Consider the following 144,179-nt stretch of genomic DNA (forward strand, 5'->3'; position numbering starts at 1 on the left):
ATTCCTGTAGTTTAAAACATTCACTTGTTCTTAAAAGATCTATTGAAATTCATGGAAGATGGCACATTTGTTCATACAGTATTTCAGCAACAATCTGATGTGTCAGGTGGAGAATTTGCCTATTTAATGAACTGCATTTTTAATATGTTTATAGTTTATACAGCTTAAGTATATTACTCTATTAAAAAATACATTCTAGTTTATAAATTTTAATAGTAATAATAAAATTAATACTTTTCCAACTCTTTTTGCAACAAAAATAAAGTATCACAGATCTCTATAGCAGCATGCTCATAATACACTTAAATTTCAGTTAATAAAATTATTAATGCCACACACCAGCATAAATAAGAAACAATTCTTTACTGCTTTTGTAAATAACTTTTAAGTCAAATGTTTTTGTTTTATTGTAGAAATAACTCTGAATAACATACTTTTTAATAATATCTAGAATAAAATATTTTCACAAATGAGAAATTATTAAACTGTTTTATAATTAAAATGGTAAAGATCTGTAGATTACATTAAAATGGAAGCCACCGTGGAGAGAATATAATTTTTTTTTTTTTTAACACATGCTTTTCTAACAACAGACTGGATTTTAATTGGTGATGTCCCCTAAGTATTTATATAATGCGGTTGATTTTTTGATGAATATACTATAAAAAGATTTAGCATGTGGAATCCTTTGCTAGGTTGATGCAGATGTCTTCAGCAACACATCTGAAGCAGCTGGTTTTTGGTTTCTTTCTGCAGACATTCGCTCCAGGCGCTCTGTGTAAAATCCATTGAAGTCAAGCCTACAGATAAGCACAAAAATGCTTCAGAAAATAGGAGACATGCTTCATACCTTTATAAATCATCAATTAAGAAAAAGGCTGTTGAAACTGTTTAAAATTTTAAGTAAACTTTTCAATGCAATACTTTTTATGCAGCATCGAATTAAAGCTGTATTGTTATTTATTAATTATTCATCAGTTGGTCTTACCTATAGATGATATTAATCATGCTGTGTTCACAGTCATTAGTACTATAAATACTAAGTTTGTCCAAAAGATCCAGAAGATGTGTTGAAAAATTAGTGTCAAACTTGTTAATGGTAGATTCAAAGCCACAAGATGACTGGAGTGCATCTACATGTTCAGCCAAATACTGAAACGAGACCAGGTAGGAAAATGTTGCTGTTAAATGTTGGATTGACATTTGCATTGACCTGATTTTTGTACTTTTTTATCTTTGTTTTTATTTACCTTTGAAGTAAGTCTTTTCTTTTCTGTCTCTTCTCTTCGTTCATCCTGAGTTGGTGGGCCACTCATTGTACCATGTTCCAATGTAAGGCGACTCATTTCACTGTCTAGTTTCATACTCTGAGTGAACCGCTGTGAATAAATGCCAACATAAAAATAATCCAAATGAAAAACTATTGCTGTTACATTTAATTTTACTATGCTTCAATAAATTTATCTGCAATATAAACAAATACTTAGAGATAAAATATTGTACAGTATTGTCTTTCATCATTTTAAAACAATATACTTTTAATTCTACAGCCGCAGTACATAATGTGCTTACAGCACACTGGCAAAAAGAGGTGTCAGTAACCCATCTGTTACAAACTAAAACTTACAAACCTGCATACAGTTGGTAAATGTGACACACACAGACATCAGCTTAGAGAAAATCTTTAACAGTTCTGGGTTGGTTAACATGCAGTCCTTCAGACAGTTGTCTAAGAAACTTGTGTGGTGGCACAGGACATCATCAATGTTTGATGCCTAAGGTATTAGAAAAGAGAAAATATATTGTTAGAATTTAATGAAAACCTCGACAAAACTATGCAGACTTATTCTGTAAGATTCACTAATCAGACATGTAGTAGTAGTAATTATTATAATAATAATATTTGATTTATATAGTACCTTTCCTTATTACCTACAGTGGGTACAGAAAGTATTCAGACCCCCTTCAATTTTTCACTCTTTGTTATATTGCAGCTATTTGCTAAAATCATTTAAATTAATTTTTTTCCCTCATTAATGTACACACAGCACCCCATATTGACCGACAAAAAAAAAGAATTTTTGAAATTGTTGCAGATTTATTAAAAAAGAAAAACTGAAATATCACATGGTCCTAAGTATTCAGACCCTTTGCTCAGGATTTAGTAGAAGCACCCTTTTGAGCTAATACAGCCATGAGTCTTCTTGGGAAAGATGCAACAAGTTTTTCACACCTGAATTTGGGGATCCTCTGCCATTCCTCCTTGCAGATCCTCTCCAGTTCTGTCAGGTTGGATGGTAAACGTTGGTGAACAGCCATTTTTAGGTCTCTCCAGAGATGCTCAATTGGGTTTATGTCAGTGCTCTGGCTGGGCCACTCAAGAACAGTCACAGAGTTGTTGTGAAGCCACTCCTTCGTTTTTTTAGCTGTGTGCTTAGGGTCATTGTCTTGTTGGAAGGTAAACCTTCGGCCCAGTCTGAGGTCCTTAGCACTCTGGAGAAGGTTTCTTGTCCAGGATATCCCTGTACTTGGCCGCATTCATCCTTCCCTCGATTGCAACCAATCGTCCTGTCTCTGCAGCTGAAAAACACCCCCACAGCATGGAGTTGGAGTTTGCTAAAAGACACCTGAAGGATTCTGAGATGGTGAGAAATAAGATTCTCTGGTCTGATGAGACCAAGATAGAACTTTTTGGCCTTAATTCTAAGCGTTATGTGTGGAGACAACGAGGCACTGCTCATCACTTGTCCAATACAGTCCCCACAGTGAAGCATGGCGGTGGCAGCATCATGCTGTGGGGGGGTTTTTCAGCTGCAGAGACAGGACGATTGGTTGCAATCGAGGGAAAGATGAATGCGGCCAAGTACAGGGATATCCTGGACAAAAACCTTCTCCAGAGTTCTAAGGACCTCAGACTGGGCCGAAGGTTTATGGCAGAGGATCCCCAAATCCAGGTGTGAAAAACTTGTTGCATCTTTCCCAAGAAGACTCATGGCTGTATTAGCTCAAAAGAGTGATTCTACTAAATATTGAGCAAAGGGTCTGAATACTTAGGACCATGTGATATTTCAGTTTTTCTTTTTTAATAAATCTGCAACAATTTCAAAAATTATTTTTTTTTATCTGTCAATATGGGGTGCTGTGTGTACATTAATGAGGGAAAAAATTAATTTAAATGATTTTAACAAATGGCTGCAATATAACAAAGAGTGAAAAATTGAAGGGGCTCTGAATACTTTCCGTACCCACTGTATTTCAGTGTACAAAAGGAACAGGAGAGCCACAATACAATGTTAGTAATTAAAACATAATACTAAGTAATTACATGCATTGTAAATATAGATAGGCACCTAATCTACAATGTCTATTAATGAACAGTAATTCTGATATTAACTGCATGGGGTTTATTAAGAACATACGGCCTTGTGTACTATACATATGTAGGGAACAAAATAGTCAAAAGTGATGCAAATACACTGTACTGTATTAGGCAAGAAATTGACAAGTCTCGGCACATACTTCTTAGAATTTAATGTAGCAAACTTCTATACTTATTAGACCCTCAACAGTGTTTTAAATGCACAATATAATGATTTCAATCTTTTTCTTTTTTAAGTTGTTGGAAAACAGACTGTTTGAACAACATGCTCAGGGACACATATCAAGTCTGAAGCAGACACTAAATAGATTGTCTTGGTATTCACAGTTAGTCTAATGCATGCACTGCTGGGTCATATTGTCTGTCCATATACTGTACAAGCTTTATACTTTCTGAGTACACTCCTAAAAAAACAATTAAAGAGGAATATGAAGAGCCAACTGACTAACACTGGTCCTTCTGTATTCCAAAATGTGCATATTATTTAGAATTTCAGATTTTCTATCTACACGAAACACAACTATACTCACTGTTTTTAAATTGTTCTCCATAATGTGCCAAGTTGGCTCCACAACTTCAAACATCATATAGTACTGGATATTTTGCACAAAATTTAACATTCGCTGTCTTAGGGTAAAAGCAGCAGCAAACCTATAATGAAAAAACGTATCACAATTAAACACAAAGAACTAGATTTTAAAAAGAATACAAAAGTATGATAAACATACAAAATAATAAAAAGTGTGTATTTTATTTTCATAAAGTAGCAATAAAATATTTAAAATGCCTAGTCAAGAATACTAAGTAAAAAAAGTGCCTGGTAATAATCACCCTGCTACATTACAGGCTCATTAAAGACACACAGAACTAAATATCACTATTTAGTATTTTAAGGTTTTAAAATGTTTTTCATTTTAAACAGTCTATGTTATTAATGCATAAGTTGACATAATGCACATTGTGAAGTCTAACAGAAATAGTGATAAATTCAGTTATAGTAAAAAAAAGGAAAACCATGAATTGTAAACATTCATACCATTTAGCAGAATGCAGCGAGTACTGCTTTGCAGTTTTGTTGCTGATCCACACATTGCAAAGTAGTCTTTCTACATGTTTGCAATAGAACATGTGCCTGAACAACATCTGATATCTGGTCAAAGCTTTCCTATGTTGAAAAGAGAAACACAGGATGCTTAATATGGATGTATTCTTTAAAGAAATGAAAGCAACTACTATTTTCTTGTAACAATGCTGTATTCATGGTGCTACAATGTCTATATTATTACAAAAATAGTTACTGACAGCAACACAAGCTCAGAAGAACATACAAAATTATTAGTTGCTATGTTACAAACCAAAGATTATAATTCACATGTAACCATAAATATTAGCCAAAAACATTAAATGTATATTCTCATACATACATAGTGAAAATGTTATAATCTTATTGATTTTCGTTGCATCTGAAGGAGTAGATGCTCTGAAATTTCATTATACATTGTCATGGTATAATGACAATAAAGGCTTCTAATCTAATCTCATCTAATCTAATGTAATCTAACACTTTTAGTTAAAACTCATCACATACCAAGCAGACATTTTTTTCTTGGCAAAAAAGTCTGAACTTTAAGAAGTAACATACGTTTATGTAAAAAAAAAATGTGTACACCTTGACTGCTTCACTATTTTTTACATTTTCATGGACTGGATTATCGAGTATTTATTTTAATGCACTGTGTCTGTGCTACACTGTGGAGCATACTGTAATTTAAACAAAAGCAACAGATACTCTCAAATTCTATTTTTTTTTTTTTTTTAAATAGAGGGAATTTGAAAACCTCCTAGCAGATGGGATTAAAAGGTGTACGAATTTAGATTTTATAGTCAATTCTTATCTCTCTTCCCCCACCCCCAACCAAACAGGAACACACACTAATTCAGAATCTGCTTCTCAATTTCAAATGCTATACTGTCTGCAAGTGCCAGATGGACAACTTAATTGATGACAACACTAAAATTCAGCATTTTAAGTATTTATTACAACACTGAAATATCTGTGCAGAACTAAAGAAACAAAATTGTTAATGTTATTTCTTCGTCCAGTGGTCTAGCCACTCTTACCAATGCAGGAATATCTTTCTAAAATTGGTTATACTGGATCAGGATTAATTATTCTTTACATTGACTTTTACAAAATTCCATGAATGCAGTAGTTAATTATTTTAGCCTACTTCATCTGATGTTTCCTCTTTCTGAATTTGCCTTCAGTGACGATCAGAAGCTTATTTTTTCTTTTTCAGATGGCAAAACAAATGTGTACTGCTTCTCTCAGGACGTCAAGGGAATTTTGCACTCAGATGCTTTATTTTGAATTTTGTAGCATTTGCTAACTTAGATTTTTTCCTTTAACACTGCTAATTGCATGGATCGTGAACTATCTTACAGACAGATCTCAGTATGTGCGTCTCGGGAACTGCAGGTCTGACATTGTGGTCAGCAGCACAGGAGCACCGTAAGGGGACTGTGCTTTCTCCAGTCCTATTCAGCCTATATACATTGGACTTCCAATACAACTCAGAGCCCTGCCACGTGCAAAAGTTCGCTGACGACACTGCTATCGTAGGCTGCATCAGGAGTGGGCAGAAGGAGGAGTATATGAACCTAATCAAGGACTTTGTTAAATAGTGTGACTTAAACTACCTACAACTTTACACCAACAAAACCAAGGAGCTGGTGGTGGAGTCAGAGGTGACTGTGTGCAGAGAGTGCAGACCTATAAATACCTGGGACTGCACCTGGATGATAAATTGGACTGGACTGCCAATACTGATGCTCTGTGCAAGAAAGGACAGAGCCGACTATACTTCCTTAGAAGGCTGGCATCCCTCAACATCTGCAATAAGATGCTGCAGATGTTCTATCAGACGGTTTGGCGGGTGCCCTCTTCTACGTGGTGGTGTGCTGGGGAGGCAGCATAAAGAAAAAGGATGCCTCACGCCTGGACAAACTGGTGAGGCTCTATTGTAGGCACAGAGCTGGACAGTTTGACATCTGTGGCGGAGCGACGGGCACTGAGCAGGCTCCTGTCAATCATGGAGAATCCTCTGCATCCACTGAAGAGTATCATCTCCAGACAGAGGAGCAGCTTCAGCGACAGATTGCTGTCACTGTTCTGCTCCACTGACAGACTTAGGAGATCGTTCCTCCCCCACACTATGTTACTCTTCAATTCCACCTGGTTAAACATTAACATCATTATACAATGTTATTGACTGTTATACCTGCTTTGCACTCTCCACCTTGCATTTTTTTAACTTGCACTGCATTTTTATTTAATTAATATTGTTTTTTATCACTATGCTGCTGCTGGAGTATGTGAATTTGCCCTTGGGGATTAATAACGTACCTATCTAATTTTGAAAGTATTCATTCCCTTTTCATATATACAAAGCCAAAAATGTAAACTTCCAAAGCTTTGTGATTAATACAATAAAAAATTATATGTAGAGCTTTTAATTTTCTCAATGCAGTATTGTATTGTATTTAATATGATGATGGACAAGATACAGATGCCCCACCACTTATATATATTTTTGCCATTTATATAAAAATCCCATTTTAATTAAAAACAAAATAAATTTTTTCCATCCTGTCATAGGATATGTTTTTGTATGTAAATTTGTGCATTTTTCTCCCACAAATTCATTAACTGTTAGCTTAACTTAAATGAAATAAAATAGAACACAATTCAAAATGACATATTAACTGTAATAACACAGAAACATGTTACGTTTTGTAAAATAATTCATGAATAGAAACATTTCAACTTACAAATCTGTAAGGCTTTATTAACCTAGTTGGTGGCTTTTGCAGTATTTTTTATTGTTTTCGATTTAAAACATTTTTGTGGGAATAAGGCATAAAAGAGTAAATGCAATAAAAATAACGTGGCTAGTACACCTGCCATCAAAATATAAATTGTCACTTTATACTATGTAAAAAATTAGTTATACTGGACTTTGGTTATTAACAATCAGCTACAGAAATACGTAAGCTGATTTTTGTGATGCAAAAATTCACTTAATTCCTATTCACTTAATGTTTGCCAGTGGGTCATGTATTTTTAAAGTCTGTTCTGCTGCCACAACGCTCTTGTGTCTCGCACTATTAAATAAACCTCAAAATAAACAGCACCCATGTCTATTCGACTTAAGCTTGTCAGAGTATACATTACTTAAAAGGTAAAATGAAACTACAAAAAATACACTATTTTTCTACAGAAATGTATCTTTAACAGGAATAGACATCAACATGGAAATAATCAGGAAGAACACTCGAGCACAGACAAAGTTCGATAAAGGTACTTTTCGTAACAGTATAAAATATTTTTTAATGTGGAAAATAATAGATACAAGGAATAAGTTACTTAGCACTTTAGTATATAGTAATACTTTAGGGATCTTAATTTGTTTCAAAAAATAATTTAGTTGCTATTTGAAAAGGGACTAATGAGCAATGGTTGTCTAATGGTCTGTTCTCATCAAAACGTTTCTTATGATTTAGTGCTCATGTAAATATGATGACTTTTGTGCAACTCAATGGTCTTAAACTATGAGATTACTGCTCTCTGCCAGAAAAGAGTAGGTTTGTACTCTGCAAGTGAAACAGGCAGCTGTCTTAGCACTTAGAACTTGAATTATCCTGGATCTAGTTGCAAAAGTGTAGAAGAAATTATGAAATTAGCCAATGAATAGTGCAACCTGGCTAAACTGTTTGTGTTGCCTGGGAGAGTGGGGACAAAACAGACTAAGATCTCAATATAATTGTGAATTCACCTACCCATTCATACCTATGGTGACTGTGACTACAGGAATGGAATTTTGAGGAGAAGTCCTTGAAATTTACAGCCAATGCACCTTTGATATTTCTATAGGAGATGTACAAAGCATAGACCTAAAGGAGATTTTCCAAAACAAGATGGAATTTTATCTCTTTTAGCTGGACTGGGTGAAGTCTTTTCAGCCTATTGTCACCACTACTTACACTCAGTGTGGACAATGAAATATAATCCCGGAGACATTAAATTAATACTGTTAGGTTACAATTTAGAGGTGTAAACAGCTATACTAAATGATTTAAAATTTCAAAATAAGGAAGTCTTCACATTTTATATTTGCAGTCCATTGTAATTTGGTGCCCTCTTCTGGCTAATTGTTAAAGCTTCCACTGAAACATAAACTGAAATGTGAAGAACCTATATAATATTTTAGCATTTTATGCACAGCTTATCATGTCATATCTGCAATTAATTCAAGTTATTTTCTTAAAATGTTTTTTATAGGTAGCTCTACAAAAAGTAATACTATTTATTTAATAATTTATTTATCATTGTGTTGTAAGGTGATAATAATCCAAAATAGGTGACATTGCTAGCCAGTGCCCTTCTTCTGCCCTTCTATCCAAATAATGTTAGGGTTGAAATATAGACAGATATACAGCAATAATGAACATATAGTAAGTATGTTAAAGAGTAAATGCAATCTTAAAATCGGAAAGTCACAAGAGCAACATGTACTTTATATTTGCGACATCTAACATTGCAGATCCATTATGAATTCACAAAATATAAAATTTGGATGTGGATCTGACTATGAGACTGCTTACACAAGGACCAATTTTGCATAATTGGTGTAAGTAATGTCATATATTTGTAGGTTAATGAGTAAGTATTATCATTATTGGTATTCATCGTGATTAATTGTACTGTACAGTTATACAAAACATCTGTCTTGTAAAAACATATTTTGAAACCACTTTTTTACTTATACAGTAGATTTGAATTAACTGCAAAACACTTTAAATGAGACTGAATATTCTAATAAAAAGTAATTAAAAAAATAATATTTTTGTAACAAATAATTGCAATTTACACTTAAACCACACACAACTTCCAAAGTAGCTAAGGCTCATTATTTGACAAAAGTGAGGCACCACAATATTTTATTATCTTGCATTATAAGTTTCATATTGAAATTAACTGAATATGATTCACTTAAACTACCTGTGTTAAGTTATAGTAAATGATGGTTTACCTGTTAATAATTAAAGAAAGAGGCCATTTTACAATATAATCAAAGGAAAAGGCTTCTAGTCCACTAAGAGCTAATTCGGTTGGGTCTGCATTGATGATTGCCTTTTCCTGTTTTGTTTCTATTGCCAGCACACGCAGTAATTGGGTAATAACATCATGAGGCATAAGATCAATCTGTAATCAAAAAAAAAAGTAAGTATTAAGAAAAATGCACAATGTGTGACTAAATCTTCACTATTTTACAATCTGTCCATCCAAAATTATTTCACAACAGTAACTTTGAGTTTATCATATAACTAGGGAAAAGGGTCTCCATTTTCTACTCAATAAACATATTAGTACTATATTATTCTGTAGTACTTTCAAATAATATTTGTGATGTTTATAAATCAGCATAGCTATTAATACAAATACTTAATGTTACATATTTTACAGTAAATGGTACCTTCAAGTCATCTTTAAAAGGATCAGTATTAGCAGTACTCATTCTTAAGGCAAGTTCCAGCAAAGCCTCCAATCTGGTAGGAATTATGTCATCAACTGGCTTTTTTAGCTCATCTTCTGTTAGGTCCATAAAATGAACAAAGAAATCCCCTTGGTCCATAAGAAAATAATGTTTTATTGATCTACAGTAAAGTAAAACACTTGAGTTAATCATGGTGTTCTTTCACATCAAGACTATGAAATGGAACGTTATTCTGATAATTAAACTTGCTCAAGTAATTTTTATTGTAAATCTAAATGTATTCTTTACTGCACCTTAAACGTGCCACCAACTCCTTCTCTTCCATTAGGAAATCCAGTAGAACTTTGCTGGCATAGTTGTAAGCTTTTTCGATCTGTTCAACATAGGCACGTTCTTTCAAGGTATACAGCACTTCTTTAGCATCTGGGCAGGTAACATCACAACCACATTCACGTACTACATTCAGGTATTTACCTTTATAAACGCACAAAAAAAAAAAAAAGAATTTTGAAAATACAAACAAGATGCAACTTCTTTCATTTTCATTAGAATTGAATGAATTCATACAGTCAAATCAAAAAGTTATGTCACTTTTCATGTAACAAAAATCTCTTTCAAATGTATTGCTTCATTGTTTGAAAGACATTAAAAAATTAACAATAATAGTAGTATCTCAAGATTTTTATTATAGTTAAGTGTAGAAAGCTGGATGCAAATATGTTTAGGGAGCCATGCAACTGGAAACATGGAAATGGAAAACAAGTAATTTTTCATCAGTATATTTCAAAAATGATGACAGAAATTACAAAAAAAAAGTTAATCTGAAATATTCCATTTAAAATGGTATAGTTTCTGATATTGTAATATACTTGGCATGGTAAATTAAAAAAATATATTGAACAAGGAAGTGTAAATAAGCTAAAGTGAATGTTTGATCACAGCTGTTAAATACATGCAATATTTACTTGTGCGCAGTGGATGATTGAATTAACAATATATTTCTGAAAACATTTATACCTGAAGCATGCTAAGCAGTCACAAAGGAAAAATTTTGGAATGGTATGAAGAGTTCTTACCCATGCAAGTTATTTTGTTACTGAGCCCAAATATCTTTTTAAATGACACTGAGAATTTTTTCAGGCATCCGTAGTGTGAATTGTTTTTAAAATAGCTCTATTTGCTTTTGTTTCCAACTTTTTTGACAACTGCTTGGTTGACATTACTATAGCAGAGGATATAACTTGTGAGTGTGTGTGTTTTTTTTTTGTTTTTGGTAAACTGAAGTAAATCTGACCAATTAAAATACATATACATTTGAATAATCTACAGATCAGAATTTCTGCATGGTTTATGAACAAGAAGGTTAAATATATCAAAATGATATACAGTAGGTATAACAATTTTTATATTATGGTTATCTTATTAAAAAAAAGAATAATGGAACCAAGCATCCAAAACATTAAGATAAAATGTTTTCAGATGTATTTAATGATAACGTAGAAGAAATAATTATGCAGTTGAAGTACTTTAAAAGCAACATTTTATTTCAGTTCAAACTAAGCTAGATCTTCACTAATCCATGGCAACAAGCTTCAATCAAGCAGACCCATTTCACATTAAAGTATAATTGAAATTAGAAAGCTTCAGTTTCTTTTTGTGCAAGTAATGTTAAGTATTGTAAAGTTATGTTATCAACTTCCTAGCTTTATCTGATATACTAGTTAAAAATATATACAGTACATTTTGCAAACCTACCTGTACTTAGTATTTTGTCTGCCATTTTCTGTAGAAATGCTGGGATCCGCAGCTGCACAATAGTGTACCGTTGATCCCAATATTTGTCATTGTAGTCCTCCTGTATTTTTTCTTTCTGAAGCTCATGTTCTTCTACCATAAATTCACTAGTATTAATACATAAATTAGTAAACAGTTATATTTTGAAATATGAGGTTTAAAAAGAGACATTCACTTCTATACATATTATCACAAAAGGCAAACCTACATGGAGGAATCTATTTGCATTATAAGTAATGTTTAAATGTTTTGTAGGCAGTCTGTCCTTTTTAAAATGTATCAATAATGCATACATAGCCGAGGATAATAAATATGTACTGCACTGACTGTGGTAACAAAATATGAAATTATACACATATTCATTTACATCATTTTCTTAAGCTACTTCAAACCCATAAACAGTGGCTTTGGTCCCCCACAATTTCCAAAGTAGGATAAATAAAAATCATAGTTAAAATACAAAAAATGGAAGCTTTCATATAAAATTATGTTATGTCAATATACTACAATTCTGTGTATACATAATGGAGATGGCATTCTTGCTGTGCTTCTGCACAAACAGAATAATGACAAGGGTACCAAAGACCAAAAAACAATGTGGTAATAATAAATAAAAAAGTAGAAATGGCAGAAATAAAAAGTTAAGTACAAACAAACTGACAAAAATCATTGGATTATACATCTCTTCAGACCCTTCCTATACATGTTTTCATCTTTTTTTTTATGCCTTCATCCCACTTACCAAGTACTACAAAAGCACCGCCATTTCTCTCTCGCTCACTAACACAACTTTGGCACCTGACAGTGAACTTTTCCAAAATGCAACTCAGATACTTTAGTAGCCCCTAAAAGGCTACCCTTTGTTTATGATCAGTCTACTTTGGTCAGTCAAGGCCAGAACTATGAGTTCTAATAAAAATATTCATCCACTAGTTTTGAGATGCACAAACTTAACATTGTGATATTAAGAGTCATCTGCAATGATCAGATGAATATGTCTAAATGTGTTTGTGTTAAACTGGTTGTTAATGGGTTAAAAATAAATGATGACTACTGGTGTCCTTATGCTGTAGGTTCGTATGGAAGTATTTTTTCAATGAGCTTCACCACATAAAGTACCTTGCAATTAATGTTATGGTAATAAATGTTTACTTACTTATAGGTTGTATACTATTCACTTACAGTACATACAATTAGTTATATAGTAATATAACCTGCTTTTAAAAAGTGCAGGGTCATAACTGCAGCAAAAACAAGCAAAGAAACAAATAAAAAAAAATAAAGAATAAGAAAATGTAGTGTACTTGAGATCTCTATAGCTAACCATAAACCACACAAAATAAAAAAATTCCTTGTTAGATTTTGTTCCTACCTATAAGGGTCCTTGATTATACCTCTGTAGATCCATTTCTCCAGAATTTCAAAATAAGGAACACTTGCTGCTTTGGTGAGGTAAAGACAAAGTTCTTGAGCCTGACTGTCACCTGTGTAGTTGAAGGTACGGTCATGTAAGAGGCTCAGTGTAGATCCACCCATGCAGTCTCCTTTATCTACTGAGGTGGCTAAAAACAAAAAATACACTGAAGAAAACGTATACCTAAAACTGATATGGTCTTAAGTTATTTAAATAAAAAATACCTATTGAAGCTAAGATTTCCATTGTCCTCATAGTTGGCTGGATATAAAACCAAAGTTTCTGAAGGGACAACATTCCTTGCCTTTGAAGATGCTCTAACTGAGTCACCAAGATCATATATTCTTTCATTAGAGCTCTCATTGCTGCGGCCAATGCGTGATTTACTTGACCATACTCAAAAGATGATTTCTCTTCAATAAACCTTCATTAGAGGAAAAAGCAACAATATACATTTAAGCACTTACACAATTAACTTTTTGTAGCATGCTATAATCTCAGTTATTAATAAAACTCTAAATGAACAATTCATGTAAAATTCACATTTAAGTATTCTTTTAAACTAATTATGGCATTATATTAATTTATGTTGAGTAAACTGTCAAAATATTTTTCTATAATATAAACATTTTAAAAACACTAAATTACAAAATAATAATAAATCCTGAGCAAAGCAATCAAAGAAATATACTACACAACTCAAAGACACAAATGTAGATATGAATTACTGGAAAAACTGTATATTCAAGGCATTTTTTGAAGTCCTGGCTTCCTAAAGGAAACATTCAGTCCAAGTGATTTCAGTTGATAAATTGTACTTTTAATAATAATAATATCTTTCAAACAAGTAGTTTATTGTACACTTTCAAACAACTGAAACAGTCTTTAAAAAAATCAAGTAGACCCTCTTTCAATTGCAAGGTTTTATATATCATGAAATAACTAATGCAAATTTAGTCTTCATCCACTTGTAAAATAATCTAAGATGTTTTATAGGAGTTAATCCATCTCGTATATTGTATTACATGAGTACTGGTCCACTGATTCTTACACCACTTACAGTGCATCCGGAAAGTATTCACAGCGCATCACTTTTTCCACATTTTGTTATGTTACAGCCTTATTCCAAAATGGATTAAATTCATTTTTTTCCTTAGAATTCTACACACAACACCTCATAATGACAACATGAAAAAAGTTTACTTGAGGTTTTTGCAAATTTATTAAAAATAAAAAAAAAACCTGAGAAATCACATGTACTTACACCTTTGGCAGCAATTACAGCCTCAAGTCTTTTTGAATATGATGCCACAAGCTTGGCAAACCTATCCTTGGCCACTTTCGCCCATTCCTCTTTGCAGCACCTCTCAAGCTCCATCAGGTTGGATGGGAAGCGTTGGTGCATAGCTATTTTAAAGATCTCTCCAAAGACGTTCAATCGGATTCAAGTCTGGGCTCTGGCTGGGCCACTCAAGGACATTCACAGAGTTGTCCTGAAGCCACTCCTTTGATATCTTGGCTCTGTGCTTAGGGTCGTTGTCCTGCTGAAAGATGAGCCGTCGCCTCAGTCCGAGGTCAAGAGTGCTCTGGAGCAGGTTTACATCCAGGATGTCTCTGTACATTGCTGCAGTCATCCTTCCCTTTATCCTGACTAGTCTCCCAGTTCCTGCCGTTCAAAAACATCCCCACAGCATGATGCTGCCACCACCATGCTTCACTGTAGGGATGGTATTGGCCTGGTGATGAGCGGTACCTGGTTTCCTCCAAACGTGATGCCTGGCATTCACATCAAAGAGTTCAATCTTTGTCTCATCAGACCAGAGAATTTTGTTTCTCATGGTCTGAGAGTCCTTCAGGTGCCTTTTGGCAAACTCCAGGCAGGCTGCCATGTGCCTTTTACTAAGGAGTGGCTTCCGTCTGGCCACTCTACCATACAGGCCTGATTGGTGGATTGCTGCAGAGATGGTTGTCCTTCTGGAAGGTTCTCCCCTCTCCACAGAAGACCTCTGACAGAGTGACCGTCGGGTTCTTGGTCACCTCCCTGACTAATGTCCTTCTCCCCTGATTGTTCAGTTTAGATGGCCGGCCAGCTCTAGGAAGAGTCCTGGTGGTTTCGAACTTCTTCCACTTATGGATGATGGAGGCCACTGTGCTCATTGGGGCCTTCAAAGCAACATACATTTTTCTGTAACCTTCCCCAGATTTGTGCCTCGAGACAATCCTGTCTCGGAGGTCTACAGACAATTCCTTTGACTTCATGCTTGGTTTGTGCTCTGAACTGTGGGACCTTATATAGACAGGTGTGTGCCTTTCCAAATCATGTCCAATGAAATGAGTTTCACCACAGGTGGACTCCAATTAAGCTGCAGAAACATCTCAAAGATGATCAGGGGAAACAGGATGCACCTGAGCTCAATTTTGAGCTTCATGGCAAAGGCTGTGAATACTTATGTACATGTGCTTTCTCAATTTTTTTATTTTTAATAAATTTTCAAAAACCTCAAGTAAACGTTTTTCACGTTGTCATTATAGGGTGTTGTGTGTAGAATTCTAAGGAAAATAATGAATTTAATCCATTTTGGAATAAGGCTGTAACATAACAAAATGTGGAAAAAGTGATGCGCTGTGAATACTTTCCGGATGCACTGTATTTAGCTCATTAATGTTTAAGGGCATTTGTTTATGCACAGCTTTCTTAATGTCCCACCCACAGTATTTCAATTGTGTTGAAGTCTTGACTAGCAATTGCAAAACCTTTCATTTATTCTTTCTCAGACAACTAGTTGCACATATGATATAGACTCCAATCCTACTGGAGAATTCAATATCAGCTAAGCTTAAACTATCAAGACATATAGTGTCATATTTTCTTTTACAATGCTCTTTTATAAAGATGTTAGGCTAATTGACTGTATTAGATTATCATCTTTCCACCTTTATACTTGATGGATAGCATGAGATTTTGTGGTGATATGTTTTGTTTGGTTTTTGCCAAAATTGACATTTTTCATAACGATCAAACAGCTTCCCTTTGGTTTCATCTTTCCTCAACACACTGCTCAGCAATATTTGGGTTCATCCAGATACAACATTGCAAATTCAACCCATGCAACAATTGATTCTCTGCCATCTTTGCCGATATCTTTTGTCTTTGGCATTGTGTTACCACTAACCAAAGTGCTACAGACTGAACTGCAAAAGGGTCTGCTTTTATATAGACATTGTAGCACTTCTTGGTTGAGTGTACTTGATCAGCAGAACTTTGCACTAATTCCTTTCTTAACTAATATGGAAGTAGTAGGAGTTACATATACACACATATACATACATATATACATACATACAGGCGGACGGGATGCCCCTTCGCTGTATATTCAGGGGGAGTAGCTCTGGGTGCCGCAGCTGGGACTCCTGAGCCCATATGGGCAGTGTATTTGCCACACCCGGAAGTGCAGCCGGAATTCGCCAGTCAACCATCTGGAGCACTTCTGGGTGGTCAATAAAAGGGGCCAGCACCCACCACTCAATGGTCAGAGTTGGGAGGCAGAGGATGAAGCTTGGAGGAGGAGTGATGGTGCCAGAAAAGAGTGTTTTTGTGATTGTGTGCTTACTTGTGGGACTGTGTTGTGCCTATGGGGGTCACGGGAAAGAAATGCACCACAGGTGAAGAAAAGAGATGCCGAGTATATTTGGAGAAGGGTGCTAAGGATACAGCTGCCAGGCAAGAGAAAAAGAGGAAGGCCTAAGAGAAGGTTTATGGATGTGGTGAGAGAAGACATGAAGGTGATGGGTGTAACAGAACAAGACGCAGAGGATAGAAAGATATAGAAGAAGATGATCTGCTGTGGCGACCCCTAACGGGAACAGCCGAAAGAAGAAGTAGATTTTTTATATATATATATATATATATATATATATATATATATATATATATACATATACATACATATACATATATACAACACACACACACATATACATAGTGCATCCGGAAAGTATTCACAGTGCATCACTTTTTCCACATTTTGTTATGTTACAGCCTTATTCCAAAATGGATTAAATTCATTTTTTTCCTCAGAATTCTACACACAACACCCCATAATGACAACGTGAAAAAAGTTTACTTGAGGTTTTTGTAAATTTATTAAAAATAAAAAAACTGAGAAATCACATGTACATAAGTATTCACAGCCTTTGCTCAATACTTTGTTGATAAACCTTTGGCAGCAATTACAGCCTCAAGTCTTTTTGAATATGATGCCACAAGCTTGGCACACCTATCCTTGGCCAGTTTTCCCCATTCCTCTTTGCAGCACCTCTCAAGCTCCATCAGGTTGGATGGGAAGCATCGGTGCACAGCCATTTTAAGATCTCTCCAGAGATGTTCAGTCAGATTCAAGTCTGGGCTCTGGCTGGGCCACTCAAGGACATTCACAGAGTTGTCCCGAAGCCACTCCTTTGATATCTGGGCTGTGTGCTTAGGGTCGTTGTCATGCTGAAAGATGAACCATCACCCCAGTCTGTGGTCAAGAGTGCTCTGGAGCAGGTTTTCATGCAGGATGTCTCTGTACATTGCTGCAGTCATCTTTCCCTTTATCCTGACTAGTCTCCCAGTTCCTGCCGCTGAAAAACATCCCCACAGCATGATGCTGCCACCACCATGCTTCACTGTAGGGATGGTATTGGCCTGGTGATAAGCGGTGCCTGGTTTCCTCTAAACGTGACGCCTGGCATTCACACCAACGAGTTCAATCTTTGTCTTATCAGACCAGAGAATTTTGTTTCTCGTGGTCTGAGAGTCCTTCAGGTGCCTTTTGGCAAACTCCAGGCGGGCTGCCATGTGCCTTTTACTAAGGAGTGGCTTCCGTCTGGCCACTCTACCATACAGGCCTGATTGGTGGATTGCTGCAGAGATGGTTGTCCTTCTGGAAGGTTCTACTCTATCCACAGAGGACCTCTGACAGAGTGACCATCATGTTCTTGGTCACCTCCCTGACTAAGGCCCTTCTCCCCCGATCACTCAGTTTAGATGGCCGGCCAGCTCTAGGAAGAGTCCTGGTGGTTTTGAACTTCTTCCACTTATGGATGATGGAGGCCACTGTGCTCATTGGGACCTTCAAAGCTGCAGAAACTTTTCTGTAACCTTCCCCAGATTTGTGCCTCGAGACAATCCTGTCTCGGTGGTCTACAGACAATTCCTTTGACTTCATGCTTGGTTTGTGCTCTGACATGAACTGTCAACTGTGGGACCTTATATAGACAGGTGTGTGCCTTTCCAAATCATGTCCAATCAACTGAATTTACCACAGGTGGACTCCAATTAAGTTGCAGAAACACCTCAAGGATGATCAGGGGAAACAGGATGCACCTGAGCTCAATTTGGAGCTCAATTTGGAGCTTCATGGCAAGGCTGTGAATACTTGTGTACATGTGCTTTCTCAATTTTTTTATTTTTAATAAATTTGCAAAAACCTCAAGTAAACTTTTTTTACATTGTCATTATGGGGTGTTGTGCGTAGAATTCTGAGGAAAAAAATGAATTTAATCCATTTTGGAATAAGGCTGTAACATAACAAAATGTGGAAAAAGTGATGCATTGTGAATACTTTCCGGATGCACTGTATATATGTATATGTATATGTATATATGTATATGTATGTGTATATATATATATATATATATGGAAGAGAAGGTCCGTGATACGGTTTGCATATTTGCAGCTGCAGATCCACAAAGGGGGAAAATGAATCACATATCAAAAGTAGTTTTTTATTCCTGAGTTTTCAACCCCTGCCAGGGGTCTTCATCAGAGGATTATGCTTAGACTTACAAGAATCAAAGGCAATATATAGCAAAAAATTATGTGGAGAAGAGGTGGCTAAGTCAGTGTGGTATTGGGTGTAAAGTCCTGTTTATCATGAATATGTTCTTCTTAAGTTTGCATATGCTGGATTTATGTCCAAGTGTCTGTTGATGCCGTTCTCATTTGGTAACCAGGATTTGGCCAGCTCTCTGGCACTTTTCGTACTGGCCTTGAATTTTACTTGTACGCTGTCCCAGTTAAATGTATGTCCTGTTGATTTAGTATGCGTATAGATCAATGATAGTGAGTTCTTTCTTCTGACGGCATTGCGGTGTTCCTGTATACGTGTTGCGATTCTTTTTGAAGTTTGTCCTATGTATACCGCTGAGCACGAACTGTATGGAATGCTGTACACTGCGTTTCGTATTTATACTGTTGATTTCTTGTTTTTAGATAGATAGATACTTTATTAATCCCAAGGGGAAATTCACATAATCCAGCAGCAGTATACTGATACAAAATACAATATTAAATTAAATAGTAATAAAAATGCATGTAAAAGCAGACAATAACTTTGAGTAATGTTAGCATTTACTCCCCCGGGTGGAATTGAAGAGTCGCATAGTGTGGGGGAGGAACGATCTCCTCAATCTGTCAGTGGAGCAAGACAGTGACAAAAGTCTGTCACTCAAGCTACTCCTTTGCCTGGAAATGACACTGTTCAGTGGATGCAGTGAATTCTTCATGATTGACAGGAGTTTGCTTAATGCCCGTCACTCTGCCACAGACGTTAAACTGTCCAACTTTCCTCCTACAATACAGCCTGCCTTCTTAACAAGTTTGTCCAGGCGTGAGGCGTCTTTGATCTTTATGCTGCCTCCCCAGCACACCACCGCATAGAAGAGGGCACTCGCCACAACCGTCTGGTAGAACATCTGCAGAATCTTATTGCAGATGTTGAAGGATGCCAACCTTCTAAGAAAGTATAGTCGGCTCTGACCTTTCTTACACAGAGCATCAGTATTGGCAGGCAGTCCAATTTGTCATCTTGCTGCACTCCCAAATATTTATAGGTCTGCACCATCTGCACACAGTCACCTCTGATGATCACAGGGTCCATGAGGGGCCTGGGCCATTAAAGAAGACCGTGCACAGATTGTTTAGATTGTTTAGAGTGTTTACCTTAAAGAATGCTACGCAGACAAGATATTATACTCCACCAGCAACCACCTGGTATCTCATAAACAGAGCTGTGTTAAAACTCTATTCAGAAGAGTCCACATCCATTGTAATATGAAGGAAACAAAAATGAATGAGAGCCGCTCTCTCTTCCATCTTTTCCCTTTTCAAACGGATACTCAAAAACATTCATTAATCGAAGCCTACACAGAAGACGCCAAAAAAACTCAGCAAACAATTGACATGAATCAGAACCCCACTCCACCTGGCACTTACTCCCTTAAGTCAGACATCAGAATAGTACACAAACCCACGAACAATCTGCACACGGTACCCTTTAATGCTAAAAACAAGAAATCAACAGCAGAAACACGAAACACAGTGTACAGCATTCGACGCAGTTCGTGCTCAGCGGTATACATAGGACAAACTTCAAAAAGAATCGCAACACATATACAGGAACACCGCAACGCCGTCAGAAGAAAGGACTCACTATCATTGATCTATACCAGGGGTGCCTAGTGCGTTGATCGCAATCGACCGGTAGATCGCAAAAGGTAGTGCAGGTAGATCGCGTTGCAGTCAAAAAAAAATTTTTTTAAACGTTAGTCTATCACATATCCTCCCCGTGTCATTTGTCACTTGATTGATATACAGAGCCGCCAGTCTGAGGTCTCTTATCTTCTAACATACTGGTCATCCCGCACGCACGATCAAACGCGCAAGCTTCTGCAAAACTCCGGCTAAGTGATCTAGTTAGCCTTCCAATTTATATCGACTAAAGAAGGGATTTAAAAAAAAAATGTTTGGGGAGGATGTGGAATTGAAAGGGGATTTTTTTTTCTCACAATGTCACAATCGAAGTGCGTTTGTCTTACCTGTCAATCTATCATTGCTATTCCAAAGAAGGAAAATCTGAAAAGGCACTTTCGAACTGTTCATAAAAACTACGAAACCGACTTCCTTCGGAAAAGCAATCTGAGAAAGGACAGGGAACTAAAATCGCAGTTAATCGGACAGGCGTCATTTTTCACTCGGCTGAATTCAAAAGCTCCTTCACTGCATTATTCGGCTCTACTTGTTTATGCGAGTCAGCCTTTTCCCACATGATGATTATTAAATCCAAATACTGTAGTGACCATAAATGTATTGAATTGTTATTGTGTCATAAAGGTTATTCAGTTATGCAAAGTACGACAACATATATTTTATGTATAAAGTATACTCAGAGTGTAAATCGCTTATATATATATACAGTATATATATATATATACACAGTATATATATATATATATATATATATATATATATATATATATATATAATTTTTAATGTAGGTAGATCATTTCAACCTAGTTATTTTAAAAGTAGCTCGCAAACCGAAAAAAGTGTGGGCACCCCTGATCTATATGCATACTAAATCAACAGGACATACATTTAAGTGGGACAATGTACAAGTAAAATTCAAGGCCAGTACGAAAAGTGCCAGAGAGCTGGCCGAATCCTGGTTATCAAATAAGAATGCCATCAACAGACACTTGGACATAAATGCAGCATATACAAACTTAAGAAGAACATATTCATAATAAACAAGACTTTACACCCAATAAACCACACTGACTTAGCCACCTCTTCTCCACGTAATTTTTTTGCTATATATTGCCTTTGATTCTTGTAAGTCTAAGCATTATCCTCTACACACACACACACACACACACACACACATATATATATATATATATATATACATATACATACATATACACAGTATATACAGTATACATACATACACACAATTTGGTGAGGAGCAGATGACTTTCAGTTATGTTCTGATATATATGTAATACTACAGCAGTAAGTGTGGTACATTCAACTATAAACTAGCATAGTGTTTCGGGGAGAAAATATTACATCCAGTACATACTGTGTAATTGTTGAGTAGCTTGCAGCAACTGGTAAAATCCTATTCACAAGTTCTTTGATAGACATATCTAAGGTAGGATCTACAATAAAAGACCGATTCTGTCTTCCTAGAACTGGTTGTGCTGTAACATAGCGACCATCCACACCAATCAGGAGGTACAAAAGATCTTCTACCAATGCTTGTTCCTGGCAGGATAATGGAAGTGATCCTGAAATGAGGGGATAAATTAATTTTTCATACTTATTTTTGGAGAAATTAATGGATGCATTGTAAGCAGGACTACATTCAGCAGTGTGAATCTTTTAAAATAACATTTAAAATGTTGTACAAAACTACATATTCTTTATTGTACAAAAAAAAGAAAAACTACCACAAAAGAACTAAAACTTGGTTCTCAGTCCCACAGAAGTACAGTATATTAGTATCCTACCAAAATACTAAAAGAGATCTTACAAGAGGGGAAAAAGTGTTGTTGGCCACTTCTTTGTAGGAAGTAGACCATCTTTTTGCAGTTCTGCAACAACAGTGCTTGAATGCAGTGACAAAGAATTTCAGGTTATGCTGACACATTTGCAGGTGGCAGCTTTTGAAGTGCTTTGAGCATGGGAAAGGAGCTATATAAATAAAATGTATTATTATTTTTAAAAGGGTGGTCTTAAATAACTGACATTTTTAGAAAATTACATGATATAGGAAAAGGAATATTGTTCCATCCTGGGCAAAATGTATTTTTACTCTTAGATATACAGTAGCTGTAGAAAACTACTATGTCTGTTTAAAACCAAATGAAGCCAGAGCAACAAATATGCAATAATAATAAAAGTATAATTTCAATAATTATGCATTTATTATTTAATAAAATAACACTTTAAAACTACTTTTTCAACACATCAATACTTACAAGCTTTAAAAAACTGATGTGAATAGGTCATCAATATTAAAAGTAGCTTGTTGTAATCAAACAACAAGACACAGAATCATCAAAAAAATATACATACCAATAGCTACGGTTGTATCGGTGGTTCCACTTGAGCCAATGAGGAAGTCCCCTATAAGTGCAGGTCTTTCATAAACCCAGTTTGGAAAAATAGGGATGGGTTGTGCTGGACTTTTCTTATTGTGCTTATCTCTAAGCATCTTTCTTGTTACTTCCAGGGGCTGAAAAAATACACTTCATATATTTATTTACAAATCTAGGAATGGTTGCGAAAATTAAAGTGCAGTAGTTTTTACGAATTAGAATTTTTTTAATTACTGCACTTGCGCTGATCTCATTTAACTAAATTAATGTAAAAAATTAGAGTACAACTGACAATTCATGATCAAGGCTCTTAGTTCAGCTTTACCTACCTTGTTCCTCATTATCAATCAGGTCAGAGTGTGGTGAAATTCTTTATGATTTCATTATTCATTTTATTCAACAGCCAAATCACATGCACTTCAGAAGAGGCCATCCATCTGAAGCTAAGCATTTTCAGAACAAGCCAGTACTGGAATGGGAGTCCAACCAGGAAACACTTGGGTTGCTGATGGAAGAGGTGATGGTGAGACCAGCAGGGGCCGCTTACCCTGTGGTCTGAATGTGAATTCCAGTGCAATAGTGCAGTGACAGGGACACTGTACTGTAAAAATGGTGCAGTCTTTTGGATGAGACATACTGTAAAACCAAGGTCCAGACTCTTTGTGGTCATAAAGATACCTGGGGTTCCTTAGTAAAAAGTAGGATATCCCGATGTCCTGGCTAAATTGCCCACCATGGCCTAGTCATTCTGGCCCCTTAATCATTCCGTCTCCAATTGGCTAACTATCTCTCATCCCTACACCCTCGAACAGCTAATGTATGGCGAGTGTACTGACTGCCGTTTCATCATTCAGGTGGACGCTGAACATTGCTGGTGGCTGAAATGGCACCCCCACTCACTATGCAAAGCGCTTTGAATAGTGAGAAAAGCACTATATAAATGTAAAGAATTAAAAAATTAACAAAAAATCAAGTACATTACAGCATGTTTTTCTTGATTACAAAGCACTTGAGAAGTCTTACGCAGTTCATGTAATCGCAATGTCTTTCAAATAATTAATTTGTACTCTTTTCCTTTCTAAATGCCAAATATTTCCATTAAAGAAGTGTTTTACTTACAAATTATACATGAAATGCACATTAGTGTGTTCTTATCACCAAATGCTACTTATGGAAAAAAGATAAGAGTAGCTTAAAATATATATATATATATATATATATATATATATATATATATACAGTAATCCCTCCTCGATCGCGGGGGTTGCGTTCCAGACCCCGCGATAGGTGAAAATCATGAAGTAGAAACCATATGTTTGTATGGTTATTTTTATATATTTTAAGCCCTTATAAACTCTCCCACCCTGTTAACATTATTAGAGCCCTCTAGACATGAAATAACACCCTTTAGTCAAACGTTTAAACTGTGCTCCATGACAAGACAGAGATGACAGTTCTTTCTCACAATTAAAAGAAAGCAAACATATCTTATCTTCAAAGGAGCGCCGTCATAAAGGAGCGAGTCAGGAGCAGAGAATGTCAGAGAGAGCGTCGCAAAGAAAAGCAAACAATCAAAAAATCAATACATGCTTTTAAGAATACAGAAGCACCGCGATAAAGCGGCATTTTGTAGAGGAGCGTCCGTGTCCTTTGTGCAAACAGCCCTCTGCTCACACCCTCCGTCAGGCAGAGAGAGCGAGAAAGATAGAGAGAAGCAAACAAGCACCGCGGAAGCATATCTTATAGCATTGAGGAGTTTTAGTTAATATGCAATACATGCTCTGATTGGGTAGCTTTTAAGCCATCCGCCAATAGCGTCCCTTTATGAAATCAACTGGGCAATCAAACTGAGGAAGCATGTAACCTAAATTAAAAGACCCATTGTCCGCAGAAAGCGCGAACCAGCAAAAATCTGTGATATATGTTTAGATGTGCTTACATTTAAAATCCGATAGAGTGAAACCGCGAAAGTCAAAGCGATATAGCGAGGATTACTGTATATATATATATATATATATATATATATATATATATATATATATATATATATATCTCCCATGACTGAAGAAACTTATTTTTATTATTTTAATCTAAAACTGCTTAAAAGCACAAATAGCAGTTAAGAAACAAAAAAGTACATGCTTCAGTATGAATTTGTCACAAATTCAGGAGATATAATCACCAAGTGAACCTATAGGAACTCATTTAAGAAATTATCCTTAGAAAAGTCTGGTGAAGCAAGCCTAAAGACAAAATTGATTATGAATGGACAAGTGTGCTTAACATTCAAAAATCTTAATATCAGAAGACTGAAGGTGACTATGTATTTTTTACTGCATAAATATTATTGCCTACACATTAAAAGTGAGTTGCTAGTATTCAAAAGTCAGATGCGCTCGTAGAAACTGTATTATCAGGATTGTTATTTTGTTTTCTCTTAGTTTCTCAAGATAATGTGCATATTTGTGCTTTAATTACCAGAAATAATCAAAGAATAAATGTCAGAGTATGGATTAAATATAAAGTTGAACTGACTGTTTTACAGTCCCATGACTTAATGACTAAGCTATATTACTAGTTGTTACAGAAGCCAATCTGAACACGAAAATGGAAAAGCAATTAAATTTTTGTTAGCCCAATGGAATGAATGATTCTTTATCAGCCAGTATGGTGCTCTAGTTTTGCTTGAAAGTATACTTAATATGTATTAACCTCTTTGGAATAGTATTACAATCTTCAAAAACATCTATCCAGCCATATTATTCTGATTGTGGGAAACAAAGGACTTACTATTGTTGACAGTTCCATATTTTTGCTCTGCTTGCCTGTTACCTAACTGACAAACATTTGTCTGAATGTTTGCAATCTAGATTCTGATCTTACAGCTTGTATGACAACTCCTTCTGTTTTGCAATTTTATGATCACTTCACTACTTTTAATAATGTTTACCATAATACCTACCTAAAACGTCTTAAAAATGCTTCACTTACTGGAATATGCACTTCTGAATATACTTGTGCCCACCCAAATGTACAGTGTCCCTCAAGATTCAGTGCATGCTACTACCTGTTTCTTATATTGCACCTTTCAATCCCAAGGCACCTAATATGAACATATCACTCCTTAAACTGGCTCAACTATATTGACTTCCTGTTTACTATTAGTTACTTACAAAATTCTGATACTGATACAAATCACAAGGCTTCTCAATATTATGTACAAAGCCACATTAAGCATATCAAAATGTTCTTTCGACCTTATGCGTTCTAATTTTACAAAACTATCCAACTACTTTTGTCTGAGAAGTTTTAACAGTGTTAATATTCTAATCGTAACTAAAAAATCAAATTTTTTTCCTTGACCATTTAAGATCAGCTGTATCTACACATATTTTATTTGTTACTTAGTTCAACTGTTCCTCACATTCTGAAGCTGACTCCATTGAACAATTTATTAACTCCTGTCATGTCTGCTCCCATAAACCATTACTTCCTTACTACTCTCGTTTAGTCCTCATTTATATTTCTATACAACTAAATAACCAAGCTTCTTTCAAATGTATTCTTATGCAATCTGTAAAAAAGGCTATGTGATTATGTGCAATCTGAAAAGTGCTATACAAATAGGAAGGCACACATATAAAAATTGTGAGCTGATTTCCCCTGCCTTATCTGCCAGTGGCAATATAAAAAAAGGTTGTTTCTACATTTTGTTTATATGCAACTTACAGCCTACTTGAATGAGCACAGACTAGTCAAATGATGTAATGCAGGGGTTCTCAAACTCGGTCCTGGGGGCCCACTGTGGCTACAGGTTTTTGTTCCAACCAGCCTCTGTTTTTAATTGGACTCCTGTGCTAATTAAGTGAACTTGTTGTTTCCCAGATTCCCTGTTTTGTGAAAAATATACAAATTAGAAAACTGAGTTTGGTTTATAAAAAAAAAAAGTAGTAAAATGTACTAAGCAGTTATATGTATTTTTTTCTTTTTAACAGTTTTTTCATCTTGATTGTCATTCTACTTTTCTAGGTGTTCTAATTGTTTAATCAATCTATTATTTACTACTTTGTGGGGCTGACACTAAAGTAGATGCAGCCTTTCATGATTGAGTGTTGTTTGCTTGGGTTTCTGCTCTGCTTGTTTTTAATTGTCATTATTAACATTCAATGAAGGGAGCAAACTGCACAGAGAAAGGGCGAGATATAATAAAAAGAGAGTTAAGCATTTAAATCCATAGCAAAAACAGAAATATTTATAAGAAATGTTTCTTATAAATGTAAAAATCATGCTGCTGTGCTTTTCTGAATGTAGAATAAAAGATAAATAAAACCAGCTAATTTAAATGAGATCAGTGCCATCGGGTGTTGTCACTGATTAGGAATCTAGTTGGAACAAAAACCTGCAGCCACAGTGGGCCCACAGGACCGAGTTTGAGAACCCCTGATGTAATGTATTCATTTGGGAACATCTTTGATTAATTCCAGGTATTCATGTTCCATGCACTCAGATACTCTTTATTATTTCTTGTTGTTTTGAATTAATTAATTAAATTAAATTTATGTTTCAGGCTGTCTTGATTACACAGGAGACACTGTGCAGACAACAAAGATTTTTCTCCTTTACCTTTGCATTATGCGCGCATTTGTCCATTCAGAAAATGAAATAAATTAGCACTATCACTTCTTTTTATATCTTACTCCATCCCAGAAGAACAAATGCTGCATACTGTTTTTTTTTTTGTTGTCATTGGCATTTGTGAAAAAAAGACAACTCTGCTCACATTTCACCCAGCAAAATGCACATATTAGAATTAATGTTGACATATCAATACATTTTTATTCATTATTATTCAACATTCATATAACAAGCAAATTATGGGGCATCCCTAATATAAAATTAAGTTTAACTGAATGAGGTAGTCATAAGTTAAATCTAATCAAATATTAACTCTTTTGTATCTTTGACTATAACCAAAGCATCTTGAAGCCATTTTCAAATATACATTTAGTATAAAATAATGCTCATATTGTAAAATACAGTATATACTAATCACATAAAAACATTATTGCAGTCTTCTGTGTAGGGTATGATGCATCTAATCTGGTTAAGATGTAATTATATTTTGCTGATGTGTAATGAGTGCATTGTAAAGAAACCCTGAAGTCAATAATAACATTACTGTGCCACACACCACCTTGACAAGACCATTACATTTTTTATAAGTTTCAGATGCTTTCCTAAATACTTGTGATTATGAACACTGAACAACTTGGGATGGAAATACACTGAGAAAATTGGGTTAAAATTGAACAAGTGTATCAAATGAATAAATCTACTTACCTGTTGAATATTTGAGCTTGCTGCAACATTGCCTAGCTTCTTCCTTAGCTCTTCCAGTTCTTGGATTGACATTTTGGTGTTTGTTGGAGGTATGGTAAAATTTGTGGTGCTGCTGGAAGTAGCACTTGCTGAAATCTCTGCTCTTTCCTTGGCATTTTGTTGCATATACTGTAAAGTCTTAAATAATAATTAACATTTAATCTGCATTTTAGTGAAATAGTAACAAAGCACAAATCCCTATATTGATGTTATGATTATAATTTCATCCACTTAGCACAATACTAATGAACATTCTTTTTAGTGATTATAAATAAAAACTGACAGATATACAGTCGATTCCGTTTAATTGCACCACCGGTTAATCGGACCAGCCACTTATTTGGACCGAATTCTAAAGAACCGAAACAGATCATATTACATAAGCCTAATATTGTTAGCTTATTTGGGCCAAAATTCCGTTTAATCAGACCAAAGAACGTGACAGAGAATAAGAAAAAGAAGCCACAAGTCGCCCGTGGAAAGCGGATGTAAAGCGGGTCAGCGACATCAGGAGGATCCCTGAGCACCCTAGGAGAATTTATGCTTTTATCAAAGGTCAGGAAGTCGGAAAATTTGTACCAAGTGCAAACCAGTGGGGGTGAACATGCCTGCCCTTTCTTTCCTAAAATGGACCGCACAGTAGCCGGTGACATGAAGTTGAGCGTAAACAGAATGTGTCAGATCACACTAGACAAGTTCTTCAAACGTTAACTGGAATTTGGTAATGTAACCTTTTTTATTATGCTTCGCATGCTGAGTGTCGTGTAGATTGTTTAGAAGAATCTGTAGATTTCTTTTTCAATAAACAAAGTTGTAAGCAACCGTACATGTACAAAGTTCTTGTTTGTACGTTAGCCATACACGTGTACAGCACAATAAAAGTCATAAAGACATTTTAATATGTTACTTATAGCACATCCCGTCTTGGTTGCACATGTATAGGGCATGTTCGTGTAATCGGACCAGCCGGTTATTAGGACCAAAATGATCACGTCCCGATGTGGTCCGATTAACAGGAATCGACTGTATAAGCAAACAAAACACCACAGTCTTACTATAAGTTTGCAGCAAGCAAAATTCAAAAATTTTTATTTTTAGTACTAATCTTTTTTGTGATCAATTGTTTGTTTATTGAGAGTAAGATATGATACATAGCAATGAAAAACAGGAAAATATATACAGTATATAAAATTACAGATAAGTTGAAGAAAAATAAATTACAAACTATTTTTGAAATATCATAAATTTAATATTGTTAGATGATAGAGAGGTTATAAACACCAATCCCTCAATCCCCTCCAAGACGCCATGGTCCCAAACCCAAAATGTCCACTCCCCTGTGATGGCAAACCACCAATCATAGCATGCAAATCATAATTTAAACAGCTTGCTCTTCATTTTTTAGTGATAGCATCCCACTTTGTAATGCTATTTTCTGATGCCCCATTAATTTGCAAAGCTAGGTCTTCTAAAAGCATCAAATTATGAAATGAAAACTTCCAGTGACTAAAGCATACACTATCTGGGTCTCTCCAACAACACAATAGTAGAGGTTTTAAAGCAATAGAAATAACCATTTTGAGTAGTTGAGATATCAACGAAAGATAAATGGAGAAATCTAATAACATCAGTAATTGTGGTGATACAGGTATTTGAATGTCCAGAATGGAGGTAAGATCCCACAAGTATGCCTTCCAGGGAATTCCTAAAAATCATGCATGAAGATGGCAGACACCTTAGATGGGCAGAAATTACAGTCTGGGGAATCAGCCTTATCCATAAAAAAAACGCTTACGTTGTGTGATGTATGTATGATGAACAAACCTAAATCGCACATACTAATAATCTGTATTTCTACAGGAGGCCTTTATGCTGTCAAAAATGGTATCCCAACAAATCTCTGCAGCAGACAACAAATCCTATTTTCAGTCTTTTTGAATAGATAATGGATTAGCTGCTGCACTATTCAGTATAGCATAAAATTCAGAGCAAAGGCATGTATAGGTTTTTAGGTATTTTTTGCAATACCTGAAGAAAGTATTTAAAATAAATGCATGTTATAATCTAAATTAAGAGCAGTATTTTATTGTAAGACTTTTTGATAATGTTAATTTTCTTCAAGAACTAAATTAAAACAGGACACTGATATAAAAATCAAGCATCATCTTTTTACCTCATATATTACATAACAGGCCTTTCATTTTGGTATTTCTATGTTCATCCAAAAATTACATTAATATATATAATGTATATAATGGATATATATATATACTAATAATATATATATATGTATGTTTTTTCAGTTTTTATACATGTTTAGACCCATGTGCTTTAAAATGTGCCATTACTGTCTTTAATAAAATTACAACTTTATATATTTCCCTTCTTAATGGCTTCAAAAGTGTCTTTTGAACAACCTGAGAAAGGTACAAATAGAATAAGTTGTTTAAGAAATATTTTACCTCTTTATCCTCAGTTAGTTTGGACAGCAGATACACTAGTGGATCTAAATGTCGTACATTCCTTGATTTCAGTTCATCATATTTCTTGAGAAAGTCTTCAGGTGTTTTGGAAAATTCTGCAATTTTTACCTTGAAAAACATTTGTATTTTACAATTAACATTCTTAGTCAAAAATAAATTTAGCATTAATTGAAATTCATTGATTACTAGGAAAAAGGTAGCCTCAAAGTTCAAAATAAACATACAACATTTCTTAAAACATCTAAACAAAGAATTTAATTACGTCATGTTTAAGCATGAAAAAAGAAAGTACTGTCTATTAATGACTAACAAAGTCCAATTAATACTTTGAAATCTATACATTTTAGAGTTGAGAAAATACCAGGCCATTGTTAATTCACTGCAAATATTTAACTCCAAAATTACCAAAGTATTATTTCACTATGACACCTAATCATTAAAAATGGAAAAAGATAAGGGAATTCTAGGACAACATGTTTAAATTAAGTACAGTAAGTGAATTAATAAACTTCCAATTTATGAAACATTTATATAAAACAAATTTTAACTTATATTTTAATCAGTATATTAATAGGTGCCAGTGTTAATAATGCAATGAAGAACAACATGAAAAACAATTTTCAAATCTTTTTCTGGCTTACCTTCGCACTGTGGGCAGAAACTGTTGTTGTAATATACGGTGTTTTATTTTTCTGTAATAAATCTATATACACTTCAGCTCCTTCTCCTCCACGAACCTGAAGCAAACTGAGCAATTCGTTCACATCATGGTGAATTCGAAACTCACTCATGACTCCAGTCTATAATGTATGAATAATAAGGTTTTAGTTTTGTATCTACGCTACTTCTAGTTTAAGTTCAGTTCAGTTAAGTAGCAGTTTCATAAATACAAAAAAAATTACCTTGGATTTTTAATGATTTTTCAAATAAAACATTAGTGTTAGGAATGAAAATAAGATACAATCTTAGTGCTTTCCCATTCTTTTAACAATTTATGTAGTATGTCAATTATATTTTCAAATGACAACAGTTAGAAAAATAATTAATTCATACCAGCAAATATTATTTTGTTAGAAATTTTCCTTCATACTTGGAGGAGGTGGAACACAGCAGAGCCTTTTTGCTTTTATGATATAAAATAAGATGCAAACTGCTAGAGTGCAACTTAAAGGTTTGGTTTGGACTCCTCCAAGTTTGAAGCCAGTGTTCTAATGTTAAGTTACTTGCCATATTTCACATGTATACAATTACTGAAAATGTAATTCAGTTTTTCATTAGCTTTGATAACACAGGGTCGATTGCTGTACCTGCTCTGCTAGCATGAAGCACAAGACAGGAACCAGTCCTAAATAGGATGCCAATGCATATCAAAACACACATACACAGACTTAAAAGCACCACTCACCAACTCACGTCAAGATCATTTGAAGGTGTCAATCAATCTAACCTGTACATCTCTACTATGAGGTTGAAAACCAGAGAATCTCAAGAATATCCATGCAGAAATGGGGAGAAAATACTAACTCCGCACATAGACTGAAACCTGAATTTTTGACAAAGAAGGCTATGCTAAGTTTTGAGGTACTAAAATAATTTTTGAGAAAAAAGGTGCCAATACTTAGATTAGGATATCTACACTAACCATGTGTGTGTTACAATGAATCCATAAATCAGAAAGAATGAACAGGCACCCTCTAAAATAAATAAAATAATTATTTAATAATGGCATCTGCACTATTATTAGAAGTGATTCTGCTGTAATACTTAAAAACTGAACATTTTTATGCAACAGTCAATTGTTATCCACACACAGATTAATAATGACTTAAACATTAATTAAACCTCAATGTTGGGCTTCTAAATTGAACAGTTTCAAAGTAATAGCTCTTTCCAGTTGTAACTCATTAAAATTTCCCATTATAAAACAACAATTATTGCATTATTAATACATTCATACAACACAGTGAAATTTGACACCTTACATTAAAAAAACAACAACAAAAAACAGTCAGTCTCATAAATGAATTTGCCTAGCTAGCTTCAGTAAACTCTATCCAAAGGGATCCAAGTTGCCCCCAGTGCGCCGGTTTCACAACTAAGTGTTGTATATACGCATTCTCCTTTTGAACTCCTTGTAGTAATTTAATCAACTTGCTAGTAAATGCTCATGAGCCGTGTCAAAATAAACCCAGCATTAGTCTGCTAATAAATGTATACAGCAAGTTTCTCACTTGACTCCAAAACTACTGAATTTCAAATAAATTGAATACAGTCTATAAAATGTATTGTATTTATCTCCTTGGGTGGTTTAACATTTTTTTTAAATAAATACAACACAGTGGATTTAATTTGTCTTTTTTACATTGGTCAACAGTAAAAAGAATCTTTAATATCAAAGTGACAATAAATTAATTACAAATATAAAACTCAAATTAATTGATTGGTTAAGTATTCACCCCCTTTCATGCCATTATTTAATAGATGTGTAGATAGGTCCCTGACAGCTTTGCTCATCTGATCACTGCAACTTTCCCCCATTCTTCTTTACAAAACTGCTCTAGCTCTGTCCAAGAGGGTGAATATTTTTTCTAGGCATTGTATTTACTAGCTTAATATAAATTTGAAAATATTTTACTAGTTTTGAATTTCATTGTAATTCAACTCTCTTTTACGGGTGAACTTGAGAGAGAAAAATATAACCCATGATATCCTGCATCCTGATACATTTACATAGTATGCTGCTCAGAATAAATGTAAATATATTAGCAGACAAAGTTAAATAAAAAGTCACATAAAAGAAAATTAGTGGCTTGCAGAATTTGCTCCTCTTAAAGCCAACCACCATGCTAATCAGAGGCATATTCATGTAATCAGTTAAAAAATAAATACAATTTCTTAATTGTTATAAAGTACCTGAAATTCTGTCAGGTGGTATAAAAATATTCATAAAGGCCACTAGTAAACTACCATGAACAATGAACATTAAGAACACAAAGAACAGTTATTTTATTTGGTTTAATTAAAAATTTTCAGATCACTACGCTACAAGAAAGACATAGCAGCACTTTGAGAGCAACCAAGTGCATCCGAGGAGTTAATGACATGTCGTACTCTTTCAGACTCAGAGATTAAAGCTTGTTTGGTCTCAATTAAGTAGAGAGGACTGTGAGGCCTTAAAAATCCTGTAATGCATTGATAAAGCAGATCCAGCTGAATTCTTTTAAACTAACAGTGAATCACATACTCTAGGATACCAGTGGAAATAATGGAAAAGTACATTTAGGGCAGAAGCCAAGAAACACTACTTTACTCAGAGTTGTGAGAATCTGGAACAAACTACTGAGCCCTGGGGCTGAAGCAAAAACCTTGACAACCTTTAAGATGTATCTGGATGAGATATTGCTTAACTATTGCACCTAAACAAATGTGCCTCAAAGACTACTACACTCGTCTGTTAAATTTCTTATATTCCTATGTCCTTTAACGACTTTACTGTTTTTTTGTTTGGACTATTATATGCATGTGAATTTATTATTTGGCAATAACGAAGGATAACAAACACAGAACATGTCGAAAGTAGAAATATACAAACAAAATCTGTGTGACACAAAAACAGACTCCTGCACAGCATATACTTCATTATCTTTGACCACAAAATGGATACTTGAGGCCGTCAGGACAGTCGTTGGCTTAGCGTGAACATGACACTGATAAGCCGTTTAGAAAAGGTATGGATGAATGGCTGGGTATACAAATAGGCTGTACACTGGTTACAATGGTTATACATACACACGTTTTATATTATTTATTAACGTCCCCGGGACTGAGAATGCAATGGTAATTAATTGTGTTCCATAAACTGTATAAATCACTGAATAAACTTATTTACAGCTTTCGTTTCATTAATGATATTGTTTGAAATGCACAACTTTTGAGGATAAAATACCTAAACTCGTTTTAACTTTTAATTTCAATTCTATTGCAACGTTTGTGTGTATAACATTTTGCAAATGCATCCAAAAGTAATGTGAAAAATAAAGAAAAAATGTTCGGCATGTTACCAGCGCTGAAATCCAAATGATCTCCAATGTAATAGTAACTGACATTTAGGTTTTAATCTAAAATAAAATCATTACAGGAATCCATTCACCTACTTACTTACCTTTGCAAGTGCTGATGCTAAAACGAAAGTCTATCACAATTATATTTTTGATTTTAAATTCTTTTTTTAGAAAATGCATTACAATGACGCGCAATAGTGTTGGGAACGATTACACCTTCACGAAGACAATATGCTGATCCTTTTGTCAATTGAGATCGCATCGCTGAAGTGCCGCTTTTCCAAGGCGCCAAACATAAACATACATCCCCTCACGTAAAAGCTTCCCCAGTGAACATAACACTAATAATGTCGAAGGTTCCGTATCGTATGGATTGGTTAAAACTGGGCTTCTGCAATAGTTCCCATAAATTCACAAACGTGCTTATCCCAAGTTACTATTTTATCAAAGAAAAATAACCTCTTAATGAGTATTACAGGACACGTAAAACAATAAGGTGAAGTTTGGCTTTAAATATATAACCAGGCAAATTAAAACAATGTCATCATTAGGCTCGCGATAGTCAACTTCATTTAATTCCGTTTTTTTTTTGTACAAAGTGCAAGGGCAGAATATTGTTACAAGTTCTCAATTTAAACGCAAATATAAATGCAAATACTTAACGTAAGCACACATTTGATAAATTACTAAATATAGAATTAGCACACATATAAAACATTAAATGTGTTAAAAGACAGAAAATAAAGAAAAAACTAACATACAAGTAATTGTTGAACTATGTCCAGCTAACAATAGAGGAGAGGAAAACAAAAAAAAAAAAAACTCCAGTCAGCATCATCCCTGGAAAAAATGAACCTTTACAGGATGTGTCGTGAATTACAGTAAAACAGAAAGATAAAAAAGTCAGACACAGTCAGAATCCTGGAAATCTCGGCCAACTAGCTGCCCCCTCCCAAATGGAAGTTCTACGCTGGAGTCTGTGTCGTAATCTCCAACCTGATGACAGACCTTTTTGATCAGACGATCCCAATGGTCGCTGTATGTGAGAAGACTTTTCAATGGGCAGCTTGGCTGCAAAGCAGTGGCACCACAAGACACCAAGAAGTGAAACAGGATAGAGTAGGGTTAGTAACGATTTATAAATAAATATTGTGTTATATCAATACAAATGATTAACAAACAGAAATGCAGTTTGCACAGCTAATCAGCAGCAGTCAGGGTATGTTAGATTAAAGTAATAAGTCTTCAGCCTTGATTTAAAAGTTAAGACTTAATGAGACATCCCTTATGCTGGCAGAAACTTCCATAGTTTCGGTACCCTGTAACTAAAAGCTCAACCTCCCAGAGGCCCCTGACCAGTGTCCATTGTGCCCATACTTTAAGATGGCCCTGTGTTCCCAATGTTATTTAATTAATCCTTGGAGTCTCAAGTAGGCATCTTGAGATCTTAATGTGCTCTCTGGTTTGAAAGTAATGATAAATTGAAAGAGTTAGACAGGGCATTGACAATTTAGGGCTTTATATGTTAAAAAAGAGTATTTTTAAATCAACTGTAAGCATACTGGAAGCCAGTGCATGGACCCAAGAGCGGTAGCTATGTGATCCTTTCTTGTTCTTCTAAAGATTCCTGCAGCAGCATTTTGAAAGCTGCATAAAGAATAATTTCAACAGACAATGAATAACGCATTTCAGTAGTCAATCCTACTGGAAATAAACGCATGAATTAATTTCCTGATATCCTGCATATTTAGAAAGCAGGACTTTTGTATTGTGTTTTTTAAATGACATGCTAGTGTTAATTGAATAAAATAAATGGAGCGACTCCAGATGAATTAAGAAGTGATAGATTATTGTGGTGGTCTGCAGTCTTCCTCCAATAAATAATATTTTTTAATGTATTCTGAGACAAGTAACTCTGATCTATCCACTTCTTTAACTCAGTGACACAACTGATCATAGACTGGAGAGATGTTATTTAGTCTAAAAAATCCATTCAATTTACTTGTGCATTGAACTATTTGAATGATAAATTTCTCCATACACACACATGTTCCATTTTAGTTTCTGGGAGGCTTTGCCAGCAAGGCAGGAATCTATCCACAATAACACATTGATCAATCGAAAGGCACAATTGAGTGAACACATTTCAGTTTAAACTTGCACATCTTTGTGGTGGAAGACACATTCAATCAAAATATATGTATATGTATAATATAAATGTTACTGGAAATAATGTTCATAAGGATATATATTCACAATATTTTTTAACACTGTATCACCATGTAAATCCTTCCATATGATTTCTATAAGAAGGTCTCAAGGAGAAGGTATCCTGTCTTGACCAAATTAGGTGCAAGTTATGAATTAAATCTACAGAGGGCTGCTGGCAATCAGACACAACCATAAACATCTGTGGGATATTGTAGGAACACATAGAAAAATAAAAATAAATTATATACTAGATAATGTTAGTCATTTTCTAACCCGCTTAGTCCTGAACAGGGTCACAATGGGTACTGGAGCCAATTCAGCCAGCAAAATGTGCAAGGCAGGAACAAACCCTGGGCCAGTCCATTGCAGGGTGCACACATACACACACACACCTCATCCACACACTAGGGTCAATTAAGTATCACCAAATCACCTAACCTGCATGTGTTTAGACTGTGAAAGGAAACCGGATCACAAGGACGAAAACCAAGCAGACACCGGGAGAACATGCAAACTACACACGAGGCAGCAGTGTTACCACTGCGCTACCGTTACGCCTGGTTGTACTGTATAGTGTACTGTGAAAAAGAAAATACGGGTGCAGAACAGACAGTCAAGAAATAGGACTGGCGCTAAGACCCTGCGCTTGAAGTCAACGCGACTGGCCCTATTCTGAAAGCGGCTGTCGTCAGCGAAGGCCGGATGTGATAGGACATATTTTAATATAGCTTCACCGTAGAGTTTTTGAACTGTAGGTATGCATTTTTGAAAAAACAACAGTGGAATAGTGCTCATAATGTTACAGCCGCAGTTAATTAGTTTTTTGATTGAGCCGGATCACTCGGACAAGGCAGTGTCATCGTTTCCTGTGTTACCAGTTGGGAAGCACGAGGGAATTTGCTTTGGTGAGGAGGGAGCAGAAGACTCAAATGCATCCTCGTTTTCTTTCGTTCCTCAGACATTTAGATTGAACAAAGAAGACGAACTGTTTGAAGTACGTGCCACTGAGGCGTGATTGTTTATAAAATAAACAGTTTGGAATATATTGAGCCGGCTTTTTGGCACACGTTTTTCCAGGTTGTTAACAAGTGGCTACGATATGTGTTTCCACTTGTTCTCTCAGAAACGAATATATCAATGCATAAATTGGCTAACTACCCCGCAATATTACACAGAGTGGTTCCATATGGGCAAACTGGTGGGCAGTGTGGGCTTGGAAAAAGCCCACTGGCACAAACGCGGGGACTGCTACAAGAAGACCCCTAGCAAAATTCTCCTAAACATGGTTAATCGCTTGCAGGACAAGTCCAGTAAATCCCTGCTTTGTCTAATGATGGTGTGGTAACGTTGGGCAAATGTCATAAGGACCGCCGTAGTTTCCTGCTTTTTAATGTTGTTGCAGAGTAAGTAACACTGCATATTAGTACTGTCGGTGAGTTTTACATTTTGATTGTAGAAGTATAAATCAGTTTGATTGACGTCAAAAGGTATGATTTTTGTATTGGCTAAAATTGCACATTTTGTTTTATATTATTGGTAACGTTTTTTTGTTCAGGAAAAAAGCGCTGGACAAGTACTAATAAATGGAAATACGTTTTGTAAGCGTAAATAGTTTAAATCCACATTAGCATTGTGTTTTTTTTATTTCCTTCTCTTAAGAACTAATGCATTGTAAATTTTAATGATTAATGTAACACTAAAAAAAAGTTTCAAGTTAAGGACCGGAAAGCGGAATGGCACAGTGGTAGTGGGTAGCACTGCTGACTTGCAACAAGGAGACGGGGTTCACGTTCCTGGTCCTCCCTTCACTGAGCTTGTATTTTCTCCCCGTGTGTGTGTGGGTTTCCTTCCACAGTCCAAAGGCATGAAGGTTTGATGGACTGGTGGCACCAAATTAGCCCCTGATGTGTGCTTATTCACCCTGTGATGGCCTGGTGAGGAGTTGTTCCTACCGTGTCCATTGCTTAAGTGGCTATTGAAAAAGGATGTATGGACCAGTAAGGTACGGATTTTTTCTTCAGGTTCTTGACCAAATTTGGGCTTAATGGCTGTTGGGTCAATGTTGCCCCGAAGTGCACAATGCATTTGGGCCATTGTTTGCTGTCCACATAATACCTGCACTGGCCCAATGTCAATTGCTGGATACAGTCCTATAATTACCATGTGCCATTCTATATACAGTATAAGAAATCATAATATGCCATTTTCAGCTGGGAATGGATATTTTGTGACAGGTGGTTTCACGTGTCTTTGTAAATTGCAGAACTTGAATTTTGTTTAAAGTTTTCATAACAAACTAATTGAAACTATGCAATGGTGCAAAAAGGGTCCAAGTACAGATTCACACCCCCCCCAAAAGGCACAGTATGTTTATTTCAAAAACCTTATTGTATAGAACTGCCAACATTCACTTGGGCTCCATTTTCTCATTCAGACATTCTCAGACCAACCTAATCCAGTTTTAGAATTTTGTGGGAAGCCAGAGAACAGTCTTACTCATACATCACTGGAAACAAGGCTGGAACTAGCCATGAACATCATGCCAAGCTGTCGCAGGGCATCCTTTCTCTCAGTTGCCAATTAACCTAACATGTACAGGTTGGGGATCTGGGAGAACCACGCAGGGAGGATGTGCAAACTTCATGCAGTGTCCTGGCCAGGATTCAAACCTAGGACTTGAAGACAGGAAGATGTGCTCATTTATAGCATTTAAAACATTTGCATGTTTTTTTTTATATATGTTATAAAAATGTTGATTTTTATTTTGGTACATGTGAATAGAATGTCTCCATGGTAAAAGTAATATTTTTTTAAAACCTACATTTATTTTTGTCTGTTAATAAGGCTGGAAAATAGTGCAGTAGTTAGTCCCACTGCATCACAGCTTATGGAGGCTGAATTTGAATCTTGGGACAGTTGCTCTCTGTATAAAGTTTGCATGAGCTCCCTTTCTCCATATTCTCCTGTTTTCTTCCCACAGCTTAAATGGCTACTTAAAACTTTGATTGAGTCCACTGATGTCCACATTCAGAGTTGTCTCCTGCCTTTTACACAATGCTGCTGTGATAGTCTCTGGCTTTTTAAAATGATAAAATTGTATTAGGTGGGTTTTGTAAATTGATGAATGGATGGAAAATGTATGACCATCTTCAAAATGTATTTCTTTTTTTTAATTTTAGGTTAATTAAATTTGCATATCAGCTCAAAATATTCAATATACAATTAGGGAATTGAATTTAATTTAATTCTTAGTAGTGTAAGTCAGTTTTGATTTGATAATTTTATATTTTTTATTTTCAGAGGAGATTATTTCAGCTGTAACATTTATATCCTGTTTTGCAGGATGCCTTTTACTGTAATTTGCCATATAAAGTTATATCAACAATATTATATTCAGGAATAAAATGAGAACACTGTTGATAATGTTTTAACAGCTCAGAATATGTACATAGATGTTTCAACCCACTGATAAGTTGACTGACTAATATAGTATTGTTTATTTTTTATACCATTTGCAAAAAGTAATTTCTATTAATATAAATAAAAGGTCTTCTACACAAACCCTGAATACATTAGGTAAATTAGCCCATGTCATGTAAATATGCACTGGTGGAACTAGTGATGGCCTGCTGCTGGGAATAGCTTTGGCATCCTGCAACCCTGAAATGGATTAAGCAGGTTTGAAAATGTTATGTTGAGTTATGTAGAAAATGTTTTCTAGTATAGTTTTTGTAGTTGTGAAATTTTAACTTTGCTTAAATGATTATATTTGTGATCGTGTTAATGTTCCAACCTAATGACAGTGGAAAATCTTGCAGCAAAATGTACAAGATATGCTTATGCTTGGTATAAAGGTAGACTGTCATATATCAAATATACAGGATCCAGTACTACATGTTATGCTTCTGCTTTTAAATACAGTATGAAATTTTACTGTCATGCCAACTAATGTGCTTGCTGTCTTTTAAAAATATAGCTATTTACTACAGTTCCAGGCATTTTTTTTGGCTACATCGTTGGCAATTTCAAATCTGATCTAAATTAGTGCACTTAATATTGGCCACTTTTTTTTGTTGGTTTTTGAGATATAAAATTATTATACCAGCCACACTCCAATTAAAAACTGCCATCAATCATTCCTGTTAAAAAAAATTGGTTGACCGTTATTGAAATAAATTATGTGCATAACTCGTGAATGGATGCTATGCAGCTTTGGGCTATTATTGTAGCAATAGACTTATAATAGAGTCTTGCTATTTTAAAGCAGATTGTTTTCTGTCTCACAGCTACTGTAAATACAGACAGACAAGACAGGCAATGATGTATGAAATACAAGTGTCAAACCTAAGGAGGTCTCTCCTCACCATAACGGACCGTTGCAGAGCCCGCATTACTGATTACCAATCCGTCTGTCACCCTCCCACTCTATTCTTCCCTCACTCGTGAACAAAACCCCGAGATACTTGAACTCCTCCCCTTGAGGCAGTAATGTGTTTTCAACCCGGAGAGAGCATTCCACCCTTTTCCGGCTGAGAACCATGGCCTCGGATTTAGAGGTGCAGACTCTCATCCCTGCTGCTTCACCCTCGGCTGCGAACCACTTCAGTGAGAGCTGGAGGTCACTGCCCGATGAAGCCAACAGAACCACATCATCCGTAAATAGGAGAGATGAGATTCTGAGGTCACTGAACGAGACCCCCTCCGCTCCTTGGCTGCGCCTAGAAATTCTCTCCATATAACTTATGAAAAGAATCGGTGACAAAGGGCAGCCCTGGCGGAGTCCAACCTCAACAGGAAACAAGTCCAACTTATTACCGGAAATGCGGACCAAGCTCCTGCCCCTCCTGTACAGGGACTGAATGGCTCTTAACAATGAGCCCTTGTACCCTGTACTCTTGGAGCACACCCCACAGGATGCTTCGAGGGACATAGTCGAATGCCTTCTCCAAATCCACAAAACACATGTGCACTGGTTGGGCAAACTCCCATGCCCCCTCCAGGATCCTGGCCAGGGTGTAGAGCTGGTCCAGTGTTCCACGGCCGGGGCGGAATCCACATTGTTCCTCTTGAATCCGAGATTCAACCATCGACCGAACTCTCTTCTCCATCACCCCTGAATAGACCTTACCGGGGAGGCTGAGGAGTGTGATCCCCCTATAGTTGGAGCACATCCTTTGGTCACCCTTCTTAAAAAGGGGGACCACCACCCCAGTTTTCCAATCCGGAGGCACTGCCCCCAATGTCCATGCGATGTTGTAGAGACGTGTCAACCAGGACAGCCCCACAACATCCAGAGCCTTGAGGAACCCAGGGTGAACCTCGTCCACCCCAGGGGTCTCACCACCTCAGAGCTTTTTAACTACTTCGGTGACCTTGGCCCCTGTTTTGGACGGCACCCCCCGGAGTCCACCAGCTTTGCTTCCTCTAAGGAAGACATGCTGGTGGGATTGAGAAGATCCTCGAAGTATTCCACCGGTGAATAACGTCTGCAGTTGAAGTCAGCAGGACCCTATCTCCACTGTACACAGTGTTGGTGGAGCACCGCTTTCCCCTCCTGAGGCGCCTGACCGTTTGCCAGAACCTACTCAGTGCCGACCGAAAGTCATTTTCCATGGCATCCCCAAACTCCTCCCATGCCTGAGTTTTTACCTCTGCAACAGCCGATGCCACCACACTCTTGGCCTGCTGGTACCCCTCAGCTGCCTCTGGAGTCCCACTGGTCAACCAGACTCACCCACAGCAACTCCAGAGTGGAAAAAAGTCAAGACTTTCACAAGAGGAATGGTTCCAGATCCCAGACCGTGCGTAGAGGTGACCCCGACTATACCTAGCCAGTACTTCTCAACCTCTCGCACCAGTTCAGGCTCCTTCCCCGTCAGAAAGGTAACAAGCCATGTCCCAAGAGCCAGTTTCGGCAACCGAGGATCGGAACGCCAGAGTTCCTGCCATCTGCTACCACCTATATCGCATTGCACCCGACCCCTATGGCCTCTCTTGCAGGTGGTGGGCCCACAGGAAAGCGGAACCACGTTGCTTCTTCGGGCTAAGCCCGGTTGGGCCCTGTGGTCGAAGGTCCAGCCATCTGGCACTCGCCAGCAAACCCCTCCCCCAGGCCTAGCTCCAGGGTGGGGCTCCGGGTACCCTTTTCTGGGCAAGGGAAATGCCGATCCTTGATGGAGTTAAATCTCAGGATTGAGTTAGTCTGGATCTTCACCTCAGATTTGTTTGCTTTGGGAAACCCTACCAGGAGCATGTAGCTCCCGACAACATAGCTCCGAGGATCACTAGACTGTGCAAGTCCTTCTGCCACGGCAAGGCCAAAAGGCGAGGCTGTCGATTTACCAGTCGATCAATTTTTCTACCATCACCTATCATGAGCTTTAGTGACCGAAAGAGCAAGATCGTGGATAAAAACGGCCGAAATGAGTTTTCTCCACAGGGTGGCTGGACTTTCCCTTAGAGATAGGGTGAGGAGTTCAGTTATCCGGGAGAGACTCGGAGTAGAGTCGCTGCTCCTCCGCATTGAGAGGAGTCAGTTGAGGTGGTTTGGGCATCTGGTTAGGATGCCCCCTGGACGCCTCCCTGGGGGGGTGTTCCGGCAATGAGACGAGCAAAAAGAAGAATAAAATTTAAGATATTTAACAGTGTGTTTAAACACTACAGTGTTTATAACAAAAGCAATGAATGATTCAGTATATAGCATAGACAATTTAAATTTTAAATTAGGCGTGCTTGTTTCTGATCATTTGTTTTAATTATTTTAAGGATGGTGACATTCAGCGCCATTTGTATTTACAAGATGCTGAGGTGGACTATGCTGGTGATGTTGATAGACCCAAGTAAGTACTCTTTTTGCCTCTCCTTTCCTTGGTACATAGCTACACTCTAATCAGATCAAAGCAACTATGTATCCCCAAGCAGTTTTAACATGGTGAACAGTTAAATCTAGCAAGTATTTCAAGTCCAGTAATAATAAGTGATCTTTTTAAGCCATGGAAGAAAGTTTCTATATTTTGAGGTTTTTCATTTTTGGATGGATTTTTATATTACTACAAACATAGTCTTGTTTAAGTATAGTTTTGGTTAACTTGTGTACAACTAGATAATGAAACAACTTCATAAAATCATTTTGTTTTGTGGAAAACATTATGGAAATGGCTAATAAATCAAAATTAAGGTTTTCCAATTTTAGAAATCGGTAAAGCAAAAATAGGAATCATAATAAATCTAGATTATTTCCGACTAAACTGGAAAATTCATACTGAATTGGAAGTGAATTACTCAACTGATCTACCCTTTAAGAAAAAAGAAAAGTAAACAGGAATATCTGTATATGAGGTCAAAAAAAAGCAAATATTCCATTGACCAATTGTCGACTTCCCTTTAATTTCATTTCAACTGCTTTATTTCCTTTGCCAGTAGTCAACATGAATATATAGTATGTAAAGTGAACAGTGGCATGTCACCTTCCAGTCTGTGAAGGATGTTATCTTCAAATATATATATGTATATATTTTTGGACAAATTGCTTGGTCAACAAGTATTGACGCTAACAGTTACAAAATATAAATTCAGATAAATCAACTCCATTGATACTTTATTGGAGGTTATGCAGTTATTTGGTAACTGTCCCTTGTTTAGTTTTGTTTGTATGTCTGCACATACAAAATAAAAAGTAATAATTTAGAAATTCTAAAGATTGGCTGTAGACAGACAAGTGTGCAACTCTATCCTAGACCAATATGTGGCAACACATTTTAATAACCCTTATGTTTTTTATGTTTATAAAGTTCTTTGTTTTTTTAGGTGCTAACAATTGATAACTCTCAAATGATTCAATCTTTCTGAATATGGGTGTGTGCAATGGACTGAAGGATTATTCAAGGCTTATTTTTGTCTTGCCCCAATGCTGATAGGGTGGGTTTCAACTGTGTGAATTAAGCGAGATTGACAGTGAATGTGGATATATTTTACTAGTGTGAACCCAACAAGAGTTTCACACTGTAACAATCTCTTCATTATCATTATTTTTTGGGGTTGTGTTTTACCCAGAACATCAAAAATAGAGCCAGCCAAGCCAACTCAGAATGCAACTCAGGACAGTATTTACTGTTTTTGTGCAATTTAATAACACGTTCGGTTGAGGGAATAAAATTACAAGTGAGGCTGTGTCAAACATTAAAAAGACCAGTGTGTGAGCGATACAACCTGCCTCTGGTTTGATATAGTGTGGTCCTGCGGTGGTGTATTGGACAGGGTGTTCTTCTGTTTTATGTAATCTTTTGCTAATGCATTCTGGGGCATAGTTGTTGTGAATTGAAAGTATTGTTGGCTTTATTTGTATTTTAATCAGTCATCACCAACATGAAAATAGTGCTGCCAAGCTAAATTTGTCCTGGCACAGACCTTGCTTCATAGTCAAGTATTTTTATTTCACAACAACTAGTTGAAGGAGCACAGATGTCAAAAGAGTCCTACATTAAATTATTAATATTATGTAATTGAAATTTTGATACTTTTCTGCATGGTTTCAGATAAGGTTTTCAAAAAACATAGTATCTTGATCTGTGATTGAGTGTAAGCAAGAAAACTCAGCATTGAAATAACACCTCTCAAAGTTTTAGCATATAGATGTTTGCAGATGCTTACAGTAATTTCTGTTTAAAAAAATTGTCTTGTGTAATTTTAGTATGTGTTATAGAATAGAAAAATCTGGTACTTAATTTAAAGATCTGTGTTAGTAAAGTCAATATATATTTATACAGTAATAAATTGTTTTCTGAGTTCGGGTTCCACACTGGCAAGTTGACGAACACAAAGGCTGCTTTTGTTGAGATAGGTTGACTTAATATATATTTGTTTGTTTTAATCAGTATGTATGGATACTGCATCAATTAATTTTCCTCTCTTTTAGGATTTCTGAATTCAAATGTCACATAGCTGGTTGCTGCCAGCTCTTTGACTCTCTTGAAGAATATGAGCATCACTACAATTCATTACATCGGAATGTCTGCTCTCACTGCAAGAGATCATTTCCTTCGGCTCATCTATTGGACATTCATTTATTGGAGTGGCACGATTCATTGTTTCAAATTTTGTCAGAGAAACAACTTATGGTCAGTTTCAATCTTAACACAATATTCTTGCTTAGGTACTCTGTTTACCTTGTATAGTTTGCTCCCTAAAAGTACTATTTTTTCCCCCCAGATATACATTTTTATCGAAAGGTAATATCTCTTTTCTGTGACACACTTTTAAGGATTTTCGTGTTTCGAATTTTAAATTTTTTCTAAACAGAAATTTCACTTATTTATTAATGTACGATAATAGCTAATCAAAAATAATTTCTGAAAAAAGGCATACAATGATCATACTATTAAAAGCAGATGTTTCTTAAATTTGTTTTGTTAGTTTTGTTTGGTTTAGTTCTATTATTTGAATAATAGTACTTTTGGAAATATTACAACATATCTCAACAGGCTTTTTCATTATCTACACTTTTCATTTATAGTCTGCTGGGACATATTCCAGACTTGAACAATACATACAGTGCCATGAAAAAGTATATGATCCCCTTCTGATTTTTTCTGTTATTGCAAATTTGTGAGTCCTGGTTTGTCGAAAACAAATGGTGAAGGATTTATTCTCACTAATTTCACATCAAGCTATTTTGTTTAGTTCTTGAAGGTTTATGAGAAGTTTGGCTTATTGATAAGAAATGCAAACCTAATATGTGTGTTCACAATAAGACTAATTATATTGTATTTGGAAACCCACCAAAAACCTTTTTTGAGTGTCTGCAAGCTAAGTTCTATGCTATTGTTATATGCTGGTTTTGTTTGGTGATATTTAGAGCCACAGAGAAACAGAAATGGTCATATAGTCATCTTGGCAGTTTATTCTCCACATTCATCCTACGGTCCACTCACTCACACACCCACAAAAATTAATGCCAACTACAATACAGCACGCTCCATTGTTACAGTAAATCTACTTGCAATTTTGTAACACAACTTGTGTTTTACAATATAAAATTATGTAAAAATAAGTTTATCTGAAAAAATATAATCCGACACTGTAATGCAATGGCTGTGAGGACACACAGTGGTAACTGGCTTACTGAGTAAGTACTCATTCTTAGTGCATCTCCTATAATATCCTAAAAGAATCACTACCAAGACATTTTAGAGCAAGCAGGAATTGCAAGTTTGTGGTCAGAGGAGGAGTGCACTGCCATCTTGTCTTTTACCAGAGGTTTGGATTGTAAGTGTCCTGCTTTTTAAACTGGTGTGTGTGTGTATGTATATGTATATGTACATATATATATATATTTTTTATGGGTGTCCTCCTCATTTACTGTTTAAATATATTTTCAGTACTTCCTTATCTTTCATTTGCTTTGGTGGTTTATCTTTGGAGAATATCTGTGTCTTAAGAAAATAAAATGAGAATTTTTCGTCTGTCAACATGATGAGAACCTTCTACATTCAAACGTTTGACCAAAAATTAGTTTCACTTCTTTTCACCCATTCTGATGAGTTTGCTTTTATGTTTTGGATCATTGTCTTGCTGCATCATATACTGTTGTGGAATGCTGCGTTTTCTTTGCACTGGTCATGATGGGACCTATGCCATCCTAAACATTGTACTTTTATTTCATCTGTCTATAGAACATTCTCCCAAAAGGCATGAGAATCACCCAGATCCTTCCTGGCTAATGAAAAACCAGCATTTATATTTTTCTTGGCTATTGGTGGTCTCCTGTGTTATTTCTTCATAAAATACACAAGGAGTGTTTCTAATTTAAATAATAATTAGCTGTTTTTCTTCTGTTGGTTTTGTAATGGGCCAGTGAAATATTTAAAAATACAGTAAATTCCGTAAAAAATGGTTGTTGATCTTCAATTTAAAAGTGATTTTATATTTCCGTATTTTTTCAATAAAGTAATTAATACTTGTTTGCTTAAAACCCTTATTTCGTGACTTGCTTTGTTGTATATTTGTTTTAAAGCCTAGAAATAACTTTAAATAAAATTATAAGGCAAGTCATTTTATCACATTTAGATTGAATAGGATATAAAATCACACATGTCACACAATACATTTAAAAGAGCTTATCCCAACTTGGTGCTTGCAGTAATATTAGGTTACAGGTCAGAATTTAATATTAGCACACTAAAGCCGAGATTTGCTTCAGAAAATAGTGAAGCATGCCTTATTTTCAACAAACCTCCATTCTGAATCTGTATCTGTCACAAGGTTAACCTATTTGGCCAAGTATGCACAGACTTTATAGGTATATAATATTTATACAAAAGATTAACTTAAGTGATCTTATGAGCCAGTTCACAATTTGGTCACTGGTGATTAGAGCTTCAGTTGTACACACAGCATCTAAGATTCACATTGTTAGATTTGTAAACTATCACATAATATTAGTAATAATGAAGCAGTGTGAAAATAAGTATAAGTAAAAGAATGGCCCCTAGTTAGAGTATGAAAAGAAAAAAACAATCTTTCCCTTTTCAGAATCCATATTAATTACACTGCTTTGAATGTTAGATTTTTTTTTCATGCCGAGGTAATTATAGTGACAATTTGACACCTGAAAAAAATACTGAAATTTGTTGGAAACATTCTAAATCCTGCATTAGCATGTTTTATTCATCAATATGACATAAATGCATTGTTCCGTGGTTTAGGGACCAAAGTATAATTTGTTTTTTGGCAAAATTTCAAAGCAGAATGTTATTGATTTGTTCTACTCAATTGCTGATTGACTATGAGTAAGAACTCCAAATATTTAAAAAAAATTATATAAACAGTTGTTCTTTGTGCCTCATACAGTCATTTTGAGTTAAAAGGCAACAAAATAAATATGTCTAAATGTAACAGTTTATAGTAGTTGGGCCAGTGCATGATAAATCATGAACTACTGGTTTATGTCAGTGGAGTGAAATTGTGGTGTGTAATGCCTACAATGTCACTTGCAATATGCTCATTCAGGGGCATCATCCTCGAAATGTCAATTCCAAAGCATTTGTCCTATCATAGATATAGATCTCTCTCTCTCTCTCTCTCTCTCTCTCTCTCTCTCTCTCTCTCTCTCTCTCTCTCTCTCTCTCTCTCTCTCTCTCTCTCTCTCTCTCTCTCTCTCTCTCAACATGCAACAAGTTTTTCACACCTGGATTTGGGGATCCTCTGCCATTCCTCCTTGCAGATCCTCTCCATTTCTTTTAGGTTGGATGGTAAACGTCGGTGGACAGCCATTTTTAGGTATCTCCAGAGGTGCTCAATTGGGTTTAAGTCAGGGCTCTGGCTGGGCCATTCAAGAACAGTCACAGAGTTGTTGTGAAGCCACTCCTTCGTTATTTTAGCTGTGTGCTTAGGGTCATTGTCTTGTTGGAAGGTAAACCTTCGGCCCAGTCTGAGGTCCTTAGCACTCTGGAGAAGGTTTTTGTCCAGGATATCCCTGTACTTGGCCGCATTCATCTTTCCCTCGATTGCAACCAGTCGTCCTGTCCCTGCAGCTGAAAAACACCCCCACAGCATGATGCTGCCCGCCATGCTTCACTGTGGGGACTGTATTGGACAAGTGATTAGCAGTGCCTGGTTGTCTCCACACACTGAGGAGAGGCAAGACACATGACAGCCCGCATGGAGTTTGCTAAAAGACACCTGAAGGACTTAGAGATGGTGAGAAATAAGATTCTCTGGTCTGATGAGACCAAGATAGAACTTTTTGGCCTTAATTCTAAGCGATATGTGTGGCATCTCTGGAGAGACCTAAAAATGGCTGTCCACCAACATTTACCATCCAACCAGACAGAACTGGAGAGAATCTGCAAGGAGGAATGGCAGAGGATCCCCAAATCCAGGTGTGAAAAACTTGTTGCATCTTTCCCAAGAAGACTCATGGCTGTATTAGCTCAAAAGGGTGCTTCTACTAAATACTGAGCAAAGGGTCTGAATACTTAGGACCATGTGATATTTCAGTTTTTCTTTTTTAATAAATCTGTAACAATTTCAAAAATTTTTTTTTTTTGTCTGTCAATATGGGGTGCTGTGTGTACATTAATGAGGAAAAAAATTAATTTAAATGATTTTAGCAAATGGCTGCAATATAACAAAGAGTGAAAAATTGAAGGGGGTCTGAATACTTTCCGTATCCACTGTGTGTGTGTGTGTGTATGTGTGTATGTGTATATATATATATATATATATATATATATATATATATATATATATATAATATAGACAGACAGACAGAAAAAGAACAACAGTGACATTTGCTGAGTATAAGGGAAACTGCATGGCCATTTATGTGATAGGAAGAAGAATGACAGCCCCGTACTCCACTTTGCCCATCCTGCTGGTAGTCACAAAACGTGACTAACTGCAACATTTATGGAATTATCGGGCTTTGCGTCTTTCTTATGGCAAACAGGATATAGAAAGAAAAGTGTGACCAAGATAAACGCATAAATGAATGACATCCCCACCTTCCACTGAGCATAGCCTGCTGGTACTTGCAAACTACCCGGGCTGGAACTTTGATTTTGGGAGGAGCAAAAGCCTGCATGTTTTCTAGTGTACTAATAAAATGCATTGCATTTCTCAGTACAAAACATGGCATACACTAAAAGTGCTATAACATGATAAAGGAAATTTTAAGTACAAATAAGAAATACCAATCTCTTTCAGGCCTATTTACTGTCACATAGAGAAAGAAATAGATGGTATGACTGCACATGTCTAAAGGTCCTTTATACTTGATTCGTTATTTACACAGTTTCTCTCTGCATTCATTTTACACTGTTAATAACCAGAATGTTTAATACACTTGAATGGGATTCGTACTTTCATTCTTTTTTAATTACTACATTTTTTCAATTTTAATTTTATTAAGTTATAATGTCAGTTTGTCTATTGTCTCAGTCATATGGCATTTGATATAGGATACTCAAAAGCAGTGCCAATATTTGTGATGCACCATCTGTTGAAATGAAAAATGCAATGAATTTTATTTCTACTGTACATGCATTACAAAGTACAGTACATTCCAAATAGATGGCATATCACAATTGTTAATGCTAAATATGCCAAACAGAGGGCAACTGCTAGACACCAGACAGAAATATAGATCACAGTAGAGCAGTTGTTCTCAAATTTAACCACTATTTTACTCATGCAAACTGTTACCTACCAATTTCTATGTTACAAAACTGGGTTTCTGTTACTTAAATGTTTATTATATTTCAAAATAAATTATGTGACATGTGAATAGTTTTCATGTTTTTATTTAAATTTTGCATTTTAGTATCTTTATCATTTATTCCATTTTTTTCATGTATTCTTTTTATTTAAGACATTATTTACTAATGAGCATGCTAGCCAGTATGACACAAAAATATCTGCAGCCTTTTGGCATTTAGCATTGTTTGCACTAAAGTCTACAAATGTTAACTCTCATTATTAGGACACATTTAAGGAAACAAACACTACAGAAAAATGTTAATTACAAAAATACAAATATTTATATATTTCCTAAAAGTGTAGATCTCACACTGTGTTGTGCCTTTTAGGATGTAGAGTAAGAGAAGAGTAAAAGATCAGTTAATTAATCAGTGAGATTACTTAGAAGTAAAATGACTTACTGATTGTGAAACCCTTACAAACAAAAGCCTGCAACAAGGCTGTGCCACCAGGATTGAACTTGAAAAATCACTGCACTAATCAAGTGTTATGTTATAGTGCCATCTAGTGGCACAAAATGTATGTAGACTTATTGAAATTTAGAAATTTGGAACCAGTATTGTTTGCATTCAGTTTATCATCGTGCCAAATTATTCTTTTTTTTGGATATTTTCTTTCTTTCTGTTTGAATGTAAATTGTTGTATTCTTTCACAGTATCAGTGCCTGGTTGAGGGGTGTGCTGTAAAATTTAAAACCAACAACGACAGAAAAGATCATTTAATTAAAGTACACAGTTACCCTGCAGATTTCAGATTTGGGAAGCCAAATAAATCCAAAAGGTAATTCTTTTTTAGTAATTTAATATTTTTGTTGCTTTTTTTATAGTGTTCTGGCCCTGTGCCATATCTATAGATGTTTTAATGAATCATATTTTTCTGTTTATTTTGTATGTTTATAATATACAATAAATACCGGTTCATCGACAAAAGCGCCATAGACATATGCGCCCCGATAAAACCACGACTGTCAAATGAGCACCGACAAAATCGCGAGAGAGGCCATGAGAGTGGGACGCCCTTGCTGCAATTCTTCCTACATATGCAGAGCGTGATCTTAAGGACTATCTGCGTGCCGTGCTGATGGCATTCTGCGTCTCATAATATTGACTTTTAAAATAAACATTATTATATATGCTTTAAACTAGTAATTCATATTTAGTGAAACTTTCGCGGTATTGTCGGTGCGTTTTAATCGACGCTATTTTGTCGGCGCGCAAATGTCCATCGTGCAAATGTCAGGTCACATAAATACCATATCTCAAATTATCAGTTGATTTTAGTTTTAGCTTGTTAAAGCTTAAGTTACAAAACAAGTAATGCCCTAAAATTGATCACACATTTGTATTTTTTAAATATGCTTTTCTGTACTATTTTAAAACTATATTCATAAACTTAATGATTGTATTTATGTCACATTCATTTTGAAGCAGTATTACTGTATAAAGAGGTCCACATGCCATTATGGTTTTGTTTAAGGCTGGCTCATTTTTATTCAATAACAGAACTAGCTGCTGATAATAACCTTTTAAGATGTATAAATGAACCAGTGGTGCACTGCACGTTGTACACTTGACTTGAGCATTCATAGTTTTCATACTCTTTCTCTGTACGTTTAGCATTCGTTTGCTCAGAGGTCGATGCGCTTGCTGCTTCCTGAGCAGCTCTTCTTTTCCCCACCCTAGTGGCCCGCTGCTTCTCTTCTTTTGTCAGCATCTTTTCACGTTAGAACTGATTAAGTCAGTGTTTGTGTTGAAATTACTTAGTAGCCTACGTTTGCCTTAATTTTTCACTTAAGCTGGCACTTAAGTCTTCAAGCTGCCTCAAGAATGATTTAAGATATGAAAATGTAAGGGAAGTGACAGCGAAGGTGGTAGGGAATGAGAATGGCACCCATATGCATGTGCTGCACGGCCCCCCGACTGGCTGCTTCCGAGAGTTGTTTCTACAATAAAATAAAAATCAAAAGAGGAATAACCTTGGAGGTCAATCATCACCCCGAAAGTGGATAGTAGAGGTCACGTAGTATATGTGTACCAAATTTCAAGTCAATAGGTCAAACGGTTTGCAAGCTACAGGTGATTTAAAATCCTGGACAGACCAACAGCCGTGGTATCTTATTACATAAGAGGATAATCTAAACTAGGTAACTTTTAGAATTTGTGAGTTATTCTTTAGCAAAACATGTTTTGTTATTTGATTTTTTGAGTAATGAAAATTCCTTTCATACAGTTCAGTTTATATTCATTATGGTAAAGTTGGTTGACAATACTTAACTGGTCCAATATAAGTAATGCTATTTTAGATTCTGGCCCTTGCGGCCCTTAATTCAATTAAATGGGACTGGAAAGTTAATTAAAAACAAATCAATGTTAAATTAATGATTAACACTATTGCATCTTGCAATTTTATACTATACTAAATACAGTCGAGATTGGCTAGTTGACCAGATATACATTTATTGTTAAAAAAAAAAAACAGATCTTTTTCAATACCAACAGTGCTTGTTTAATATTTTGTATCAGAAGAGAACTAAACAAAACTTAATTAATATTTAAAATGTGCCACAAATCTAGCAGTGATTTTTATAAAAAGGCTGCCAAGGAACATTAGAGCAATATCTATGTTTGTCTCAAAAAAAAAAAAAAGAAAACAAACGATCTCCACTCCAAACCAGTTCAGTACAAACTCTTCTGTATTTAGGCACAAGTGGTGAAGTTTTGGCCTAATTACATCTGACTTAAAGTAGAGCACTGTATTAAGTTGGCTAATAAACATTATATTAATGGCTTTTTCAATATAAGAAAATGTGCACGCATAGATATGTTTTTGAGTTATTCTTTATTATCCTGAAAAGCATTTTGGAGTGACAAACCTTTAACATGCAGTCTGTTAAATGTGCAGAGAATGTGCACCACAAGTGGTAGAAAGCTATCTTTACAGGAGAGCTTAGGTTCCTTTTAAGTACAAGTAACAAAAAAGCAGACCTCAACCCTTTAGCAAATTTTAAAACTCTGACAATGTTTTAGAAATTGTTTAATTAAACTTTAAATATGAAATTGGGATATCCAAATAAAACCTTCAAAATTCGTATTTTTGTAATCAATACTATTAGACACATTATTGATCTGTTCAGTTTTATGGTTACAGGATTTTAATTGGGAAGTTTTTTACCGTCACATTTTCATTGTTACTAACTCTATTTAGAATCTTGGTTTGCTACATTAAGTGCTAATATTACAGTAATGGTATTTCATTGGAATTGTATGTGCAAAAAATACTGAAATTGTTTTTTCCTTAAAGAGAGGTTTTATTACATCCCTGTTTTTGTTTTCAGAATAACTGGTGACTTGGTGTACAATAAGCTTTTTTTCTTACTGTATTCTGTGTCTTAACTGTAATATACTGTTGACATCTACAGTTCTCTCTATCTGTTTTAGGCTTTCAGCCTATAGTTGATTAGGGATGTTGAATCAAGGTTTGATAGATCTACTCTTTTTTGTCATGTGTAGTATCACAGAAACTTATTACATTACATTTTTCATGTGCAATAAATATATAATAGACTTGCATCCAATTATCTTATATATAAATGTCTACACGTGGAAGTGTGTGTGTCTGTCTGTCCGGTCCGGATGTGAGAGGTGGAGTTGGGGTAAGAACTCCACCTCCAAGGAAACAGAAACTCACTTAGTTGCTAATATACAAACGAGGTGAGCATGTTGGCAAAATGAAACCTCCGCAGAGTCACTCGCTTAGCCGCAGATGTACAAGCGACGTTAGCACATCTGCAAATCGAAACCTCCTAGGAGAGAGATGCCCAGAAGTAGTTCCTTTCAATTACCTGACATCTCTAAATTTCATTTTTTTTCTGATGAGTTCAATAGTTTTAAGGACTTCTGGCTTTTTACAGCATGGGCTTACACATCTATAATTGTCTTTACAATTCCAGTAATTTAAATTAAGTAAACCTTATTGAATATATATACAATTCTGTGTTCTCTAACTCACATTGAAAGATAACTACAGTAGTTAGAATACATTGTTAGACTGAAAAGGCTAAAAAGTACTATTTATCCTTTTGGAGAAAAGAAGACACAATTGATATAAATATGTGTTAAATAAATTTACAGCACAGAGTGGTAGAAAAAGGATTGAAATTTATCAGCCTGGATTTTTTAAAGTGTTGCAACTTGAATTGTAGGTCACATAGAACTTGTTAAATAGTAGTCTTTAATTCATGTACAGTTTAAAATATTTGATTTCCTAGGGGAATGATCTGGAATGAGGATGCATAAAATATATATAGTTTTTAATTTAATTCTCAGCATGAAAACTCTTCTGTGGTTTTGTTTGTGATGTTCATAGCTCAAAGACGCAAGCCATTTATTGTCTCAGCAATTTTTCTTGTACTCCAACAATGAAAAATAAGCTGGGCCCCATCTCCTGCAGAAGGCACAATACTCTCCCAGTTTTACAGATACAATGCTGTTTATTCCCAGATATACAGTAGAGTGACTATGCACTCCGATATATTCACAACTGTTACTGAAGTTCTTAAGTTGTCCAAGAAATGGACACCAGTCTTTGTGCAGATATTTTGCTATGATGAACTGATTTGGAGTTGGAAAGGAGGATCTCAGCAACAAATTAATAGACAGAGGGACTTTTATAAACAATCCATTTGATTTTGTTCGTAGTCTAGTCTGGGGAAAGCAGTATATTACAGAGAAACAAATAAGCTTGTAATACATAAAAATGCACAGAATTTGAAATAAAGTGAAGGTTAATACACATTGTTTAGTAGAACGGTAGATCACATTGACAAGAACAAAGTGTCAGCGTGAAGTGTTGCATGTTAGATAACACAGTATCTTTTTCTTATGCTACCGATAACCCAGAATTTGAATGTTAGGTCTGAAGGGGCTTTATGAATGGATTGGGAGAAAGTAGGGCGGAAGAGAACATGCTGTAGACTTACTGTTTTTTTTTTTTTTCATTTTAATGAAGAATAGAAAGCTGCATGTATTATTAAGTGTCGTTGCAGTGGAAGCATCAATAAAAAAGTTGGAGATAAGAGTGAAGTTTTCTGGCATTCATGTTTACTTAATTTTTAAAATGCTTTCTAGGATTTGCACTCATAAAACTGAATGTAGTGTGTGGTATAGTGAGCGATCTATTACCTTTGTAAAGTGCTGAGAATAATGTTACGTAGACACAAGAATTAAAACAATATGTCGCTGAATATTAATGAATAAAAATGAGATTTCCATCAATACATTTTCTGCTTTTTCAGTTCTGGGCCACATTGTCTATTATGGCAACTTCGGTTGCAAGGAAAGAACCAGCCCTGTATTGTGTACCAGTGCTTGTAATGTACGAATCAGTACCAATATATGTGAAACAAAGAAAATGCATAATTAAGGTTGACTCTGTGACAAATCAGTTTTTAGACAAAGAGACAAAAGTTATATGTTTAAGTTTATTTCAAGAAGTTTATTTTATTTTTGGGGAGAATTCCACGTAGTGAGTGCCAAAAAAGTTAAATGAGCCTTTATGAGGGAAGACATTCAAAGTAATGTTTTTACCTAATTAGAAGGCCAGCCTCAATGATCTGGTTTATTTGATGAGAGGTGTTCTCTAAGCTTTGTTTGCCATATAATAAATCAAGAGTCACTTTAGTGTTTTAATTATCATTATTTCAGAACTAAACAGCTCTGTGGATTATTTACTGTTTAAATGAAAATGTGCAAAAGCTCAATACATTAAAATTTCAAAGGATAATTGGATAAAATTGAGAGAATTGGGAAGAATTACTGTTGTCTTCAGGTCAAGTTAAGTGCACATTGTTTGATGCTGTAGTTGTTGTACTTTATAGGCTTACAAATGTTCATCTGGGATTGCTGAGGCTACAGGCTTGCCTATAACTGGATATTTTCTAAATTGTCTAATTGGTTTTAATGTTAGCAAAAAGTGTTCTGAACAGACATTTTTTTAACTGCCCTGCAGCAATAAATTGCTGTCTGTATTAAAAAGAGAGAGAGAAAAATCATTAAAATTTGTCTTTTTTTTTCTCTTCTATTTCATACAGTAGCAAGAACCGCAGCAAGACTCCTGTCCAAAGAGAGGTACCTATGGAATTGTCTGAGCCTGATCAAGCCCAGACCAGTGAATTAATGGTTTTGGAGCCCATGGAAACCAGTACACATGAGACAACCATTTTAACTTCCACTACTGAAAAAAAGACTCTTCAGATGGAGCAGAATAAATCCCATTATTCATACAAGTTAGTGTTCATTTTTATTCAGCTCAAGAAGCAGTTTTATAATGATGCTCTGGCAGGGATAGTAAACTTAACTTGGGAAAACAGTCTGTTATTAACACGGTTAACATTACATATTTTTTCACTTGCTTTACGCATATATATATATATGACTTTTTATTTATATGAATAAATAAAATAGAAAGCAATGTGTTTTGCAGTTTGCAGTACAATGACACATATACTCTGTTTTCTCCTTACAAGGTCAAAATCTGTGTTGTAAAAAACAGAACAAAACTAGTCCTAGTTTGTATTCATATGTTAATTTACACAAGGATAGGCATCCAAAATCTGAAATGTTTAAGTAATTTAATCACCTTGTAAATGCACAAAACATCTATGCAACAGTGAGATGGAATGAGAGATGCTGTTTTAATGCTCTGTGAAATCTGATGCACTGACATGGGTTCTTTTTACAGTCCCTTGCAGGTCAGAGGTTAGGGTGTACAGCATCGGGAAACATCCAGGCCCTGTCTCTGTTTTTTGTCCTATTAGATTTCAGTTGTCAGAATGTCCAAGAGTTGAAACCAATAAGTGTTTATTTATATAGTCTGGCCTACTATCTTGCACAAACATTGAGTGAAAGACTTGGTTACATAATACAGGGTGTCTTGAAAAAAATTATACACATTTTAAAAATGTAATTTTCAATTGCATTTGTAGCAGAGCATACGTAGACTGAACTGCTAAAATAAAAAGCCATTACTGACAAAATCCTAATTAGTCACTTCAGTCAACAGAGTGGTAGTTTGATTTGAGTGGGGAAAACAGTTGATTTTTGTGATCTATAAAGTAGATGGCAGGAGTGCCACATGTGCAAATAGAACTTGCTAGTGCTTGCCTTTAACATACACTGAGTTGCCAGTTAATTAGGTAAATCTTCAAGCCCAACACAAATTTTACACTCCAACACATCATGTGTCACATAAAGTAGATCTATGTTTCTAGCATCAATTAATGTTCAATTAATTAAATAATGGATTGGGCAAAATGAGTGACCCTATTGACTTAGAACATTGTAGCTGGTGCTAGTAATGTCAGTTCTACCATCTCCCAAACAGCTGTCTTTACCGGCATTTTACGCACCACTGTTTCAAGAGTTTACAGAGAATGGTAAGAGAAATACAAAACTCTGTTATATTTAATTTTGTGGAAAACAGGAAACCACTTGTGGATCAGACTGGTCAAGAATTATACAAGGCACAACCAGGCAAATTACATTTGAATTGTTACACTGCAGAATGTCATCTCAGAATGCATTACTTTTTGAAATTTCTATTGAATGGACTACAACAGCTGAGTTCTGGGAGTATGGTAGTACGTTTTCACTGCTTCAGTGATCTGCATAGTACCCAGATCTCAATCCTATCGAGAATCTTTGGAATGACGTGGAAAGAGATGTTCACAGAAGGGCTGTGTCACCAACCAGTTTGTTGCAATTATGGCACACAGTCCTTTCTGCATGGTGCAACTTTCCTGAAAAATGTATTCAGACGAATTCATGCTGTGTAGAAGGCCAAAGGAGGTGTAAAACACACAACTAAACAGGATTACCTAATAAACTGACACCCCGGTGTATGAAACCATGTTATGCACTATCGATTCTGCCCATAACGCAGTAGCTTTGCACTTTGAAGCAACATGTTATGCAAAGCTGATTTTTGTAATTGAGTAATTATTGTATTTTTAAAAAATGTGTGTTTTCTCTTGTGAAATTGTACCTTTTTTTCCACGTTCTTTGAACTAAACTCTATGTTTAACGTGCAGGTGTTTTTCCTATTATAAAAAAGGTCTGTTGAGAGAACAAGCACACTGTGCTCTACAACAGGGGTCGCCAACTCCAGTCCTGGAAAACCACTGTGGCTGCAGGTGTTCATTCTAACCGTTTTCTTAGTGACCTGGTTTTGCTGCTAATTAACTTCTTTTGAATTCATTTTAATTGACTTGCTCTTGAAGACTTAAACCCCTTTGTTTCTTTTTCCTTAATTAGCTGCTAAACAATAATGAGATACAAAATTAACCAAAACATGATCAGCAAACTATGTCCATCATAAAATATCTGAGAATAAGGAAAGATGAAGATCTTTGGAATATCTATCTATCTAAAATTAATTCAAAAGAAGTTAAGTAGCAGCAAAAACAGGTCACTAATTAAGAAAAGGGTTAGAATGTGGTCCTCTATGACCGGAATTGGCAACCCCTGCTCTACATAATATGTAATTTTCACTTTGGACTGTATTCCAGGGACAACTCATCAGTACACTTCACAACAAGGTGTCTCCTGTAATCATGAGGCAGATTTCTTCCTTCTTTGCTTTAAATATTAATAAAATTTGATTTTTTTTTCCATGGAAAGATCACCAGAGTGCCCCCAGCAATTACTGGGGTGATGAAGTAAAAACTGCCATATCTTTCTTTGGCTTAGCGTAATAAGGATGAAGATGATAGGAAAGCACAAAGACACTTTATTTCTGTTTACTTCTGCATGTAAATGTTTTAACAAAATGCAGTAACAGCCATCTTCCAGGCAAGTGTAAGAATGGTTGTTTTAGCTGCCAGGTATTTGTTACTGGCTAATAAATTGATTTGAACACGGAGCATCGGATTTGGCTTTTGCTCTCTCATTTGGTGTTAGACCTCACTGGCTTATACCAACATGCAGACTAGAAAACTATCCTTGAAAGAAACGGCAAGCAATTTGAATGTTGGAAGAATGGAAACATTCAGTCAGAACCATCTCAGAGAAACTGTGCACACAAAATCACAGCCTTAGAATAATCTTTAGATACTGTATGAGAGAGCATTGACCAGGTTGGTCAAAAATAATCAATAGAATGATGAAGAAAAACAAAAAAAACTACAACCTACTCCATTTATTAGGGAATATATCACAGTCAACAGATTGAAGCAGAATTTAAAGGGCTTCAAGAAAAAGGCATTTATCTGCAGCAGAGCCATTAGAGTTCTGAAACAATGCATAACAGACAAATGAGAAAATTGAGAAAAACAGTAAATGGAAACAATGGCAGACTGTCCAAAACAGACCATTTGGTCTGTGTAGCATGGTGGAGGTAGGTAATGTTTTGTCATGATCGTACATGGCTGTCTTGGAGACTGGCTACCTCATCTTTAGTGAAATTGAAACTAATGACATTAACAGTGGCTCGACTCCAGATGTGTAAAGTAACATCTTGTCTGCCTGCACAGAAAAAAAAAAAAAAACTTCCTCAGACTCCTTGGCCAGTGCTTCATCATACACCATTTGAATGACTCAGAATGCACTGATAACCCAAACAGAGGGTTCACTGGGGCAAAAAGTGAAATGTTTCAAGAGGCCAGTTCAGTGTCTTAATTTAAATCAAATTGAACATACATTTAACGTGCTAAAAAAGAGTCTGGAGTGAAATCATTGCCAAAAAATGCAGCCTCTGAAGATGTCTACAGAAAAGCTCGACAATGCATTTCTTACAAGCCAAGAACGCGGTGACGTTAGTGGGTTGCATGTTTATTGTAGTTTTTGCACACAAGAAAATGATCACAAAAAGCCAAGTTTCATACTTCTTTAATTTACTTTGTTGTTCCTGTACTTAGTCCCTAAAGAGGGATGGAACACAAAAAATGGAATTATTCTGAAACATCAAAAACAATCTATGCAGAAACAGTCGGAAATAAGAGTGACATTTGCATTTATATATACTGTATATATATATAATATATATGAATGTATAGGTATATATATACACTGCTCACAAAAATTAAAGGAACACTTTAAAGAAACACATTAGATACATCAGATCTCAATATGAAGTTGGATATCTATACAAATAACGACAGGGCAATGTCTTAGGAACAAAAGGATGCCAAGTCTTTTAATGGAAATAAAAGTGTTCTGCCTACAGAGGGCTCAATTGTGTAGACACCCTAAAATCAGAGTGAAATGAAGATGTGGCAGGATAGTCCATTTTTTCAAAAACTTAATTTCTGCTACTCAAAATGCTTTTCAGTATCTTGTGTGGCCCCCACGAGCTTGTATGCATGCTTGACAACGTCGGGCATGCTCCTAATGAGACGACGGATGGTGTCTTGTGGCATTTCCTCCCAGATCTGTATGAGGGCATCCCTGAGCTGTTGTACAGTCTGAGGAGCAACCTGGCGGCGCCTAATGGACCGAAACATAATGTCCCACAGATGTTCTATTGGGTTTAAGTCAGGGGATCGTGAAGGCCATTCAATTGTTTCAATTCCTTCATCCTCCAGGTACTGCCTGCATACTCTTGCCACATGAGGCCGGGCATTGTCGTGCATTAGAGGAAACCAGGACCTACTGCACCAGCGTAGGGTCTGACAATGGGTCCAAGGATTTCATCCTGATACCTAATGGCAGTCAAGATGCCGTTGTCTAGCCTATAGAGGTCTGTGAGTCGCTCCATGGATATGCCTCCAAGATCATCACTGACCAACCACCAAACCAGTCATGCTAAACGATGTTACAGGCAGCATAATATTCTCCACGGCTTCTCCTGACCCTTTCACGTCCTTTCACATATACTCAGGGTGAACCTGCTCTCATCTGTGAAAAGCACAGGATGCCAGTGGTGGACCTGCCAATTCTGGTATTCTATGGCAAATGCCAATTGAGCTCCCGGTGCTGTGCAGTGAGCACAGGGCAGTAGACATTTGGGCCCTCAGGCAACCCTCATGAAGTCTGTTTCTGATTGTTTGGTCAGAGACATTCACACCAGTGGCCTGCTGGAGGTCATTTTGTAGGGCTCTGGCAGTGCTCATCCTGTTCCTCCTTGCCCAAAGGAGCAGATACTGGTCCTGCTGATGGGTTATGGACCTTCTATGGCCCTCTCCAGCTCTCCTAGAGTAACTGCTTGTCTCCTAGAATCTCCTCCATGCCCTTGAGACTGTGCAGGAGACACAGCAAACCTTCTGGCAATGACACGTATTGATGTGCCATCCTGGAGAAGTTGGACTACCTGTGCAACCTCTGTAGGGTCCAGGTATCGCCTCATGCTACCAGTAGTGACACTGACTGTAGCCAAATGCAAAACTAGTGAAGAAACAGTCAGAAAAGATGAGGAGGGAAAAATGTCAGTGGCCTCCACCTGTTAAACCATTCCTGTTTTGGGGGTCATCTCATTGTTGCCCCTCTAGTGCATCTGTTGTTAATTTCATTAACACCACAGCAGCTGAAACTGATTAACAACCCCTCTGCTACTTAACTGACCAGATTAATATCCCATAAGTTTCATTGACTTTATGCTATACTCTGATTAAAAGTGTTCCTTTAATTCTTTTGAGCAGTATATATATATATATATATATATATATATATATATATATATATATATATATATATATATATATATATATATATATATATTTTTTTAAAAAAATTTTTTAATTTTATTTATTTATTTTTTTTAAACCCTTAAATAGCTTCAGTATTGACCGAAAAAATTGTTTGCACTTGAATGTTTCTTCAGTTCTTTGAGGGGCTGTTCACCTAGTAGTCATTTATATGATTTGGTTGGTAGTTTTTTTTTTTTTTTTGACGGAGCTCTTCTGTGGGATATTCTGTGGTGAACACCACCTTAGTATTGTTTGGGTTTGCTTTTTTTTTGTGCAGTAGACTTATGGTCTGTCTTAAATGCAAATTGCATGAGAAGTTTGAAAAGATCCTCATTGCTTAAAAAATAATTACAATATTTCTGTATTTTCAGGGTACCTACAACCATCTGTTTTGGTAAAGGCTCTGTACGAGGATTCCATGGCAGGAAAAAGAAATGAGATCTCCCAAAGCAGTACTAGTTAAGAGTCTGCATTCTTTTTGTATGGAACCATGGTTTCAAACTGAAGTGCACCGAATAATTTAATGTACTTCATACCTTGAACCAATTGTGCAGTCCTTTATAACAGTTTAATAGTCTCTTTTCACACAGCAGTTTTGTATACACAAGTCTTTATTGTACCATTTGAAGACTTTATAAAGACCCTCTGTGACTTACCAAGCTTTTATCAGGCTGCAAAGTGCCATCTGCTTCCCATCAGCAAACATTCAATAAACAATATGAACGTCAATGTCTCAAAAGAATATCCCATTGGATTGAGCATGAGACAAATATACTAAATGTATTTATTTTACCAGCTTTTTATGTTGTGGGTTTAACAAATGTGTTTATCACCAATTTAACATCTCTGTTGAGTTTGTCTAAAATAAAGAACACAATCAGAATCTTATCAGCTGTTGTCTTAAATTGTCTTGACTTTCAAAATCGGATACAGTAAAAAGATTTATAAACAGTTGGAAAAAACTATAAACCAGAGGAAAAACAATTGATATCCTGTTTTCAATCCACTTTTACATACTGTACTCCACATGTGTGTTTTAAATGCAGAATTATCCTTTCACCTTTCCATTTTCAAACTTACTTAATTCAGTTCAAGGTTGCTGGAGCCGGAGCCTGAACCCTGGTCGCAAATGGACACAAGACAGGAACCGGTCCAAGACCAGGCATCAGTCCAGGATATTACTGCAAAAGATAAGGAGAATATTAGAAGGGAACTAAAATGAAGAAAATCCACATTTGCTCTTCAGGATGTGCAGGCAGTAGCAGTAGTTAATATGCAGTGAATACTCAAGTGATTGTTAAAATCAAAGTTTACAAATATTGATATCTACATTGCAAATATGTTTTTAATACGAACATGATAGAACCACAACAATCAATTTAGTAACTATTTTTGTTTAAGTTTACCCAAGTTACTGGTTGTTCCCAATGTCTTTTCCTTCATTTTCCCATACTGTTTGTCATATTTAAAGGCAAAATGCATTCCTCTATTGCAGGGGTTCGTAACCTGAGGATTGGGGAACCCTAGGGGCTCCATGGATGGGCCTGTGAGGGTCAGATAAAAATTAACATTTATATTCACTATACTGTGCAGCCCGTTAGTGTTGAGTTAGAGTAGATGTAGGAGTAGTAGTAGTAGATCTGTTTTAATTTGCACAAGAGGATTGTATTTCATAATTATAATAAGTGGCCATTACTTTTTGCATAAAGTTTTTTTTTAATTGTTTAAAGTTTAATAATACTTTGTGTATATCATATATGTATGAGACAATCAAAACTCGATAAATAAAGTGCATTATATTCATTGCATGCAAAGTTTTGTTTATGTGAATATTTCTGGGGAATTGGGTCCATAGCTTTCATCAGATTCTTAGAGGGGTCCGTGACTCAAAAAAGGTTCAGAATCACTGGTACTACATCCTTCCACTTTGTCTTTTTTTGTTTTTGCTACATGTTCTCACCCTGCCTGCCCTTGTTTTCTCAAGCCACTGAAATGATCCTCCTGCCAAACATTTTTTTTAGCCATCATAATCTTTGTTAATGAAATATCTAAAAACAGTTTGTGCCATTTTTCATAAAATATGTTTGTAAAAACTTTAGTTCAGAAATACTTATCTGCGGCCCTTTTATGACTGTATTACGCATTTTAGCTTGATTTTTAATTTCTATTGAACTCTCACATTCACTTTCTTAATATAATAGGTCTCTTTAGGGGCTTGCTGCAGTACGTACATAGGAAAATCATTGGCTTCCTCGTTTTAAACTGCTCACAGATAATATATAACGGTACCCATATGTTTCGAGTTTTAGTAATACATAAAAAGTAGTAGTAATCTGGGGGGAAAAAAGTTCATATACTTTTGAATATGGAAGCTGCAATAATGTAAGGACATGTTGTGTACCTTCACGGCGTTTTGGGATGGCGCTCACTACAGAAAAGCTTTTTGTAATGTTTATTTTTCCGTGAGTCATTTTAAATATGAAGAAATGTATCTCTTGTAAAGCAAAAAGGAATAACATTTCAGGCCGTGCAAGTACACATCAGGAACGAAAGCCCGCTAGAAAAGCAACATTGTGATGTTTAGGGTGGAAAGAAAGGATAATACTAAAGGTACAGAAACAAATAATTGTGGCCTGACGAGTATGAAATTCTGTTTTAATCAGACTGAAAATATTTCGACGTCGACAGTCAACTGACGTCCATGGGTTGTCCACACGATGGCGCTGCAGTATTACAATGATTCCTGTCGACAAAGCTGTAGCGCTCTAAAATTAGGATGCTAAGACCGTCCTATTTTCAGGAGGATCTAAAAATTATTATTTATTCAATTTTGTGTATGTTAACCTTAACCTTTTTTTCGCAGTTTCAGGTTGCTTGCATTTACAAAAACTGTATGTGCAAATGCAAACAGTAACAGTGAAAAAAATCTATTCGGGGATGTTAGGTTAACTAGTAACACTAAAATAGCACCGTTTGAGTAAGTGTGGCAAGAGCGTGAGTACCCCTGCAACAAGATGTTGGACGGTCCAGCACTGGTACCTGTCTTGCGCCCATGCCTGACGTACCAGCTCACCGCGACAGACTCGGACAAATTATATTTTTTTTAATATCAAGTGTTAAAAGGCGCATTCTGAAATCTGAGTAAACTGAGCAAAAGTTAATGTTAGGTACACGCATATATGACTATGGATTTTTAAGTAAATTTGTATCTGTATGTTAAAGATAAGACATTTATACGGTATAGTATATGTAATACCAATAAGCATATGGTATTTCAGAACGCATCTTGGCAAGGCAAATCAAGGCAAATGCGTGGCTCTTAATCTGCTGAAATATTAAAATTAAGATATTGCTCGTGTTTTTACGCAGAATATAACAACACATTTCATGTCACAGTTAGGACATCCATCCCGCGACTAGCAAACAACACTCGGTCCGACAGTAACTTAGCATCTACACCCGACGTAATTACCGCAAGTTAGAATTCTCTTTAATGTATATAGCATTAGCAAGGAGTCTCTATACAGAGCAATCGAACATTCAGAATAAAGTGATTATACGCTGAATAAGTACACCATATATGTGGCAATTTTTAATTTAAATTCAAATTTAATTGTATCTGACTACAGCTCTACGATCTGATATAAGATGCATGGAATAAGTCTGAATTTGTAGCGTATTATATGTAAAATAATAAAAATATGTGCAATGTAAATTCTACTCTTATGTGTATTTTTATGTATTCACATAAAACTAAATCAACAATAAATACTTATCTGAAAGCGAATTATTACTAGCAGACATCATGGGTTTTATTAATTTATCAGCGAAACGTCCTTTTTTTTCAAACCTAGTAATCCCCTTTTTTAAATTTCCTTTAAAACGAATGAAGATATATCGGTGAATGAAAGATATTGATTTGCCTCCAAAATATGTATGGGCCGTTAGAAAAACAAAACAAAATGAAAAAACACAAATTCTTCAACAATTTTAAAGTAAATTAAAAGTCTTTATTGAATATTTTGTACAAAATAAGGCAATTCAATTTTATTCTAACTTAATATGTACAAATAAAATATGTACATTTATTGCAGAAATGTAAACACATTTAACACACATTTATATATTTATATATATATATAACATTTAAATATCGGTAATTCAGATCTATATGTAACAGTGGTCGCAGAAAACTTTGATAGTCTAAGATTCAAATAAGAACTCAATTTGTCAATCCTTTTTAATGAACATACACACTTTGTTAATGTACCTTCGTTCTCCACCTGAAGAGGAGTCGACGTTTTCACTTTTGACTAGTGCTTAACATTTTTTCTAAGAGCTCTGTTCATGAAAGTCAGATCCCTTTAAAATCTAACCAGACATCAGTTGCAACAAATGTTTTGGATCAGAACCACGTAACTTATAAAGTTTACTGATTTAAGTACCTTTGCGCTGTTACATTCACTTTAAAATGCAACAGGACACGGTGTTCAGCATACGTACCGATAATTTTGTTCACTTGTCAGATTTAAGTGGGAATTCAATTAAACTGTATATCTTACATTTTAGATGAATTATATGCACATAAAGATTGATCCAAACGGATAGAACGTTAAAAGGCTATTTAACTGAATTCCCAATCTGCCGCTGAAATACATCAATGTACTTTTCCGACTCAAGTCTCTCGTAAATTCATTTGTCAGAGTCTTACTTGATCGTTAATCCGTTATTTAGGTCCAAACGAATTTTTCCAGCACCACCTTGATGCACGGGATTTTAGCAGGCCTGGCAATCATGTTGAAGTGCCACAGTGTTGTGCTTCGTGCTTACTTTCGGATTGTCATATATGTCGTATGCCAACCTGGTGACTTTTTTTTTCTCAACGGCGAATTCCTTGCCTGCCATGTACAGTATCAATAGCAACTCCCTACAACATGCCGAAGACCTGTATCTAAAACGTAACGTTTTTACTCGTCCAATAATAGTGCTGCTGTTCAGTTACACTTCAAGAATGTCTGCTGTATGTAGGTAAATACTTTATACAGGTCAGTTATTTTGTTTTATTTTATCTTATTACTATTATTATTTTTTTTTTTGCAGAGTAGTGAAGTGTTCTTTTCGTTGCCAATCTGGCTAAACCTTCGAGCACCTTTGCATGACGAAGTACTGTCTGTAAACAGTCTCGCTGTCCCACATAAATGGTTTATGATAAGTAGTACATCCCATATGTGACCGGAGCGCTGAAGAGCCCCGGCATAGGCAGAGCCGGCCTGGGTAAAGAGCCGGAAGGTCCGTAAAGCGAGGGGGAACCCAATTGTGCACCGAGCGGGAAAGGAAACGCAAAAGACGGCAGCAGCGGTTTAGTTGCCAGCTTCAGTTTTTCAAGTTCAGCTTCTTGAAGTCTCTTGGCTTTCGCTCTCCTGTTCTGAAACCAAATTTTAACTTGCGTTTCAGTAAGATTCAGAGAGTTGGAGAACTCGGCTCTTTCTGCAATGGAAAGGTACTGTTTCTGCCGAAATTTTCTCTCCAGTGCCAGCAGCTGTGAGGTGGTGAACGGGGTCCGCGGCTTCCTGTTGTTCTTGTGCTTCCTTAGCGTGCACGGAGGAGGGCTGGAGTGTCCTGCGTTACAAGGATCAAGAGAGAGAGATGATCTGGATGAATGTCTGAACTCTGGTTTACTCCAACAATAACTGCAGAACATAACTAACGCACCATATAAACAACAAGTGTATCACTATGTGCCGTTCTGTTAAACGTTATTTCTGAACCAATTCGGAGTACATGAACATAGCCTGCAAGACACTATTTTCACATTTTTGTTTAGGTACTGTAAAAATGCGTTTATTACTCATTTACTGTTACGTACCAAGACCTTAAAAAATGCTTCTTTTCGTGTTCATAACACTTACAAGGTGGCACCAGTGAAGTGGCTTTTCATACTTGTGCAGTGTGACAGTTGATAAGTTGATAAAATGACTTACGAATACAAAGGAGCCACAAGTGTTATACTGAAGTATGCAATATCAAGTGGGAGACGTCTTATTTAAGGAACCACTGACCGTTCCAAAGTGAAGTTATTTTAGTAGGTCACATCGCAAAGACGAACAGTCACTTTACTAAGGCTTTGTGAGGGTTATGATCGCCAAAAGTAGCCTTTTTATTAAGGTCTTCTTCCATAAGAGCAAATGAGTCACGGATGCATTTTTGCAGTACCTAAACTAAAGTGTTACTTTTTTTCTTTTGCGAAATACATATACTGTATATCAGTTCACAAACAAATTGTATTTTATTATTTTAAACAAATCCTGCAGCTCAATAAAATAAACTGCAGGAACCAAAGCAAATTAAAAACTTAAATCGTGTTCACTTTACATGTATATTTCTTTAGGAGAAGCCAACATGGAGACTTGAAAAGAAGAGATGCGTGAACTCAAATGACATTAATAAATATCCTTACTTAAGGATTCTGATGTTGCACACATTGCGTTGTCTTGTTGTGCCCCATTTTTGTAAAATCATCTATATCTAAGAGTGAATTGAAAATGTCTCCGTAACCATTTTCACAAACTCATTTATTATTTAAACGTATAAGTTATGCATGTTTTTTCTACTTTTGTCCCTTTTAAATGAACTGCGTATACAGTGAGGATGTTTATGCAGGCTTCACAGTCCATCAAAACAACAATAAACATAAATAACATTATATTATATTACATACTACATATATATAATATATGTGTGTGTGTATATATATATATATATATATATATATATATTCGACAAGCACATGAAACCACAGCAACTACCAACATATCCTGACAACGTTTTCTTCTTTTATATACTTCCTCCATGCTGTCATCTGAGTTTTACATACTATGTTATTTTAACTGTATTGAAATTGTTCTTTTGCTTTGTGAAATGTTTTAATCAGGAAAATAGTTGTAATTATATTTTAAAATTTGAAATATGTCATTAAGTTGTAGTTGGTAGCCTGAGTTTTATTGAAAAGCACATTGTACCGTTATTTTGACCATGAAACTTATAAACCGTGACATAACAGCGAAACACATCCATATAAAAAGGATGCACCCATTTCTCAAGACTTATCTCTCTCTTACAGTTCTACAGCCTTAGTAAGGGTGTTTCTATTTTCTGTTAACATGAACTCTGTAGAAGTACCCATTTATTTTTAAAATGAAAAAATGTAACAGTTTCGTGTAAATACGGCAAAAAGTAAGGTCTCTTTATAAACAATAAGGCAAAGGTCTGAGCCCGTATATGCCATTATCTAGAACGCTTTACATTAATATGTACGCCCAATATGTTATAATTAGGATATAGTGAGTGTTTGTTTATCTGTTGTACTGTATTAATACTTATTAAAAAATGTTGTAATGCCTTATTATTCAATTAAGGATTAATTAATGTGCTAATTACAGGAAAAGAAGATGTCAAATGACATTTTTAATTGTATTAGTATAATGAAGGTTTATGTATATAATAAGTATAATTAAAACATCGATCGGTTTTCACAAAAAAAAAAACTGGTCATAATTCACTTGCCTTAACTGTACAACTTGTGCATTATATATGCATAATGCAAATCCTTTTGACAATGTAACACCGATTAAAGATATTGTGCTAGAACAATAGCAAGGCCTCATAATAAACTGCGGTCGCGATGACACGATACGCTCTGATAAGCAGCTGCAACAGTTAACTGAAAGCGCATATTTCATTATCAAAGATAAACCGTACTTACTGGGCGGAGTTGAGTAAGTAGAATTCTGAAACCAATTATTCTGATCCTTGTCATTATCATCTTCTGGTTCATTTTTGGAAGAGTCAATTAAATGTGGAAAGCTCTCCGGAGAAATACATTTTTCTGCGTAAAGTGTCCTAGGAGACTGCTCCTTCGGGTGGTCAACAGGAGGCTTAGATGAAATCACACGTCTCTCTGAGGATATACACGGAGTCCTGCAAGGCGTTCTGTCAGAAATAAGAGCTTCCACGCTGAACGGGTGACTGGAAAGCTTACTTTTACATCCTTTTCCGTCTTTTAAGTGGACGTCTTCCTTGTCCGACTCTTCCTTTTTGTGTTGTGTTACCTCGTGGGACAGTGGCCCTTGTACAGGATTCATGGTACAGGAGTAAGGTGCCATACACTTTCAATAATCACTTGTTTTTGCTTCCCTGCATGCACCCACTTCCGCACTGTAACAGTTGTCCGCGTTGTTAAAATGCTCTCATAACTTTGAGACTTATCTGTCCTGCTTGCGGCTATAAAAGTTCTCTAACTTTCCCTTCATCTCGCCGCCGTCCAATCAAAACAGAACTTTGCCTCCGTGACGTGACAAGCCTCGACTCTTATTGGTCACGCAGCATCTCAAAGGCAACTAAAAAGATTTTGAAAGAAATAAGTAGTTAATCATAGATGTCTTGCTGTGGAAGTTTATTGATAGCTCTAGGGCTGTAATCTCTTAGGAGCACAGAGCCACTAGAGCAATTTTAGCGCAATTAACCAGTAGGACAGACTTTTTAGAAAGAGTCCCTTTACTCATTAGCAGAGCTTTTATTGAAACCATACAGTGAGGCATATACGTCCTTGATTTTTGAAACAGATGGTAAAAGGGACATCCGAGTAAATAAAGAGATAAACACATTTGGCGTTATTTGATTATATTGTCTGATGATAATATATGTTTATATAGCCGCCGAGGTGACTTCGCTATCTATCTATCTATCTATCTATCTATCTATCTATCTATCTATCTATCTATCTATCTATCTATCTATCTATCTATCTATCATTTATTAAGGAATAGACGTATAAGCTCATTAAAGCTCATTTTTGTTTTCATACTTGCATTGGCCCTTTAAGGTTGCTAGAGCTTCAGATGGAAAGCGGCAGACAATCCTTCGGCGTAAGTCGAAGCATTTAATAAGGCAGACAAGTTATGTTTTGGAAGGCGCCAGCCTCGGCAGGATCAAAAAGGAAGCTACCTCAGGGAGAATAGGCAACAGTTAACTCTACTTAACCAATTGTCCTGAAAAAGTTTAATGTCTAGTGCATGGCTGCAAGGGGAACATTTCTCACAGTCTGCTTACATCAGACTTCGTTAACTCTTTAAATTCTGATTGTACTCTTACTGATTACAAAAACGACAAAGATCGTAATTGCTAAGAATCACCATGTGGTTGGTTTCTGAAACGGTTTGTATCAATGTCATTCGTTAAGCACTTCATCTTAAAGACAATTTAAATATTTATGTGAGGGTACACAAGTTATCCACAGACGCCCAAATCGCGTTATTTCTGCATTTTGGTGATACAGCTTAATTTGGTGTTGGCGCTGTTTTTATTTGGTTTTGAGGACAAACATATGTTTTCATTTTATCGAGGAAACATTGGTTACTGACAGTTCATAGAGAAAATGATGAGAATGGCATGTAAAGCGATCACTGTGATTGAGGATAACCAAAAACTACATGCTACAGATTTCTTAATTTGCTTTTCATAAATCAAGTCAAATGCACAATAAACACTAAGGTAGTTTTATGCAAATCAAAGAGAAAGTAAAAAAGGCAAGTTAAACGCAAAAAAATAATAATATAGCTTAATAAAGTTAATCTTTATAAAGATTCTTGGAATTTGAAACACACCTTTGCAATATTCTGCATTTTATCAATTACCATATTATTTTAGAGTTTCACCTCACACAATAAATGTTCTGTATAACATTTATTGCATCCAAGGTAAGTGGTATACTTTACTGAGAGACTATAAGATAAAATGCATTGCCGGTAAAAAGTCACACACACGCGCGCACACTATCTATCTATCTATCTATCTATCTATCTATCTATCTATCTATCTATCTATCTATCTATCTATCTATCTATCTATCTATCTATCTATCTATCTATCTAGACTGATAGCTTGCAAATTAGAATTTTATAAAACGCATGTAAGAACACAAGTTTTCATTTATCATGTTACTTTCGAACAATATACTGAGGAGAAATATTTAAATATGGGCCTACCACAATTTAAGCCCTTTTTTATATGAATTCGTCAATTAATCCAATTAGTGGACAGTACCGGTACAGAGAAGGGAGTAAAGGTTACCCGGCAAAAACAGTCGCGAAATCGGAGGCAGTCCCAGAAGGAACAATAGTCTTCTCTCAACGTTTTTATTTTTTTCACATCATAGGTAAGTGAGAATGATTACACTGGAGCTGTACATCTCTAACATGTTATACTTGTTATGCAAATCTCTCTTGACTAAAGACAGCAAATCATCAACACATTGTAAGTAATAAAATTAGAAAATACTTTTTAAAATTTACATTTCCGTTTTCATATTAATTGTATCAAACGTCAGATTTTTATTTTATGGTCTATGGTAAGAAAGATAAAATGATAATATAAATGCATGTAGCTCTTGCAATAGATGTTATGAAAATGTTGACATTCTGACACCGTTTAATACCAGGTAAGGAGGACACATCTGGCTTTGGGTCGATTTTAGTGATCCTTCAGTATTCTATTATCAGAAAGTCCGTTCTTTTTCTGTTTGTTTTTAGTTTTGTCACAGTTAAATTCTTCTAGTACTTGTATTCAATATTTACACTATTTTATCTATCTATCTATCTATCTATCTATCTATCTATCTATCTATCTATCTATCTATCTATCTTAAAATGTATATTGTCTCGAAAAATAAAAAAATTGATAAGGCTGAAAACATTTCGCTCGGTCATAAACAAAAATGCTGCAGCTGTTGCTACAGCTTATAAGAAGAATTCAAAAGTGCTATATATGATAATTTATTTTGACAGCAATAGCAATACACAAACATTTTAAAATAATATTACTTATTCCAAAATGAACGTTTAAGACCTGAGTATGAAATATGGCGGTGACCTGACCAAAACATAGTCTGTCTATAAAATCTTGACATGAGTACTTAATATTTAAATTAATTAAACTGTGTATTTATTTTTGCTGTATAAAGTATAACTTTAAATTTATTTAATAGCACCATGCCGTTACTAATTATGTCTTATTAGCAGTAGTTTACTTTTATATTGCAGTACTATTAGGAAGAAAAGGACAGCAATTCTAAATTCTAAAGTTATTTCATCTGCCACAGTGAACAAATATTATTCTGTTTATTATTATTATTATTATTATTACTGATTCTAATATTTTAGCTTTTACTGACTATTTTTAAAAACTCCAAAATATTATTGATTGCATGAATAGTCAGTTTTCATTGTAGATCGGGTAAAACAAAATACAAAGAAAATATCTATCTATCTATCTATCTATCTATCTATCTATCTATCTATCTATCTATCTATCTATCTATCTATCTATCTATCTATCTATGTATATTTGTTTTGTGTTGTGTTTTTATGATTAAAGTATTTTGAGGAAAAAAGAGCTAGTACAGAAAGTACGTTTTGACTTTATGCCCAGTTTTTACATTTTTTATATATTATATATTAAAATGTATAATTTTTATATATTCAGCTACCACTTGGTTGATTAATAAACAAACAAACTGTTTATTTATATTTAATTACAGTACTTCCATTTTGCGACAAGAAAAGGTTTTAGCACACGGGCTAAAATTACACACATTAGCACCCACTAAATATAATCTGCAAGATTCAATGGGAATCAGTAAGGATCAAAAACACGTATGTATATTAGCAAAGTTTATGAAAATTGTCCATTTCCTGTTCAACAAAAACTATTCTAATAATTTTCAGTTGAGCACCTTACTGTATTCGTTTTCATGCCGTTTCCCTTTCTGCGGTAACACAATTAAAACGGTTTACAGTGTATATGATTGACAGCATTACCACATAATCGGGGACGTGTATTTAAAGTTGTATCTAGAATGGGGTTCCTAAGGGTGTAATGCTTCAAACTGTTCTATCAAAATCGAAAAAAACACAAACATCTGTCCGCGGAGTAAAGCTTAGCCGTAGTGCCGTGTGCAGGTAATTTCATTTAAAAGTAAACATTTTTGTTACCGCCAGATAGTCTAAGGTTTGCCTTAACTTTTGATTGCTCGATGACTCCCCTTGTAAATGGTCACACTACACTACATGAAAGTAATTGACACCGTCATTACAGCCTATTAAAATATGACAGTGGCTAAATTAGTCCCATTACTCTCTCAACTCACAGTTATTAAACCTGTAACGTAGAAGCAGCAACGTAGAGAGTTTTCTCCAGTCTTTGCATTAGGATAGCAGTAGGCATAAAAGGTAAAAATGCAGGTTTTGTACAGTAAAGTAAAAACTCACCCCCCACCGACTGAGAGGAGTAAACTGCTTCACTTCACGGCAGCGTCGCACTTCTGTTCGCTGCCGGCTTCCACGATTTTTTTTTATTGCGCTTCAGTCAGTGATTTAAACTTTAGATCGCTTTATCCAGTGATTATAGCTTAAATCACAGTCGGATCTTTATCGTATGGAATATTTTGAGGAATACGTTACTTTCGTATTGACTACTAATCGCTGGGCAGAATAGTTTTTAAGTGCCGGTGTAGTGAAACAATGTTTTTTTGGAAACTGTTTCAAAGAATACTGGCAAAAATAATTTTGAAAGATGATCGTATGCAAAACCTGTTCAATATATCACACTGAATGCAGGTAGTCAGCTTTCATTGTTTCTCCTTAATTTCTTAACTTTCATAATGATACCCCATATAGCAACTGGTAAAGCTACAAGGGCGACAGGGGTCTATTAATGCAGAATAATGCGATGATTTCATATAAAGCTTCACGAGCAAATGTAATATTTCCATGTTAACATCGAAATTTCAGGTTCTAGATTTCTACAGCTATTGCCTAAATCAGTCCGGTCTGCGTTCATTTTATTTTCTGTTCAGTTTCAGTAGCAGAGAATGCAGTAAATGGTATGTCCATTGCAGCTTCACGTTTTTAAGTGCAAGTTTCCACCATATCCATTCATTCCTCCCCCTTCCTCCTTAACCATTACTTTTTCCCCACTAATTTATTCTTCCTCCTTTATTCTCATTGAATACAACGTTTGTCTCATTTTATCCCATGTAGCATTTATATGTTTTATTTTTTAGATAACATTATGGGTCTATTGGATTATGATTAAACAGTCCACTTGTAAATGCATAGTTCAGTTCTGGTCACTATATGACAAGAAGAATATAACAGAATAAGCTCAAAGAAGTATAACTGTAATTGAAGGAGTTTAAACTCCTGAAACAAAGGAAGGTTTGATATAACTTAAATAGTGAAAGGTATCTGTAAGGTCAATCCCAGACTTAAGGTTATGTCCTCCATTAGGGAGCTATGAGCTGTAATGAGTTAAAAAGCCTGATTATCGTCAAAAATATCTCTGTAGTGATTTTCATTTGTTATCCATATTTATTTCTGAATACTACGGATACATTCTCTTACATTTTGACATACTGTTTATGTGTTATTATATAAAACAAAGATTAGATGTGTAATTAAAGATAACTGTAGTGTTCCAAATGATAGTTATATTCTAAAATAAGACACTGTAGAGAAATGCAGGAGCAAATGATTACTAACACAGCAGAATTACCAGTATTTGTATGCACAAGGTACCACAGTGGTTAGCTCTGCTTCCTCATTATTCTAGTGTCCTTGGTTCACATGCCCTCTTGGTCTGCATGGAACCTGCATGACATGTGCAACTTTTTCTTCTGATACTCATCTCACATCTCATGCATTTTTCAGATGATTGGTGATTTTAATAAATTGATGGCCTATCCATTGTTGTTTCCTGCCTTTTCCCCAATGTTGTCAGGACAAGATCAGCCTACCTGTGACTATTAAGTTGAGTGACTGAGAATATTATTTTAGTGAAGGTAGTAGTACTATCACATGTACACAACACAATGACATTCTTAAGCAACATGTAACATGTTGCCACAATTAGGCACAATGATAATCAAGAATATGTATGAATTACTATATACACTGCGGTGGGCTGGCACTCTGCCCAGGGTTTGTTCCTTCCTTTCGCCCTGTGTTGGCTGGGATTGGCTCCAGCAGACCCCCGTGACCCTGTGTTGGGATATAGCGGGTTGGACGATGACTGACTGACTGCAGTATGCATGCTGTCAAACTCATAGACAATTCAATAGTTTTTAATGAGTTGCATTCTGGAGCCTAGTTTTATTTCAGTTATCATTAGGACATACACAAATCAATCATATCTTTGTTATCAATCTTTAATTATTCATACATATTGTGTATGAAAATCACATTGCTCTTTAGAGAACTAAATGTTCACTTTTTGTACAGATGTCAATTATGTTTAATCATCAGTGAGAAAGAAAGTAAGAAATATAGAAAAATGTGTTATTCTTGCACATTAAATTATCTAATTAATGCATGTAAAATGCAAACATTGTATTTTTCTATAGTGATTAGTTTTAAATTAGTATATGGTCATTCACTCCTAATATGCCTATGGACTTTCATTTATAATAGTGAGGCTGATGGATGTCAGATTGTAGGACTCCATAAGCAGCTGTCACTATACGTTTCCATTACAGGACTGATGTATGTTAAATGTGAACCCTTTTTTTTGGGGCAGCAAAGTTAGAATATGGTGTGTGATAAGACAGAAAGTAAGAATACCTAACATAACATAAGAATGTTAACAAGCCTGTGATTGCAGAAGAAAGCTTGATAATCCCTTTTGATATCTTTATGTGGACTAGTGTTCAACCAGTTTACTATGTCTTAGATCTGTCGGGCTTCTGCCTTTCATATTAGTATTCTTCTTATATAATACGCTACAGTGGCTGTTCGTTAGTCGGTCCAGGGTTTTAAATCACCTATAGCTCGCAAACCATTTCACCTATTGACTTGAAATTTGGTACACATATACTACGTGACGTCTACTATCCGCTTTCGGGGCGATGATTTTTGTTACTCTTTTTGTTTTTATTTTATTTTATTGTAGAATCAACTCTGCGGCGCATGCGTATGGGCGCCGTTCTCATTCCCTATTACCTTCACTAATTATTCTTGAGGCAGATTGAAGACTTAAATGCCAGCTCAAATGACAAATTAAAGAAAATGTACTAAGTAATTGCAACACAAAAACTAAATTAAATAAGTTTTAACGCGAAAAGATGCTGACGAAAGGAGTGAAGAAGCAGGTCGCTAGGGTTGAGAAAAGAAGGGCTGTTCAGGAAGCAGCAAGCGCATCAACCTCTGAGCAAACGAATGCTAAACAGAGACAGAAAAAAGAGTATGAAAACTAGGAATGCTTAAGTCAAATGTATTTACTGCACGTCATCGTGTAGTATGCCGTTACTGGTGTTTTATATTTTCATTAAATTTCCATGTATTCACTTAGCAGACTGTTGTATTCAAAAGGGACTTAGGAATGTGTGTTACAAGAGAATTTCTTTTATCAGTTGAACCCATGTCAATGTTTTTCACATTAGTGTGATTCACCTTATATAGTTTTCTTGTCCTGTCTAATAAGTTTGATTCTGATATCTGCTTCAGTGTTTCATCCTGAGCAAGGTACTTAACATGGTGGTGCTCCAACTGTAGAAACAAATCTGATACATCCAGCATGTGACTAGAGTCAAATACTGAAAGCAAATGTGTGTGAAATATACACAATTATTATTTTAGTCATCTGCTGAAGAAATTTAGTTCAAAATCAATAGGTTAACACAGAGCTAGTCGCAATGCAGAATTTCATTCAGACTGTCAAGAGAGGCATATTTCAAGGAGTTCTTGTTTTGTCTTCATTTGTTGCTGCTGACCAACATTTTGACTAAACAAACTATGCAATAAATACAAAAAAACTTATTAATTACCTCCTGGTGAAAATGAACAGCTTGAGCAATTAGTTAAAATCGTTAAAGAGTTCAGTGACCATATCCAAATACAATTTCAGGTGGATAAGTGGTTAAAGGTCACTATCAATAAAAGAAAATTAGCGGAAAGTTCAAACATCCACCCTGAATCAGAAGACATCACCCACAATTTAAAGCAAGAAGATTTGTGCAAATTCTGAGGGATGGGGATTGATTGGATAGAGCATGATAAAATTGAGGAAACAAATCCTGAAAGAATATTACAGAGCTTTAATTTTAAAAACAAAATATATTTGCTTCAGCATCATTTCAGAATAATTGACTGGAAGAGATAATAAATAGAGAAGACAGACATAACACTAGAAAACTCCTTGTGATTAAAACCCTACATCCGCTTCTATTAGCTGACGAGAATTGTACTGAATTTATATCCAAACAAATTGAATTCTTTCTAGAGACAAATACATCCCCTGAGATCTCTGCAGGAACACTCTGGGAAACTCTTAAGGCCTTCTTAAGAGGACAGATTATCTTTCCCACAGAAATAAATCCGAAGCGAAGAAAGTAGCAGAGATAAAAGCGAAATTACTAAAATAGATGAAGAACATGCCAGACTACCAAGCGAGACTCTACATAAGAGGAGGCAGGCTCTACATTCAGAATTAAACCTCTTGACAACTAAAGAAACCGAACAACTAATTTACAAATCCAGACATCATTATTATGAACATGGAGAGAAAGCTAATAAGCTTTTAGCGCAACAAATTCACAAGCAAGAAGTGCGCAACGCAATCTCGGTAATTACTAACACGAATGGAGATAAAATCATCGAACACAAAAATATAATGTACACTTTTAGAGACTACTATAAATCCCTATATACTACTGAGTTTAAAGAAGACAATATACAATCTAATGCATTTCTGGATAAATTACAGATACCACAAATTGACGCTATTAGTGTGGAGGAGCTCGATAAACCTCTGTCATTATCAGAATTACTGGATGCTATAAAGTCACTCCAAGGTGGAAAAGCAGCAGGCCCTGATGGCTACCCTGCAGAGTTTTACAAGAAATTCTCCGCTCAGCTAGCTCCCTCCTATTAGCAACATTTACAGAAGCCAGAGATAACCAATCTCTTCCACAAACCTTTCGCCAAGCACTAATCACTGTCTTTCCAAAACAAAATAAGGACTTATTACAATGTGCATCATACAGACCAATTTCACTTCTGAATAACGACGTTAAAATACTCTCTAAAATCATAGCTAGAAGGATGGAGAAAGTGCTCCCTCAATAATATCACAAGACCAAACTGGATTTATTAGGGGCCGACACTTATCTTCAAATCTTGACGCCTGTTTAATGTAATATACTCACCAACTAAATCAAACACCCCAGAAATATTATTATCATTGGATGCAGAAAAAGCATTCGACATGATTGAATGGAAATACCTTTTACTATTTTGGAGAAGTTTGGGTTTGGCCGAACATTTGTGCATGGATTAAATTACTGTATACTAACCCAGAAGCTTCAGTTTGCATCAATAACATTTGCTCAGACTACTTTAAACTAGACCGTGGCACAAGACAAGGATGCCCTTTGTCACCACTGCTGTTTGCAATTGCCATTGAACCACTGGCAATACATTGTCGAAATACTGATCAGATAAAGGGGATTAGCAGAGAAGGACTGGAACAGAAAATCTCATTATATGCAGATGACATGGTACTGTATATATCGGACCCAGAAAATTCTGTGCCTGCAGTCTTAGCAGCACTCACAGAATTTCAAAAGCTCTCTGGTCTCAGAATTAATCTGAATAAAAGTGTACTCTTTCCGGTGAATTCGCAAGCATATAATATTAGATTAGACACCCTTCCTTTTATCATTGCAGAACAGTTTAAATACCTCGGGGTAAACATCACAAGTAAACATAAAGCTCTTTATCAACAAAATTTCGTCGTCTGTATGGAAAAAATTAAACAAGACTTGCATAGATGGTCAACCCTTCATCTCACACTAGCTGGAAGAATTAACACTGTTAAGATGAATATTCTTCCTAAGCTCCTTTTTTTATTTCAAAACATACCAATATACATTAATAAATCGTTCTTTAAGCAATTAGATTCAACAATAACCTCATTTATTTGGAATTCTAAACATCCACGCATCAAAAGAGCGACCCTACAAAGACAAAAGGCAGAAGGCGGCATGGCTCTACCTAACTTCCAGTTTTATTACTGGGCAAATATACAGTCGATAAGAACCTGGACACAAATAGAAGAACATACACAGGCATGGACCGCAATAGAAGTAAAATCCTGCAGTACTTCTTTGTATTCCTTGCTTTGTGCTCCAATAAACACACGTTATCGGCAATACACTAATAACCCAATTGTGCTCCACTCACTTAGAATCTGGAACCAATGTAGAAAGCATTTTAAGACGGAGAAGCTTCTTTCTGTGGCACCTGCAAAAGAACCACCTCTTTCAACCCTCACAAACATATGCAGTTTTAATATCTGGAAAAATTTGGAATTAACTTGCTTAGAGATCTTTATATAGACAACGTCTTTGCATCCTATGAACAATTACATTCCAAATTTAACATTCCAGCTACAAATTTCTTTCACTATCTTCAAATCAGGAACTTTGTTAAACAGAACCTTCCAGATTTTCCTCATCTTGCACCCTCATCCACGCTGGAAAAATTATTGCTCAATTTCAAGGAGTTAGACTCCATCTCTACAATATATAAAATCCTTTTACAATCCCTTCCTTTCAAAGATCCAAGAGGACACTGGGAAAATGACCTCTCAATTAATATATCAGAAAAGGAGTGGAAAGTAGCAATGCAGAGAATTCACTCAAGCTCCATATGCAAAGCATACAATTATACAACTCAAAATTATATATCGAGCACATCTGTCTCGACTAAAACTCTCAAAATGTTTCCAGGGCATGATCCAACCTGCGAACGTTGCAACCAAGCCCCAGCCTCACTAGGTCACATGTTCTGGGCCTGCTCCAAATTAACATTATTCTGGACAAAAATTTTTAATTACCTCTCAGACAGTCTTGGACTCACAATCCCTCCTAACCCATTAACAGCTGTGTTTGGGGTTCTTCCAGAGGGTCTTAAAGTGGAGAAAGACAAACAAACTGTGATTGCATTCACTACACTGTTGGCACGCAGACTTATTCTGATAAACTGGAAGAACCCAAACTCTCCTCTTTTAAGTCAGTGGGAAACTGATGTGTTATATTATTTAAAATTGGAAAAAATCAAATACTCAGTTAGAGGATCTGTGCAGACTTTTTTCAAAACATGGCAGGATCTAATCAGTAATATTTTGAAATGATTTTATAAAGCACAGAGAATTTGTTGATTTAGGTATTTTTAAAAGCCTTAAATTTTACACCGTTTGGCTTGCTCTCTCTCTCAAGGGTGGGGATCGATCTGTTCTTAGCATAATTCTTTTTTTTTGTAAAAACTTGATTGCTATGTATTGATTGTAATAAAATTAATAAATAAATAAATAAAAAAAACCCTACATCAGCCAAAGCCAGACATTGAAAGAATATACATTCAAAAAGAAATGGAGGAGATGGCTCCATAGAGACAGAAACAGCATATATTCTAGCACAGAAGTGGTTGACTTCTGTGAACACATCAAGCAAGCCAAGGACAGATTCAATAGTATGGTACATGAACATGAAAGCACCAAAGCAATGAAATGTATATATAAAAAAAACTATTTAAAGATAAAGAGCCCATTGGAAAGAGCAAAGATGTTGTCAAACAAACAATGAAAGTGGAGAGAGGAAAACACCTGACTGAAAAACACCTTATGTTTTATACCATTGAGAGACAATAGACTAAGTCCCTTATAATTGAATAATGGGTTCAAAGGACAAACAGAAAAGTATATTCTGGTCGCTCAAACCAGCCATTAAAGATGTGTTACCATCAGAAGAGCAAGTTGTTGAGAGCAAATGCTTCCTATGCAATTAACAAGATGAGCATATCAGCTAAAGAATACATGGAGCAATTCAAAAATGGTGGCTAGCTGCCTGCATTGCTCAACTCGTAATCACATCTGTCATTAAGTTAATATTTATGACAGTAGTATTATTGTAAAGAAAGGGTATGTGGCTAAGCTACAAGAGGGAAAGGATATACTTATGCTGGGGTAGTGTGTATGTTTGTATGTGCGGCTTTCAATAAAAGTTCCTGTGTTTAAGATACTTACCTCCAACTGGATATTCAATGTTATGACAACATCAACAACCGAATGTCAGAAAAATGGTATAAATATAAACCACAGAAGACCATCACAAAAGATCAAGTTACAATTATGTTTGATATGCCAACGAACATAAACTGTGAAATAAATGCCTAACTGACCAGACATTTTTTATTATGATAAAGAAATAAAGTAATGTATATTGATAATGAACATATAGCAAAGACAGAGTTGAAAAAATATAAATGCATGTTGTCTCATTTATAAAACTTTGTGTGGATTTGAGCATAAAACATGCCTACGTCAAAAATCTGGAAAATGGGTATGCCAAACAAATCTGTTTTATAAAACCTGGTGTATGCAATTTAACGTTATAAATCACAGTCATCTTGTAAATATATTCGAACCACACCTGGTTGCTGCCCTGAAACACCCTTATATGAAGCATGCTAATCAGCCTCATACATATGCAATCACAACGTTGCAGACCTTCACTAGCTGATGCAGCAGCCTTCCTCCTGACACATCGAGACTCCACCACCTGCAATCAAAAGTATTTGGCTACACTCTGCAACTGAGCACACAAGATAATGCACAGCATTATAGAACATTTTCTCTGTGCTCTTGATATCAGGGAAAGGCTTAAGTTATCAGCATCTGCGGAGGAGCTGCTCTTACCTAGCACATTAAATATATGATTGCTGTTAAAATGAATAGTACATGTTATATGAAAGATTGTGACCTAAGGCAGTAACCTTACCAACAAGCCAGTCACCATGACATTACCATCATGTCTGCCAAAGCTACTTTGCTTAAATGAATCATCGATTGACCCAGACGAGATGTTTGTCAGTCTCATCTTGACATCACAGATGACTTGTGTGTTAGTAGAATGTCACTGCTTATGGTTAACAAAAGCAGCTTCATTCTCACTATAGTTGCCCTTATTGCAATACGAGTGCAATAAAACGCTTTGATTATGTCAGGAGAAATGGACACTGATGCAAAATTGCTTTTTTATGTTGGCAAAAATAAGCTATATTTTATGTATTGTGGTAAAAATTAGGCATTGGACAGAAAAAGGTTTGGGAATGATCACCCTGTATACTGAAAAATCAGCAAAAAGTTAAAAACATGTCTGTACATAAACAGAGTTCACAAATGAACTGACTCCCAGGTTGAGACTGCTCTATAAATATGGTGGATAGGAGGAAGAGTTGAGTCAGGGCAGCTGGAACAGGAACTGATGGGACATGCAGGGGGATTCTGGGTACCGGAAATGATGTCATCAGTGTTCACTGAGAGGCAGCCTTTGACTGAACTGTGGAGGAACAAGAGGAGAGAGGTTCAGGTAAGTGTGCCAACCTCGGTCTGGCTGACAAATAACACTATTTGAGTCTGTAAACTGTCCCTCATGCGCACGTGTGTAACAGTATGTACACCCATATGTTATGAAAAGTGTATGTAGCACCTCTTTGGTTGGTTAATGGCTTTCAGCTCAGTGAGAATGATGGAATGAAGGCTGGCTGAGTTATTCCAGACCAGTCGGCCAGCTTCCTGATAAGTGACAACAGGTAGCTGATATAAACTGAAAAAAAAACAAACAAGGCTCTTCAGGGCAAATAAGCAGAATTGACCCTCTTGAAAGTGAACTAAAATACAGTCTGCAAATTATATTCATCACTTTTGAGGTTTAATATGTTTGTAACCTCTGCAATAACAGCTTGGTGATATATATTATTATGCATACCAGTCATTATTTAGCTGGTTTGGTTGCATTTCTTTACTTGATCAAGGAAGACATAATTTCTCAGTTCCTCTGAAATGTTTGGTACAGATTGGTCAGAGCCGCCATAAATGCATGCATGTCCTCCCATCAAGATTTTTTTTTATAAATCCTGATATTTGTGTGGAAAGCCGCAAATACACATTTCAAGCCTCTTTTTGTGCATATGCAAGTTTTATAAATCTGACCCCTGAAGATTAAAGCCAGAAGAATGTGCAATTTGTGGACCAGAGTAATAGTTGTAGTAGGTGAAATGTTGGAAACCATCAATATTGGTTTTGAAAAATATCTGGAAATCATCAAGGACAAAATAAACTGAGCACAGCTACAAAAGGCAACATCGCCATTCACTGCACACATGCTGGGAAAAGTTCTGGTTGAATCCCAGTTTGACTATAACACAAGTGTGAAAATATAGCAATGAAAAGTGAAAAAAACTGACAAAAATGTAAAAATGCGGTTGATGATTTGCCTTTCCTTATGCCTAGATGAGTTCAAGCATTTAGTTTAATATCATACACGATCTTTAAAGTCTGTAGGAAAATTGCATATTTGATAGCAAGTACTTCAGATTAAAAGTGAAAACCGATAACTGAGAATCTCATTTTGCCATTTCATATAGCTCAGATTTCATGACTTACATGCACTTTATTACTGGTTGTTCATACTTTTCATGGTTAGAATTTTTGGCCTGACCACTATTTACTTATCATGTGTCTTTTTGCAACTTAAACTGAGAAAATTCATTATCTATATATATAATTCATTAAGGGCATGCAAGACAGTGAGCGCAAGCAAGACAGAGAGCCATGCCCGCCAACCCACAGAGCCCCGCCCGCCAACTCTAAGACCATGGGATACGCTCGACAGAGCCCCACTCACCAAATCTAACCCTCCTACCATGTCATAGGATATGCACGACAGAGCCCTGCCCGCCAACTGTAACCCTCCTCCTGTGTCCACCATCGCTCTCAAGGCATGTGCACTGTGCCCGCATACAACAACTCACCAAACACAGCCTCAGTCTCAGTCGAGAGAGACACACACACAGGCACGTGAGAGAGAGAGAGACACACACAGGCACGTGAGAGAGAGAGAGACACACACAGGCATGCGAGAGAGAGACACACACACACAGGCGCGTGCATGCATTATTGCAATGTTACTTTTCTTGGTTCTTTATTAAATTAAATTAAATTACATTTTTCAAATGTTCATTTTTTTCCCTGTGCTTAAAACTCATTAAAAAAGTGTTTTTAGCACAAACTCTTGCAGTGTTAGTTTTCTCTGTTGTTCTAGGTTTTCTCAGTGTTATTCAATGTTTTTACATTTAGTTTACTATTACGTTGTGCATTCTATGGTATAATTAACTATATTTGTGCTTAAAAACTTAAAAAAATCTATATTTACATACAGTTTGTGCGGTCTGGAACGGATTAATTGTATTTACATAAAATCCTATGGGGGAAATTACTTCGGTTCACGACCAAATCGGTTTATGACCAGAGTTTTGGAACGAATTATGGTCGTGAACCGAGGTTCCACTGTATATATAATCGACCAAGTCGCCTGACCATGGGGTATGCACGACAGAGCCCCGACCGCCCACTCTAACCCTCCTCCCACGTCATAGGGAATGCACAACAGAGCCCCGCCTGCCAACTCTCACCCTCCTTCTGCGTCCAACCCTCATTCTCGAGGCATGCACACTGCTTGCTCATGTGCCCGCCCCCAACACGTCACCAACATCCTCACTCGCTTTGGTCTGTGCTACAGTCAACATGCAGCTGTGAGCTACATTGACTGTTCATGTTGATAATTATGCGGCGTATGCTGCGCTGCGGGTTTGCTAGTTTGGTATATTATCTTCAGATAGCTGTAACATATTATGCAGCATGGTATTTATCCTAAGACACTAATGGAGTCTGTTTTATGAGTGTTTGTTTGAAACAGTTTACTAAAAATAATTTAAGATGGTTTAAAGAAAATTTCTCAAACAAAAATGATTCTAATACAATTTTAAAGTCACTTATACTGTTTTGAATGGCTGAACATTTCCTCACAGACAATTAGCGGCAAAACATTTTATCTTCATGTTCAATCAGTTAGCAAGTCGTGCCTTTTTAATTACCTCCTTTCTTCAATTGTAGTCTCATGATGTCATCTGACTGTCATGCAATTTAAAGAAAATGTATTTTTGAAAAAACCATTAAATTATGTTTTTGTTTTTTTTTGCATGAACTGCATGAATAATTTTAAGAACAGCATTATTATACTAAAAATTGAATTTCTATAGTGAATACTATTACATGGTGCTGCACAAACACCGGGCAATTATTCACCTTTTCAATCACTAGAGCACGGGCAGGTGGAGTAACTTATTCAGGGCCATTTTCCCAGCAACTTTCTCTTTCACAGTTGAATGGCGGAACTGCTAAACTGCACTGCCATGTAATGTTTAATGACTCACACATTTTGAGCAATATTTTCCATTCATGACATTCATCTTCTGGCATTCTGGAAAAGTTCTTGCTATACAAAATCTAATTTTGGATGCAAATTCAAAGTAATATATTTAATGCCCTGCAAATGGAAAGTGGGTTATTACTGTGTCATAAGCAAGAGGGGCTAGAATTTAAAGAATATTTTAAAGAAGACTTTAAGATGCTCCAACGGTATACTCTGCATTCCAGAACAAGACACGTTTTAGGCTAGAGGCAAACATATAACATGTTCATAATAAATCATGGATCATAAAAAAGTCTTCTATCATTAGAGCTTTGAAAGTAAAAACCTATAAAATATATATTTAGGGTTTAATGATAGTCTGGACAAAGAGAGCTCTTATGAAATAATTGTGAACAATAACATAGAGCACATGCTTTAATGCTTTTCAGTCTTAGGGGACTCCTTTTCTTCATCAGCATGAATTATGAACCATTTCGCACTATTTTCTTTGAGGACTACAGTAGATGTTTTAATTACAGGATTGGAACTCTTTGATCTTGTAACTTGGAGCAGTTACTAAAAAATAACAAAAATAAGTTTTACAAATTACTCTAACACATATAAAGTATGTTATGTTTATGAATAACAGGATGCTACTTCTTTCATAATCTGACATCTGTTTTAATTTTTTATAGTCATTTCTTGGCCTCCCTGATGGACCCCAGAATCAACTGGGAAAAACACAGAAGTTCTGCCTCCAGTACCAGTGTACAGGTCAGCCATGATATCCAGCAACTTTGAGGGGATTCTGTGAAATCTCAGGATGTCCCATATAAATTTAAACATATTGTATTATGTTTATTTATATGATAAAATAATCTCATTATAAATGCCCACTTGAACACAGAAAAGGTGGAATGGTAGTTCTGAGGCTAAAGATCTGTGCTATCTACAAGGTTGCCAGTTCATATTTTGTTACTGCCAAAAGGGATCCTACTCTGCTGGGCCCTTGAGCAAGGCCCTTAACCTGGAATTGATCCAGGGACACTGTACAATGGCTGATCCAGTGCTCTGACTACTAAAAGTCATGAGAAAAGACAATTTTGCCTCAGGAATTAAGAAAGTGCATAGCAAAATCTTATGTATAGATTCCTCATTTTTCACATTTTCTGCACAGTGAAAGACTGGTCTTGTGTCAATAATCTATTCCTGCATTGCAATTGATGCTTCCTCAATGGGTTCCCATTCCAAATTAAATACTTATTTCTATAAAACACACATACAGCATATACTGTATTTAGTCAGGTCCAGGGGTTCCCTGACAGCTGATCTTTCACACAATCCAATAATATCGGAAAGGGAGAATCACACAAAGACAAGTCATCTTCTTAGGCACAAGAAAATGTCTGTCCAGAAATATTTAAAAAAAAAATGTAAGAGTGTCTTAAAAATGTCTTAAAAATGTTAGTTTCTATGAGACACTGCAGGTCTCATGATTTAGGACACTCTGCACTCTTGTTTCCAGTTATAATTTTAACTGGGTTAATGTCTTCTAGTTACTTTTTTCCAGTGTAAAGATGAAAACTGTATGGCTAAGTTGGCAGAAAAAGCTTTAGCAGAAATTGCATCAGCTAAATCACAGAGTGGCCTAATGAGGGAATTTTTACTGCACTGCTTAGCCTCTTTGGGTGGACTAATCGAAATGATCACAGTTAGTTTTACACATATCATAGAACTAGCAAAATACCTGCGCTTCGCAGCGGAGAAGTACCGTGTTAAAGAAGTTATAAAAAAGAAAAGGAAACATTTTAAAAATAACGTAACATGATTGTCAATGTAATTGTTTTGTCACTATTCTGAGTGTTGCTGTCATCAAGGATTTGCTTATTATTATTTCTTTCAATCAGGTTCGTATTTGGAGGATGTGTTGTGTTCAAGGTATATTCCGTTTTTGTCAACCGTTGTAAAGATAACAGGTTTCATTCATCGAAGTGTTCACTACCCAAATTGGTACTCATGAATCTAAGATGTTTAACAGGCATTCCTGGTATTAAGTTGTGGATTTGCCTGCGAATATTTAGCGGTAGTGTGTCTATGAACTTAATTTAAACTTAAGCTTTACACCTTGCTTTCCTATTGATATGTCTACAAAGGCTTGTTCAGATTCAGAGGGTTATTCCTTTCTTACTGCATCAATAAACAGCTCATCTTCCTCTCTATCTGAAACATCACACACTGCATGCACGGGTTTACCTTTCCCAGTCCTGCAAAGTCAGTTCACGTGAGCCGCTTGGAGTACATGCATCAAAGCTTCTCAGCTGTGCTTGTGCTATCTCATGTGATCTTGAGATGTCCACGGCTTTATTTAATGTTAGCTCAGACCCGGCACTTAAAAGTTTCTCTTTCACTTTTGCTGAGTTTTTGTGAAACACTATTCTATCCCTGACCATCTCATCTTCGTTTGCATAAGGACAGTCCTTCACAAACAATTTTAACTCCATTACAAAGTGATCGAAAGTCTCGTTTATACCCTGCGTCCTCTTATTAAACTTGTATCTCGCGAATATTGTATTCGTCTTAGGCATGACAAACGCAAGCAGCAGCGTGTCTATGAACCTAATTTAAAGTTAAGCTTTACACCTTGCTTTCATATTCGTTTGCATAGGCACAGTCCTTCACCAGCAATTTTAACTCCGTTATAGCAATTTTAACTCCGTTACAAAGTGATTCAATGTCTTGTTTATACCACGCGTCGTCTCCTTAAACTTGTATCTCACGAATATTGTTTTCGTCGTAGGCATGACAAACGCCAGTGGCAGCCTGTCTATGAACTTGATTTAAAATTAAGGTTTACACCGTGCTTTGTTTCCGCAGTAGCTGCACTTATGAATATGCTTGTATGCGTCACTCGCTTCATATTCTTTTGCTGCCTTCTCAATTGTGTAATGCAATTTTTGAACAGGTTTCATTCATCATAGTGATTACTACCCAAATCGGTACTCATGAATCTAAGATGTTTAACAGGCATTCCCGGTATTAAGTTGTGGATTTGCCTGCGAATATTTAGCAGCAGCGTGTCTATGAATGTAATTTAAACTTTACACCTTGCTTTCCTATTGATATGTGTACAAAGGCTTGTTCAGCATCAGAGGGTTGTTCATTTCCTACTGCTTCAATAAGCAGCTCGTCTTCCTCTTTATCTGAGACATCACACACTGCATGCACGGGTTTACCTTTCCCAGTCCTGCAAAGTCAGTTCATGTGAGCCGCTCGGAGTCTTATTAAACTTGTATCTCGTGAATATCGTATTTGTCGTAGGCATGACAAATGCCAGTGGCATCGTATCTATGAACTTAATTTAAACTTAAAGTTTACACTGTGCTTTGTTTCCGCAGTAGCTGCACTTATGAATATGCTTGTATGCATCACTCGCTTCATATTCTTTTGCTGCCTTCTCAATTGTGTGATGCGTTTTTTGTCCAGCGCTCTTTGGAGCTATTGTTTGTTCTCTGCGTACTGTGTTCACAGTCAATTCACGTGAGCCGCTTGGAGTACATGTATCAAAGGTTCTCAGCTGTGCTTGTGCTATGTTGTGCGATCTTGCAATGTCCACGGCTTCATTTAATGTTAGCCAAGACCTGGCACTTAGAAGTTTCTCTTGCACTTTCACTGAGTTTGTGCCAAACACTAGTCTATCCTTGACCATTTCATGTTCGTTTGTATAAGCACAATCCTTCACCCGCGAATATTTCGCGGCAGCGTGTCTATTGGATAGTTGCTGATGGACGGCCTTATATGGGCAGGCACTCAATTATGTGGGAGGCGTGACGATGAGGGACGCAACTCCGCCTCACACAGTGACCGAGCTGCAGGCTTTGGCCGTATATATGTATGTAAGTAGGTTCCAGTTATGACCGTTACACGTAGAATTTCAAAATGAAACCTGCCTAACTTTTGTAAGTAAGCTGTAAGGAATGAGACTGCCAAATTTCACCCTTCTACCTACACGGGAAGTTGTAGAATTAGTGATGAGTCAGTCAATCAGTCAGTCAGTGAGGGCTTTGCCTTTTATTAGTATAGACTAGCAAAATACCCGCGCTTCACAGCGGTGAAGTACTGCCTTAAAATTTTTATTAAGAAGAAAATTAAACCTTTTTAAACTGAGGGAAAATATACCAATAATTATTTGTTAAGGATCTCTTTGTATACCACGTTGTCAGTTCGGCCCTCCGGTTGTAATATGACCAAGCTGTGCGCTGAGCTTACTCTTGAGCATGCAACATACAGTTGGCCATGTGAAAAGTAATCTTGTTTCAAATCTCACAGCTTGGATTGCTGCTGTCATAATCGGTTTGAGTTTTATGGTTTGTTTCAATTACGACAGTATTTGCAGGACTTGTGTTGAAGTGACATTCGGCATCTGTCAAGCGTTGTAAGCATACAACCGGTTTCATTGATAACTTCGCATCCAGCTTTTGAGAGTTTAAACATTCATAAACATCAAAGCGTTCACTAATGAAATCGTCACCTGTGAATCTAAGATGTTTAAGAGGCATTGGCGGTTGTCGAAAGGTGTAAAATATTTGGCCATTTCGGTACACTTGAAAGCGACAACCGAACAATTCAGCAGCAGCCATCAACTCACATGCAGAACCATAGTTGAAGGGCTTAAGCATTTCACTCTTATAGTGCTCCTGTGTAGTATAATTATCTCCTGTACTGTCATCAGTCCACACCTTGAACCTTTCCCAGTCATTCAATACATAAGACATAATGTTCCTCCGGATATCAAGAGTGAGCCTGATATGGCCGTGCAATATATAACAAAGAGAATGGAAAAGGTAGGTGCCATCTCTGGGCATGGAAACCACTCAGTAAGTGACAGTTCTTTGATCGATGGTGATCACCTCGATAGACATGTTAATGGGGGTACGGTTGGAATGATAAAGGAAATGGGTACCTGAACAATGTAAAGTAAGTCTAAAATACCTACACAATAACTACAATCGTAATAAATAAAAAATAAAACAGCGGAGAAGCTGTGGATTAAATAAAAATGCTGTAGTTATCAGCAGGGAGACGTGAATCTCATGGCAAAGCAAGGAAGGGAATGAAGAGACTGGAGCGACGGACGGCCTTATATAGGCAAGCAGCCAACAACGTGGGAGTCGTTGGGATGGGGGACCCAACGCCGCCTCACACGGTGACCGAGCTGCAGGCTATGAATGTATATATGTATGTAAGTAGGATTCAGTTAGCGTTGGGAACCCACGTACCAAATTTCTTGAAGAGGGGCCCATAAGTAACAACGACCGTTGGAAAGTTCAATATGGAGGCCGACAGTGGCGTCATACCACCGAAATAAGTATGTACATTGGTTTCGGTTAGCGCAGGGAAGCTGTCTACCAAATTTCGTGAAGATGGGGCCATAAATAAGAAAGTTCAACATGGTGGACGTTGTCGACTGCTATGACCGTTACGCGTAAAATTTCGAAATGAAACTTGCTTAACTTTTGTAAGTAAGCTGTAAGGAATGAGCCTGCGAAATTTCAGCCTTCTACCTTCACGGGAAGTTGGAGAATTAGTGATGAGTGAGTGAGTGAGTGAGTGAGTGAGTGAGTGAGTGAGTGAGTGAGTGAGTGAGTGAGTGAGTGAGTGAGTGAGTGAGTGAGTGAGTGAGTGAGTGAGTGAGGGCTTTGCCTTTTATTAGTATAGATTAATAAATTCAGAATGTAATTATATTTACCAAGACATGCTATTCAGCTGTTGCTTTATTACATTTCATTTTGTACTTTTCCTCTTTTTTTTCAATTAGAGCAGATTTACTTTTGAAAATGGATGAATGGACTTATTAGTTATTAAAAGGCCTGAACCTAGATGGGGGCCAAACATTTCTTTGGTGACGTCTGTTTCCCTAAATTGACGACACTGCCTTATGACATTTCAGCACAGTTTTCAATTTCCAAACAATCACGAGTTCACCGTATTTTGCTTGTCTTTTTCCTTTTTCCATTCCGTTATGGCACAAGAAACATGGGCCTCTCTTCTGTTTATGTGGTCCAAAATACACAATTTCCTATCCGGTGCATTGTATACATTGCAAATCTGCCTGAGTGCTAACACTGTAAGCTTAGAAGCCCAACCCTACAACTTCAGACAAAATCAAACCTGTTTGAAAGTTTCAGACTGCTATGACAGAGTTGCTGGAGATGTCACACTACACAACTTGTGGCCATGGGTACAGTATATGGTGAGGATTATAGTGACTTGCTAAGACAATGGAAATGTAGGCTACAGCTGGAAATCACTGGAAGCATTTTGCAGTGTGTTGATGACTTACAGCAAATTAGTCAATTCTATATATTTTGGTTATAGAAATATTATTAGTATATTTAATAAATTAGTATATTTATATAAATAATATTGAAAGATGTATAATTATTAAACAATGTAGTTTAATTCTATTGGGAAATCCTTTTGCAAGACCTTACAAGTACAGAACATCAGTATACACCAGTGGTTTAAATAATGTATACTTTTTACAATTCGAGCCCTGGCAGATTAAGAAACTTGGTCAGAAGAAAACAGTGTGTCACTGTAAAAGACTGCGATGGCAACTTTGCAAACTACAGTCCAATACCCAGGCTATGCTGCCCACCAGTATGAGTTTATGGCAAATAACATTTTGACTTGTCCTGCTAAGTTATATAACTTTTTATTAAGTAATTTCTCCTTGTTTTATAATTTATATTAACTGTGTTTACCTTCAACTGTGGTAGATAAATCTGATTTTTCTAAAGTGTTCACCAACTATGAAATATTATTATGAGAAAGGAAGACATTGGAGCTTAATTATCTGAAGCATCAAAGAATGAAATGAAGCCCACTGAAAAACTAAAATGCTTGTATGTTTTATGAAAATAATATTCAAAGTTTTCTGTTGATTCTTTACATTAAGTATTAACTATAATGTACATACTGGTGAAGAATAAAACCTTTGTGGGGTAACAAGTTTTTGCAAAAAATATTGGTATCTGACACTTCCCTCTGTAAACCAGCAATACACAGACTAAGATGTGCAGCAAATTTTTAATCTAACTACCCTGCATTTTTGATTAAAACAGATATTAACAATATAGAAGGTTCTTCCGTGTATTTTTTGAGTTAGTAATAAAGGGGAAGCATTTCTTAAATGTAAAACATTTTCTGGAAAGTTCAGCTGTAAAATTGTTTAGAGGTCAAACTCTATCCACCATTTTTTTACAGGGTTATGGGCAGGCAGGACTTACATTAGAAGTAATGGATACAAGACTTGAGTTAATGCTGGGCAAGATATCAGTCCATTTAAACATGCACTCATTCACACCCACACTAGGCCAGCTTATAGTGAACAGCTGCCATAGCATACTGTACATGTCTTTGAGATATGAGTGTAAGCCAGAGTATCTGGAAAAAAAAACCCATGTGGAGGATAAATGGAGGATAAATGGAGAAAATACAAACTCCACAAATCACTGACAAGACAAGGAAAAAAACATAACAGGTCTATGTAGATAAAGGGTAGCAGCACCATACACTCTAATATAAAAATGACACTAAAATAATAATAAAAAAAAAGAAATACAATAAAATTCCCTCCATTTCAGAACTTTAGTCAAGATTCGTTTTTTTTCTAGAATTAGATAAAATCCAAGATAACTCTGATTGCTTTGAGGAAAGATTAATATGGAAACCGTTAGCCAAGATCAAAACTACTAAAGACACATTAGTATTTTTAGGTTAACTAATATTAGTTAGTCAAGAAAGACACTTTACAGTCTGCAAGCAGCAGTATTTTTTCTAGATTTCCAGTAAGTTACAATAACTTAATTAAATTCTGTTACATTTAGGACTAGAAGTAACATCAACTTTGTACAAATTCTTAAAAATATATAATTTAATAGCAATCACCTCAATGGGCAACTAACTGGATATGGTTGTTTTTGATTGCTTTTCATTTATTTTACAATGCAAAATGCTATGACTTTTTCTTGTCAACCATATAATGAAAACACTGTCTTGTAAGACATCACAGCCCAAGGCCAAGGCCCAGATATAGGCCAAAACTACCAAATTAATGTGCTATATAGAGGCCCCAAGGCTCCCTCTGTCACTACCTTTTTCACTTTCCCAATCATTTAATCAATCAATCAATCAATCAATCAATCAATCAATCAATCAATCAATCAACATTATATTTCAATTAAACCAACCATTGCACAGATGTTTCTAGAATGCCATCATAAAGTGCCATCATATTAGCTAAACAGATACAAGTGAGGGTAATATAGAACACATTGTCACATTTCAAAAGGAACAAAGAAGAATTTGATTTAAATACTAGAATATATAGTTGTCTCAAAAACAGATAAAAGCAGACTGTTGCAGGGAATGTATATCACTAGGCAGCATGGGGTGGCACATCAAAGCTTCGCACTGTCACAGCTCCAGCTCAATGCATATCCCTTACCATATAGTTTTAATACAGAGATGCACTCTGGAATATTTGTTTACAGGACTTTAAAGGTGGGAAATAAGATTTTTAAATAATTGTAAAACATCCAGGGAGTCAATATAGACAGAACAGAAAGTAACATAAAGTAACATGAAGTAATATAATTCCGTTTGGCAATAAAGGTAAGACAAAAAATCCAGCAAACAGAGATTTACAGTATATCAGTAGGATGGTGTTTATGGCTATGACGACTGGGCTGTGTCTCCAGATTCCATTTGAAGGCTCTTAGGAATTCATACTGGTAGACATTAGAGGAGCAAGCTGAAGTATTCCAGTCAACAGATCATGATGGCATGACAATATACTATGTTTGTGATGAAGAGATAAAGATGGTCTCTGAAGATGTTCAACAAATAAGCTTTAAACAGTTGCTGAAATGTGAATGTGAATACTGAAGTTGCTGCCAAGACCTACCTCTAGGCTAGGCTCAGATGAAGGGGAAAGCAATCATGTGAACGCAGGGTTCAAGACTTGCTGTCTGCACTGACAGATCCATAAAGAGGTGCATCTGTTATGCTGGATTTACTTTTTGTAAATGTGACGGCAGTGATACTTTAAGAAGCTAATTATGTTTAGGAAAGATTTATTTAAAAAAAATAAAGAATGTTTTAGGAAAGAAGGATATTTATCATGAGCTGCTTAAACCTGCAGGACCCTGGAGTGTTTACTTTGTCCTACATTTAAATGCAATGCTCAGTACAATCTTGGCAAAAGGAACTTAAACATGGTTTCTCTATGCATTATACATTAAAACGTATCCATGGCCAATTCTTCAACCAAAGGAAGTCCAAGGATGCATCTAATGTTAGTGGATTATTAAAAACCGGAACACAAAAGAGGTCATCAAAGAGATCTTCAAATTATCAAAAGAACAAACAGAAAATGAAAGTTTCTACTTTCACACTGGGCCTTTATAAATAGATTGTGTTCTTGTTCGTCATGGGAGGCAGCTTCTCTGCCACAACAAACCACTCTTTACATCTCTGCCTTTCCCTTTCTTTGTTGCTTAGAAACGTTTGCTACTTTTACTGCTTTTTCATCTCATCCTGCTTAGCAGAATTCTGAAAATTTTGGTCTGACATGCAAGAAAGAATTTCACTGTGCTTTGTACATGTGACAATACTACTACTGCTGCTACTACTACTGCAAGAGAGTATTCTTCTACAGTAAACTTTGTCAAATCACTTGACTTATATGGAAGGTTCTAGAAAAAGGACAATCTACATTTATTTAATGTACTCACATAACTAAACAGAAAGGGGGGATCTGAAATCATTAGTCTTTGGTTTTGTACCAAACCAAAACTTTAAGCTACTCTTATACATTAAGTGCCTCTAACATATAGCAAGGTGTTTCAACCTATGAATTAATTCTTTAAATAAATATAATTATTGTCCAGATTTTAGAGTGCATAAGTAAAAAGTCACCTTTCATACTACTATGAAAAAGACTGTTCCTTAATGATTAAATATTACTCTAGGCAGACAATAAATGGATTTATTATTAATTTCAGTGCATTCAAATACAAGCCTTGATGGTGTTCTGGTGCTTAGGTATGCAGGCTTAGCTGTTTGTTAGGCTAGTTACATATGGATTTCCACGCATACCATGAATCACTTGGGCAGAATAAGATTTCAAAAAAAGATTAAGCAGGCTTCTGAATTGGAGGTCACCCAACAAAAATGCCCATCCTTCGTTGGTAAAAGCTAGTCTGTGCCTGTGGTGCAACTGTTTTTGCTTTTAAATTAATATTGGTGACGGTGTGAGTGGGCCCCACACTACTAGATGTTTCCGGGTAACCACTTGAACCGCCAATAACATAACTGAGGATGAGCCAGCAGATGAGGACACTCATGCAAAGCATGGGGTAGATGCAGTGTAAAAGTGCTTTTTAAAAAAAATCAGAAACAAAGTGTCAAAAAGTGCAGGGCATCAAAATGTTCAATAAATAAATAATCCAATAAAAAGTGAAAGTCTGTGAAGTTAAAATCCAGAATAAAATGAGAATAAAACCAACCACACAGTCATCAGGGTACTGGTCCATCTGACGAGCTCAGCACAACTCCCACTTCGTCTCCCTGGCTCTCCCATAGCTCACTTAGCCGTTGGGACACAAGCAGACGCGGTCCTCTCCAACCCAACCCCCATCTTGGTTGGTTGCTCTACCATCTTTCTTCTTGCTCTCCTGGTATGCATCGGATCCCTGGGGAGGAGTTCACCATGCATGCACCCACTCATCTACAAATATTCAGTGAAGAAAGCTGCCCCTAGATCATTGACCCTTCACTCTTACGTGGGACCAATGATCGCACTGCCTTTCCACAGTAGCTGGCTGGCTTGTGTTGCCACTCCACCGGATGCTGGTCTCACGGCTTTCTTTTTTATTCTTTTTTCTCCTTTCTCGTTCTTTTTTTCTTACCTGTTTCTGTCCGGCGCTCCCCTTTTATACACTGGGGAGGGTTGCAGGTGTGTTTGTCTGATTGCTGCCCTGGGATGATAATGACACAATCAGAAAGGCTGCACGCACCAATAAGGCAACGCATGGTTGGCTGACTGCCTTGCACCAAACTGGAGATGAGGCGTCTTTTCTGCAGATCACCTGCACCTGCTCCACTCCACAATGCGCGTGCATCAGTTATTTATTTACTTAGAGGATGCCAACAGGCCACACATCTCTTCTACCACAATACCACCTATTATTATTTGTATTCTTATAAAAAAGACTTCTCAATGGGTACACTCAGAGTGCTGAACAAGTAGGCAAATTTAGTACAGTAAATACAATTCTAAACATTCTTAATTTTTTATTACTATTTCACCACTTAATAGTGGTGATATGATATACAGTTAAAGTAACAAATTAACATAGTACTATTTTGGATTGAAGGGATCAAAAAGAAAATATCTAGTTCATACAACTGCAGAGAAAATGAGGCCATTGGGATACACAATGTTTGGAAATGCAATATCAAGGACCACTTAAAGGCCATATCACATTGCACGGCTTTTCCAAGGTTTTTCAGTCATAGCCTTCATTTACAGTCTTGACAAACAGGAAACATTCAGCCGTCACATAATGTGACATGCCTAGTGATTCCCTCCAACTAGTCTTTGACTTGCTCACAGGTCTGCTTTTGCCTTTAGTCTTAGGGGCAGAGCTGACAACCAAGAAATGGTCATCTGGATGCACAATGCATATAAATCAGTGATAAAGAATAAGGAATGCAGGTGTTTTGGATCTCACAAACAGAAGAGAAGCTTATCTGTTTGATGTTTCATGTTTTGCGATCCACGACAGAATGGAGTAAAGAAACAAAAAGGACTGAGATTGTAGCTCAACTTGTCATAGCCGTTAACCCTTTGTACAGCACTGGTTATGTCAGGCAGCTTGCTACTGAGTGTCACAAAAAGGACGAACACGACTGTCTAAATTAGACATGGCCAGCAATTTTCAGTTGGAACAAGATCAGCAACTGGTGTCAGCAAGTCTAACATGCATCACAACTAAAAGTCATATAATGTGAAATTGACTTAAACAGGGGAAAACGGCAGCTCAGCAGCTTCCTATATATTCTGTAAGCTATTGCATTGTAAATTAGCAAAAATATAATGTATATATTGCTAAGATCTATCACAAGTGAAACTGTTTTCTCCCATCCACTGTGAAGACCCATTTCAAGTAAAGCCTGTTACACATTACATTATTTCTAGTAAGAGGGGGTGTCAAACTTATTGACTCTAGTCTCTGATCTCGTTCACCTGAGCCTGTCAGATTACAGGACTACAGATTACAGAGGATCAGAAACTGCATCACTCCATGACGATTTTTTAGCACGGTTTCAAATTTGTAAATTATGACAAGCTCTCCCATTTTCTTGCAACCAGTAATGTTCTACTTCACAGGTATAGTGAATTCAGCTGTAGTCTCAGCCCTTTTTTCCATTCTTCCGAGGCACATAAAACATGAGACACCAAACAAACAAGCTTCTATTTTTTTGTAAGCGTCAATCCACCAACATTCCTTATTCCTAATAACTGCATTATATGCATTGTACATTTGTGCTTCCAGCTGACCACTTATTAGTTCTCAGCTGTTCTACACACAGAGCCTAATTAAACAGGACAAACAGGACTTAAGACAAAATCAAACCTGTTCTGAGTCACTCGGTATATCAGACTACATGACCGAAGATCACAGGAGTGCACTGCAACTGCTTCTGGCATGCTTAGATTATGTCCATGAGGTCTGTGGCTGAAAATCACTGGAAAAGTCATATAATGTGACAGGGTTTGTAACTTTATCAATGTAGAAGTGGAAGTAAGTAACAAAGCAGAGTGTCAAGAATAAAAGAAGGTTATAAAGAGAATAAAAAAGGTTTTGTAACAGTTAGTCATGGTAATTGACATAATTATAATCCTGACAATACCACTATATGACATACTGCCCCAACAGATCAGACAAAGATATATTATGATACATTAATGAGTAATTTTTGGTGTTTCAAATGCATAGAATAACAAGGATGTCCCTTAATTTGACAGCTAGATATTTGTAGAGTGTGTTGCTAAGGGCTATACCTTCTTCTGCAGTTTTATTTGTCTTGTAAAGGCTTCAATCATTAGTGGTTAAAGTAAAGATTTTAGTCAACTCTGTAAGTCAAAGCTATTCAAAACCATTTAAGACTTTATATCAGAACTTTGAAAAAGTATCAAAACCAGTATCAGCTATTAGCACTGACAAGTGTATTTTATGAATTGTTATTGTACCTTTTATATTATTTTCATCAAATAACATGCTTATGCTTTTGTTATATCTGTCTAGTTCTGTACATGCAATATTTCTAAAGAAAACTAATTAATATCAGTCATTATTTTATATGATGATAGAGGATTATGTTTTTCATGTTATGTTCTATTTTTTAATCAAAAGTTTAGCATATATGTTATTTCAGAGTAATTGTAAATTCAGTTTCCTGACTGGAAAAAGCAATCAAATCAGTGCTTAAGTTAAAAACTTCACTGATATCTAAAGAGGACCATCTCTTCATAGTTACTGATCTTTGATTTTATCTACCATGAAAGTCACAACATCAAGGAAGATTACAAAGCCTGTGATTGTGGCCCTTAAATCCTTGTTACAGTTCACTTTCGTCTTAGTGAAAACAAAATTATATCAAATATTAAATAAAAGCATAAAGAAGCACCAATTAAGCATTACTCTGACTAGCTGGTGCATGCACTTTTCTGGTGCATGTTTGCCTGCTAGCTTTTAAGGGATTGAATTTAGTTAAACTATGCAAACTACCATGGTGAACCACAGACTGCAACATTATGAGCAAATAATGATTTTTCCCATTAAATATATACTTTACTGGCAAATAAATTCTAGTGCCAATAAAGAGTATATTTAAAGAGAAGAATCTGATTATTGCAAGCAACCACAGCAATTTACAAATGACCTCCATCTTTCCATTTTGGGTGGTCCAAATGCATTCAGAGTGTATAAACACTCCTTTGCTTCAGGTTCTCAGACTGTTTCTTCAACAACTACAACATGGTGTGAGTCAGACATTAGGTCTTTGGGAAATTCAAGAAAGTGTGTTCCAATTTACAGTGACTGAGCAGGGCTTTAGGCTTTTCTAAAGCACTAAGCTTACCAGCTCACGTCTTCTTATTGCTCATTTTGAGCAGCAACTGGTGGACAGTTGACTGAGCAGTTGCAGGTAATGTTATGGCACATAGACTTATTTCTAATTTGTGATTGTCAGAGGAGGGCACCCACCGCCCCCTTCTTTTATATCTTGCTTATTGTTAACTATCTGTTTTTATTCTTTATGTATAATTGTTTATTTAGGTAGGTAAGGTGTGTGTGTGTGTGTTTATGCAAGACCCAGGTGTGTTTCTGTGAAAGCTTTGCTAGATTTTTGACCCCTGTTTATAGTTTTTGGATTTTGCTTTTTCGTTTTACTAGTGCTTTTCAGTATTTAGTGCTATATCATTTTTGACACTATTCTACCTTGCCGATAAATGAATTCTGATTTATGTTTTATTAATATTCTTTATCCATGGTTGGCCAGTGGCAAAGGCTATCTGGTTGGTTGTCTAGTCTTCTTTGGCAACAGTTTGTGAACTTGTGAACATGGCTCCTGAGTGAGTATGTGTTTGGCAAAGACATAAATCTGTCATACTATGCAATCTAGAAAACCCATCCTCTTTAGCAGTGAAATATTTCAGGGGGACTTCATTTTCCTTTGGCATAAGTGTTAAAAGAGATACTGCATTGAAAGAGTGATAGGAGAACTGGAGCAATGTCCATGCTTCTATCAATCGCATTGTTTCTGCTGCTGATCTCATCTTACATGTATTACTTCTAGCATGTTAGCCATCCTATGTTGCTACTACACTCCAGGTCTGGGCACTTGCTTTTTAGTTGGCAGAAAAGGTGCTGAAGGAAGTAAAGAGCAGTTGGGGCCCACTTTAAACCTGACAGCCTTTAAGTGGTACATGACATCTGTGGCTGTGATGTAACATTTGTACTGCTAATGACGTCACACTGGTACACTGTTATAAGAGGCATGTGGCGCAGTGCAGGTTTTAAATCCATAATTGTGTCCCAAGAGCGCACAGGCTCAGAATGGGTGTTGATGTGCACATGATGGTGCCATGTATGCAAATGTGAGCGGATAAGTCAGATGCCTCACTCAAACCTCAGATTGGAGAAGGGGGTCACATTATACCTGATCAGGGTGTATAAAGGAGCCTGCAAAGCAGAGGGAAAAGGAGAAAGAGTAAAAGAATAGAACAAAAGGGAAGAAATAGTGGTTAGAAAGAAAGAAAGAAAGAAAGAAAGAAAGAAAGAAAGAAAGAAAGAAAGAAAGAAAGAAAGAAAGGTTTGGGAGAGCCCATGCTAAAGAGGAATGGAGGCAAGTGATCAGAATTGAGACTCAGGGAGGGGAGCCTTAGGTGGAAGAACAGGCGCTCCAATTGGGAGTTACTGGGAATAGGAGTGGCCCATTATACAGAGTCTCTCACAGACACTAAAGGACAGGCAGCGGGAGATGTGTTGTGTGGCTCGGCGCAGTAACCCAGGGATGCAGAAGGGCCAGAGCCTGGTATTTAGGGTTGACTGCACCTGTCAGAAGAACGTTTCCTCTGGCTGCAGGATCTCGTATGAGGTAAGCAAAGGAGATGTTGCATTGAAGAAGGAAGCATTTGGGTTTATGTGCTTTTAAGGGACAGCCTCCTGCCTATGATTTTAACCTCAATTTTATTAATTATTTATGGCTTATTTATTGACATTTTAACCTTTACTTTAGCTCTTGATTTACAGATTATTTATTTATTGGATTGAATCACTTTACTATTTTCACTTTCTTCTAGATTACTTTTAATAAAACCACTGGCAATTTCTGCACCATCCTCTTGCTGCATATATGTTTCCTCATTTGTCCGGCTCCTCTTGGTCTATGACTATCGACAGTTTTGGGTGGATGAGACTCCATGAGGAGACAAAAGAGGGTGCAGCAAATCCGGACTGTCACATAAAGTCTGTTACTTCCAAATACACATACAGCCGCTAATATATGTATTTGATTGCTTGGTGTGTGGCACCATTAGGCTACACACTGTTTGGATAAAATTAATGTTACTAATTTCTAAGATTATTATTTATGTACTGTATATATTTGTATGACTAATATTTTAAGATTGTATCTTTTTATTCCTCTTATGTAAAATGCTAGTGGATGTCAGTTTTGTTTTTGTACAGTTTTGAAAATATTTTATCTACATATCAAGAGATAACTGAGTGCAGTGAAAAAATTAATTTATTGTGAATTTGTTTCACATGAATTGAATTTTTAGAGAATTATGAAATAAATTAGTCTTGATTTTGAGCTGATTACCTTATACATTCAATAGGAAGATTTATTTTCTGTGAACTTATATAAACTACTTTTAACTACTTTTTTAACATAGCATAAAATTCTCAAATAAGCTTAATTCATTCAGAGTCATGGAAGGCTGAAGCAGTTGGCGCAAGCAGTGACAGACTTCAGACTTTACACTTCTGTGTTGACACTATGGCGTAGTTCATACTTCTGCATCGTGTCGGGCCGCAGGTACATTCCTCAGCATTAGTTGTTGGTGTTTGTAGCACACAAGAAAAGAGAATGATACATTAAAATGTAAGCAGTTTATGTCCTCCAAGATCACTGCATCTCTTTTTCTATGGGGAAATGTATTTGTCCCTCTCATTTTACCATTTTTTCATTCCTTCTTCAACTTCCAAACCAGCAGATGAACAGAAACACATTTCAGGAAGTATGTAGTTACAAAATTGCATAGGGTTTGCGTCCATGTGACACATGGTCACAGTTTCGTGGAGGTGCATGTCAGGCAGTACTACCAAGTTCAGGGTCTTCTCGCCCAATTTGGCTATTTTTGATTGTTGTCCTCAGGAAAAAATGGGCTTTTAAGGGTCGCAGTTTTTTGGGCTACATTTAAAAAATGAACACGTTGTTTTGGGCTATATTTCAACCCCCCACAATGAATTTTTACCACGTTTTTCATCCATCTGGCACCCTTTTCCTCCCACCCCTTATGTGATTGTATTTACCCATTCTGCCACTATGAAATATCTCAGGCCCCCCAGGCCATGTACTTAGCCCTCTCTCTTTGACACGGTTCCATGCTTTCCAGTGTGTCATGTTGTCCACCTCAGGCATTGGACAATTTTGTTTGGGCAAATTTGCTATTTTTAATTTGTAATTGGGCTATATTTTTTAGGAATCTGGCAAAACAACAATGGAGGAGAGCTACAGCTGTGACAGCAGTCACTGTCCCACAAATGCTGGCTCCTTTCTTTCACCTGCACATCTGTGGGTGCAGAAGTACCAGCAATAGCTGTGAAAACAGCAAACGCTAGCCTTCTGGCTTTTTTTTCATCTTCTCAGCCTAATCATGTATAGCTGACAAACTGTTTGCCATCCTCCAGAGCAAAATACAATGTATACACTGGCTACTAGTGTATCGTTGATGACGCAGATGACTTGTGCACAAATGCATCAACGTGAGCATGTGTGAAGTTAATGGGGAAAGATGCGTTCATATTACAGTTTGATACAGATTCCTTGTACATATGAATGTGTACAGTCAAAATAGGCAAATCTGATCTGTGAGAAAAATCAGAATTGAGCAATAAAGCTTATAACGTGAATGGAGCCTTTAGGAATCTGTTGATGCTCCAAGATAATGGACCTTGGCTTTTGTGAATTTGCACAAAAGATCAGCTGACAGATCAATCAAAGATGGCACTAGTAGGAAGCAGTGAATGGCTAACCTCTCAAGCATTTCCTTTTCTAGAAAATGATAAACAATCTTTGAGCGCACTAGTATTGTCTATAAATGTTGGAGCTGCCACCTGAACAGACAGAACCAGAGCAACAGACCAATCACAAATGCAGAAGCAAGCATTGAGGGAAGACTCAGCTACCATATGAAAGGACCACAAAGTTACTGATGGAAATGACAAAGGCAGACCAAAGACACCACTGGTCCCTGATGCCTGTTTTATACCACATACCATGTACACACATCAATTTTTGAGGATTTGAAGGGTTTTTATTTCCTTACATACTTATTTTATTGAATTTATTCAGGTGAAAAATGCTTTATGGATTTCTGCTTGACTTGCATTCCACAAAGATTTGATGTTGCAGTATATAGACAGTTAAAAAGCACTGCCTTAAGCAATTGGGACCTACAGAATCCATGCGCAAGCACAAACAGCATCATAAAATCCACATACATCAAATGGAGGTGATTGCCTAGATCTTCATATGAGGGATGCACAACATCAAACAATCCTAAATCATCTGTAATGTTTACCTATAACTGTTCTAGTCAGCAGCATATACAGTAAAAGGAGATGGGGAAAGATCTACATTTTTAACATACATTTTGGAGGGCACAAAAAAATATATCATGATAAATTTATTATTATAAACAAGATGCTGTTTTATAATTGACAAAGCATTTCTGTACTCATTTTGTGGTAATTTTCTGAAGATTATTAATCAGGTACTGTATTTATGGGCTACTAATTACTGTTTTCACCCTCCAATTTCCCTGTGAGAATCTTTAAATTACTGTCTTTGGAGGAAGTTTTGTTCTCTTGAATGCTATAGTCAGGATTTTCAAAGAGTATGATTTCATTTGGGTAGTTTATTTAGGATTCAACTGTTTGATGTGGAATTTCCATAAACACATATTTGATTTTTTTAGATGTTGGAAGACACAAAAGAGTAAAACAGGGAAACTAATAATATAGCAGTTAAAGAAGCACTAGTAATGTGAGGTAATTTTTTTAAGATGAATATTGAATCATACATTGTGGGGTGAGTAGCTATTTTCAAGGCACAAACCTGACCTCTTATTCAACACACTGTTACCATGTCCTGTGCTTCCAAAAATGGAACTTATAATATGCAGAATAATGCAAAGCTCTCAGTTTCAGAAAAACAGAATTCCATATTATTGAAATGATATTGATAATGTGCTATATAGATTTTATAGCATTAGGATTAAATTCATTATTATCCATACAGTTAATGTTTTCAAATTACTTCTTCTACCATCCATCCATCCATTAATTATCTAGATAGATAGATAGATAGATACTTTATTAATCCCAAGGGAAATTCACATAATCCAGCAGCAGTATACTGATACAAAGAAACAATATTAAATTAAATAGTAATAAAAATGAAAAGAATTAAAATAAAATTAATGTTCGCATTTACTCCCCTGGGTGGAATTGAGTCGCATAGTGTGGGGGAGGAACAATCTCCTTAGTCTGTCAGTGGAACAGGACAGTGACAAAAGTCTGTCACTGAAGCTACTCCTCTGCCTGGAAATGACACTGTTCAGTGGATGCAGTGGATTATTCATGATTGACAGGAGTTTGCTTAGTGCCCGTCGCTCTGCCACAGATGTTAAACTGTCCAACTTTAATCCTACAATGGAGCCTGCCTTCTTAACAAGTTTGTCCAGGCGTGAGGCATCTTTCATCTTTATGCTGCCACCCCAGCACACCACCACGTAGAAGAGGGCACTCGCCACAACCGTCTGGTAGAACATCTGCAGCATCTTACTTAATTCAGTTCTGCATCATATAAAAAGTCAACAAATAAAGTCTAGATGGCAACACTTCTCCAGTTGTTGCAGCCCAATGGTACAAGTTGATGTCTAGCTACTTGGGTTTTCCTGCATTAGACAATTGGTGAATATAACATGACTCTAAATGCTTAAGTGTAGGTATAGTCTATCCTTAATATTTGCACAATTAGCTGTTGTGACTTCAAACGTGCATAATTTCAATTGTAGCCCCATTTTTATTTTTGCATGTGCAGCCACGAACATTTGTGGGTTTCACAGCTATGCTCAGTAGAGAAAAAAAGAGAGGTGTGATGCACGCATGTTTAGAGAGCAGCTAGTATCTTACTGTTTGTTCACCTGAGGTTCATATGTAGTAAGAAAGTTGTGCAAAGAGTAAAGAGCTCTCTGTGCATTGGTTGCATGTTTTCATTGTTTTGCTTAAAAAAATCAAGTTTGTGTTACAACTATGCCCCATAATTGTAGTGCAAGTCCTCACGGCTCTAAGCCCAAGTGTGCAAAGTCAGTGATGTGAGAAAAATAAAGGTGTTAGCTATAAATAAAGGTGTTAACTTCATGCCGGAATGTCAGTAGCTGCTGTCAGCCATGTGTTTGGTACTCATGAATATAACAGTTTGCTATATCCACAAAAAGGAGGAAAGTATTCACGAAAGTGTACATGAATCTGCTCCAGAAACAGTTAAAGTAATCTCTTTAAATGTACTATATTAGAATTGAAAAAATAGAAAAATGGCTGTTTGTGGTTAAATGAAATGATGGAAGAACAAAAAAGTGTGGTTGATGCAACAGCCATTTGCTTGAAGGCCCAGCAAATTTGTAAGCATGATGGGGAGAGTTACATCAGGAAGGGCATGCGGTGTAAAATTTTGCCAAATCCATATATGGACAGATGATCCACTGTGGCAACCCCTAACAGGAGCAGCCGAAAGAAGAAGAAGAAGATGAAGTAATGGAGGGCCAAGAAAATGGGAAGCCTTTTGTAGCTACCTAAGAGTGGCTATATCATTTTAAGTTAAACTATAGTTTAAAAAATGTAAATCTTTGGGTGAAGATGGTTTGGCTGATGCCACAGCTGAGTGCAAGAATAGAGTGAACATGCTGATTAAGGAAAAAGTTACCTACCAGAGCAGATATAAGTGCCGATTAGACTGGTCTGTTTATGAAACAGGTAGGTAAGCATATGTACATAACAAAAGTCATTGACAAAACCCATGAATTCAAGGCTGTTAAGGATCTTCAATCCTACTGTTGTGTGCCAACACCAGTGCAAGCCTCTCATGATTTAATGAGCCCAAAATCCCCGGGCTTTGAAAGGAAAACACAAGGCCAGCATGTGGGTGGAATAGAAAATTTTGGATGACCGCAGTATTTTCTGGGACTGATTTGACAACTGCTTCATTCCGGAGGTAGAACGATATTTTCAGGACAGCAATCTTGCATTTAGATTCTTTTAACACTCAACAAAATGCCAGTTCATATTTGTGGGCAGTTGTTTTTTTTACCATCCAACACTACATCTTTTATCTAGTGTATATAGATCAGGAAATCATAAAAGCCTTCAAGTTCCATAACCCAAGGAAATCATCCATCATGCCTGCAAGTACTTTGAAGCTAACCCAGAAACTACCACGATGGGTTACTGAAAATCTGTCATCATCTACATTAATGTAACGTTGGGAAATGTTTCACAGGTTACTTTGAAGAAATGCTGGAAAAAAGAGTGGCCTGCTAGTATACAGATTTTTGAAGGCTTTTAAGGTGTTGATAAAGCAGTGAGACAGAATGTTGAAGAAAGCATGCATCTAGCACACAACATCAGAGGCATATGGGCGAGGAAGATGTGTCTGACATCCTGCAGGAGCAACCCCAGGAGCTAACGAATGATAAATTAGATGTGATGGTTCAAGAAGGTTTTCAGGACAGTGAAGATTGTGCCACTCTAGCTTGAAGGATTGCTTGGCATACTCGACCAGCTGGCTAGAGATTTTGAGGCTGCTGATCCCATCATCAATGTCACCTCACCTCTGCTAATCCTCCCATACTCCAAGACCCTTAAGGATCTCAAGCAGCACACAAAGCAGACATTTCTGACAGATTATTTTAAGTCAATGCATCCTCCACAATGCTCTATGCCATCTGAGTGTTTGCGGTGATGTAGAGGCCTCACCAGACTCAATGTCTTCCAACAGCAGCAAGTAAAGTTTTTTTTATTGAGATGTTAGGACAAAATGTCACATAATTCTAAGGAATGACTAGTGAGAAAAAATGTTTTGCATGTTACCAATTTTATTTTGTATACAGCATTTTATGGGGTATTTCATGGTTACTGTGTTATGAAACATGCATATCATCAGAAATAATGTTTTCTTATAAAGAATTCAATGCAGAAAAGTGTACTTTGAGTAATCGAGAGTGAAAGATTCATTTTTGGTGGTCATTGGACTCTAACCCCCTATTTCCAATAGGCTCCATGTACTGACATTTGCGTCTTTGACTTTTGTGCTGTTTTCTAATCACGTTACTTCCACAAAAGTTAAGGATTGAGTATATATGCATAAGTCTACCTTGCAACTACATCTAATAGGCTCCCGTACTTGACCTAGTGCTGTTGAGACTAACTCTGGCCCATACAACTCTGGATTAAAGATATTAAAATATGTGTAGATGGATTTTATCTTGGTGCTGTCCAGTAGAATGCATCTTGGGTCAACTATAATGAATGGGTGTTAGCTATCTCTAAGACTAAAATTAAGGTTTCTTTTCTTGACCCTCACTGTACACATTTTATTTGTGGTATCATGTAAGAAGTTTCAGTAGTGTAAAAAAAAAGCTGGTAAAGGATTATATGATCATAATAGAGAATTGTTTCTTCTCGCTATTTCTGGAATGCAATTATTTGGTCAAAATATCTACTGTTATTTTATGAACATACAGAATAAAATGTTCTTTTAGAAGCCACAGAAGCTTTACAAATACACAGCAAAAGAACATTGAACTATCTCGGTGTCTGACTTTTTAGGTTAATATAAACTTTATGGCAATTGCCAAGATCAAATTAAACTGTGAAGAATTTATGATAACTTGCAAATCACACATTACCAAAACATTACAGCTTCTGGCTTTTTGGAACAAACAAAAACAAACTTGTGTTAAAGAAAGCTACAACAGTCATTGGAATGCCCCAGGAGACTAAATGAGTACTGCAGCTGACTAATAATTATTACTTGAACACACAAAAATAAAAATGTTTTGCTTGCTGTTTCAATTTAGTTGTATGTCATTCATCAAATATTGGCAATTTACAGTAGATAGATAGATAGATAGATAGATAGATAGATAGATAGATACTTTATTAATCCCAAGGGGAAATTCACATAATCCAGCAGCAGTATACTGATACAAAGAAACAATATTAAATTAAATAGTAATAAAAATGAAAAGAATTAAAATAAAATTAATGTTCGCATTTACTCCCCGAGTGGAATTGAAGAGTCGCATAGTGTGGGGGAGGAACAATCTCCTCAGTCTGTCAGTGGAACAGGACAGTGACAAAAGTCTGTCACTGAAGCTACTCCTCTGTCTGCAGATGACACTGTTAAGTGGATGCAGTGGATTCTTCATGATTGACAGGAGTTTGCTTAGTGCCCGTCGCTCTGCCACAGATGTTAAACTGTCCAACTTTAATCCTACAATGGAGCCTGCCTTCTTAACAAGTTTGTCCAGGCGTGAGGCGTCTTTCATCTTTATGCTGCCACCCCAGCACACCACCGCGTAGAAGAGGGCACTCGCCACAACTGTCTGGTAGAACATCTGCAGCATCTTACTGCAGATGTTGAAGGATGCCAACCTTCTCAGAAAGTATAGTCTGCTCTGAGCTTTCTTACATAGAGCATCAGTATTGGTAGTCCAAGTCCAATTTGTCATCCAGCTGCACTCCCAGATATTTATAGGTCTGCACCCTCTGCACACAGTCGCCTCTGATGATCACAGGGTCCACGAGGGGCCTGGGCCTCCTAAAATCCACCACCAGCTCAGTAACTGATGCTTCTAAATACAGTGGATTTAAAACATGTTGCCTTGTGCTAAAATCATTTCAGCGTATTTGTTCCCCACATCAAGCAACACTAAATAGTCCAGAATAACTAGGTAATAACAGGAGTTTAGACATTTTTGAAAAGAAATTGAAATACCCCGTTGAGGCAAGCATTTAGACCCTTTACTCACTACTCAGTTGAAGAAGTTTTTGGCACCAACTCCAGCCTGGAGTCTTATAGGGTTTGATGCAACAAGCTTCACACACCTGGATTTGGCAACTGAACTGACCACAGGTAGGCTCCAAATAAAGCGTAGAAACATCTCAACGTTCAGTAGAATGGGATACACCAGAGCAGGACTTCAAGTGCCTCAGTAAAGAGTCTGAACACTTGTGTCAATATAATATTTAAAGTTTTCACTTTTAATAAATTTGCAAAAATTTCTAAAATAATGTCTTCACTTTCTCATTCTGGGGTTTTGAGTGTTGCTTGATGTGGAGAAAAAATATTTTAGCAGAAGGCTGCAACATAGCAAAATGTGAAAAATGTGAAAAAAGTGAAGAGATCTGAATACTTTCTAAATCCATATCTCTCTATTATATAAAAAAATCTTGGGTTGAGACATGATTTTCTCGGAGACACTCCAACGTCCCATGAGACAAGGAGGACAGCTGCTGTACAGGCTTTTAAATAATAGAAGTGCAGCACAACATGCAGATCACGCAGCACGGCACAAGCAGCAGCAGCAAGCCAACTGATCGAACATGTTTGGAGGGATACTCAGATTTTTTAAATTAGTTTTCCATAATACCAAAAAAAAGAATTGTGTAAAATAAGAACAGTAGCTTCAGGTGATTCAACTCAAATCCTAACCTGGTCACTTAGCCACTTTCTGGATATTCTAGATTCCCATCCACTGGCTGCTTAAGTTAAATTAGTTTGTGTATCTAAACTGACCCTATAATGAATCTAGATTTTGGCATTCTAGGAATGCAGTTTTGGACTGTTTATATGAGTTTTTCTGGTTGTTAATATTTTTATTGTTATTCCAGCAATGCTTTTTTGTATTCTGTTTATTGGATGGTTGATAATATTTTGTGACAATCTTTACATGGCCTTGATGTTTACATTTGCTATGCCTGTAGTTGGTCACATGACATGGAAATCATATAATGCAGTGGTTCCCAAACTCGATCCTAGGGACCCACTGTGGCTTAAGGTTTTTGTTCTAAGCAAATTCACAATTGGTGAGAATAATCAATAACAACTGATCTCATTTAATTAGCTGGTCTTTTTTAATCTTCTCTTATTCTGCATTCAGAAAAACAGAACAGTATGGTTTTACATTTATAAGACATTTAGAAATATTTCCATTTTTTCTAAAGCTATAAATGCTTAATTCTCTTTTGTTCTTTTCCTATTATTTCCCTCTTTTCCTGTGTAGTTTGCTCCCTTCATTTAACCCTAATAGTGACAACTAACAACCAGCACAGCAGTCACCGAGGATGATGAAAGCAGCAACAACTTCAGTGTCAGACTCGCCAATTAATAAATAATCAATTAAATAACCAGAACACCTGGAAAAGCAGAATGAAAATTTGGCTGAAAATAAAAAAGTACATATTCCTCATATACCTGCTTATTACATTTTAGTAAAAATCTACCAAACGTAGTTTGTAATTTCTACATTGACTCCAAAACACAGCAACTGGGAAATAACGACTCACTTAATTAGGTTAAACGTCCAATGAAAAATGAAAGTTAGTTGGAACAAAAGCCTGTAGCCATAGTGGATCCCCAGGATCAAGTTGGGGAACCTCTGACATAATGTATTGTGTCATCACACCATACCAAGCAGGATTGGATGGTGTTTTGATCATAGCACTCAGAAAAAGGAAAGTTTAAGGCCTCCATAATAGAGCCAAATACATACCAGATTCCCAATTAGTCAGTCCAGAAAAGGTTCATTCCTACGTACCCTGAGTGGCCACTCAACATACTAGCTTCGGCCTACACCATTCTGAATGGGCTTTGGCTTCAGAAAATGTTCAGATATAGGTAAATATCCCTAAATTGTAAAGTGCCTCTCTTTAGAAAGGAAAAAAAAAAACATTGGCTTTAGAAAAAAACAGTCTTCCAAATTATCTTAATAATTTAAGAATAATAACTCACTTTCCAAGGCTGCATTTAGGATGACAGAAAACAAGAAAAGTAGCTTTGTTTTTGTCCTGCATAACATGCTCCTGGGGTGGATTTATGATCTTAAAATTGCACTAAGTGAGTTTGGTAATTAAATTGATACATAGGGTGGTCCAGATCTAATTATGCAATTTTCATTATGCTTTAACTTATTAAATTTATTACATAGAAAGTCACCCGAAAAATCCCGGACCATCGAGAAGTGTGCAAACTGACGACATGAAGAATCATCTTCGTGCCGAACTGGAATCGTCACCACATAAATCAAAGTCATCCAGATGATCTGGATCTGCATAATTAGATCTAGACCACCCTGTACTATAAAGTATGCAGCTGTTTATGCAGGAGATTCTTCTGTCTAGATAACAGAGATATTGGAACAGAATCTTACCGCGTACCTTGACACAAAATGAAGGGTATAGGGTCACATTCTGGGCTTTTGCTTATTTCATATTATTGTTATCTTTGAGTTTTTATTTTTCATATTGTGTTATTAACTTTGTTTTTGGTTATGTTCTTTCTGTATTTTATCTATTTAATGTTGTATTGTTTATTATTTCTAAAACGTTCCTTTATGTTTTCTGCCCTGTCCATTTATGTAGAGCCAAAAGGGGTGAGGCCATCTGAGGATGCAGTTCTTAGACTATCCCCAGCAGTATATATTGAGAGGCTGCAGTTACACTGCTGCTTTGGTATTGTGACTGGTTTTACTATTTAGTTTTTGCTCCCTTCCAGTTTTAGATATTCCAATTTCGACTCATTTGTTTGCTGTTGGATTTGCCTTTGAGCAAACCTACTATTCTTGAGTGCCAGGATCATAACACCTTGCCTTACATTTACGACTATAATTTCTTGTTTGGTTTTGATAGTTTGTTTTGGTATTTTGACCCATGCCCATTTAAAGACTCCTATTTAGTGAAGGCTGTCTTCTGGACAATTCCTGTGGCATCTGAACTCCTCTTTCTTGCAAGGTACTGACAACAGACCCAGTATGAAAAACTGTATATCTTTGTGTGACTAACAGAAGACATGGGTTGGTTGTATGTATATACAAAAATAATACAAAAAAAATAATATTTTCTTATCAAAATACAGAAAACAATTCTTACAGGAAATTACAAAATAAAATTAATACAGGTGTTCTCTAATTTGCCATCTCGGGTGGCTTTTCCACTTACTAGGCACAAAACACTAATCACAAACATTTTTATTTACCTTCCATAAGCCTTTTCAAAGCAACATATCAGCCTGTAGGACATTAACTCAGCTCATCTTACAAAGGTCTGCAGTTAAAAATTCTTACATTTTCAGTGACTGTTGACCTGAAACTTGATACATTTATGATCACATATGTAATGTACAAAATAGAGTAAATCTGTTTGTAAGGAAAAGAAAACAATTATTGTCAAGAAAACAAGCAGTTTTTAATTCTAAACACAGACCATGCCTACGTGTTTGATTATATTTGGGTGGTAAAATGAAAATGGAAGTCCTGAGGAAGCTGGTCATTGCTATGAAAAAGATCAGTCTAGATGGTTAGAGACTGACATCCATAGGTGTGATTGACTTGAATATGCTGTTGTTGGATGTGTTTCAACCCCTCCAGCCTAATACAGTCCCCTCTGTCTGTAAGGGAAAGACCCTCCCTATACTCTGTCTCTTGTGGTTTACCTCAAGGTACAGTGCTTGTCCCATTTTTCTTCAGTAACTTTGTCCTTTTTGATCTCCTGATTTTTCAGCTCGTGTTCTACATAAGTAAATGATATGTAGCTGTAAATGAACACGACTTTCTTACCACATATGAACCCCTTGTCTTTCTCAGTCATATTAATGCATACTGCAGCTACCAAGAAATATTTCTAGTTAAATGGGATCAGTGTACAATGAATAATGCTAAAATCATTCCTACATTTTTATTCTTAGAATCAAACAGTTAAAGCATAACTCACTGTGTACAGTTCTCCAAATCCTCAAAATAATACTTCTCTAAAATTATCAAATGGCTCTCAAGAGAAATGCTAAATTAAACGATGCAATAAATGGAAAAGAAGAGACCACAGTTCTTTCCTATAATTCAATTATGCAATAACTCAATAAACAAAATACTACGCTTTCAAAAGAACTGTAATTTCAAATGTGAACAAAACAGAATTGTCATAAGTGAATTACTGCAAAGCAAGGGACAAGTATAAAATATAAATAAAATTGAGTGCTTAAATTAGCTGTTACTTTAACTTTTTCATTATGCTAATATGAAACAATTGATTATCTTTATTAAATTACAAGAGAGTCTATTTAATTTATTCATACAACAATCTTATGCCTGTGTCTGTTATTAATGTATGATATTTCAACAAAGTGTTCTAATCTGATTTTTATGGGCATCTCAAGTGGACATGAATAAAACACTATTAATAGAAAAGAAAAATCATTTAATAAATACCTTGTTTCATTATGATGGAATGGTATTCATGCATTATCTTTTAATCTACAGGTATATACTGTATATATATAAAATTCAATGTATGTGTGTCTGTATGTATGTATGTACAGTATGTACTGTATATTCCAGCATCAATTCCGAACGACTGAAGCGATTTTCATGAAACTTGGTACATATGTTCTCATTGGTCGACTAAAAATACTGTAAGGTCAAATCAACCCTCACCCACCCCTTTCCGGGTGGGAATGGGTCATCTTGCTGGCTTCTATGCATGTTATCATCCAGTTGACTCTTGGAACAATGACCAGAGGATGAACTAGAGGCGACTGCCAGCATTCTTTATGTTTGAGCACCACCATTGTGCCCCGTTGCTTTTGAAATTAAAAAGAGTTTTCCGGTTCTGAGCGTGAACTGGATGATAACATACATACAAGACTGCAAGACAAGCACATTAGTGAGTCTTCATTGTTTGTTAATTTATCTTTGTGTTGTTTTTTTTAAATTATATTTTTCTCAAACAAAAAAACACTTTATTTTCCTCCCAGGCAACACTGGGTATTATAGCTAGTGACTTATAAGAAGCAAAACAAAAATATCTAATCATAGAAATAGTCCTATCCTGGATTCTAAAAATGTAAAAGGAGCTCTTTGAAAATATTCATAGTGTTATGATACACTGTCTGAATGGCTACCTTGTGCAGCATCAAGAGAACCATCATTAACAATGTGAACAAGCTGCATTCATCTTTAAGGTAACTGGTGTCTGTGCTGCCAGCAAGACACAAGGCTGGCAAATCTCTTGCTTTGTACACCTCATGGGAGAAATGCAGAAGTGTTGAGATCATAATTTCATTGTCCTAGGGGGCTGTAGTGTATTAGGAACTCAGTAATGATTGTTACTGCTTTGCCTTATTATTACCGTTGTTGTTATTGTTACTGTTTTTATTATTCCTTATTTTGTTCTGAGGGTTCTACCATTTTCTGCTTGGTATTCCATGAGCACGACAATGTTATTTATAACAGTTCTAATCACATGATGCAGAAGTCACATGATGTGTGATTTATTCAAGCTTCTACTATAAAACATGGGAGGACTCACAAGGACTTGCCCGAACTTTGACTTTTTAGGCAAAGAAAAGACCAAGTATCCTGAAGGTTAGACCGTGCTGGCAAAGCAAATGTTTTTAGTGTAGGTTTCTGGTTACAGCTTTTGGAGAAGATCCATGACTTTGTTTAACTATTTGGTTTTGGTTTCAAGTGTTCAAATCTCAATGTATCAGCCCTTGCTTGCTTCCTGACTACTATTTTGGACTTCCCCTTTAATTTAAGTAAATCATTCAGTGCTAAAATATCAATCCAAAATTCCCCAGACTTGCTTTTTACTGCAGATAATAACTGAATGAGGAAAAAAGAAATGCTATTTTAACCAACCTTTACACATTTTTATCTGTGACAAGCTTATAGTAGCTCAATATAATCAAATAATTTAATGACACATGACCATCATCATCTGATTTCTTCCAGGTGTAGCCTGAAAAGCAAGAGGATTGATTTAGATCATTTATGTTAGGTAGAATGCCCAGAGGGGGCTGGGTGGTCTCGTGGCTTCAGAATCGCTGCTATTTCTAAGGTATATAAATGATTTGGATAGGAATATAAGTAACATGCTGGTTAAGTTTGCAGATTATACCAAGATAGACAGATAATCTGGAATCTGTTCAATAATTACAGAGGGAACTGGACAGCATACAGGCTTTGGCAGATTTTGGTAGATGAAATTTAATGTCAGTAAATGTAAAGTATTACAAGTAGGAAGTAAAAATGTTAGATTTGAATATGAGTATGAATATGACAAGGATTTAGGAATTGTAGGTGACTCTACACTCTCAACTTCCAGCAAATGTTCAGAAGCTATTACGAAGGCTAACAGAATGTTAGATTATATAGCACCCTAATGTGTAGAGTACAAGTCAAAGGAGGTTATGCTCAAGGTTTATAATGCACTGGTGATGCCTCTTCTAGAAGTTCTGTGTACAGTTTTGATCTACAGGCTACAAAAAGGACATAGCAGCGCTAGACTATGGTCATTCTAGGGCTAGAGGGGATGAATTATGAAGAAAGATGAAAAGAACAGAGTCTTTTCAGTTTAAACAAAAGAAGATTAAGAGGAGACATGACTAAAGTGTTTAAAATTATGAAGGGAACTAGAATGGTGGATTGAGACTTCAGCAAGAACACGGGGACACAGTTGGTATCTTAAGTGTAAATTTAGCAGAAACATTAGTAAGTTTTTCTTTACAGCAGGCATGTCAAACACGTGGCCCCTGGGCCGCATGCGGCCCGCAACAGAAATCTATGCGGCCCGCATGACAGATCCTAGTTAGCACTGAACTTGTACAAAATGATTACTGTTGTTTGTGATTGAATCATTCTGCATCTTCGGTGTTACTTATTGACTTTTCTTATTTCTGCCTTCTGACAAAAGCGTGTTTTCCCATGGCATTATGGTACCGGAAACGTCATCTGCTAGTATAGCCACAAGCCTTGACCAAAGTTAATGAGCCGCAACGTCACAAGTGAAGTGCTAGACTGCAGCAACGGGAAGCAGGGGCAGCCTTAGGCATGTGCAAACTGTGCACCTGCACAGGGCCGCTACACCAATATATATTGAATATAAAACAGAAAGAGAAAATACTGACATAGCTGACGGCAATGCGGCCAAAAAACATTGTGTTTCTTGTTAATTAGTATGCAGTATTTACTAATGTCGCTAGAGTCAGAGCAGTAAGCTATATGTAGTATTATAACGTTCTGCCATAATGAGAATATCATGAGCCGCCACTTGGTTTTCAAGTTACGGACAGGCGCATATAGAAGCATATCATGAGCACGAGGAGGCTATGCAGTGTCCGCTATGGAGGTGGCCATCCGCTGTGCATAAGATACCATATTGACATTGGCAGGCGAAGGGGCCACCGATTCTTTCTCTGCCCAGGGCCGCCACGAGCCTAGAGCCCCCCTGCTAGGCTACACTACTGGCTGGGCTGCTGAGACTGGCCACTGGGCAGAACTGACCATCACGAGTAGTAATAGCCCACATATTTTCACATTTTTTTGCTCTAGTTTTATGTAATTTTGTGCTAGTATTGTAACGAACAGTTAGTGCAGACTACAGCTGAAGATCTGAAGTGGATGCGAGAAGTTGGTAAGTTGTTTATTAACATATATTTGTGATTTTGAGTTTGTAAAATTAGTGTAGGTCAGGTGGCTTTTTGCATATTGGCTTATTTTACAATATAAACTTTGAAGCAAACTTAGTAAAGTAAAATTTGATTTTTGGAGGATTTGATTTCCAACTTGAATTACTGAGCAATGAATTCAGTGAGCGTTTTTGTGATTTCAGTTCACACGAACAGGATTTTGCGCTGTTTTCTTACAATGTTGAGAATGCGCCTGAGAATATCCAAATGGAATTGACTGAACTGTGTCAGATTCTATTCTGAAGGAAAAAATACAACAAAGTTGGTGTGCCAGGCTTGTATGCTTACCTGCCATCCTCGTATGTGCAGATCCATAAGTTGGCATCGAGAGTACTGTCTATGTTCGGAAGCACTTACCTTTGTGAGAAATTGTTTTCGTTAATGAAAGCTACCAAAACCCCACATCGCTCAAGACTTACTGTCTAGCACCTTTCATCCCTCATAAAAGTTGCATTTGCACAAGATTTCAAGTCTGATATTGACGAACTGGTTACTAACAAGAGATGCCAAGTGTCGGGACAAAAGAAATAGATCTCACACTGGAAGACTCCTATATAAGCAATGAATATAATATAATAATATAAGGACCTAGCTAAGAGGCTAAGACTCTAATTGTATGCTGTTGTACGGAGAGTGTATGGAAATAAATTGCTTTTCTTTAAACTTTAAGTGTTACATTTTTTAAAGTTTTCAGTTTTGGAAAAAAAGCTACACTAACTTTGTATAATAGTATAATAGTATTTGTTACAGTGCGGCCTGCTGACGCACGTATGGCAGTCGAAGCGGCCCACCAATGGTAGTGAGTTTGACATGCCTGCTTTACACAGAGAACCATAGACACTTGGAATAAGCTACCAAATAGTGTGGTAAACAGTAAGACTTTAGGGACTTTCAAAACTGAACTTGATATTTTTTTAGAATTAAGGGGATAGGACTGGCGAGCTTTTTTGGGCTGAATGGCCTTTTCTTGTATAGATTGTTCTAATGTTATAAATCTTTTATTTATAAAGATTTCTAATTTTATATTTTCACTTCCTACCCATGAATTGACAGTCACTAGTTCTCTAGAACAACATATATTTTTGAACTTTGATTTAGAAGCACATTTTGTCTTGTCTTCGTGAATCTCAAGCTGCTTTTGTGTACATCCCCTCTGAGTGGAACAGGGAGATACTGGCCTGTTTTCCTGCTCATTTCAGAGGACTCAAACTACTTGGGCCATTTCAAGTGAGTGAAGCTCTACAATTTATAATTTTTTTTTTTCATTGAATTTGTTATTGGTTATTCAATGTTTGAATTTTGTAATGTTACAATTTGAGTTATGAATTTTTTATTTAATGAATTTTGGAGTTTTGGAGGGATTTTATTGTGGTTATTACCTTCTGTTTTGGGGCAGATTATAATACTATCACACTTATAACATAAATTATAAAATTTCAATATTTTAGTTTTTTTTCTATGTCTTCTACTTTAATAATTTAGTGTTATTAAGAGTTGCAATATTTTCCCCAAGACTCTCAATCTGCTTTGATGTGTGAGAGAGCTGCTTTTAATGAATGAACACTTACTAAAATTCTCTTGAAATCAAAGGAATTGCCGGCTTTCTGTAGCACAATAGTAAAACTACACTAATGGGAAGTTGGAATTCTTTTTGATTGGTAAATGGAAAGTTCCCTTTCCTGATCAATGAGTGTCAGAAAATGGAATTGGATGTCAGGAGTCTCACGGGAATAAATGTTTTGAGCAGCACAGACGTGCAGTGTTTCATATCTGGGAGTAGCAGAGAACTACTGATGTTTCCAAGACTAACAGGAGTGCAGTGTAGTGATGCGTTGTTATCTAAGGAGTCTGTAGGAAGTGTGACCAGGGAAATGACAATTTAGTTTACATGTAGAAAGGCCCCTGTGCTAGCAGGTCTTTTACTTTGATCTACATCCTTTGTTTGAAAATGTACTAGTAAAATAATAATGTTCTTCTTCTTCTAAGCTCTTATTCTAAATTGATCTTTTTTAAGAGTGGTAGCTTTTTACTGATTAAGTCAATAACCCATTATTGTGTGACAATAAGATATTTTATTATATCAAGATTAAGATATTCATCTATCAAGACAAAAAGCACATGACTGCCAGATGAGCATAGCAGCATGATTCGTTTAGAAAGATTCATAAAATCACTTAGGCAGTAAGCTAAGTTTTAAAAAAACAACATCAAGGAAGAGTGGGCCTTTATCCATAATTGAAGTCTGAACCAAGTTAAAAAGTCTTTAAATCCAAATTTCTCTTCTTAACTGCACATTCTCACATTTCACATTAAAAATACATTACAAATTAGACATGTATTAACAATACTGTAGTATTAGTACCATCTGTTAGGACCAGAGACATTTACATGTTTAATGAGATATCTACTGGTGTGATTTATTGTTATGCTTGCAAGACTGTAAAAGTTTAAGTAGTAAAAAAAATAAAAAACAGGCCATGTTTCCCAAATGGGAGGCCACCAGTTCCTTGGAAGGTACTTACTGTAAAGCTTTTACAATCATCACTATGTACAGGTTTCAATGTTTTTCAGTTTGAATAATTAAGCCTGCCAAGCTTTCTCAAAATCAACATCCAACATATTTCTTCTTTGCTACCAGGATACTTTACCCTTATAGTAATCGCTGACCCTATTTGTGTAGTCATCAAGCAATAGGAAGGTTGGGTGCCTGTCAGGCTTTTTATTTATTTAAAATTGAGGAGTGACACAGTTCTTCTATTTAGGTCTCCTGCCTCCACAGCTCTCAGCTTGTTCTCTCTTTGCTGACATGAGCTGCAATAATTCCCTGAAGCTGCCAGTCTGCTTTGATTTGTGGGTTACTTACTTTTAATTAATTAACACTTACCACTTTTATATTGAAATTGAACAAACCACCTGTTTATTTTCTGTAGCACAACTGCTAAATGAAGTAACATGGAAAGTTTCCAATCAATAAATGTCAGAAAACACAGTTGTATTTCAGGAGTCTTACAGGAGCACATTTGGGAAGAAGTACAGATGTGCAGTTTGTGGCATTTCAAAAGAATATAGAGTGCTGCTGTTCACACAAAAGCATAGGAGTGCAACGTAGTGATGCTTGCTGATGGGTTCTATGAGATGCAAAGTTCCTGCGTTATTCATTGCAGATGAAAATTTGGCACCTAGCATTAAGATGAAAATAATTAAAACCCTTGTGCTATGATAAAATGGTGTCTTGTTTAGGCTTGATTTTCACCTTGCATCTCAGCTTCCTGTCACCAAGAACCGTATTAACATATTATTAAGCAAATTAATAAATTAAAATTCTTCACTTGCCTACAAGCAGCCACTGATATTATATGGTTTACTGGTGCATTTGTTAGCCAGTTTTGATTGAGATGCTTTACAGAAATCCATTGACTCTGTTTCCTTCTCATGTAACTTGAAAGGTTTGTTCATTCCTTTGATTAATTTTTCTTCTTCTTATTTTTAAATTAATTAGCAGACCTTTATAACCACAGAGTGTTTCACTTTAAGCTGCTCATTCATCTGTTTTTCAAACAAACATTTCAAGGCAGCCCTCTCAGCACGTTCTTCACCATTAGATCCTCACGACAATCAGGAGTGTCAGTGATTGAGAAAGTGTATTTGGCTTGACAGCATTTTTATTGTATTGCCATGTGATGTTTGGTCTTATTCTGCTCATTTTCTATTCAAATTCTAATGAGAATGAATTGTGTTGTTTAAAAATGTATGCACTTAAACCATTCAGTTATCTACAAAATCACAGTTACACAAACTGAATTGTCTTGCATTTATGAAATATTTTTTTTAGATAATCACTTTGTATCATGTCCAATATAAATGGCAAGATAACAATAATATATCATAGGTGGCAATAGTTAATTTGAAAGGAAATCTTACTTTTTCAATAAGAGTTAAAACTGTCTATCTATTAATTTTCATTGAGAAATACAACTCTCATCCATCCATAAGTTACCAAATCTTGTTCATGGTTGTGAGGCCAGTGCCCATACCCACATCACGGGAGGTAAAGCACAATTACCAAGCCCAGGATGTGCTGCCACTGCATCTCAGGGTACACTGACTGACTCATACCAGGCCAGTTTAGACTTGCTCGATAATCTAACACACACATGTTTTTGAGATATGGGAAGAAAACCAGAATATACGTACTGGAAGAAGAAGTTATACAGATATGGGGAGAATATGCAACTCAACAGAAACATTGTCCAGGCTGGGATTTCAGGTTGAAACGCTAATCACTGTGCCACTATGCCAACCAGAGGTATAGCAGAACATGGCTAGAAAAATGTTTGTTGTTAAAGTACTTGGACAGAACAAAATTCAACTGTTCTCTAGGCCCCTAAGGTCCATTTTAGGAGCCCTAGGCCAGATAGACCTTGTCTGCAGAGATTTGAGCTTTTATCTCCACCTACATACATATGCACTCTTCGACTTATGCAAATCACCTCTCCCAGGCCAAAAACATCTTTTTTGCAATCTACTCAAAACAGAACTTGCCATTTTAGAAAACATAAAAAAAGAGAATGTGTGATCAGTGCCAAAAGCAATAAAAAAATGGGAAAAAAAAGCTTCCACTGACCAAAGCAAAGGTCAGTTTGGGTAACAAACACCCAGCTTGGCATGCATTCTGTTTTGAAAATTCTCACTTCTGAGAACTTGGCCTCAGGGCAATTAACTTTTTTTCTTTCTATTTGTTGTTTCAGAAATATACAGAGAGGCTTAGCTAGTGGATTGAATTTGCATAATATGACGTGTATGAATGATGGTATTCATTAATCTTCCAGAATGTCTGTGCTTTTACCAAGAAAGTGCTTTCCCCATTTGTTAGGATTCTTCTAACAGCAGTAGCTTTTCATTGGTTACACCAATAACTCATTACTGTATAACATTAAGATATTTTATTCTAAGATTCATTTATCAAGACAGAAAGCACATGATCGCCAGATGAGCATAGCAGCATGATTCATTTAAAAAGATTTACAAAATCATTTAGGCAGTAAACTAACTAAAAAAAAAAAAACATCATTAAGAAACAGTGGGCCTTTATCCATATCTGAAGTCTGAAACAAGTTAAAATATCCTCAAATTTACATTTCTCTTAAATATACAAGCATAATACCCAAGTGCACCATTCCCATATTTCACTTTAAAATACGTTACAAATTAGTCATGTATTTAGGTTACATTGAAAATAGGTATTAGTACCATCTGTTAGGACGAGATACATTTAAACAAGTTTTTTTTAATAAAATATCTACTGGTGTAATTTTTTGTTATGCTTTCACGACTGTCAAAGTTTAAGTAGTAAAAAAAAAGCAAGATGGTATGCTACTCTCAGTAAAGCTTTCACAACCACCATTGTTCAGACACTGATGTGCTTCAGTTTGTGTGTTTAAACTTGCCAAGCTTTCACAAAATCATCTTCCTTCTTCTAGCACGACTCTTACCATTAATGTAATCACTGACCCTATCTGAGTAGTTCTCAACCACTGGAAGGTCAGGTGCTCATCATTCTTTTTATTTATTTAATAATGGTGGGTGATGCAGTTATGCTGCTTCCACAAAACTCAGCATGTCCTTCCCTTGTTGACATGGGTTTTCTGCAGGTAATCCTGCTTCCTTCCTCTTACCATGTCACTCCTTCTAGGTAAATTAGTGGCTCTAAATTGGCCTGGTATGGGGAAGTGTAGATGTGTACATGAGTGTGCCATCTGATGGACTTTGATTGTATCAAAAATTGACTCCTGTCTTGCATATCATGCTTCTGGCTCCTTATGTTCTGGCATAATAAAAGCAATGGATGGATTAGTTTAAACACTAATTCTTCAGATAATAACATAACAGAAACATAGCGAAAATCCAATCAGTCCTAGAAGTTTTGATATGTAGATTCTCTTAGCCAATGGATGTTCTCTTATTACACAGATTTACTCAGGAACTGCTGGTGGTGTGGTTTTTGATTATAGCTAAATATGTGATCAGTTTGATTACTGATGAACTATATATTTTTTTCCACCCAATAAATCATAAATCCATACATTTCTGAACCTACCTAACCAGATTCAGGGTTTTGGGGAGCTGAAACTAATGCTGGCAACTCCACTCTCAAGGCAAGAGATAAATCTAGGTAGGGCACTGACACGTCACAGGGCACACTCAGTCAACACTCCACACTTAAACACACTAATCAGTTTATAGCTGTCACACATGTGCATGTGGGAAGCAGTCTAAGGGCTTAAGTGGGAGTAAAACACAGAGTATGGGGTTAATTCATTGTACAGAGGGGACTGGACGGTCTCATGGTCTGGAATCCCTACAGGTTTTATTTTTTTTCTCCAGCCGTCTGGAGTTTTTTTTTTGTTTTTTCTGTCCACCCTGGCCATTGGACCTTACTTATTCTATGTTAATAAATGTTGACTTATTTTTATTTTCTATTTTTCTATTCTCCATTTTGTAAAGCACTTTGAGCTACATTTCTTTTGTATGAAAATGTGCTATATAAATAAATGTTGTTGTTGTACTAATGCCTCTTCTCCCTCTCCTGCAGACCTCCAGAAAGACCTGCCTACATCTCCTCCCACTTTCGGCAGCATTTCACAACCCTGTTGACCTCACTTCCGCCGAAAGACACACCTCTTCTTTTCCCTCAGCTATAAAGATGGAGCATTTATTTTAAGTTGCAGTCTATGATATGACTGGGTGCTTAATGACTAGTTGTTGCTTTGAGTTATTTTGTGCAAACCCAACACTATACGGGGTGGAATCCCCAAACTTTCATTTTGTTTCTTATCATTTAATAGATAGCTCATTCACATATCTGGAAAAAAAACAGAGCCCCCAGAGAAAAACTCACAAAGACAAAGAGGAATGTGCACATTATGCACAGGTAGGCCTGTATTCAAATTATTTGTTCTAAAGCTGGGAGGCAGTAGCATGAACTACTGCACCATCATAATGCTTGCCATCAAAATATAACATAAAAGAAATCTAATAAGGCTAATATCATTACAATTAACTATATATCTGCAGCCCTTACCCTCTCTCCTTGGCATTCTGACATTTGCTTTAATCTTCTTCTTCTTTTGGCTGCTCCCGTTAGGGGTCACCACAGCGGATCATCTTCTTCCATATCTTTCTGTCCTCTGCATCTTGTTCTGTTACACAGATCACCTGCATGTCCTCTCTCACCACATCCATAAACCTTCGCTTAGGCCTTCCTCTTTTCCTCTTCCCTGGCAGCTCTATCCTTAGCACCTTTCCCCCAATATACCCAGCATCTCTCCTCTGCACATGTCCAAACCAATGGAATCTCGAGTCATTGACTTTGTCTCCCAACCGTCCAACCTCAGCTGACCCTCTAATGTACTCATTTCTAATTCTGTTCATCTTCGTCACGCCCAGTGCAAATCTTAGCATCTTTAACTCTGCCACCTCCAGCTCTGTCTCCTGCTTTCTGGTCAGTGCCACCGTCTCCAACCCATATAACATAGCTGGTCTCACTACCGTTCTCTAGACCTTCACTTTCACTCTTGCTGATACCTGTCTGTCATAAATTACTCCTGACACACTTCTCCACCCATTCCACCCTGCCTGCGCTCTCTTTTTCACCTCTCTTCCACAATCCCCATTACTCTGTACTGTTGATCCCAAGTTCTTAAACTCATCCACCTTTGCCAAATCTACTCCCTGCATCCTCACCATTCCACTGACCTCCCTCTCATTTACACACATGTATTCTGTCTTATTCCTACTGACCTTCACTCATCTCCTCTCTACAGCATATCTCCACCTCTCCAGCATCTCCTCAACCTGCTCCCTACTATCGCTACAGATCACAATGTCATCAACAAACATCATAGTCCACGGGGTCTCCTGTCTAATCTTGTCTGTTAACCTGTCCATCACCATCAGAGCCGATCCCTAATGTAATCCCACCTCCAACTTGATTGCATCCGTCACTCCTACCGCAGACCTCACCACTGTCACACTTCCCAAGTACATATCCTGTACAACTGCTACGTACTTCTCTGCCACTTCCGACTTCCTCATACAATTTCATAGCTCCTCTCGAGGCACTCTGTGATATTCTTTCTCCAGGTCCACAAAGACGCATTGCAACTCCTTCTGGCCTTCTCTAAACTTCTCCATCAACATCCTTAGAGCAAACATTTCATCTGTGGTGCTCTTTCTTGGCGTGAAACCTCACTTCTTAACCTAGCTTCCACTACTCTTTCCCATAACTTCATGTTGTGGTTAATCAATTTTATTCCCCTTTAGTTACTGCAGTCCTGCACATTCCCCTTATTCTTAAATACTAGCACCAGTACACTTCTTCTCCATTCCTCAGGCATCCTCTCACTTTCAAAGATTCCATTAAACAATCTGGTTAAAAACACCACTGCCATCTCTCCTAAACACCTCCATGCTTCCACAACTATGTCATCTGGACCAACGGCCTTTCCATTTTTCATCCTCTTCATATCTGTCCTTACTTCCTCCTTACTAATCCGTTGCACTTCCTGATTTACTATCTCCACATCATCCAACTTCTTCTCTCTCTCGTTCTCTTCATTCATCAGCCTCTCAAAGTACTCTTTCCATCTGCTCAACACACTCTCCTCGCTTGTGAATATGTTTCCATCTTTATCCTTTATCACCCTAACCTGCTGCACATCTTTCCCAGCTTGGTCCCTCTGTCTAGCCAATTGGTACAGGTCCTTTTCTCCCTCCTTACTGTCCAACCTCTCATAAAACTCATTATACGCCTTTTCTTTAGCCTTCACCACCTCTCTCTTCACCTTGCGCCTTATCTCCTTGTACTCTTGTCTACTTTCTGCATCTCTCTGACTATCCCACTTCTTCTTTGCCATTCTCTTCCTCTGTATACTCTCCTGTATTTCCTCATTCCATCACCAGGTTTCCTTTTCCTTCTTCCTCTTTCCAGATGTCACGCCAAGCACCCTTCTTGCTGTCATCCTTACTACATCTGCTGTAGTTTCCCAGCTGTCTGGTAACATTTCATTGCCACTTAGTGCCTGTCTAACCTCCTCCCTAAACTCAACCTTGCAGTCTTCCTTTTTCAACTTCCACCATTTGATCCTTGGCTCTGCCCTCACTCTCTTCCTCTTCTTGATTTCCAGCGTCATCCTACAGACCACCATCCTATGCTGCTTAACTACACTTTCCCCTGCCACCACTTTGCAGTCTTCAGTCTCCTTCAGATCAACTCTTCTGCATAGGATGTAATCTACCTGTGTGCATCCTTTTCCACTCTTGTACATAACCCTATTTTCCTCCCTCTTCTTACAATATGTATTCACCACAGCCATGTCCATCCTTTTGGCAAAATCCACTATCCTCTGACCTTCTTCATTCCTCTCCTTGACACCATACCTACCCATCACCTCCTCATCCCCACTGTTCCCTTCACCAACATACCCATTGAAATCCGCTCCAATCACCACTTTCTGTCCCTTGGGTACACTGTTTATCACTTCATCCAACTCACTCCATAAATCTTCTTTCTCACCCATTGCACACCCAACTTGCGGTGCATATGCACTAACAACATTCGTCATCACACCTCCAATTTCCAGCTTCAAAATCATTACTCTGACACTCTTTTCACCTCCAAAACACTCTTGACATACTGTTCCTTCAGAATAACCTCTACTCCATTTCTCCTACCATCCACACCAGGATAGAACAATTTGAATCCACCTGGCCGTACTCCCCTTCCATTTAGTCTCTTGAATGCACAATATATCAATCTTCCTTCTCTCCATCATATCTGCTAACTCTCTACCCTTACCAGTCATACTGCAAACATTCAAAGTTCCTACCCTCAGTTCCACTCTCTTTACTTTCCACCTCTCCTCCTGCCTCCGGACACATCTCCCACCTCTTCTTCTCCTTCTTCTTCTTCAGCCAACAGTAGCCCAATTTCCGCCAGCTCCCTGTTGGCTAACAGTACTTGGTGGTGGCTGTTGTTAACCTGGGGCTCGACCGATCCGGTATGGAAATTTGTATTGTTGTTTGCATATTGATATGGCAAAATGTTACACTGGATGCCCTTCCTGATGTAACCATTTATCCGGGCTTGGGGCCAGCACAAAGAAACACACTGATTTGTGCTTCCCCTGTGGCTGATATTTGCTTTAATAGAAGCGTGATTTCTCTGGTGATCAAGATTATATGGTGTCTATTAAGATATGCAGATGATAAGTCCAATCTGGATAACAGCCAAAGAACAGGCTTTTTAAAATGACAGTAATGTGCTTTAGAGTTGCCAGAACATCAACAATAAAAAAAACAAGAAAACAAATTTATTATTACAGAGAGCTCTGATGGTCAGAAGCAGCCAGATATCAACATTAAACAATAAAATCTTTTAAAGTGTGCAGCCTATAGGGGGTGTTGGAGAACCCAAAACCCATAGATACAACTTCACATCACAGTTCTGAGTTTAAATAAAAGGTGTTTATTTCAGACAATACTTCCACAAGGTTTCATTTTCCTTCCTTCCAGATCATAGAACAAGCAATAGGTTTCTCCTTCTACTTCTACACCTCCCATGCAGTCTCATTTACCTGCTCCCGACTCAGACCCCCCAAGTGAACAGATACAGTCCCTTTTATGCAGACCCATGAATATTTTTGGTGTTAAATTACTCCTGCATCAGACGGAAGCCCCTGAAAGAAGGAACAGTCCACTTCAGCAGCTCCCCCTGTCAGCCCCACAGAAATGCAATTCCCAACATGCCCTGTAGGTATAGGAATGGGCAAACTGGCCCAGGAGTGCTGCCTTCCAGTGTGTTGGGGGAGCATGTATTCTTGGGAGGCAGAACCATTCATCCACAGCACATGTCACCCTGCCAAGTAAGGGTACAGGATTTATCCCAAGTGGATGTCAGCCCAAGCCCTACCGTCCATCACATATAATTTATTATAAAAAATTACTACATTGACATTGTCAATGTCCAATATTATCTATTTTATGAAGCACTGTTATTTGATAGGCAACAATTGAGAGATATGACCTGATATTATTCATATTTGTGGGTTGACTCCAAATTAGTGAGTATTTGTGTATGAATATTTGAGTTTGGTCTCTGCTGGGCTGCCATGGTGTCCTGCCTTTGTGCCAGGATATGCCTGAAATAAAATAATCTGTTTTGGGCAATTAATAAAACAAATGTCTGTGCTCAAAATACAATGATATGTATAACTTTAGGCAATATTATTAGACCATATGTAAGTAATTTATAAATATTAAAGTTTAAACTTTACATTCTTCTCTTACATATTTTATGTGTATGAAACATATGTTTATGTTTTATGTAATTTACATATTTTTTTCCTGATAAAATGTAATTTAATTTTGTTCACACACTGCGTGAGAGGGACGAATTTTCCATTCTAATTTGATTCTTTTAGACCTTACAGCGTGAAGAATAAACATGGCCGGCTTTCACTTATTTACCTTTTTATTCCACATGTATAAATCAATCAGTTTGTATTTAATCTTTACTAACATAATGTGTCTTTCCAATATCACATATATAACTTATGAATTCATCAAAAATCAAACAGACAATTACAAGGAAATGTAAAAAGGCAGCACAGGCAGCCATTGGGAGGAGGTAAGAAAAATGACTTAAAATGGTAATTTACAGTGTCTTTTGGAAGGAGGAATTTGGAAATGTAATTGGCAGGACCCTCCTACTCAGTATCAATAAACAAATATATTTTATCCCATCTCCCAAGACCACAACTTCAGATGTTTCACATTTGGTCAAATGAACACTGTTGTAAGAGTTTATTATACTGATATCTCCACATTTTTGTGGATTGCCAATCTCAACAAATCTTTCTTGAATGCAAACATCATGGACTAGTATGACTTACTGTGATATTATCAGCTCTTCTGTTCGAAATGACAAAAATATATTATATGGAAGAGCACATTTCCACAGACTGCATTTACTAAATTTAAACAATCTTACCTATTGTAGATTCCATAACTGCTTTGTTCTTTAAAACAAAACAAAAAAAAAGTTAAAATGGTATTTTTCTTTTCATGTGCAAAGTGGAAAATCTTTTAAGGGAAAATAGCACATGCTGATCAAACATAGCAGGATTCAATACGCTGAACAGGCAAATGAAAACAGGCGAAAATCAAAATAAAAGGTTAAGTCAAACTTGACAGTTGTAGACAGGCAAAAAGCCTAAAAGCAAGATGAAACCAATCAAGAAATGTTTTCTGTTATAATAGTCTTTTCTTTTAGGAACAAAACTATAACACATCCTGAGCATCCATCTCATTCTTTTAAAGATGGCCACCTTGACTATGTAACCCCAATATGTGACATTACTCCAGTGGCATAATTTATTTTTACCTCTTACAGTACTGTATATGACAACTAAATGGGCTGAGGTTCAGTCTGATGAACATTCACAAATATATCTCCACTCTGTGCTGTTGAGAACAACAGTGTGTAATCTTTAAGAATGTGCAAGGAATTTTGTTGTTCCCAGGGCGATATAGTAGTCATAGTTTCCAATGCCACATATCATGATAAATGTCTTGATCTGGCTTCTCTCCTGTCTCAGGTAATTTCAGATAATTATCAAGAATGGATGGATGTTAGTTCTTCAGTATAGCATTTTGAGTAGTGGAGAATGTGGTACTGTTTAAACAAGTGCAACAAATTCATGGCACAGTTTAAAGTTGAATCTAATTTAGTGATTCATAATTCAACGACCTTAATGCTACTTTTTATGCACAATTTTATTAAGTTGTGATTTGTTGTTCTGAAGGAAGTCTAACCCACTTCATATAGACAGAGTAGCAGATCTGCTGTTGAAAGATGACAATTTGTTTTGCTCGAGACCATAAAGTAAAATGTCAAAATTGCTAATGAGGAAGGATATTCGCATTAATGGATACTCACTGTAGTACAAAGTTTTGCTTTTAACAAGGTGCTCTTTCTTGGATACCTATGGCACTACATGGGAAGTTTCCTTTTACTTTGCAATATTTACAAATCCCATTCTGAAGTAGCCACTTCATTTTAACACAATTCTCGTCAAAGTCACTTCAAATGTCTGCTTTGTATCTTTTCAACTGTTTTTCTGTTAGAGCTATTCTCATAGCCCGTATGCTGGGTAACTATTTACTGAAAAATGTTTTAGTAACTGGCTTTAGTCAAAATCAAAATGCTATATTAACATGCAAATAGAAATTGTAACATTTTCTGGATGGCCCCAGGTGGACCTGAATAGTTCTTTGATGACATATTGATAGCATTATTGCTGTTAAAATGACTTTAGATCTGTGAAAGTAAAAAGAGTGACTGGAAATGGCCATTTCCTTTCTTTAGTCAGTCTCTAGTTCCATACTAGAAATTAAAATTAGTTGCCTTCTGCAAAGATCCATGTTCTCCTGTCTTTAAATACTGGAAGGAAGGTTTGAAATAAACCTTGCTCGGAATCATCTTAATAGATTAGGAAGAGGGAAATGTGAAATAAAAAGCATTGTTTACATGTGTGTTATATGGATTCATCTGCTACTGTGAACCATTTAATAAAGTGTACAGTATGTAGGGAATAATTTATTTTAAATTGGCCAAGACTGCATTCAATGCCAGTCAATGCATCAGCACACTCATGCACACATCAATTCATTCTCATAGTGGTCCAATTTAGATGGTCCAATAATTTACCAAATATGTCTTTGGGATGTGGGAGCAAAACCATGCAGACACAGGGAAAACACCCCACTGGCAGTGCCCAGGTTGGGATTTAAATTAGGTCTCTGGAGATGTGCTTCACCAGCACTATTCTGTGATTCTGTTCAGTTTTTTAAATGGAAAGCTTTCTTTAAATAGATTTTGCACTTATACAAGAACATACAGATACTTAAAGTGCTCATGGTGCAGGATCCTGCTGTATTTTTTATTTTCTGAGTCTGTAAATGTTAGCTAATAATAGGTTACAAAGTCTCCAATGATTCTTGCTCTCTAATTATCATATGTCATTAAAAGTGAAGTCACACAATCCAAGTAACATGAAATCCCAGACCATTTACAGACAATTAGTCATAAAGGGAAGAGAAATACTAAATGTGGCAATTAAATTAAACAAGATGCAGGTGCTATATAATAACGTATAGGTGTATTCTTCTGGTACTCAACGAAAACTGGAAGAATGTATATAAGACTTCCTTGAAAAAGTCCTTGTCCCTTGTTTGATTTTCAGCATCGTTGTATTTTTAATGCATAGATTGATTTTATTTATAGTGAATTTGATCTTTTATTTTGGGTTCGTTTGCTGTAAGGAGATCAGTGTTCACATCCTGGGTGCTGCCTGAGTAAAGTTTGCAAGTTCTTCCTGTGATAGTGTGGGTTTCCTCCAGGTGCTTTGGTTTCCTTCAAAAGAGGTTAGGTGGTTTTGCATTGATAAATTGGCCCTCTTGTGGGTGGGTGGGTGTGTGTGGTTGTTCACCCTTCACTGGACAGTACTTTGTTCCATGGATTGTTCCTGCCTTGTGCCCAAAGCTTGCTGGGATAGGCTGCAGCTTCCTCGTGACTCTTCTCTGGATTAGCTAGTTTGGAAAATGGATAGATGGATGAATTTTGGGTTTCATATATTAATTTTTTACAAATAGTCTTACATTGCATACTGATTGATATTATTGCACTGCACGTAATTGTAATGAAAACTTTATCCATTTATTAATTTTTTGGACCTATTTAGTCTAGTGCAGAATAATGAGAAAGCCAACGATTATTCCAAAATAATAATGATAGATACTACGGTCAAAAGTGAAATGTTGGGACACCAACCAGGTTGCCCCGTATAACTAAAAAAAAAAAATTGGATGTGAGCATCAGTAGGCTTTGTGCCCAGGAACCAAGTTACCCAAACTATTCTATAACATTCCATCCATCCATCCTCTTCCACTTATCCAAAGTCGGGTCACGGGGGCAGCAGCTTGAGCAGAGAGGTCCAGACTTCCCTCTCCCCGGCCACTTCTTCTAGCTCTTCTGAGAGAATCCCAAGGTATTTCTAGGCCAGCCAGGAGACATAGTCCCTCCAGCATGTTCTGGGTCTTCTCCGGGGCCTCCTCCCGGTTGGACGTGCTCAGAACACCTCACCAGGGAGGCGTCCAGGAGGCATCCTGATCAGATGCCTGAGCCACCTCATCTGACTCCTCTTGATGTGGAGGAGCAGTGGCTCTACTCTGAGCCCCTCCCGGATGACTGAGCTTCTCACCATATCTTTAAGGGACAGCCCAGACACCCTGCAGAGGAAACTCATTTTAGCCGCTTGTATTCGCAGTCTCATTCTTTCGGTCACTACCCATAGCTCATAATCATAGGTGAAGGTAGGAACATATATCGACTAGTAAATTGAGAGCTTTGCCTTACGGCTCAGCTCCTTTTTCACCACGACAGACCGATGCAGAGCCCGCATCACTGCAGACGCCGTACCGATCCGACTGTCGATCTCATGCTCCATTCTTTCCTCACTCATGAACAAGACCCCGAGATACTTGAACTCCTACACTTGGGGCAAGATCTCTTCCCCAACCCTGAGAGGGCACTCCACCCTTTTTCGGCGGAGGACCATGGTCTCGGATTTGGAGGTGCTGATTCCCATCCCAGCCGCTTCACACTCAGCTGTGAACCGATTCAGAGAGAGCTGAAGATCATGGCCCAATGAAGCAAACAGGATAACATCATCTGCAAAAAGCAGTGACCCAATCCTGAGTCCACCAAACCAAACCCCCCTAAACACCCTGGCTGTGCCTAGAAATTCTGTCCATAAAAGTTATGAACAGAATCGGAGTCCAACTCTCACTGGAAACGGGTTTGACTTACTGCCGGCAATGCGGACCAAGCTCTGACACCCCATACTCCCGGAGCACCCCCCACAGGATTCCCCGAGGGACACGGTCGAACAACTTTTCCATGCCCACAAAACACATGTAGACTGGTTGGGCAAACTCCCATGCACCCTCCAGGATTCTGCTAAGGGTGTAGAGCTGGTCCGCTGTTCCTCCTGAATCTGAGGTTCGACTATCCGATGGACCCTCCTCTCCAGAACCCCTGAATAGACTTTTCCAGGGAGGCTGAGGAGTGTGATCCCTCTGTAGTTGGAACACACCCTCCGGTCCCCCTATTTAAAGAAGGGGACCACCACCCCGGTCTGCCAATCCAGAGGTACTGTCCCCGATGTCCATGCGATGTTGCAGAGACGTGTCAACCAAGATAATCCTACAACATCCAGAACCTTAAAGGAACTCCGGGCATATCTCATCCACCCCCAAGGCCCTGCCAGCAAGGAGTTTTTTGACCACCGAGGTGACCTCAGCACCGCAGATGGGGGAGCCCACCTCTGAGTCTGCAGGCTGTGCTTCCTCATTGGAAGGTATGTTAGTGGGATTGAGGAGGTCTTCGAAGTACTCCCTCCACCGACCCACAATGTCCGGAGTCGAGGTCAGCAGCGCACCATCCGCCACCATATACAGTGTTGACACTGCACTGCTTCCCCCTCCTGAGACGACGGACGGTGGACCAGAATCTCCTCAAAGCCATCTGAAGTTTTCCACGTCGTTCTATAACATTTCAGTAATTATTTACTGTTTTGATGGTAATCTTTCTGATCATAAAATATGTCACTACGATAGCAATTGATGAGAAAAATTAATAATTAATTGCAGAATTAAGGTATTTGAGGGTTCCTCTAGTGTGCCTCTTTCTTTTGCACAATTTGGGTCAAAAACTAATCAGCACATCATCATCTCATAACAAGCTTAAGTTTTGAGTTTGATTTTTTTTTGTCCAGTCGATTTACAGTAACTCTAGACCGTCCTCAAGAATCTGTGACACAAAGACACACACGCACAAGACCGACACACACACATCATTGAGATATCAATGATATTGGTATCTGGGTACCTTAAATTGTCGAGATCTGTTGAAAACCGGAGATCGAAATTTTAAAAGAATATAAAGTTTTCGCTCCTTCCCCCATAGACGATAGGTGCAAAGCAAAAATCTAAAAAAGGTGCACTAGATAACAATAAACATATTAAAAATCAGGGTCCTTCGTTCAGGAACCTTTTTTGGCTAATAAAGCTTTTTAAATTCATGGTGGGAAGGAGCTCAATCCTGTGGTGCATTGTCTTAACAAGTGACCCCTCCTTCGGGGACCCGCTTGACATGTAGCAGCAGGACAGGAAGAGGCAGAGTCAATTGCCCTCAATGGCCATCTTCTCTGCACTGTGTAGAGAACAAAAGAGGATAAGGTTATCACCATTGCCACTTCTTGACCTGGGGTGGAAGTAAATACCTCTCTGGAGCTTGGAGAATGATCCGCTGACACTCATGTGGAAGGGAAGCACTGTGACGATGTGGGTTCGGCTCCACGCTCCCATCTGATATTTGGAAGTCCTTGAAACCAACACCGTCGATAATGTCACCAAGTTGAGCTAAACAGTAAGACAACATTTGAGCAAGGGGATGGTTCAAAAAAAGTGCATAGTGCTTTTATTAAAAACAGTCCATTAAAAACAAAGTGTTCATAAAGTGCAAAAAATCCAATAAAAGAAAAATGTGGAGGTTTAAAAAACGATAAATAGAACAATCCTTTAAAAATCGAGGTTAAAACATCCAACAGGAAGCAGTCTTTAAAAAACACCACAATGACAAGCCTGGTGCTTCTTTTCTGTTAGCGTCTCACCTGCTTCTCCCAGTTGGGCTTTGCAGCAGGTGAGACGCTCTCTGCAGCTGCCCTCTTCAACTCACGCATGAGACTGGAGACCTCCCGATCCCTGGCTTCGGTCTGGCACTCATTCCAGCCTCGAGACTTGGTTTCCACCAACGGCCAGGTTCGCTCACGTTGGGGACTCCACTACCAAGCCTCCTGACTCCCGCTGCCTTTCCGGTCTTCTGCAGCCAGTCGCCTTCCCCTGGTCACTCCTGCTACCTGCTCGCTCAGCGGGAGCGTTATCAACTACAACCCCTGCAGCCCTTGCAGCTGCCCACGAGCTCTCGTTCGCTCGCTCTCCACACACTCCGTGTGTCTCTCTCTCTCGCACCGACCTGCTTCCTCTCTCGCTCCCATGTAATCTCCGTCCTCTCTTTTTCTTTCTCTCCTTCTTCCTCTCCCAACCGACTCCCGCTTCTTTTATACAGCGAGGGGCCATAGCAGCTGCAGCACATTAGCCACGGGAACAATCACGAATGTGGGCAGTTCCTCACCTGTGCACTCGGTGAGAAACGCCCACACCGCAGATTGCCCCGCGGCTTGCTACAACCACTACGCCCCCTCACGAAACCGCGATCACGGTGATCATTTATTTAAATGGCCTTTGCTAAGTGAGCTGTGGACACATAACACCACAAGCACTAAACACAAGGATGTTAAACAAAAGCTAAGTCAATCTCAGATTCTGCATTAGATATTTTTGCTGAAGCATTAGGTTGCTTTCAGAGCTCACTCATTTTCACAACTTTCAGATCTCCTTAAAAATGTGACGCGCTCTTATGTAACATAACCACCATGACTCATGTGTAACAGAGTCTGTGCAGCAAGTGTCTAGTGACAGAATATCTCCACTATTGTTGTGATTGTGACATCACTTCTGTAGCAGTAAACAATGCATATAAAAATAAAGAGCAAACAAAACAGTACATGTACTATCCTGATTCCTATTGGTTTTTTTCATATTGGCAAGTACAGGACCCCTCCTACAACCAGTTTGGTCCTCTATGTCTCCTGCAGGATTTCATCTGCACTAGATAGTCTTAGAGGTGCTTGTCGTATCCAATTTGGCCCTTAGTAAGAACAAGAGGTTGATTTATTTTATGTTTGCATGAGGTGGCTGCTATGGTTCAGAAATGGTCTCATCCCTAGCTCAAGTATGTTTTTGACTTAACCTTTTTGTTGTCTTTTAAATATTATTTTGTGTTGTGAACTAGAGAGTTCCAAAGCACAATAGTCCCAGAATTGACTCAAGATGCCCACTAGAGTAGGGGAAACAGTCAAACCCAGGCTAGTAACAAAAGTGCAAACATAAAATTTTAATAAATGAAAAAAATATTTTTCAGAAGCTCCATAAGCACCAAAGAGAACAAACAAAAGGACAGGATTAATAAATAGGATAACTTAGACTGCAGCCTTGGGATCCCCCAACTTACTGTAGGGCCCCACCATAGGGGGACTGGAGTCTTTGGATTAAGTTTTTATTGGCAAATCTATAACTTCTTAGGAAAATGAAACCATTATTACTTACAAATGTACCTTATATTACATGGATGGACTGGCCCCTGGGACTAAAAGGACAAGCCCAACTGAGCTCTTTCTCTGTGCTGTGTAGCCGAGTCACAAGCTGTAAGATCGAGAGAGAGAGAGAGAGAGAGATGTGATTGGCCCATGTTACCACCTACATGCCCCTGTTCAATCACATAATCATCGGCCAACCCAAGGAAAAAAATTTAGAGGCGAACAGAGATGGAAAACATTACTTTTTAAAATTAAATACAAAAATTAGTGATTGAAGTGCAACAGACTGCTGCAGGGTCAACATGTAGTGGTCAGTAAAATTAAATTTATTCTTTCACATCTTGTCAGTATAATTGACAAAAAAACAATATAAATATTCTTACATACAATAAATAATTTATTACTCACCGACCACAGTGGTGAAAGGTAATTTGAAAGATTAAAGGATGTCTGGTGTTTCCAAGACAATGACATAATCAAAAGATTTCTCTCTGATTTTATTTTCTCCCCTCGTGTATCTAACATTATCTGGCAAGCCATGAACAGACGTTTAGTTCAGGCTAAAACTGCACTTTGTCCATATTAGATCCTCATCCATCATTTTTTATAAGTCCAAGTGCAGCATCTGCAAGGGAGCAGAGCAGAGCTGGTGAGACAAAGGAGGACAAAACAGCTCAAGAAGTGTCAGAGGGGCACAGCCTGTGTCTTTATGGCAGTGAGTCCGCCATACCAGGGGTTTCAAACTTAGCCCATGTTGGGGGCTCTCTGTGGTGCATGACTTCCTCCAAAGCAGCTTATTTTAATTGTACTTGTAATTCTAAGTAAGAAGCTGGTTACTGAATGAAGCAAAAATCTGTGTCAGGTTCATTAAAAACTTTTTTTTTTGATTTATAACATTTTGTTCTTTTTGTTGGTCCTGGTTATTTAATCCATTATTTATTAATAAGGACACAAGTAGATAGTACTGAAATAGCTGTCCTGGGGAATGCACCTTTAGCATCAGTTCTCTGTATTTGGATACATTTAAGCAACAAACCCACAGAGTTAAAAAGAACATGACAAAACAATTAAACATACAGTATGTGACTTTGACATTATTGCACTGTTATTAATGCAAAACAAGAGAACAAATAAAAGCCAGATAATTTAAACAATGAGATGAATCAAAGGTAAAAAATATTCATTGATTGTGAAACTGTTTGAAACAAAAACCCTTCAGCTTGGTTCTGCAGGACTGAACTTGAGAACCTGAGCATACTACACTACTTAAAAAGCAATTGGGAATAATATTATATGTGTGTGTGTGTGTACATTGAAGTGTGTAAGATGGTGTCTGGCCAGTTGTGGCATGCAAGTCTGGACAAAAGTCCAGAGCCAATTTTTAATGCCAATCCATCATCGATTACCTGTCACTAATACCAACAAGGAACACTTTATCAAAGTGGGCTACGGCAAGAAATGGTGTCTCAACAGTAACACTGATGCCTCTTGAAAGTGAGACTATTCAATAACTGGATTTCACAACAGTCATGAAGGAGCTTGAAAGTATGAACACCAGAATAAAAAAATCTACTAATGTAGGGACATATGCTGTATTTTGGTATTGCACTTTTTTGTGTTGTGCATTCACCTAAAGTTTTGTAGATGTTGTGGGTTGACTGGCCAGACAGCAGTAGGCTACTGTGTTGTTTGTAGCTGACTCTCATTTCTTATTCGTTCAGTCACCATTGCTGATACATTGGTCTAAAAGCCAGATTGATGTTTTATAATACACATTTCTATAGCCGTAATATATTATGTTGGTATGTTAAAAGCAATGGCGTGTGCATCAAGTGCTACACAGTGATTTGCATTTCATGCTTGCGGGTCACTATCTGAAGGTATGGTGCAGAGAAATGAAGCAGCTGGATTAACACGAAGGATACAGAGGGCACAAAACTGGCTTCAGCCTATGGGTCCCAAAGTTAGTTTGCACCCCTGCAAAACAAATTGCCAGGAGCACCAAGCAATCCAAAGCAAATACGTCCCAGTACACAAATCAGTAGACAAAGTCAAAAACAGAGCAAGGGTTTAAAATCTAGTACAACAAATCAAGCAAAGCAAATGACACTAGAACTCAACACCACAAGTGCATTCAATGAACTGCCTGGCACTGTGGTTTTGATTTTTGTAGGGCTGACAGCAGTAACGGCAGGTGGCTCCACCTCTTGCAGGTTCACTCACAAAACAAATGGAACCTAATGATCAACAATATTAACATAAAAAAATGAACAAAGTGTTGTTTATTATGTAATTATGTTTTTGTTTTCATTCTTTCTTTATTTTACTCATAGAATATTATATTGCTTATTATTTTGCATTTTTTTATTATGTTAAAAATGTATGTTCTTTATGCGGTGGGCTGGCGCCCTGCCTAGCGGTTGTTTCCTGCCTTGTGCCCTGTGTTGGCTGGGATTGGCTCCAGCAGACCCCCGTGACCCTGTAGTTAGGCTATAGCGGGTTGGATAATGGATGTATGAATGTATGTTATAGTTTTCCATGCTTTCTTTCTTGTGGACTTTATATTGAGCCTAGGGGGTTGGGACCACCTTATTCTGCAGCTGGGAATCTGCCTATAATAGTATTTAAGAAAACCAGTTCTTATTATTGTACTATTGCTGCATTAAATGAGATCTTTTCCTGTCATTTGAATACTGGATTTCATTGTTGTGCCCCCTGCTTATGTCTTGAGGCATTGTTTTTAGTAATGATTTTTAAAATTTATTTGCTTTTAAGTTTAAGACAACTTAAGGTTTAAGTTTGTTTCCTTGATTCTTGCTCTTGCCTCTGTTCTCTGAATCCTTATAATAAATACTTAAGCATCAAGGTAACAGTTGTTATATTTTTGAGTGGGAGGAGTTTTTTCATTTTTATGTGACCATTTTAATTTTTAAATCATTTGCTCAATTTTTGGACAACTGTAGGCCATAGGCATGTGACCTGACCACACAGGGTACCAGTAGCTTTCAATGGAACTGGAACTGCTAAGTCAAAATTTTCAAGCCAAGGGTCAGAACCAGAAAGACAAAAGGATAAGCAAACAGTGCTCAAAACATGTGCAAAGAGTTGTAGTCAGGAAACAGTGCAGGGAAGTTTGGTAATCAACAGTAAAAAAGAAATACATAGCCAAATTGTACATTGTAGTTAAAATGTAGGGAAAATACATTCATAACCAGAAATTCAATACCATTAAAGAGTGAACGCTAAGATCTTTTGGGAGAATCCACAACCTTGGACACCCAGGAAATGCATGGCTTGACTTCCATGTCTTCAGTGATGCCGGTGATGTCACACACTACTTAGTAAATGCATAGCAGCTGTCAACAAATAAGAATATGTTCCTAAGAAAGCCACACAACGTCACTGTATAGCATTCTTTATTTTTACCATCAAGTACAATAACAAATGTCACTATTAGATTTCTTGACCTATAAAAACCTAAAATAAAGTATCAAAAATATTTACAGGCCAAGGAGAAATGACAAATAATCAAAAACCATGAGACTGATTGTGACAACCTGCTATTGGGAATACACTGCTTAGGAGTAGTGAGGAGGCCTGCCGCTTTGGTTAAGATCTGCTTGAAGTGCAGGTGTGACTTTTTTGTTTTTGTTTTATAGCCTTTTTTAAGCAATAAGAACAGGTGAGATCAAAAGATGGGCAAATAACTTTAGTCAGGACTAAGCAGAGCTCATAAACAGGAATTGATATTGTTATTTCAAAGAGGCAGCTATTAGAAATAGTAGCGGACAGATGAAAGACATTTGTCACAAAGCTAGGCAAGAGTTCAAAACCAAAAGGTCTGTTCTGTCTAACACCAAAATACAAAACACTAATAAGAAATCGAAAGTCCCAAAGTCTAAACAAAGGATTGCCAAAAGAAATTATCACTGTTTCAAGCGGCAATGTTATTTTTAAATTTTCTGTGAGGTTTTGCCTTGCACCAAAACAGATGAATGCATGCCCAAGTCCATTTTAATTATTTGCACAGACTTGCACATCTGAATTACTTTAATGTAAGTAAGTTGTATAAAAAAAACGTAATGTGAATAATTTGATGCAAATAAAGTTACTTTAATCATTTGCTCAACAGTGAAAATTACAGTTGCTTATGGTGGTGCCAAGCCAAAAGATCTGAAATGGGCCATAAAACACAAACTGAAATAATTTGCATGGCTTTTTCCAAGGCAGTTATTGGAAGTTAAAGGTAAACAGAAATGCTGGCATGTGTTTATATAGCCTAACCTGTGGCACCATGTCAAGAGATCTAAACACATGGATATTGTTTTCACTAATGTAACCAGTTCTTCACAATTGTTCTTTTCATTATTGCATGTGATGTGTTTTATAAGTATTTATATGGATACTATGCTTGTTGAATTTCTTCTTAACAATTGCACAATCTATGTATATTGTTGGGACATCACAAGTTGAAGGGGGTGACCTCTAATTTTCAATATGTCACCCTAATATTCTTATTAATGTGATATTACAATGATCAAATCAAATGTAAAATGTAAAATGTTATGGAAGGAGATGATTCACACAAAATTGAAAGAAAACATACTTACAAGTCTACATCAAATTTCTTTTAATTTGCTTTTTTAATATGTGATTTATGTTAATCTCTAGTTTTATTCCCTCTATTACATGAGTTACTGACTGATACAACTTCTACCAAATACATTTCAGCATTGCATTTGGAGTTTGCTTTCTCTGGCTGTATTTTTAATGTTAGGCAAATTTCGACAAGATTGTTTAGGATAAAAACTCTGCCTGGGTTAACACTAGTCTAAATATGTTCTCGATTTCCTTATTTAATCATTTTAGAACTAGTTTAATATTTCTTAAAGCTATGTTTTTTATCTTTAGCAGGTGCCACCATTTGGTGGGCATGTTGCTAGGATGTGATGGTAATTTACTAGGTGCGTTTTTCCCAAAGGACGTCTACTATGTGACACTTTTAAATTCCTGCTCCTCAGTCCATGTGGTGTCTGAGACTTTGGATATGTGCTATAGCAAACGTCTGAATATTTAGTAAATAACTTTTTGTGGTTTGACCCTTTGCAAACTACTTCCATCATTAACTTTTGGCAGTTGATCTTTTGCATTCCTGGTTTTTGACTGGTACTTGTTATACAGACCATTTTTTATGTTCTGGTCTGTTCTAACAGTTATTTCTGTCAATTACTTTCTTTAGTATTACAGTTGTTATGACTTTTGCCTAAGTTGTGACAGTAACTTTGCCCTTGGCAACTTCTTTCCATCTGGATGCCACTTCAAAATATACAGTAGTAGGTTGATTAGCAGTTAAACTTCACACAGATGTATCATCCAAACTACATCTTAAATTGTGACCGTGCCTTTGTCAGTCACTTAAGCCAAGTTTTAAACTTTGACAGTGCCTTTGCTCCTGGCAACTTTGTGCCAGCTGGATGCTACTTTAAAATATACAGTGGTGCATTGATCAGCAGCTGGGCACCACTCAAACCCATCACCCAAACCAAATCTTAACATGCATAAATGAATTTCTAATATAATATTTTATTAATCCTGGTCTTGGTTCTGAGAATTCTTTAATGAAGCATATGTGTTAAAAGAATTTAAATTAAATAAACAATAGCAATGCGTATTCACTA

The 144,179-nt window shown here is 36.7% G+C and overlaps 3 protein-coding genes across 3 annotated transcripts; 1 reads left to right on the forward strand and 2 right to left on the reverse strand.

Annotated features, from left to right (window-relative positions):
* Positions 1-556: 556 nt before the first annotated feature.
* Positions 557-35,301, reverse strand: tubgcp2 (tubulin, gamma complex associated protein 2). Its single transcript, XM_039773650.1, has 18 exons — positions 35,096-35,301; positions 31,575-31,733; positions 30,913-31,041; positions 28,412-28,588; positions 23,049-23,208; positions 22,051-22,258; positions 13,369-13,568; positions 13,103-13,292; positions 11,692-11,837; positions 10,230-10,410; positions 9,916-10,096; positions 9,472-9,644; positions 4,416-4,544; positions 3,910-4,030; positions 1,632-1,775; positions 1,251-1,379; positions 989-1,152; positions 557-800 (listed from the first exon to the last, which is right to left on the reverse strand). Exons 2-18 carry the CDS (start codon positions 31,722-31,724, stop codon positions 692-694), a joined length of 2,691 nt encoding a protein of 896 aa, XP_039629584.1. The 5' UTR covers positions 31,725-31,733; positions 35,096-35,301; the 3' UTR covers positions 557-691.
* Positions 35,302-37,869: 2,568 nt separating this feature from the next.
* On the forward strand, positions 37,870-64,026 carry znf511 (zinc finger protein 511). Its single transcript, XM_039773664.1, has 6 exons — positions 37,870-38,199; positions 43,971-44,044; positions 46,120-46,321; positions 52,117-52,241; positions 57,550-57,744; positions 63,510-64,026. The coding sequence occupies exons 1-6, from the start codon at positions 38,002-38,004 to the stop codon at positions 63,574-63,576; spliced, it is 861 nt and encodes a 286-aa protein (XP_039629598.1). The 5' UTR covers positions 37,870-38,001; the 3' UTR covers positions 63,577-64,026.
* Positions 64,027-68,223: 4,197 nt separating this feature from the next.
* msx3 (muscle segment homeobox 3) lies at positions 68,224-71,414 on the reverse strand. The gene is made up of 2 exons (XM_039773677.1): positions 70,901-71,414; positions 68,224-68,757 (listed from the first exon to the last, which is right to left on the reverse strand). Exons 1-2 carry the CDS (start codon positions 71,298-71,300, stop codon positions 68,342-68,344), a joined length of 816 nt encoding a protein of 271 aa, XP_039629611.1. The 5' UTR covers positions 71,301-71,414; the 3' UTR covers positions 68,224-68,341.
* Positions 71,415-144,179: the final 72,765 nt, after the last annotated feature.

Source organism: Polypterus senegalus, chromosome 1 (assembly GCF_016835505.1).
Source record: "Polypterus senegalus isolate Bchr_013 chromosome 1, ASM1683550v1, whole genome shotgun sequence".
NCBI classification, from domain to species: Eukaryota; Metazoa; Chordata; class Cladistia; order Polypteriformes; family Polypteridae; genus Polypterus; species Polypterus senegalus.

Excerpts from the sequence above, each read along its gene's own strand:
- msx3 (XM_039773677.1), bottom strand. The coding sequence starts at position 71,300 with ATGGCACCTTACTCCTGTACCATGAATCCTGTACAAGGGCCACTGTCC. Across the intron at positions 68,758-70,900 it reads TACTTACTCAACTCCGCCCA|GACACTCCAGCCCTCCTCCG; the intron begins GTAAGTACGGTT and ends CTTGTAACGCAG.
- znf511 (XM_039773664.1), top strand. The coding sequence starts at position 38,002 with ATGTTACAGCCGCAGTTAATTAGTTTTTTGATTGAGCCGGATCACTCG. Across the intron at positions 46,322-52,116 it reads TGTCAGAGAAACAACTTATG|TATCAGTGCCTGGTTGAGGG; the intron begins GTCAGTTTCAAT and ends ATTCTTTCACAG. Across the intron at positions 52,242-57,549 it reads AAGCCAAATAAATCCAAAAG|TAGCAAGAACCGCAGCAAGA; the intron begins GTAATTCTTTTT and ends TATTTCATACAG.
- tubgcp2 (XM_039773650.1), bottom strand. The coding sequence starts at position 31,724 with ATGAGTGAGTTTCGAATTCACCATGATGTGAACGAATTGCTCAGTTTG. Across the intron at positions 10,097-10,229 it reads GAGTTGGTGGCACGTTTAAG|ATCAATAAAACATTATTTTC; the intron begins GTGCAGTAAAGA and ends ACTTTACTGTAG. Across the intron at positions 1,153-1,250 it reads AGAAAAGACTTACTTCAAAG|TATTTGGCTGAACATGTAGA; the intron begins GTAAATAAAAAC and ends GTCTCGTTTCAG.